This window comes from Biomphalaria glabrata, chromosome 2 (genome assembly GCF_947242115.1).
Source record: "Biomphalaria glabrata chromosome 2, xgBioGlab47.1, whole genome shotgun sequence".
NCBI classification, from domain to species: Eukaryota; Metazoa; Mollusca; class Gastropoda; family Planorbidae; genus Biomphalaria; species Biomphalaria glabrata.
Window position 1 is genome coordinate 578902 of NC_074712.1, and position 144179 is coordinate 723080.

General features: G+C 34.3%; 6 protein-coding genes and 1 long non-coding RNA gene across 20 annotated transcripts in view; 4 read left to right on the forward strand and 3 right to left on the reverse strand.

The window, feature by feature from the left end:
- Positions 1–6803: 6803 nt before the first annotated feature.
- Positions 6804–10405, reverse strand: LOC129924419 (uncharacterized). The gene is made up of 2 exons (XR_008776364.1): positions 10257–10405; positions 6804–9592 (listed from the first exon to the last, which is right to left on the reverse strand). It is a non-coding gene; the product is annotated as an uncharacterized LOC129924419 (long non-coding RNA).
- Positions 10406–10589: 184 nt separating this feature from the next.
- LOC106065218 (integrator complex subunit 1) lies at positions 10590–50869 on the forward strand. 5 transcript variants are annotated; one of them, XM_056018660.1, is made up of 47 exons: positions 10590–10608; positions 13213–13353; positions 16507–16737; positions 19028–19224; positions 20200–20337; positions 20861–21020; positions 23126–23231; positions 23596–23782; positions 24363–24508; positions 25300–25441; positions 25527–25709; positions 26854–26962; positions 27063–27183; positions 28133–28210; positions 28299–28456; positions 29080–29182; positions 29521–29612; positions 29792–29852; positions 30039–30114; positions 30988–31112; positions 32160–32289; positions 32866–33039; positions 33233–33382; positions 34165–34329; positions 34484–34588; positions 35205–35372; positions 35735–35846; positions 36402–36578; positions 36733–36981; positions 37606–37718; positions 38208–38270; positions 38433–38486; positions 39300–39395; positions 39489–39714; positions 40262–40391; positions 40658–40924; positions 41745–41832; positions 42235–42464; positions 42683–42812; positions 43804–43937; positions 44721–44910; positions 45334–45458; positions 47231–47418; positions 47533–47603; positions 47828–47919; positions 48497–48606; positions 50443–50869. In XM_056018660.1, exons 2-47 carry the CDS (start codon positions 13314–13316, stop codon positions 50562–50564), a joined length of 6312 nt encoding a protein of 2103 aa, XP_055874635.1. In that variant the 5' UTR covers positions 10590–10608; positions 13213–13313; the 3' UTR covers positions 50565–50869. The 5 variants fall into 5 exon arrangements, with proteins under 5 accessions (XP_055874635.1, XP_055874633.1, XP_055874634.1 ...); XM_056018658.1 differs by having other exon boundaries at positions 10608–10634; XM_056018659.1 differs by lacking the exon at positions 10590–10608 and adding an exon at positions 10631–10745.
- Positions 50870–52331: 1462 nt separating this feature from the next.
- Positions 52332–71480, reverse strand: LOC106065219 (uncharacterized). Of its 4 annotated transcripts, none has more exons than XM_056018664.1 (12): positions 71383–71480; positions 66808–68078; positions 66115–66250; positions 65766–65932; positions 65532–65597; positions 62780–62927; positions 61499–61647; positions 61034–61250; positions 59690–59810; positions 57345–57460; positions 56409–56692; positions 52332–55313 (listed from the first exon to the last, which is right to left on the reverse strand). In XM_056018664.1, the coding sequence occupies exons 2-12, from the start codon at positions 68012–68014 to the stop codon at positions 52648–52650; spliced, it is 5277 nt and encodes a 1758-aa protein (XP_055874639.1). In that variant the 5' UTR covers positions 68015–68078; positions 71383–71480; the 3' UTR covers positions 52332–52647. The 4 variants fall into 4 exon arrangements, with proteins under 4 accessions (XP_055874639.1, XP_055874640.1, XP_055874638.1 ...); XM_056018665.1 differs by lacking the exon at positions 71383–71480 and adding an exon at positions 69963–70353; XM_056018663.1 differs by lacking the exon at positions 71383–71480 and adding an exon at positions 69735–69767.
- A 2898-nt stretch (positions 71481–74378) lies between these two features.
- LOC129924421 (UPF0561 protein C2orf68 homolog) lies at positions 74379–78829 on the forward strand. The gene is made up of 4 exons (XM_056018688.1): positions 74379–74606; positions 77011–77132; positions 77268–77335; positions 77698–78829. Exons 1-4 carry the CDS (start codon positions 74521–74523, stop codon positions 77812–77814), a joined length of 393 nt encoding a protein of 130 aa, XP_055874663.1. The 5' UTR covers positions 74379–74520; the 3' UTR covers positions 77815–78829.
- LOC106076129 (piwi-like protein 1) lies at positions 78694–99205 on the reverse strand. 3 transcript variants are annotated; one of them, XM_056018669.1, is made up of 21 exons: positions 99145–99205; positions 96724–96820; positions 94954–95095; positions 94626–94671; positions 94169–94432; positions 93000–93195; positions 92522–92640; positions 92284–92364; positions 91719–91832; positions 91000–91188; positions 89086–89164; positions 88567–88668; positions 87851–87991; positions 86858–87160; positions 84898–84993; positions 84616–84732; positions 83478–83672; positions 82911–83096; positions 82086–82156; positions 81069–81246; positions 78694–80335 (listed from the first exon to the last, which is right to left on the reverse strand). In XM_056018669.1, the coding sequence occupies exons 2-21, from the start codon at positions 96808–96810 to the stop codon at positions 80249–80251; spliced, it is 2793 nt and encodes a 930-aa protein (XP_055874644.1). In that variant the 5' UTR covers positions 96811–96820; positions 99145–99205; the 3' UTR covers positions 78694–80248. The 3 variants fall into 3 exon arrangements, with proteins under 3 accessions (XP_055874644.1, XP_055874645.1, XP_055874643.1); XM_056018670.1 differs by lacking the exon at positions 99145–99205 and adding an exon at positions 98955–99138; XM_056018668.1 differs by lacking the exon at positions 99145–99205 and adding an exon at positions 98943–99138.
- Positions 99206–112809: 13604 nt separating this feature from the next.
- On the forward strand, positions 112810–142131 carry LOC106074029 (polycystin-2-like). 5 transcript variants are annotated; one of them, XM_056018671.1, is made up of 18 exons: positions 112810–112941; positions 123920–124015; positions 124863–124983; positions 125861–125974; positions 127357–127493; positions 127733–127888; positions 128188–128297; positions 130231–130455; positions 131718–131880; positions 133030–133140; positions 133440–133565; positions 133733–133914; positions 134149–134368; positions 134707–134840; positions 134937–135054; positions 135814–136152; positions 137387–137560; positions 140379–142131. In XM_056018671.1, exons 2-18 carry the CDS (start codon positions 123932–123934, stop codon positions 140412–140414), a joined length of 2550 nt encoding a protein of 849 aa, XP_055874646.1. In that variant the 5' UTR covers positions 112810–112941; positions 123920–123931; the 3' UTR covers positions 140415–142131. The 5 variants fall into 5 exon arrangements, with proteins under 5 accessions (XP_055874646.1, XP_055874647.1, XP_055874648.1 ...); XM_056018672.1 differs by having other exon boundaries at positions 123923–124015; XM_056018673.1 differs by lacking the exon at positions 112810–112941 and adding an exon at positions 122477–122676 and having other exon boundaries at positions 123923–124015.
- Positions 142132–143928: 1797 nt separating this feature from the next.
- The window catches only part of LOC106074030 (polycystic kidney disease 2-like 1 protein), a 14178-nt gene continuing 13927 nt past the window's right edge, over positions 143929–144179 (forward strand). The window contains exon 1 of the mRNA XM_013234754.2: positions 143929–144024. The gene's annotated coding sequence lies outside the window, so the exon portion shown is untranslated. The remainder of the gene's footprint in view (positions 144025–144179) is intronic.

Sequence of the window (144179 nt, forward strand, 5' to 3'; positions counted from 1 at the left end):
TGAGTACAAAGTTCAAAAAAATCTTTGTCGAAAAACTTCAACTGAGAAAATGTGTCAGTTGTGATACAATCTTTGAGGTTACATTAATTTGTTCAAGCATATATATACAAGCATAACATCATAATGGTTTAGTTGTATTTATTTTAATCTGTTGTGAAAAAAATGCAAGTCCAATTTAAAAAATAATATCAAGTGTCTCTTTCAGTACTTGAAATATCAAAAAGTTTGTACAACAATCTTCTTGTTTACATCAATGATTGTTACAAAAAATATAGTCCATAAGAATAGTTTGACAAAAATGTTTTCAAAAAAATACAAGTGTATGTCAATATTTCATTACACTAATTGACATTGAATAAATAAGTTACATTATGAATCAATCTCCTTTTTCAATAGTATTGAAAAATGTGACTAAGTTATATAATTGTGATAAATGACATAGTAACAAAAATTCCAATCTTGTTTACAATAGCTGTAGAAAAAAAATTTGTCACAGTTGTTCTCAATACAATGAGAAAAAATAATGTTTACATTGTATGGAAAAAATTAAGCTAGGTACTGAATAAGTTTGGAAAAAATTCAATGTTTGTTTACATTGTTGAGTGCAAAAATGTTATTCTTGTTGACAAAAGAATGTGAAAAAATTGTTAGTTACAATGTAGTAATCAAATTCCAAAGTTTGTTTACAAATAGAGTTTTTTAAAAATGAAGTCTTAGTTCTAGTTCAATGTTTACAAATAGTACTCAATGTTTACAAAATAATGCTCAATGTTTACAGAATAATGCTCAATGTTTACAGAATAATGCTCATAGTTGGTTGTAAAATTAATTGTGTTTACTTTAAGGTGTGAATCTTAAATCTTTGAAATTTACAATGGTGACTTTAATTCTTTGACCTTGAATAGTGTTTTCATACATCTCATGCAAAATCTTCTTGTATTCCTCAAAATCTTTGTTATCTAACCACATAAAGTAACCATATTTTGGATGCTCTTCAATACTACTATAGGTACAATTACTAGATACATTTTCAACACAAGATAAGATATCATCCAATGAACAATTACCAGGCAATTTGTATAGACATAGATTAGTTCTAATTTGTGGCTTTTCCCAAGGTTTGACCAAATTTGGATATGCTCCAATAATAATTGAACAGATAGTGTTTTCTAGAACAACAACCTTAAATTTCCCATTTATCCATGGTGATGTGATATCTACCATAGCAGTTTTACAGTGTATGATTTTACTGTTGGGCAAAGTAACAATAGCTATGTCATTTAAATAGTTCTCTTGCTTGACTAAATATTTATCTACAAAAGTTGTGGTAGATTCTTCATCTATTATGCACTTAACATTGCGTTCATTAATTGATGCAGTATAGAGTTCTAGTTGTTTACTATTTTTAAATGTTAAGGCCATTCTCTCATTAGTAGCTATGTATTGAGGTCTGTATTCATCTCTATGAGCATTTGTATAGGAACATACTTCCTCTGTTTGTATCTCACTAGTTACTTTTAGTGTTGTGTTAAAATCTGTTTGACATTCTACGTCTATTTTATTTGTAATTGACTGATTATCTTTAGTTCCTTCATGTATACTGACATTGTTGTACTCATGTGAATTAGTAGTTGATGCTAACTCAATGTTTTCTTGATTTACACTATTGGCCCATTTTACTAAGGCTTCTTCTGACAGTTCAACTATGTTCTCTATGTTCCCTATAATTAGTTCTTCAGCTGGGTTGTTCATTACTATGGCTTTGTATTGACCAGTGAACCATGGCGATTCAATGAAAACTAATGCTGTTTCACATTCTTCCCATAAGTCTTTATTTGCATAAGTCAGAGTGACCTTGTCTTTTAGGATCTGTTCAGGTTTTACTAGTGATTTCTTCACAATGATTGAGGTGCAGCCGCTGTCACGTAATGCATATACCTTAATGCCATCCACATATGCAGGATACACTTTCAATTTGGCTAATTTTGTCTGTATATATGCTACTGTTTCATATTCTATTGGTCTTTCAGTTGCTACAGCTGCTATGTTTTGTCTGGTATGATTGTTATTGTGGTAAGTATGTTGTCTGTCTTGAAATTGATCTCTTCTAGACATTCTGTTGTTTTGCCATCTTCTGTTTGTTTGATGTGATCTACTGTTAGTTGGACTGTAGCTTTGCCATGTTCTTCTGTTATATTGTTGTTGATAGGATCTATTAAAGTTAGGACTGAAGCTCTGGAAAGTTCTGTTATCTCTTCCATATTTATGGTTTCTATTTACATATTGCTGTTTTTCTGATGCCATTCTCTTTCTGCACTCTGCTTTGGTGTGACCCAATATGCCACAGAAAAAACATTGTATGCTCTTGGCATATTTAAATTTATTTGTAGATCTTGGATGGTTTTCTGTCACTGTTGCAGCTACATTGTACAATTCCCTTTTGTCAATGGTGATGTTTGGGTGTGAGTCTTTGTATGTTGTTAAGTTTGATATCAATTCAGCTTCATTTTTTATTTTTCTCTCCTTCAGGAATGAGAATGCTGCATCTGTAACATTAATTAAGACGTTCTCAATGAGAAAGAAATCTAAGATCTGTTTGGGGTCATCTAAGTTACAGTTTGCGAGTTGTAGCCACTTTGTCATGTTCTGGCGCATGTCATGTATTGTTCTTTTTAAATCTGCATTCTTGGCTAGTTTTATTTCCCTAAAAAGTTTTCGATAGTGCTCCTCCGTTTTGCCAAAATGTTCAATAAGTCTTTGTTTTACTGTGTTGTAGTCTTTTCTTTGCTCCATAGTTAGTGTGTCGATGATGTTTAGTGGTTCACCTCTTAGGTTAGCTAGAAGTTGTTGAGCCATTTGTGCACTATTCATATTTGCTGTTTGACAGATGTATTCAAATTGAATTATGAAATTTTCCAATGTGTCTTCTTTTGGGTCAAAGTTCCTAAATTTGCTATGATACTGATGATGAGATGAAGTTTGACTTGCTGAATTGTCTTTATTTTCTTTTGCTAGCTTGGCCATTTTTTCTTCATGTTCTTTTAATTTTATTTCATGCTGGCGTTCTTTTTCTTTCTCTAAGTTTTCTTGTTCTTTCTCTCTCAGTCTTCTTTCATGTAGCCTTTCTTCCCGTTGCTTGTCTTTTTCTACTCTAATTCTATCTATTTCAATTTTAATGAATGCAGCTCTATCATCTTCTTTTAACTTTAGTTTATCCACTATCTCTATTAGTTTTTCATACTCAGCCATTTTCAAAGATTCAAATTAGTAATATAGTTAATTAATAGATATGTGTACACTAGGTAGTTGTAAATGAATATTGTACGATAAATAATTATTATAGCTCAAATAGTAATTGCAGGTAATAGTAGATATATATTTTGTGCGAAACAATTGAGGTTATGAGGTATCTTAAGTTATTCTTGGTACTTTGTCTAGTTCGTAATGTAATACTTTACTGATCAATTATGTGATTATGTATTTTTAGTATCTCCACTTGCAATGTAAAAGTTTATTGCAACAAGTAATTCACAATTATGTGAGCCTTATTAGTCTGATAAATAGTGATCAATGTATCAATAGTATCAAAATATGAATGTTGTCAATCTCAAATAAAAGTATATCCCATAGTGTATCAAGTGTGTAGTGTAGTGTTGATAATAATAAAAAATAGGTTGAAATAAGAAGTAAAATAAATATATATATTAATAAGTAATTAGACAAACATAAATACACTATAGATACTAAACAGTCTGCTTTAAAGAGACATTACAAGATAGTAGAAATAGTAGATAAAAGAATTACAATGAGAAATAACAATGACGCAAAAGAAAATTCAACAGATGTAAACAAGACAATATCAAGAGTTTAACAATAAGATAGATACTTGACGAAATACAAACTTGACTAATACAGCTATACGATCAAGTATTTACTTTATCTAAAGAGTCCCTACCAATACCTGGATGCTTACTTGAAAAAAAATATAAATGCTCAGACTCAATAGATAATTAAATTTAGTCCCTAAAGTCAAATGTATATATAAATACAAATGTAAACAATGAAAAAAAAATTGTGGTGTAGTTCAAAGAGAACTAATCAATATTCATTAATACTAAAGGGTAATTAAAGTTACTTCCCTTAAATATTCACTTGATGCTTGACTTGTACATAAAGTTCCGGTGATGCTCCACATAAAATATGTCCACGGTACAGTTCATATGTAATCCACTTTCTAAATCCGCAGCACAACGGTACAGTTCATAAGTAATTCACTTGTTAAATCCACAGCACAATGGTACAGTTCATAAGTAATCCACTTGTTAAATCCACAGCACAATGGTACAGTTCATAAGTAATCCACTTGTTAAATCCACAGTACAATGTTACAGTTCATAAGTAATCCACTTGTTAAATTCACAGTACAATGTTAAATGATACGGTACTCAAGTTCTTGAACAATAGTAATCCAATAAATAATTCATGTGCTTGATAGGTAATCCACTGTTTGTACAGTTGCTGAAACAAATATAAATAACTAAAAATGACCTTAGGTAGTGACGACAAGAGAGGTCTAAGAGTGACAGCGCTCTCTTATTAACTGTGCTGTTAGACAGCCACAATATGAGTGTGTCATTAGAATTATGACGAGCACTCGATGTAGATGATTCTTGAATATGTAAGCTACTTCGACTGACCATATATCAGCTGTCTTCAAACGATGACTTGAATGACTTGTAGTACTAGATTTTCACCCATACAGGTTGTAGTATCACGGTTGTCTAGTTTCACCCACACAGGCTGTAGTATCCAGGTTGTCTCAGCATATCATGTTTGATCTCTTTCGCTTAGGATGTTAAAAAGTAACTTTGAACAATGCTGTGCTCCTAAAGCTATCTCAACTGGTGTAAAAATACAACCACATAAATCAGGCTTCCAGATAAATGACACTTAGGACAGTAGTCAACTGGAAAAGTTGAAAATACAGCTCAGACAGGAACAGTTCAAATTGTTCAGTTCATCACAGATGAAAAAAAATAGCTCGCTAGCGGTAACTGTGTCATGGCAGGTCAACATGACATGTAGTAGTAGATCTAGATACCAAGTGTGTAGTCAAAAAAAATTTAATAAATTCTGGATTAGTTGCAATTCATGTAAAGTTCAATCTTGAAGTACAAGTTAAAATAGTAGGCACAGTTAACTTTCAATTTCAGCTCTGTTTTCTGTTAGTAGTGTTAGACTAGCTGAAGATAATAATAATGTCACTCTTGGATCACGTGAATCTCACTTGAAAAATTTGTGTGCTGGTCTCAATAAATGTAGATCTAGGTCATCTCTATAATTTTGAATGTGTCGCTGAACGACCAAATGACAAAAATAGTAGAGTCTGTAATAATCAGGTTTTAGCTTTCTTGCTCGCTGAGTGGCGCCATGATTTGTGATTTCTGACAATAAATGACTTGCACTTTGGACACTTCTGACACCATAAATGTCGTTTTCTGACAACACTTCTGACACCAAGAATGTCACCGTGTTGTTTTATATGTTATGAATGTGGCTGTGGTTATCAATGTAGGCGTGGTGGTGACATTGGGTTCTTGTTACAAATCACTGAATAATGAAATGACGCTGGGTGTAGCAGATACAATAAGTTTAATATAACACCACATAGTGAATACACCATACAATTCGACCCAGGAATGGTCAGTATTAATCCAACAGTAATATACGAATATCACAACTTAGTACTTATTCTATAACCAACTACTTTAAACATCTAACTCTACTGCTTATATCTTAAGTGACTCAATACAAGTGCTTGCTACCAGTTCTCTATGTGGACTGACTGCCTTTAACTCTCTGGTTCACCTAAGGTCAAAAGTGTTCACCTTAGTGCTACATGGGTTGTGAATAAGATTCACAATATGGAATTAACATACACAATACAGAATTAGGGTTTCTACTCTATGGCACCAACTTTGAGGTGGTGACATCCAGCTCCTCCATTTGTGGTGGCTTTATGGGATGAGCCATCCGTGTAAACTCTGATCCACTGATTGCTAGGGTAATTGGTATGTAGAAAACAGTTCACTCCATCCGTGTAAACTCTGATCCACTGATTGCTAGGGTAATTGGTATGTAGAAAACAGTTCACTATTTCCTTGAGCTCTGTTGGTCTGTTATCAGATTTTCTATTTATGTTTTCAATATGGTCCCTTATAGTAGGAAGAGGGCTTTCGTCCCAGGGTGGAGATTCATTATAGTTTATTGCGGATTCCAGAGTAATTTTTTCAAGTTGGTGTTTCATTTTTAGGTTTAGAGATTCCTGTATGAAATTGGTCCTTTGGAGACGGTTTTTGTGCCAGTTTTGTGCAGCGGTTTTCTCCATAGCTCTTATGGGTGTTGTTTTCATTGCTCCTGTCATTATCCTTAGACCAATATTTTGAACCTTGTCTATTTTTCTTAGGTTGGTTTGGGCTGCTGAGCCCCCCCCCCCATGCTGTGGTTATAAGAGAAATAAATCTGAATAGTATTTATTTAGAATCTTGTCATACTGATTATTTTGATAGTGACTCCATATTGTCTGTGTTTTTATGCTTTTTTTCTAAGTTTTGAATTAATCATTTGTTTGTTAATGCATTGGTTAAAAAACAAAAGAGGACTATTGTTGTTTTTTTTATTTTTCCTTTTTTATTTGCTTTTATCAACAGGAGCGGAAATTTGTAGTGTTGGCACAGAAGCTGGAATGTTTGCTATCAGGGCTCATAGGAAGATGGCTACAGAGAAAGATTTTCTGGAAGCAGTAAATAAAGTCATCAAAGCCTACGCCAAATCTAATGCAACTCCTTGCTACATGACTTACAATGAAATCAAAAGAGTAGCTTGATAGAAATGGCTACTAGAGAATCAGTACAGAACTTGTGTTTACTCACTGATCTGATTTTAAACAAGTGAATCATTGTTTGTATTCATGATGTTTTATTTCAACTTATTAAATCATGGTATTTTTCTTATTAAATATGTTGTCAGTGTGGTTTTTACTTTTGTCAGTAATTTGTTCCATCTGGATGTTCCTTTGCAATTTAAGATTATTGCATCCCAAACCTCCTGCAGGATAGCTGGGAATGAATATGGGCATTTCATCTAGTAGGGTAGCTAATAGAAACTGAACATGAATGAACTAAATCAGTGTGCTTGATACTCAGAGCATTAAAAAGCAATGCATGAACAGTACCCAGATGTGTATTAATATCAATTGATAAAGACACTAGACAGCATTATGAAAATAATTCTTCAAAAATCAAGTGTACAGAAATAATGTTTTGGGTAAATAGGTTGGCATGTCTTGAGCTTATTTAAACCATAATTTTTTATTTTTTTTTAAATTTAGACAATTAGGTTTCAAACCAAATTATTTTTATTGAAGTTTGTAAAATTAGGCTTCTAATTACTACTTGCAGTACACAACAATGGCTGCATTGCATTTATAAGTACTTGCTTAAATCAATAAGATTTTAGCATTTCTTGTATAACAGTTAACAGTTAGTTGAAAATGTAATAATGCTGAAAAATGTGCTGCAAACAGTAACAGAGGATCTAGACATTTAAATATTTATGCTAAATAAATTTTAACTTTGGGATCTTGTGGTTGAGAGGTTAAGTGCATCTCTTCCAAACTGAGGGGATCTAAGGGTTCAAATCTTGCTGAAGAATGGTATCTTTGATTCTTATGATGCCTGAGCCCCTCCTGCCCGAAGCTTACTGGTTAAGGCGCCAGTTACTCGCCTTTGTCCTTTCTCCTGTTAGTGAGAACAGTTCCGCCGGACTCAATATCTGAGCCACACGTGAAGGCCAGGAGTTGGACTGGTTGTCAGAGGCTATTTGAGACGCATGCCAGTTGGAAGCATTTTATAGGTAGTGGAGTTCTTACATCCATTACCACTCCGGCAATGACAACCTTGCTGGCTACACACCTAGGAGAAGGAAAACTCTGAATTCAAACCTCTGTTGCTTTGCAGCTATACCCAATCATGGGCTTCGGAAGTCAACCCTGAGGAAAAATGAGCTGGCGACCCTAAGGCAGTTTGCAGCACCCAGTGCTACACTCTGGCAGAACCTGCGACGCTGCTAACCCCAAACAGTATCGGCACTGCCGTTCCTTTGGATACATCAGTTGCGTGGAGAGGGGGGAACTGATGTGTGGGCAACATCCTTCCGACCACAGCTAATGCCCAGGAATTCATCTCACCGAGATGATCCATAGGAGGCAATAGAATGATGCCTGAGAGTCCAACCAAATCTATTGGGCACCAGACAGCTGGGGAAAGTAACGCTGGTTGGTCATTGTAGTTATTACAGGGTCATTATCTATAGATAAAAGTTGCATTGTATAATACGATTTTTACAATAGAGTTGGGTGGCTAATATGATTTAACACAATTAAACTTAAACTATAATTCACAAAAGTGGACTAAACAAGAAGATTGAACATATTAAAACTCTTTTATTGTCTCCCCTACCTAATATTATTTTCTCTAACATTGAACTGGTACTCTTATTTTCAACTTTCTAGGCCATTTATAGTATGGTAATAAATAAAATTTACGATGTTTCACAAAACCAATGTTTATGTAAACATCTAATTTATACATCTCATGACTTTGACACATACATTATATAACAAATAGCAGTATTAACATGGATTTTAATAGCCAAGATGTAGGTTTTCAGTAAGCGTTGGGCGGGAGGGTCTCATTAGTCTGGGCTTGCAACCCACCTAGCAGAAGGAAAAGTGAATTCAAACTTCTGCTGCCTTGTAGATATAGGCCTACCCAAGCATGGGAAATGTTTCGTCAAGCCGGTGACCTTTTGGCAGTTTGCTGCACACAGCGCTACATCTTGCCAGAGCCTGCAAGGCCGCTAATCCCAAACTGTTTATCTCGTTTGCAAAGAATTACATTATAGGCTTTTAATGTTATAACTCACACAACTAATGTGCCCTTAAAATGTATTGTTGCTTAAATAAATTCATTTAATACTATCAAATTTAGGGTTGTGTTAAAACAAGTTTTTAAAACTACTTTAACAGTAGGTAAAATCAGTGTTTTATCTTTAATGTTTTCGCTATTAGGCTATAAGTAAACAAATCTTGTAAGACGCTCACAAACCATCATCTTCTCTCTCTGTCTCATGTTGAAGAGAGATGTTGTGAGTCTATTTTGAACTTTTTCTTTGAGAATCTTTTTTTTTTCAAACCTTTATCTTTTTATCAGGGTGACATCATCTCAAATGATCCTCCAACGTAATTGGTTTCATATTGTCATAAAAAGCCACTTAAGCAACCTCTTGTTTGATAAAAAAATAATGAATCCCAATTTAAAATAGTCAACGCTGTACAATCTACATTTCTTTTTTAACATTCGGGCGTGTCAATCTTCGTAGTTTTGATTCCGTAGACTGTGGTAATTACGTTACCAATAAGTTAAACAATCAGTTGTCAACTATTTTAAGTTTCGGATACATGAGGAGCCATCACTGGCGAAGACCTGCTCCAGTAAGTTCAGTCATCATAAAGATTTATATGGCTCCTAAGCTGAAAAAAGAAGATTGGGCATCATAAATAGACCTTTTAATCTCTTGCACTTGAAATGAGATTGTAACATTTTGAGTTTGAGTGTGTCCATGAGATCTGTCATTAATTAATAATTTACATGCATATGTATTTATCACATCAAATCATCATTAGATTTAATTCCATTTTAATTCTGTATGGCTCTTACTTTAACAAGCTATGCACAAGTTATGTCGTCGTGTTGAAATTGTGTAACTTAAGGTCACTATGATCCCGCGGTGGTATGTGCTGTTGTTCACATCTGACAAAGAGAATTGCCAACTCGATATCAGACTTTTGTTTTCACTTTCAATAACGTTTTGGTCTTAGCTTAGGTTACTACAATCGAGTTGTTCCATTGCAAGTCAAAAGTCTAGGTCAGTGATCAATGCTGGGGGTGAAATTAAAAGTAAGTGGGTTCCAGAGAGAGAGAGAAGAAAGGAAAGAGAATGATACTGATAGCGATCCGTTCCGATTCAGTAGGCTATTAACAGAGGTATTAGTTTACGAGACTAAACGCTAAATCAGGTTTCTCTTATATTTTAAGAATATGCAGAAAAAAATGCAGATTACAAATATGTAATTTGATTTCCTCGGAGATAAATAGTTTTTAAAATATAATTTTTTAAGTTTTATTTCTTATTACCATATATTGTCATTGGAAATAGCCATTTTGGTTTTAAGGCTTAATACTAGACTATCTCCCTTGAATAACTTGCCAACATTTTTCTGTTGCTGTTTTGTCTTTCTTTCTAGCAGCTATTAGATCTAATATTAAAATTCATTAAAAATGATAGCATAGAACAAAATACTCTTTTAGAAAAAGTTATTGAAAAAAAAGAAGAAACAACTTCATCAATTTATTATTAAAATTTTTTTAGACCTTCATTTCAGTAAATACACTTAAAAATGCATAAGTTGACAGCATAAGAACAAAAATCTCTTTAAAAAAAGTTTAATATAGATAAGGGATATAAATGCTTAAAAAGAACATGGTGGTCAGTAAATGTCTCTGGTAACTCTGGTTAGTAGGGTCTACCGTCTACGGTCTAGACTAATTTTTTTTTCAAAAAAAAAACAAAACCGTGCACTTACACCGTCTATGACTATGAGACTATATAGATCTACTTAAATAGTATGTTATATGTAGAATCTATACTTATACTACTAATACTAGGTATATACTTTAATAATCTATATAGATAAGATCTAGATCTATATAATATATTGAACTATATAATTATTTATTAAATTATTATTAATATTAATTATTATATTATTACTACTAGTAAAAAAACTAGTACTGGTACTAGATCTAGATCTATATAGATCTAGATTTCTATACTATGAGTATGAGTATGATTTATTATCTATAAAAAAATAATGTGTTCAAGTTCAGTATAGTCTATAGATCTAGACCTAGATCTAAGTATTCTAAGTATACTTAGGACTTAGACGACTTAGTCTTAAACCTAACTAACTTCTTATTTTCTATAGTTACAATTACAATAGTACTAGATCTATATTTATAGTAGGCCTACTTATAGTTATAGAGTCTAGACTAGATATAGCTATGATATAATTATAATCATAATATAATAATATTATAATGACATTAATTAATGACAATGAATGATCATCATCCGGTTATGATCATGATATCTATCTCTAGACAGTCTCTAGCTCTACTAACTACTAGACTAACTAGACTAGTACTCTTACTCTAGACAGTCTAGAGTCTAGAGCTCTATCTTGTATTACAGTTTACAGTCTTCTGACCTGTGACCTACTATACTAGTAGTTACTACTACTAGTCTAGAACTAGAGTAACTAGAGATAGTAGAGTCAGAGATCAGTAGTAATAATAATACTAGACTCTAGATCTTGTAATAGTAATATTAAATAGGAAGTCTAGATAGTAGATATCTAGATCTATCATCTATACTTTGTCTATAATAATAATAATACTAGATCTCTGACACTAGACTAGCTAGAGTCTAGAGTCTTAGTAGGGTAGTGATCTAGAATCTACATTATAATTATAGATCTAGATACTTTTTTTTTACTACATTACATTTACATAAAATTGATACAAGTCTAGATCTAGATCTATAATCATAATAATCTATAATATAAATATACTTATATAGTCATAGAATATTATATGATATGATATATAGAGACATAGATTCTAGTTCTAGAGACAGTGACAGAGAGATCTCTAGTCACTCTAGAGATTACATTTAGATCTAGATTATGAAATTCTATATATATCTAAACTATTCTCTCAGTATTTTTATGGGATTGAAGCTCACATTATATATGAACTTTCACGAAGCATTGTATTTATAATACTATTACTATGTCTGTACTATACTGGGTCTAAATATCTGGGCTGGGCTATTGTTACTCCTACTCAGTGTTAGGCTACTGAGTACTAGAGTCTAGTTCTAGTAAATCTACTTAACCTACTACTAATTAGATTTATTAGATCTAGTATTAATAACATTGTAAATTTAATTTATACTGTAGTGTAAAGTAGAATAAAAACTAAAAAAAAAATATCTAGGTGTAGTAATATAAGAAAAGTTATCATGGGTTCCCAATATTTAATTGATGAAATTATTAAATTAACAAAGGGAAACTCCAATGGATTTTCAAATTTGAGTTATTGACATCTAACAGTTTAATCTTAATAGATTAAATACATATCTATTTCATGCCATTTATTGATTATGTCAGGATTTCTTCTTTCTTCTTCTTCATCGTTCTCATTGTTATGTTGGAGTGTTCATATGACTAGACCAATACATGAGATGAACTGCGCAGTGGTTTCCAAATCAGGTAGCTCTCCATATAGTTTTCTTTCTATTGGGGTGATTTGGGGCCAATGTCTTATACGGGCCTCTTGGTAGAGAGAGCAGTTTTGGAGGATGTGGTCGGCATTTTCTGGTGATACTCCACATGGGCAGATTTCACTGGTTCCAATTTTGAGCTTCCGGAACATGTGTTGTCGCATTCTGTTGTGTCCGGTCCTGAGTCGTAAGATTAGACGTTGGTCTTGTCGGGATAGCTTATAGTAAGCATCATCTTTCTTGTGATTTGGATGGGAGCTCGTCCATTTCTCATTTATTTTATCTACAATTAATTTCTTCATTTCTTCTGGATAGAATGCAGAGTTTACTTGTGAGTTTGTTCTCCCACTCTTGGCGAGTGTGTCAGCCTTCTCATTTCCTGCTAGTTGTATGTCAGGATTGATTTTGACACCCAGTCAACAATTTGTCTAAAAGTATAACAATTTATTTAGATCTTTGTAATTTTGTAGATTTTATCTAATTTAGTCATTCTAGTTTATTCGACTAGAACTAAAGTTAATCTAAATTTTTTCTCTGCTTGTTTAAAATCTAGTAGACCTTAGTCTTTAGAAGTGGGCTTAATAGTAAATCTAGTTCTAGTAGTTAAGAATATAGATTATACTAATGATTTAGATCTAGTAACCAGAGTAGATAAATTTTATTTTGAACATGAAGAACTTATTGTTCTCATACTTGTTGAGATAATTCTAGGATGTAATTTTAAATCAATGAACCATTTCTTTTCAGGTAATTAAGCTGTCAGATGTCTATCTGCACATTCAAAAAACATCATTTGACTGATTTGATTTAATCATTCTAGATCCTATATAGAATTTACAAATTGTAAAATGGAAAGGCAAAAGTCAATTCTGGGAAGAAAGAAAAGAGGTAAAGATTTTTTTAAGCAGGCTAGATATCTAGCTCTGAGCTAGAGGTCTAATAACTTATTAAATTTAAGAGTGCTCTTTAAGTAAGACTAGCTTTAGAACCTGCTGACTAGACAATACTATTTAGAATCTACATCTAGTAGTTCTAGATCAAAAGTCTAAAATCTTAGTGTCAGTCAGTAGGAGTCTATGTGCACAGCAAAAAAGCTCTGGAGAAATGTCAAAAATTTCTGTAAAAAACATCAGTTGCAGAATCGTAGTAAGTTGTTCCCTTATTAAAAGAGACTCAAAAATTATAAATCATTTTTATTAATCAGGTTTTACATTTAACACTAGCAATAAATCTTACTAATTTAGTTCTCATGTGCATAGATTCCTAACTATAAATCTTACTAATTTCGGCCACAGGCGCTTAGATTCCCAGTTGTTTGATTTTGCACTCCAACCAATTTTTGTTTGTTCTGGTATGAGTGTACACAATAAATAGATATTTATTAGAATGACAAACCTCCTTTGTGAGCTAGAGAGTATGCATTGGATCTATTATGGCTTGTATCAACTGCAGCGTCACCTACTGCCACAGAGCTTGCCTTTTATTTATTTTTGAGGGCTCTGATGGCATGTTGACTCTTTTAAACAGTATGTATGCAAACATCATATTTTTTGCAAGGGAGAAGGAGAGAGCAGCATTATTTGTCTCAAGATCTTTAGCTTACCTGGGATTTGAGTTTTTCTGGCTTATAATGAGTATCTGGGCCATGGGGTAGGAGGGATATGGTGAGTCCCTTGGATGTCCTATCTATTAGCAGCATCTAGTAGCATGCATTAGTTTCTTTATCTATTACTTTTCTATCTGGCAGGAGGCGTGGTGGATGAGCGGTAAAGCGATTGGCTTCTGAACCGGGGGTCCAGGGTTCGAATCCTGGTGAAGACTGGGATTTTTATTTCGGGATCCTTCGGCGCCTCTGAGTCCACCTAGCTCTGATGGGTACCTGACATTAGTTGGGGAAAAGTAAAGGCGGTTGGTCGTTGTACTGGCCACATGCCACCCTCGTTAACCGTAGGCCACAGAATCAGGTGACCTTTACACCATCTGCCCTATAGACCACAAGGTCTGAAAGGGGAACTTTACTTTTTTACTTTCTATCTGGCAGATAATCCAATTGTAATGACTTCTCTTTCTCCTAGGATACAGTGGATTTGAGATTAATTTGAGTTTATTTCAGCAGCATTTGCTTAGTAATTAAAGGATGTTGTAGGATTGTGCTTAAACTGTAGAGCAGTAATAGAGCTACACATTTGCATATCATCCAACAACCTTGTTAGAATGAGCTGGAAGGCTGTCTAGAAGACTATCTTAAACATGTCATAGAAAATTGTCTTGGAGTTCAGTATGTGCACATTGTTGTAAATGAGCAGATCATTTAGATGTTGACCTATTCTCTTGAACACATTCCAGCCTTGAAACAAGTTTTTTTCTGGTGCTATAGCATGGGTAATTTCAAAGTACTAAAGTATCCTTGTGGATAAATAATTAGATGTTATTTTATTGATTTCTATATTGGTGGACTCACTCTCAACACCATGGCCCCTTATTATTAATGAAACCGGCATGTTATTTAGAATTTGCTTATTGATTTGAATTATAATAGTTATACCAAATTGTATATTTTTACCTACATACATACATTTCTATGGCAGTAAATCATAATTTGGTAGTAAAAGAAATTAATGGTATGCATGAAGAGAGATACCTGACCATTTCTTAAACGGTTCCCGGTCACTTCATCCCCGGTCACTTCATCCCCGGTCACTTCATCCCCGGTCATTTCATCCCCGGTCACTTCATCCCTGGTCATTTCATCCCCTGGTCACTTCATCCCCCGGTCACTTCATCCCCCGGTCATTTCATCCCCAATTAAATATTTTATATATAAATATGATTATGTAGAATGCTTTCTTTTTTACATTTTATGACATATTACTAATGCGTTTATAGTGTTTCCTCTTCCACTTTGTATTCTTAATGAGAAATCTAATATTGTATGGTAAATCTGGATGTGTACTTATCTATAGCGTAATGATTAAAGGCCAAGGTGTAGTGCAAGTAGTGGGAATCTTTTGAGAGATAGAAGTGCGATTAGAATAATTATGACCTTGCCGCTGATAACTTATCATCATAGGCCAAGGTGTGGTGCAAGTAGTGGAAATCTTTTGAGAGATAGAAGTGCGATTAGAATAATTATGACCGTGCCGCTGATAACTTATCATCAAAGGCCAATGTGTGGTGCAAGTAGTGGAAATCTTTTGAGAGATAGAAGTGCGATTAGAATAATTATGACCTTGCCGCTGATAACTTATCATCAAAGGCCAGGGTGTGGTGCAAGTACGACCATGTTTCACTTTATTTAATTTTTCAATCGCTCTTTCTTGAAAATGGGCGAGTCATTTTTAGCCTTGTAATAAGGTTTTATTTTTTTCTAATAAAGGCGGACTTCCTTATAAACATTAAAGTTACAAATTGTGTTATAGGAGTTTATTTCTATCGATATTTCATTTCTGCATGTATATGTAAGTATGTATTTTGTTTATTGACATTCACTTTAGATAGCGAAACTGGTGGGGGGGCCTCTAGTTATGTGAACATACCCGTCATGATGAGGTTCCTATAGCCTTAAAATTAATTGAGTGCTTATTGGAAATAATCTTGCATGTATATTTAGGGTGTGATTCTCTCTCTATATATATATATCTCTTTCTATCTCTCTGTCATTTAAATAAAAAAGGAATACATTAAATATTGCTCATTTAATGCTTTTTAAAATTACAATTTGTTAGATAAAATTATCAGACGATGAAAATATCAGGGGATGAAGTGACCGGGGGATGAAGTGACCGGGGAATGAAGTGACCAGGGGATGAAATGACCGGGGATGAAGTGACCGGTCACCTCTTAAACATAAAGGCAATAATGAAGCTACAATGGCATCCTCCCAGATTATTGATATGTAATTTTCCTCTGCCATTATAATTTTTAATATGAATGACACTGATAATAAATCAAATTCTGCATGCAGTTAAAATAAAATATTTTTAGGACATTTATAAATTGATTATTTTCTAAACTTCTATGTTAACTTTGTGTTGATTGTAGGTCCAACTGCAGCCCCTGGAGATTTCATAGCACTTGGTAAGCAATCCAAACCAAATGACAATGAAGTAAAACGTCCAACCAGTCCACAACATATGGTTTCACCAAGTGGGTCTTCAAGTTTAGCTAAAAAGCCTAAATTGACTATGCCATTGTTTGGTTCACTTTCTAGAGGGCATACTGATGTCATGAGTTCAAGTTCCTCCCAACAGTATGATGAAATAGCTATTAATGGTAGGTCATTATTTTATAAAGTTCTTCTCAACATCTTAATGAAATAATTATAACCGTCAATCTATTACTTTAAAAAAAAAATAATTTTTGAAATAGTATAACTTGAACATTGTTTGAACATCTGAATATGTTTAGAGCTAGAGTCTCACTATTTTCAAACTTTTAAATTATAAACACATGTGTTAATACTTGTATGTTTTAGACATGAATTGTGACACCATCCTCTTAACAGAGAGCCCTAAGCTTTTAGTCTGATGAGTTTGATAATTTTGTTTGAAGTGTCAGTTGAATGGTTAACTATTTTATCCTGGCCTCTATCAGGCTGGGTGATGTAGGCTACATGTCAGCTTTATGGACAAAGCACACTGTAAAACTATCTAGCTCATCTCCTTATATGCTAATAAATATTGGAGACATCCTAATGGTAGTCAAGAGATTTATGAAATCTAGAAAGGTGCATAGCTTCATTCTTCTAGCTGGAAAACTCGTGCATATAGCGACATGATTTTTTAAACTAGGTGGCAGTATAAAATATATGGCTCCTTTTGTCTCGAAAGGCAATGGATGCGCCCAAATGAGTCACTGGTTTTGGCTTAATCTTGAGACGGGGCAGAATCTGGTGTGGCTAATCAAGCCAATTCTAGAACGGCAGACTTTGCCACAATTCGTACATGTGTATGCCTCTGATTTAGGGCTAGCAGACAGGGCAGCTTTCTTTTTATCCCTCTTGATTAAAGCCGCTTCAATTCTTTTGTTCTCAGCAAGGGTTGTCCCATCACGCACAGTCTGTCTCCATGCACTCCGGTCTTTGGCTATGTTTTCCCACATACTTTCGCTGATGCCTGAGGCTCTCATGTCTCGCTTGCAGACATCTCTATATGTTAGTCTTGGGCGGCCCTTGGGTATGACTCCTTCCACAAGCTCAGCATATAAGATATCTTTCGTGATTCTGCCATCTGGCATGCGGGTGACATGTCCGAGCCAGCGTAATCTTCTTTGTGTCAGGAGAGCATACATGCTGTTCATATTGGCCAATCTTAAAACTTCCTGATTGGAGACATGGTCCCTCCAAGAGATGCCCATTATGCGTCTCAGGCAGCGCAAGTGGAAACTATTCAATCTGTGCTCTTGGTACATGTATGTTGACCAGCTCTCACTGCCATAAAGGAGAGTGCTCACAACACAGGCGTTGTAGACTAGGATTTTGGCATTATAAAATAACCAATGAGGAAGTGCTGTGAGAAGGGTGGTCTTTGTACCCCTATATGCTTGTGAAAGTTGAACACTGAGGCTGAATGAAGAATTAAACCCTTTCAGACTAAATGCCACAGAAAAATACTGGGTATCAGATACCAGGAAAAGAAGACAAATGAATTCATACTGTTACAAGTCAACACTTTGGCTGGCAAAAAGGAAGAATGCCTCAATATTTTGAATAGACAAAAGCTGAGCTGGTTTGGTCATATAGTAAGACATGACTCACTGTCAAAAGTGAACCTTCATGGTACAATGGAGGGAGCATGAAGAAAGGGTCAATCTGGCTGGACAACATAAATGAATGGACAGGCCTCTCCTACTAAGAACAGCTGCTGTTCGGGAAAAGTGTAGGGATTTGTCAAAGCACCCCCGCGATAAAAGTCAAGGCACAAATGATGAAATATCTAAACATTGTTGCTAATATTAGAGATATGTCCTTAGTGTAGTAACATTAGACATAACTTTGTGATTATGACATTCGACATTTCTCAGTTATAATTTTTGATCTATATGATATTGATAGTTATTCTAGGTATGTCTCTGTGATGTTTGAATCAGATTTATTTCAATGATGGTAACATTTGGAACCACTCTTGTGTGAGAGTGCATTAGATTTGTCACTGTTATGGTGACATTATTTGAAACAACTGTTACCAAATACATTGGAGCTAACTTAAGCCATTTTCTGACTTATTTTTGTTATGTGGGAAGCGTGGTCGAGAGGCCAAGTGCGCTTGAACTTGGCTTGGCTTGGCTACCTAGAAGGGGGCTCGAGGTTCGAACCCGACTCGGGCAGAGTTGTGTTTACTGAGCGCCCAAAGGCAGCACTGAAAACCAACTCCTAGATACCCCCCCCCCCCCCACCACCACCACCGGTCCACAAATGAGATTGGACCAAAAGCGCTCTTAGCATGCTTTAAGCATAAAAGTAGCGCTATATAAAAGCTATAATAATGTTTAAAAAATGTTTCACATTCATTCACATATATTTTCCTATACTTCTTAGTGGCATAATAAAAACTTTCTTTTGTAGTTGAACCTACGGAACTCTTGGGTGCCATTTTAACTGCTGAGGATGAGATGAATGATGATAGGGCTGAGGGTTTACTGTGCGGTGCTGTCAAACATCTTCGTAGGGACAGATCAAAACCTGACCAAGTTATTTTCTTGACTTTAATGTACCTGTCTAAATATAGACCTTCATTATTTACTACAGAGATGGTCATTGAAGTAAGTAGAGAATGATTGTTATGTAATCTATGAAAGGGGGAGTATTAATAACTGTGAAAAATTGTTCAACTTTTAGGTTTGAGAAGATCTTACAGTTTGCATATTATTTATTAAAAGAGAGAAAAGGATGTTCACCCACAAATGTTAATTAATCTAATATGAATTAGAGATTTAAATTGTGTTAAGTTTTTGTTATTACTGGATGATTCTGGCATTTTAAAATTTTAATTGGAAAGGGAGTTGTGTGTGGCTTTCTCAGTCTTTCTGAACCTATTGCTTTATTATTATTATTATAAATTTTTTTTTTTGCAAGTTAGTTTTGTGTTAAAAATTTATCTATTTTCTTCTTTAGTTTCTGTTCTTAAGTGCTACCAAATTTTATGAGTTACATTTTACCTTTTTACCTATCCCTTAGTCTTTTGGACCGTTGGGGCACCAAGCAAGACTCGTTGACTGTCTTTCTCCATTCCTCCCTGTCCTTTGCCTTGTTTAGAACCTCTTTCAGTGTAAGGCCGTCCATTCTTTTATGTTGTCCTCCCATCGTTTCTGTCTGCCTCTTCTTCTTTTTCCTGATACTGTTTCCTGAAGGAATGTCTTTGCACGCCCCAAAGGTCTTGTAATATGGCCATAGATTTTGAGCTTGCATTTTTTAAAATATAGTTAGCAGGTCATCATGGGGTCGAATCGCTGCAGTAACCCTGTCTCTAATCTCTAGTTTTGTGATGCAGTCTTTGATTGTGATACCTAGGATCCTTCTGTAGCATCTCAATTCCATTGCTAGGATCCTGTTCTTAAGTGCTACCAAATTTAACAAGTTACATTATTAATCACAAATACTCATTTTGTACATACAACATATTGTTTTTATATCTTCATTCTTCTTATTAAAAACATGTTTGAACACTTTTTTTTTACTATATAATCTTATGATTTACAGTTAAAACTAATTAATGCTTAATATTTATAAATCTCCAGGCTTTCTGTGGCTTACTGAAAAGAGAAATGTCTTTGACATTTAAAGCGAAAGGAAACCCTTTAGTCTCAGTCTTGGCTTGTAATGTGCTGATGAATGCTTTTGCTGAAGAAGAAAATTGGCCAGATAATTTTGTTAAGGTGAGACTTTTATAGTACATCTTTGGTATTAAGCTTCAACTAATTGATGAAGATATCCTACCTTTAATAATATAAATAATAAATTATAGCTTTTATATAGCGCTGCTTTCATGCGTATAGCATGCTCAGAGCACTGTGGTTCAACCTTTGACACTGACAACAAGCATCTCAGCAGAATATATACTTGATTCAACCTAAACTTGAAAAATGTATGTTGATGCACACAACCTAATATAAATATTAAAACAGGCACTGTAAGGTTGACACATGAAATATTTGTTCAACAAAAATACTGTTATTTACAATCTAATAGAGAGAAGGAAATCCAGTAATACTAGTCTTTAGGTTCTGGTTGAACCATATCTGATAGAGATTGTTTCATTATTTCAGTCAAATGGAAATTTGATTTAAAAGGTGTTTTCTTTCAGCCGCTTTTAAGGATAAAATCTGCTAGAGAGATCATGAGGATTCTGTTTTATAGCTTTTTTGTGAGGTTGAAATGTATCAGATATTTTGTCGTTAGGTTTTTGTTGATGATTCTCTGGGTGAACGAGTTTGGGTGGATCGTGAGGACTGCAAAGCTTTTGTTGAGAACATTCAGACAGCTTTTGGAACCAAGAAGTCAGCCAAACATCTTTTGATGACAACAGCTGAAGCTATGAGAGGGGAAAACTCCGGCTCAGGTAACAGATACATTTAATAATAAGATTTCTGATAGCTAAGGCTCAGGTAGCAGATACATAGGATTTCTGATAGCTAAGTTTTGTTGAGAACATTCAGACAGCTTTTGGAACCAAAAAGTCAGCAAAACATCTTTTAATGACAACAGCTGAAGCTATGAGAGGTGAAAATTCAGGCTCAGGTAACAGATACATTTAATAATAAGATTTCTGATAGCTAAGGCTCAGGTAGCAGATACATAAGATTTCTGATAGCTAAGGCTTGGGTAGCAGATACATAAGATTTCTGATAGCTAAGGCTCAGGTAGCAGATACATAAGATTTCTGATAGCTAAGGCTCAGGTAGCAGATACATAAGATTTCTGATAGCTAAGACTCAGGTAACAGATACATAAGATTTCTGAAAGCTAAGGCTCAGGTAGCAGATACATAGGATTTCTGATAGCTAAGGCTCAGGTAGCAGATAACATAAGATTTCTGATAGGTAAGGCTCAGGTAACAGATACATAAGATTTCTGAAAGCTAAGGCTCAGGTAGCAGATACATAGGATTTCTGATAGCTAAGGCTCAGGTAGCAGATAACATAAGATTTCTGATAGGTAAGGCTCAGGTAACAGATACATAAGATTTCTGAAAGCTAAGGCTCAGGTAACAGATACATAAGATTTCTGATAGCTAAGTCTCAAGTAGCAGATACATAAGATTTCTGATAGCTAAGGCTCAGGTAGCAGATACATAAGATTTCTGAAAGCTAAGGCTGAGGTTACAGATACATAGGATTTCTGATAGCTAAGTCTCAAGTAGCAGATACATAAGATTTCTGAAAGCTAAGGCTGAGGTTACAGATACATAGGATTTCTGATAGCTAAGTCTCAAGTAGCAGATGCATAAGATTTCTGATAGGTAAGTCTCAAGTAGCAGATACATAAGATTTCTGAAAGCTAAGGCTGAGGTTACAGATACATAGGATTTCTGATAGCTAAGTCTCAAGTAGCAGATACATAAGATTTCTGATAGCTAAGTCTCAAGTAGCAGATACATAAGATTTCTGATAGCTAAGTCTCAAGTAGCAGATACATAAGATTTCTGATAGCTAAGTCTCAAGTAGCAGATACATAAGATTTCTGAAAGCTAAGGCTGAGGTAACAGATGCATAAGATTTCTGATAGCTAAGGCTGAGGTAACAGATGCATAAGATTTCTGATAGCTAAGTCTCAAGTAGCAGATACATAAGATTTCTGAAAGCTAAGGCTCAGGTAACAGATACATAAGATTTCTGATAGCTAAGACTCAGGTAACAGATACATAAGATTTCTGAAAGCTAAGGCTCAGGTAGCAGATACTTAAGATTTCTGATAGCTAAGGCTGATGTAACAGATACATAAGATTTCTGATAGGTAAGGCTCATGTAGATGATACTGTACTAAAAAATTAGGGATCTAATATCTAGGAGATAAAGAGGTGACATGTTAAACTTTGTGATAATTCTGGTTCATATATCTGATAAACTAGTACCATGTAGTAATAATTCAGTTTTAGGGCAACTTGTTTATTTTTGGTTTTCAGTGGGTGCCTTAGATTTCCATTTTGGTGACCTGGGTTAGGATTTGTATTTTTTTTGTCTAGAGAGACCCGTGTACCATTTTCCTCCATTGCTCTAATGGGTGTTGTTTTTATAGCTCCGTTCATTATCCTGCAGCCAATATTTTGCAACTTGTCTTTTTCCGTAATTTGGTTTGGGCTGCTGAACCCCCATGGTCCTAACTGTTAAATAGTGAGCTGAACTTCTTGATAGTTGAGTTCTAGTCATCTCACAAGTGTGTCAGGATTTCGTGATTTTACCATCACAAAAGAGATACAAGACACCGATAGCAAAGACAAACAGACACAAACACTCTTTTGTTCCCCTGGCAATCAAATCATTAAATAAGAACAATCTGGTACAAACTTTGTCACATGTAAATTATGAGTGAGTCTGGTGTGAATGTACACTTTGGTTTCTTATAGTTTTTTTGTTTGGTGTAATGCACAAATTGTAAGACAAATTTCCTTACGGATAATAAAGATTATTATTATTATTATTATTATGGTAAATTTTGTTTTTCTAGTCAGCCCAGCCCAAGTAGATGATGAAGATTCTTCTTCTAAAATGAGTGATGGTGGAGATGGAGACAGATCTTATAGCAACTCGGTTTCTATACCAAGTATTCCAAGGTAAGGCATTTAACATATTTAACATATTTGTAAGTTTTACAAATTAGAATTAACTATACCAACTGGTCCAAAGTAAATTTTTTTTGTTCATGTATTACCTTAAAACTGATACCAATGTCTTAAAATTTAGTAGACCATTCAAATTATTCTAAAGTTTAATAAGCTATTATGCTTAAAATATAAATATTATTAAATATATTATTAAAATATAGTAAAGTAAATCAGATATTACATATTGTAATAAACACCTTTGCCCAATTTGTTTTATACATCCCTAATCTTAAGTCACTGAAATATTAGTTCCTGATGGCATGAGAAGATACTCATAAGTTATATTAAATGCAAAACATATCATGTTTTACAGGTTTCCTTACCAGCAAACTGCAATAGAAACATATGTCTTAGACATTATTCGTGAAATTTTAAATCGTCGTCAACCTATGGATGCCTCTTCCCGCAATTTGATTAGATTGATGACCTCAACCAGTGGTTATGGTGAGGTCAGAAATATGGCTGCACAACGTATTGACATGTGGCTACAGAATCCTAAGGTTTTAATTTTTTTTTTTAATTACTTTTTTTTTTTGTTTTATTCTTGAACTATTTGTTTTGAAAATTATGTTGATTCAGATATGACATCTATTTGATTTAAGACTGCTCATTTGTTTTGATAAGTATGTTGATTCAGATAGGACTTCTATTTGATTTAAGACTGCTCATTTGTATTGATAAGTATGTTGATACAGATAGGACTTCTATTTCATTTAAGACTGCTCATTTGTTTTGATAAATATGTTGATTCAGATAGGATATCTGTTTGATTTTCATTTGTTTTGCACTATTTACTCCTTAATGTCAATAACAATTAATTTATCAGTCATATTTAAAAAGATCAAATAAATTTTAAAATGATGATTCATATGATGGTTATGATAGCGCAGTTACTTTTTTCAGTATATCTAAAGTATCATTTAGTTTCCAAGATGAATAATGGAATTTGTAAGATGGTGTACTTCAAATACCATTCTGCAGAAATATTTGAACTCTAGTACATTGTTGGTCACCCACTGCAGCAAAACGTTAGTTAACTGGTGTTTAACTTTAAGTACTGTGTTTTTGTTTTCTTTTCAGTTGACTAGAGTTTCCCAAGATTTGTTGCTTGCTGTGTGTACAAACTGTGATAAACATGATACTAATGATCTAGAAGTGATTGGACATCTAACCAAAATGAGAATGAAAACTAAACCACTAATAAACCATTTTCTCAATTGTATGAGGTAAGAAATATATTTACTATTACCAAGCTCAAGTTGTTCAGTTTTAGTCCTTTGAGGCTTTAAATTTTTGCTGTGCTATGCACTCTATTTATCAGTTTGTTACAATAAATTTATTTTTATACTAAGCAGTTTTTCAAGAAATGTCTATTTAGTTTCTAAGGTAATGAAAAGGTTTCTGAAACTCAATTTTCAAAGCCTTTAATTTTAAATTATGGCTTATAACATGTCACTGAAACCAGTGGTCTTTGATGGGCAAAGTAAAAAGTTGTCACATGCATGACACACGTTTTAACTTTTGGTCTAAAAGATAAATTTTCTGTTTAAGAGTACAGATTTGGGTACAACTCTTTATTTAAATGGGAGGGATAGTATATTAGTATATGAGCTTGATTAACTCTTTCTCTCCTGATTAACAATACTATTGTTGATTTGAACTCATTAAATTAAATTAATATCTGTTTTTATTAAATTTAATTTGTGTTAAATAAAATGAGCATGAATTTCCGCCATAATTCTATACCAAAAGTAATGTTTTCTGATTACAAACAAAAATGCTTTTGAAGTTTAATCATAACAGGATAGAATGTTTAAATGTGGAAAGTGAACAATTCTGTCAGAACATGGGAAAATAATTACAAGAGATAAAAAGTTAATAATGTGGTTAATCAACTTGTAAAAAATTACCCTGAAAATCAGAAAAAAAATATGATGCAAATATGATGTGTATATATAATAAATAATGAATGATTTTGCAATCAAACTGTACTAAGTGTTTATATTTTTTTCCACAGAGAACTCTTGTCTCAGCATCCTGAAAATCTCAGCATGATTCTCAACCACACAATATACAATGAGCTATCTACTTCAAGGAATCCTAACAATATGGCTCTCTTGACACTTATCTTCTCTCATTCTTCTGAGGCAGCTGCTAAGGTCAGTCTATTTCTAACCAGAAATCTTTCACTTGATAACATGCAGTTTTGCATTGACGTTGTTATTTTGTAACTCCTTAATCTAGATACTGGCAGAAATATTTCAAGATCTTCTGACCAACAAAGATGACTATTTAAAAGCACTGCGCATCTTGTTAAGGGAAATTGTCAGGTGCACCAGACTTGATATGAACTTCTCAACTTTTTGTTTGGGCTTGATGCAGGAGAGAACAGAACAGAAATTTGTTGACATGGATTACTCCCTGAAGGTGACAAACATAAAACAAACACTTAACTCTTTATCTCCATAATTATTTTCCACGTTCCGACAGGATTGTTCATTTTTCACATTTGTGCATTCTACCGTTATCATTAAACTTCAATAACAATTGTGTAATCAGAAAACGTTAATTTTTGGTGTGGAATTATAGCAAGATGCATGTTTATTTTATATAACACAAGTTTATAAAACCAAAAATTAATTTAATTTTAATGGGGTCAATTCACCAATAGTATCATTAATTAGGAGAGAAAGAGTTAAGTCATAGTACAGTTGTACTAATGTTTTTGTTTAGAAAAGAAAAAGATTTCATGCAATGTACTATTATTTAACTCTTATTCATGGGTTAATGCTAGAAAATTTGCTTTTAAAAGGGAACTCTGTTATATTATCTCTATATCTGAATGTAATGTGGGAAGCGTGGTCGAGAGGCCAAGTGCTCTTGAACTTGGCTTGGCTACCTAGAAAGGGGCTTGAGGTTCGACACCCGACTCGGGCAGAGTTGTGTTTACTGAGCGATTAAAGGCAGCACGGAAAACCAACTCCTAGATACCCCCACTGGTCCACAAATGAGATTGGACCAAAAGCACTCTGAGCATGCTATAAGCATGAAAGTAGCGCGATATAAAGCTATAATAATAATAATTGGTGCTGCTTTAATTTTTTCTATTGTGATTTTTTCTCTGGTTATAACTCCTGGAGATATTAATAAAGTATTTAATTTTGTAAAAAAAAAGCTTACAATTACCTCTTTAATTGTTAAAAAGTGTCATGTTAAAAAAAATTTTGGTATCACCTGTTTACAATAGCAAAGACACATCACATATGACATTTTTGTATACATGTAAAACAACACATGAAACATCACAGAAGACTAACAAAGTAAATGTGTATGCAATCATTCTGTCAACTATAGACCGGTGCAAATTAATATTGTAGTATTTCTTTAAAAAAAAAAATCAATTTTCACATAGAAAAAATTTGGTAAAGCAGCATGGTCTGGTTGATTTCCTGAGAAAATGTATACAGAATAGAGTTGTTGTTTTTTTTTTTAGAATCACATTAATCTTTAATTCTGCAGATCGCACTATTAATTCAAGTAATATCATCAAATATGTGTTTGTTCTCAATAGGAAAGATATGTTCTGTCTATTGCTGACCTGATTTCCATGGACATTCTGCTGAGTGTAGGTCCTAATGTAAGAGAAGCTGCTGCTGGTCTCATGCAAGGAGATCATAAGAGTGAGTTGGATGTCCTAGGTTTATTTCATTTAGTTTTTTAAGAACTTGGGAAAGGATTTAGGAGACTTTTTAAAAAAAAAACAACAACTTGTTTCTACAGATTTAGAGCTTATTCATATTTTCAAAAAACAAGTTTCCATCATTCAAAGAGATTCAGTTTGGTGGCTTCACACTATAGTGCCTAAAATAGTGGAATTGAAAAATGATGTTTATTTACATTGGTAAGTATATCTGTGGTGTTGGTAAGTAGCACTAATATATGCTTTTTGTTTGAAGGAAGCATTATATATAGAAGTTGTGTGACATATGAAGTATGTTGATTAGTACTACACCCTTTGTTGTGTGTTATTGGGTTTCAACTTTCCAGGATCTTCTACCATTCTTGTTATGAGGGGTTTGATTTTGCCTTTCCACTTAAATACAACCTGCACCCATTAAACCAGTTACATAAGATTTGAACAAAGTGGTCGTCTCCTTTCCATTAGGACTAAAACAGAAAGATTTTAAAACTCCTTTATCCCACTTTCGGTTAGAGTGTTACAAGATCAGCTGTCGTCATCGAGAAGTACATAGAAGTCAAATTCATAAAGCGCTGGTTGTGAATGTGTATGTGTTTCGTGTGTGAATGTTGATCATACTTTTCATCTATACTGTAGTCAAACTGAATTTCCATTTGATTGGATCAATAAAATTATCTTATCGTAATTTGATATATGTTTACTCACTTTTCCAATGTTATCCTTTATTCTCATATCCCTCAACACCATATTTCTAGGGCCAGGCCAGTTTACTTGAATCCAATTGATAAAGATGCTATTTTTAACAAAATTATGTAGGCTTGTATGTCACACATCCTGACCAACAACTGCACCCGTGCTCTAAGCTAGTTTTGAACTTTCTATCAACATTCCACATGTGGATCATTGTATAAATTGAATGTTCTATGTTGTACAATTAGAGTCTAATTTTTAATAAGTAAATGATTAATTCTGAGAGGGCTATGTCATATGTTTTGATGTGCCATATAGTATGCCTTGATAAATCACCTCTTTCTCCCCCCTCTGTAAAGTGCCCTTTGTAGTATGTAACCTTACATCCAAAGCAAAAAAACAGTTTTAATTTGTAGCCCAACAGCCTATGCCTGATACAGTCATATTTTGTGTGTTTCAGTTTAAAGAAAGTGTTGTTCTTAGAATCAGCTGAGCATTATTACAATAAAGACAACTGGCCAGCAGAGAGTGAGAGAAGGTAACACTTTATGTTCTATTAAGTGAATGATTTTAAACTCTTGTTTATAATTAATTCAATAATTCTTTTATTGCATCTGATTCTCCAGCTTGATGCTGCGGTTAGCCTCGGAATCTCCCGTGATGGAAGATACCTTAATGAGATTGCTTGTGATTGGCTTACTGAGAGAGCTGCCCCTGTCTGCACCTGACGCTGTGGAGCTAGTGGATCAGTTAGTCTGTCGAGCTGCCACTTTGTATTATGATTGTAATTAGTTTTCTTTCATTATCTCTCATTTACTTATTGTTGTTTTCTCAGCGTGTCTCCGTGCTAATTAGGTATGCCCACTGCTCTTTGGTCCAATTTCTTATATTGAAATATGGTTTAGGGGATGTATGGAGAAGGTTTCCAAGTGGGAAGCGTGGTCGAGAGGCCAAGTGCACTTGAACTTGGCTTGGCTTGGCTACCTAGAAGGGGGCTCGAGGTTCGACACCCGACTCGGGCAGAGTTGTGTTTACTGAGCGCCCAAAGGCAGCATGGAAAACCAACTCCTAGATACCCCCTCCCCCCACCGGTCCACAAATAAGATTGGACCAAAAGTGCTCTTAGCATGCTATAAGCATGAAAGTAGCGCTATATAAAAGCTATAATAATAATAATGTTTCCTGTAAGTGCTTATCAAACACAATTCATCTGGCTTTAATGCTGAAATAAAAAAAAATTCTTAAAATGTCCTCTTAATTGGAGATTTGAATTCCAACCCCTTTCATTTAGGGAAACTAAGCCCAAAATATTGTTTTTTTTTTTAATTTCTTTTAACTATATTTAAAAATAACAGAAATTTAAACAACTAAAGTAGACTATGGATTTGATAGAATCTTATTTCACAGTGGGACTTGTAGATGTGCTACAGATGGAGAGACTAGAATTCATTGATGCCCTACTCAATTTATGTGTCTACAAACATCCGGAGAATATAGTCCTGCCATCTGGGTAAGAGATTCAGTTTGTACATCCTTCAGTTTCTATCCATGTTGTTCACATTGTATTTCATTTGTATAACTTTTAACATTTGGAACTCACTCCCCATTGATCTCAGACAGACAACATGCTACACCACTTTTAAGAAGAACATTAAGACCTATCTGTTTAAAACTTTTTTAGATTAACTGTCATTTTTAGCTCTCGTGTTTTTTGTTTGTAATGTTGTTACAGCGCCTTGAGCCTACATTTTGTTTGTTAACAGCGCTTTATAAATAAAATTATTATTATTATAACTAAAACAAGTCTTGGAAATATATTTATGAGACTTACGTGGTGTGAATTTGCAGATATACTGCACCCAATTTGGCCATCGCAGGCTTGATGTGGAAGGCCTGGTTAACCCTTGTAATTATCACAGCTTATAACCCAACTGTTTTTGGTAAGATCTTTTGTTTTTGTTTACATAGTATTTATTTTTTACATAGTCCTTATTACTATAGAATGGTAGAGTCAGGGTTGTGCATACTTAGACTGGTTGGGAGAAACTTTTTGAGTTTTGGAGAGACCCTTTTAAAGAGCATTTAAAGGCCAAAGAATAAAACCTGTTTGTACTTGTAGGTGAAACAGCTTGGCTGAAGTATCCACAGCTTCAATCCCTAATGGAAATGGTTATGACCAAGTAAGTCCTTTACACATGTCCACATTTTTAAAAGTACAACTATTTTGCTGTGTACAATTTTCTTTAAATTTAAATCTATTTCATCTCTTGCACTGTTGAGTAGATTTGTTGAAAATAATTCATATAATGACTTTAATTTTAAAAAAATCTTTGAATGCAGTATTCATTTTTTTCCCTTGATTTCAGTAACTTCACATTTCCTCTCCCGACTGCAGTGACTGATGAAAATATGATAGAGGAATATAGAGCTAGAGAGCGACAAGTAAATTTTTAAAATTTTCTATTAAGGAGTTTTGAGTTTTTAGTAACTCCCCTCACACCTAGGGTTTACCAGATGTCCGGCAAAAGGAGGCCATGTCCTCCTTTTTTGGGTAGTGTCCTCCGTCCAGCAGGCATTCGCCTAAAGGTTAAAAAGGTCAGGCTATTTCACAACATTGGGATATTATCCATCAGTCACGTTTATTCCTTTATATCTTCTGGATTAATTGCACAGACTCACTCATAGGCAGCGCTCTCACATCAAGTAAGATTGCAATTCTTTGACAACCTCCATCTTAGGTGTAAGTTTGTTCAATGATGTTCAAAAGAAACCAGTTACTCAAAATACAATCAAAATCTGATACTGTTTATTTTGCATTCGGATGCATAATAATAAAGTTAAAGAGATGTTTTTTTGTTAATCAGCTTGCTGTGGACAATAAAGGGAAATACTTTCTCCTTGGGAAATTTTTTCAGTTTGTGCAATATGAAAAAAAAAAATGTTGCGTATGTCATTGTAGAAGTACATTTGGGCTGTCCTGGGAAAAGATGTTTCTGAGAAATAAGATAGTAAATAGTGTAAAACTCTAAGCATTTGATTTGCTGAAACATTTCATTAAATACAGTATAATTTAGATCTACTTTTTAGAGTTTACTTTGTGACTTTGTCTTGTTTTACTTTTTTTAAATCATTTTTTGTTTGTGTGTGTCCTCCTTGGTAAGGCTTTGTCCTCCTCTGGGTGTGCTTGTGTCTGGTAACCCTTCTCACACTGTAATTTTATTTTGATAGCAGGGACAAAATAGAAATGTTCAGTAATTAGTCTTGGACACCTTTACTTCTTGGTAATGTCAAAATATTTTTTTGTTTATCTTTCAGATTCGCCAACAAGAAATACATTTAATTTTAGAATTTGAAACCCACTTAGCCGCTGCCACTAGTAAGGTCACAATAACTGAATCTAACAGCCTATTGATTGGACAGCTCATTAACAATGACCCTACGTATGTATAATATTCAGAATAACAGCTGTTTAGTATCTTCATTTTAATGACAGAATAGAAATTTATTTTTTTAAAATTTAGATCCAACATAACTAGCCAGGAAAACAAAGGTCACTAAATTTCTTTAAATCTTGTTGCCATGATCCCTTGCCATCCAGTGCACAACAAATATAAACATTTTGTTTCTTGGCAAATCCGAACTAAAAACACTTGACATAAAAAGAACATTAGTGGAAAAAAAAATTACTATAAAAATTCAATTATTAACTGAAAGTATAACTTAAAAGAAAAAAAGAGTTTTAATCCAAAACATTTCTTAGCATTTAATTCTATGTTTAGAATTCCTGACATTTTTTAAAAGCTGTTTCATTCCTTTCATATTAATTTATGAAATGAAAGAAAAATAGCTCACTTTTGTTAAAGGTATAAAATAATTTAATAATTTAAATGTTTTAAAGCACTGACATTTTAATATCAAATATTGAGGACAAGCAGAAGCTAAAGCTGGCGATGAGTAAAGACATTGAGCATAAATTAATTTTTTATCAGCTCTTGTTTTTTAAATTGAATATTCTAATATATTTACAGTTGATTAGAATAAGATAATATAATTTTATTAGTCCAAACTAAGGGAAATTCAATTTGACTACAATTGTCCACCTCAACATAATCAATATTGTTGTTTTATTATTCAGAAATAGTTGCTTGAATTGTTGGTTTCATATGTTACAGAAATTCCTTGAAGACATTATAATTAAGATATGTTAGTTTAACTTCTTGCTGGATAGCTAGGGATGGCAATTAGCAGGATTCAATTTCAGGTTCCTTGATGTCTTTACAAAGTGCAAATTATATGTCAGGCAGCCATCCAGAAAGGCACAGCATAGATTATATAGTACAAATGTTGTTCCATAATATTTTTCCAAACAAATTAAGATAATAAAAGTATTAAAGTGTTGAGATATATACCCAAAAATGAATGTTAAAAGAGTATTACAAATAAATGCATACATTTTCAAATTATGATTTCTTTATAATATTTCCCAGAGGACCCGCCAGATTTCCCCCAGCTGAAATTTTAGAACAACTCAAGTCACTGAATCACTCCCTTAAATTAGGTCAGATGCTGTGCAGAAGTCGAAACCCTGACTTTTTGCTGCGGATAATCAATAGACAGGTGAGTTTAAAAAAAAAGATTTATATAATACTTATATAATGTTATAAAGAGAGAAATCTGATTTAGTGACATTTCTCAGTAACAATATTAGCAATTTTCAAAATGTTAAAAATTTGGTGAAAAATTACAGAAATTATATCAATTTGCAGTGAGAACGTTACACAAAGATGATTTATAATTTAAAAAGTATTGCTCATGAGGCTTAAAATGCTAAAAATCAAAACAAAAAAAAGATAAAATTCATAATTGTAAAGTTACTATTATTATATTACAGTTTAATCAATCATTTTTAAACCTTTCTATACAGAAAAAAAATTCATTGTGATATATAATTTGAAATGGACAAGGAACTAACATAATAACAGCAGACACCATTTGTCTGATTAAAACTGTTACTTAATGAAATTTAAAAAAAAGATGTGAACAATCTGGATCTGTTAAGAGTTAAAATTTTACCTAAATCATTTCTGGAAATGACAATCCTCATCAAGACCAAACAATCTTTACTCAATGACAGACACTGTCATAAATGTGTACAATCAGAATGTGAAAATATTTGACTGTCTCTATGTTTAGGGCACATCTCAGTCTATGCCTTGGTTAGCTGAGCTGGTGGACTCAAGTGAAGGCTCCCTAGATGTACTCCCTGTCCAGTGTTTGTGTGAATTTCTTCTTCATGGTCCTGGTCAAGCAGCATTGGTGTCTGATGTGGAGGACATTTTTGGTGGAGACAGGGGCAGGCAGAAACAAGTAAATAGTCTTACAGTTCAGTCTTCTTTTAGATAGTTCAGTTAAACTTTGTTTGATAACAAGGTAGCTATTAATACATTTGTTAATCTGCAATCCAAATTAAATTTTTCTTTCAATTATTTTTAAGTTCAACTATGTTCAATAGTTGAAAGCAATGTTTCCATGACTAATGCCAGTTCTGAATGATTACCAGAAAAATCAGAAACACCAACAGCTTTTATCAAGACTCCAAGATCTGGTTCACAGTACATCAACTGAATCGAAAACAATGAAAGAAGTCTTAGATTATTTTCTGCAACGCTTGTCATCTTACCAAGCTGGGACTCGGCAACAGGCTGTCAAGGTGAACAGACTAGTATCTCTTAATGCTTTGGTGTCTATATGTCTGTGACAAGTTGGGTATATAAAGTCTCATTGTTGTCTAACCTTATGTAACTGATTTATAATCAAGGGATAAAGCTGTTAAGTAAAAGCTGTGACAAACTTAGGAATAGCATGCTTTGATTTCTCCAGACTTCTGTTGGTCATCATAAACGACAATATTTATATATTCAAATGTAAAAAAAAGTTCTTATATAGCGCATCTTTCATGCTTACAGCGTGATCAGTGTGCTATAGTCCATTCTCTTTTGTGGACCAGTTGAAAAGGGGGTTTAGGGTTAGGTTTCTGTGCTGCCTTTAAGGGCTCAGCAAACACAACTCTACTCCTCTCTGAATTTGAACTTGAGATACCTTGACAGGTAACCAGGTGGTTTTTCCCTCTTGACTACACACCCCAAAAAAATGTACAAATTTGCTTATCTTGATTAAGAATAAATATTCACATCTGAAATAAAAAAAACAAAACATGTCAATAATTATTTAACAGTCATTATAATGAGCTTACCTTTTTCAATTTATTTTCCCCCACTTTAATTCCCCCCTTACACTAACTGAATTCATTGTTCTATTCATGAATCTTATTCCTGTCATTCCCTAAACCTTCTAGTATGCTATGCTACTATGCTATCTTAAATACTTTACAACTTCCCCCAACTCAGAATTAAAAACAAAAAAAAATTTATGATTTTTTATTTAGAGCTCCTGCAGCTGTTAACACACATTTCTCACTACTCTTCTGTTTAGGGCCTAGCAGCAGTTGTCAAATCAAAGTTTTCATCTGATGGAGAAGATGAATCTATGGATGTGGATATACAACAGAATAGTGATAATGATTGGTTGTTAGTTCATATGACTTCCCTACCTTTATTTGATGAAGTCAAAGAATCTCTGTGTCTGGCTTTAAGGAAGGTTAGTTGAATATCTTTATTTTTAACAAAAGTCACTCTACTTCTTTCTTACATTTTTTTTATCTGTTCGTAATAGAAGCTAATTTTTTAAAATGTATTTACTTTTAGGCTTGTTAAATAAAAAATGATTTTTTTTTAAATCTATTTATTTCCAGGCTTGTCAAGTAGAAACTGATCCCGAACGAATCAATTCCTATATTCTGTTTTTGTCCCAATACGCTCTTGAAGAACCGCAGCAGACTTGGAATGACCTAGTTTTGGTAGGATTAATCTTTATATAAAAATCTCTTTTCTTTTAAAATACAAATTTCTAGAACTATCAAGATACTTATGTGAAATTGTAACTCTTCTTTCAAAACATTTAAGGATTTATGTTGTCTAAAGAGTAACTCTACAGAAGAAATTTCCTACAGGTTAAATTATACTTGAAATCTATGTATATATTTTAAAATTAATTTTGATTTTTTCCCCCCAAATTTGTTATTTACAAAACATTAATTTAAAATATCAATTTTCGGTTATTATTAAACATAGCAAAATGCAATAATTAGTCTCTGTAGAGAGAGCCCTTATCTTAGTTTTCCTTTTACCTGGCTAGTTTGTGAATGGATATGAAATGAATGTCAGTGAGGTCTCCAGCTGAATATTTCTTTACTTAGTGAATAAATACTTTCATTTGTTGAGTGCTCTGAAAAGAATGTGTGCCCCTAAGCAAAAAGAAAACAACCCTTTATTGTTAATTAATGATTTAAAAAAAAAAGATGCTTTCCTTTAAAAAAAAAAAAAAAAAAAGCAAGATACTCTCTAAATAAAGTGTATTTTTTTGTCTTATCTTTATCAAACTACTTATAGACTGACCATTCATTTCTTTGTTAGGATGTGGCCCAGGTGTTGGTTGAGAGAACATCTATACTAAATCATATTCTCCCTGACATGGTAGCCAGTCCATCTGAACAACATTGTCAAACTCTAAATGCATTCATTCGTTTGTTTCTTGTCTACATGCGTTATGCTCGCAAGGAGGATAAAGATACTTTTAGCTGGGTGAGTCCATTATTTAAACATTTGATTCTGCAACGTAGTGTTTAGGCTAGAACTGTTCCTAACTTTTGAAAGAACATTTTCTTGACACTTATATTTATTTGTTATGCAATGGTTATGCTTGTCCTGGGTGTGGCAAGATATGTAGGTCACAGCTGGGTTTGCATAGCCACGAGAAATACTGCATTCCTCATTAATCTTCGAACTAGTCCTCATTAATCTTCGAACTCGAAGACAAGCCTTATTATTATATTTATTTATTCATTATTTATCTGTTTCATTTTTAGTTTAAATTGTTACTTGTCTAGAATTGTATCTATTTTTTGTTGATGTTGTCACAGTGTGTCTTAATGTTTGACTTTCAGTCTAATACACAAGACCAAATCTTGCTCCAGTGGGAGTCTGGTCAGTCTGCTACTGTCCATGTCCTTGTTGTACATGCTATGATTGTCTTGTTAACTTATGGAAAGCCTAAAGGTAAGAATTTGGTATGAAATGTTAAACAAACTTTTGGTTAAAGAAATAGTTTGTCTAATAATTGGCCTTTATCAATAATTCACAGTGGGCCGTTGAACTGTAGAGCTTACAAAGACATTTGCCTATCAGAAGATAATTATGTCCTACACATATTCATGTAGTCAAGCATGTTAATTTTAAACTTAAACTCTATTTAGTCATTGGTTTACCTGGCTAATTTAGGCAACCTATTCAATGTATATTGGCACTAGGAAAGTTGGAGCATAGCATATGGAATAAGAACTGCGCCTTAAATCTTTGTATCTTTCTGAGTTATAGGTTATGTTTTTATATTGGTAAAGTTTGTCACTAAACATATCACAACTAAAATTTAAGTTAAAACACTTCTGATAGTACCATAGTCTTCATAACTATTTCACTTTCTTAGAAGTAAATAGAACTATAAGAAATTGGTGCTGAACTGATCCTTTTTATAGCAGAGGCTAAAAGTGTATATTAAAATTTCAAAGCAAATGTCATTGAGTTTATATCATTTACATAAATTATCTTTCACAGCGGATGCCAAAGATCCAGAAAACAGATTTTATGATGAACTCTTTAATATGTGGATTCAGGAAAATAATAAAATGCCATCTGGATATCTTTTGGACACATCAGAAGAAGCTTTGTTGTTACCTGATTGGTTGAAACTGCGTATGCTACGATCTTTAGATGAACGCCTGGTTAGTGCAGGTAAGATTGTTTCAATAAGAAGTATTGATAAGACCAAGCACGTTTAAATAATTAAATTCTGGTCCAAAACGTTTAGTTTGATTTCCAGTATTTAGATTTTACCATACAGTCTAGGTATTGTTGAGTTGGTAATAATCTTATTTTATTTGTTTAGCATTGACAGAGGTGGAGCCCAGCCAACTAGTTTTGTTTGTCCAATCTTTTGGAATTCCCGTATCTAGCATGTCACGTCTGCTGGCTGCTCTTGACCAGGCAGTAGCTAGTGACCCAGAGATGATGTCTCAAGCTGTAACTGATACAGCCTACATGGCAAACTTGGTTGACATTCAGCATGCAAGAGGAGCCACAGGTGGCCAGTCTTTTTATCAAATGCTGACCAAAAACAAGGAAGTAAAACAAACAGGTTTGAAACTTTTTTAAATTAGCCTCTGTAACATTGAGATATTAGCCATGTGTGGTTATATAATACTCCTTTGTTTAAATAAATTTGTTGTCCATGTATTTAACTTATTAAAATAGGTCTGAATTTTTTTTTGATTAGAATCAGTAGTATCAAGATAATAGCATTTTTTTTTTTTTTTGTAAGCTTGTGATATAATAATAGGCATTGCTGTCGATTCAGAGTGCAGTATTTCACATAGCCACGCAAACCCATATGTGGCATGCTTATTTGGCCACATCTAATGCAGACAAAGCTTTTGTCTATACAGGGTCTACTTAAGTTTTTAAATTCTTTTTTGTCTTCTGTGCTTGTAATAAATTCTGTAGGGGGTATTTAGTTAGTGTAATCCAGGACTAGTTTTAGGACTCAAAACTGTTTTTGTTCACACATTCAGCTTTTTTAGAATGCATGATGAACATGGCAGGGACACAAATATCTACTATTATTTAATGTAAAATAATACAAATACATCAGCAAAGTTCAAAATATACATAATATGACACTGAATTCTTATTAATACTTCATTTATTAAATTAACTTATACCAGTAATACCACACTCTCTAACAAAATGTTCTTATTTTCAGAAAAGGCCAAAAATGAAGAAGAACTGCCAACTCAAAATGTCTGGAATATTAATAGTTCAGGAGAGCTCATACTTCCTAATTCTGTTGACAAATTGGCTAGGCTTTTAGATCAGGTAGGACATTTCACATATAAATTTTGTAGTCAGTGCTTTTTTTTATTATTTAAAACACACATACATATACATATATGACTCTGGTTCATGATATCTAATAAAAAGAAGAAAAAGTTGGTTCAAATTAATGAATATTTTACATATGTTTACTAAACCTAAAGCTGACAGGTTAATCATTCCCCCCCCCCCCTTTTTCTCCAGAAGTCACACATGCATGGCAAACATTTGGACAGAAGAAACTTTGTATGATCTATGCAATAGTCAGACACCTCAATTCAGTTTTGTTGTACATGTTTCTGATGTTCCTTTAATTTCATCTTTGCCCAAACCCCCCACAGGATGTCAGTGGGCAGGGTATAAACCCTGGACCATCGAGACTAAATGATAATCCAGTGCGCATACCACACGTCCAAGCAGCCATCCTTTTTCCATTAAAAGTTACGCTTTATTTTAACCAATGTAATTAAAACGTTTGTTTTTTTTTCCCAGATTTTTTCAGATTCTATAAGTAATGAGAGTGGAGCAAGTAAACTGTACCACTGCTTGCTTCAGGTAATATTTCTTGTTTAGCATATAGCAGTTTTTTTTAATAGTTTTTTTTTACCCAGATAACTTGACCTAATGTAGCCTGTGTTAATCTCAGAGAACTTTGTGTTGTTTTGTTGACCTTGTGTAATTTAGTAATTCTCACTAATTGTATTTACCCCTCTTCAGGCTGTAGTCAATGACAAAAGTAAAGCTGCCACTATTATTAAAGCTCTTGACAGCGTAAGTTCTCATTCAATAGATTAACTTTAAAAAAAAAATCTTAAATTGTTTTTTTATTTATCACAATATTTTTTTGCTTTGTCCACAATCAACTTTCCTCAAGTTTTGTCCACAATCAACTTTCCTCAAGTTTTTCGGTGTTTTTTTGTAATCAAATACGAAAGCAGGTATAAATCTTGTAAATTGTCATACTAGGTTTTGAAACAACTGTAACACTTGTTACAAACCAGATTTATGTTTTTAGATTGAGTTGACTTTGAATTATGACAACTGCAAATGTTTATACACTTTAGGCTTCTGTAGTTATTTTGCCTAATGACAAACTTGTTCTTATATTTGTTGTTGTGTACTTTGAAGCTCTGGAAAGAGAACCAGTAATAGTTTTAGTCTTATAATGTAGAAAAAGGAGATGAATATTTTATGAACAAGTCAAGTTTGTTGTGTACGATGCTGTATCAGAGTAGCTGGGATAAAACTAAATACATATGCAAGAAGAAACAAATTGGGAAACTGAAGGTTTATTTTTAACTCTTTCTCTCCGCGTTTGGATGGAATTCTTCACTTAGCTTCAATAACATTTTTGTTTGTGATCAGAAAATGTTTTATTTGGTATAGAATTTAAGGGGAATGCAGGCTCTTTTTATTTAAGTCAAAGTAAGGTTTATAAAATCAAACATTGATTTAATTTAGTGAGTTGAAATCAATGATGCTAGCGTCAATTAGGAGAGAAAGAGTTAATGTTGCTGTTATTTACTTTTGATGTTGGTCCTGATTTTGCAAGCCTAAAATTTTGACTTTTCTTTCTGAAACTAGCTGCTGAGCTCATCTAAACGCGAACATTTTGCTCACAAACTTTATACCAGTACACACAAGTCATGTCCAATTCTAAAGACCCTCATAGTTAAACAGGTAAATTAGATTAAGACTGTTAATAAAATTCCGTACTTTTTCATCCAATTTTTATTAAATTAAGATGTTTTAATTCAAAATTTTGTTTCTCAGCCAGATTTACATTTTGATTTGCTTCCTGTCATGGAAAAATTACACAGTTTGGGAATGGCTCAAAAGTCATTCCTAGGTCAAAAGTCATTCCTAGCTCCTCTGGTTACCCAGTTCTTGTTGGCTAATATGAAATCAAAGCCAATACAGACTTCAACCAATAAACTAGTTCAGGACTTCATCAACAAGTGTACCCAAAGAAATATCAGCCCTGAAATATTGTTAGAAGGTAATTTTTGTTTTGTTAGAAGTTAACAGTATCTAATAAATTAGATTGCAGTGCAGATAACAAGATTTCTTATTTACCATTTGGTTTTGTGATTAATATTTATATTCTAGTCATCGTGAGTGTTGAGGAAGTAAGAGAGAAACCCTCTCATCTTTTCTATATCAAAATTCTCATGGCTTTCAAAGTGTTTGGCAACAATGAATCTTTGAATAGCTTTTTTTTTTTTTGAAGTTAAGGAATTTTTTTTGCTTTTAAAAACTCTTTTTTTTTAAATTACAATTTAATAAAGATTTAAAATATTTGTTCATTAGGAATTCATTGAACCTAAAACTGTTAATTACTATTAAGGCAAGGGTTTAGAATAGGTTGATAGTTAGTATCATGAATTCATTTGATTTGAAGACACATTAAAACAATACACATATAACTGACTTGACACCTTAATTTAGATGATATACTCAAGGTTTGAAATATTACCAGCCATCGCAACCTACCATTTAAATTAATAAAATAAAACCAATGGAACTTGATGCTACATTTTTTATAGCAATGAAAGAACTGAACAGCCCAGAGAGTTTGGAACAAGCTGTGAATCAAATGATGGAGACATTCCTTGCCCAAGGCAGATGTGCTCAAGGCACTCAACTTGTGTGTCGAATGTTATCTCAAGATGTCAAGTTAGTAGTAAAAAAATATTTTTTTAGAATTACTGATGTGATGCTTATGTATACAAATGTAGAGCTATTTTCATAATTAGAAACATTAATGAATTTATTTATGGTAGGGGAGGTTTAAAATAAAATTTTATTTTTTTTTAAACAAGATTTAATTATTTAATGACAGAAAAACTAGGACTTAGACTTTGATTCATTTCATTTAAGTTAATGCTTGATTATTTTGATTTTCTACTATTAATGGTTGTTTCTGTTCAATATCTTATTAGTATTACATCACTGAGTCCCACATCTGCTGTCTTGTTGGTTGACTGGATTTCTCTCTTGGATCCTGAAATAGTTCACTTATGTCCAGAGTTGGAAGAACAATTAATATTTGCTAGCAGACTGAGTCAGATGCAGACAGCAGCCAAGAGAAACACTGCAGCATGTGTTCCTAGTCCTGCTCACCTCTTGGCTCTGTTAACCCATCATACCAGTTGGGAGACCTTGACTGGTTGTTTGGTACGTTTACTGCAGCCTCATCACATTGAGAGGTAAGTAATGGTTTTTTTTTTAGGTGCAGAGGTTGATGATTGCTTATAGAGGCAATGGGATGTCAGGCCCTAAGTTTTAAATTAGTTATTTATTAAATTAAAAATATCTTTTAACATTTCAGCATATGTTGTATACATCTGCAGAAATACTGGTACCGGGAATACAAAATGAACTAGACTTACATTTCTCTTAAACAATTTATACTGCCTTAGGATACCTAGTCTTAATTGTTCCCTAAATCCTAAACTATTTTTATCACAATATCCATTTTTTTGTGTTGTTTATATAACGTTTTAGTGGATGTTTCATAATGTTATAATGTTCTTTATGCTTGTCCCAATTTTAATCTGTGTTTACATAGTAATGAAAAAAACATGTATTGTTAAATATTTTTATTATTAGTAAAGTGCTAGGCAATCATTGACTGTTCAATTCATTGAATGTTTCAATTCTATGTATAGTGAAATTACAATAAACATAAAAGAAACATTGTGGGCCAGAATTAAAACATACACATTTGGGCCACAAAACATTCATCACCTATATAGAAGGCAAACAGTGAACACAAATTCAATTATTAAAAAGTATATTTAACTATTTTGATGAAATTTAAAAAAACAGAATCAGGGCTAAGGTTGAAGGGTTGGGTGTTTACATAAACATTTCTATCATTTTATAGAAATGTCTTTAAGTGTGAATGGATAATGTTGGGCATGACAATGTTTTCTATCTGCGATCATGAAATATACAAATGGTTGTTTTCTATATTCTTATTGAATATCAATATTGCTTTTTTTTTTCCTCCTACTAAATGTAAAGGTTTGATCCAACATCAGTGCTTGACTTTGTTTGGGCCTGTGGCCATGTTCCGAAAATCTGGCAAGGAAGGGAGAAAAGAACTCTAGAGGTTAGAGGCTACATAGTCACACTGACCTAATGTTATGTAATTTTGTACAGACATGTACCAGTAACATCAAATAGAAATATAAAATATCTTTTTAAGCGCCATAGAAACAACAGTGTTTGTGGTGAAATGTGATAGATGAGTTCTGCGTACCCTGATAATAGCATACTTTCCAATTGAAAATAAAATGCAATAAGACTAAGAAAATAAAAACCAGCATTAAAAAAACTTTTTTTTTTACAGTAATTGAGTTGTGCACCATTAATCAATTTTTGTTGGGTATTAATTTAAACAAAAACTGGTTGACTAAAAACTGTTATATTTCAATGAACTAGCTGTATTTGCTTGCTCTGACTCCTTTATCTTGCTTCTGATTTTTTATCTAACTGACCTTTAAACTTGCAGATTGAAGAGAAGGAAGATGTACTATGTTTGACATCGCAGCAGATGTGTGCTGTGGTTGATTTGATTCTAAGTGAAGCAGAAGTGATACACAAAGAGACTTCATTCTCTAATCAAATGCCCTCTTTCAAGAAAGCTCGAACAGATTTATTACTATCTTGTATTTCTGATAACATGAAGCGAGTTGTTGCTGTTGTGGATCATTTGCAAAAATTATTTGCAGTCTCTAGCGGGTGAGCAGTTTTGTTTTTTCTTTTAGTTTATGATTATAATTTTGAAAAGCATTCTGAATAATAAAGAACCAATTTCTATTGAATTGTAAATTGTCAAAAGCAGTATAGTTTCATTTATTTATTTTGTTGACAGTTAGTTTAACATGCTAATTATAGTAAATTCAAGGTGTATTTTTTTTCTGGTGATCTATAATGTCTAAATTGTATTTTTTTATCAGCTTGAAGAAGAAATGTGTTGTCAGTCTAGCCACAAACCTCTACCTCCAGTTTCCTTATATTCAGTCTTGGTTAGCAGAAGAGAGTCCCCTCTTGTCTGAGTTGATGTCTAGTCACACTGTTCAGTCACAGGTAGACACCTTTTTGTGTGCTTGTAGATGTTACAAATTATCTTTGTCAGTAATTGAGTTTAAGGCTACATTGTAGTCTTACTGTACTTCAGGTATTGAAAAACTGACCCTTAGTTTAGGGCTAATTTTTAGATCCCCTGTACATTGTAGTCTTGCTGTACCTGCACTTCATGTATTGAAAAACTGGCCCTTAGTTTAGGGCTAATTTTTAGATCCCCTGTACATTGTAGTCTTACTGTACTTCATGTATTGAAAAACAAACTGGCCATTAGTTTAGAGCTAATTTTTAGATCCTCTGTACATTGTAGTCTTACTGTACTTCAGGTATTGAAAAAACTGACCATGAGTGGTATGAGATAATGGTCAACTGGTTCTCTCTGGGCATGGGGGGGAGGGGGGGGGGATAGAAGATTATTTTTTAGGGACTGAGATTTTGATGAGAAAAGAGAGGTTTGAGTTTTCTAAATGCGATCTATCACTATTTGCTCTATTGATTGATTTTAGTGGACTAAATAATTGATGTATATATTTTGGTTGGTGAAATACAGCTTATTGACGGAAAGTAGGAAGTTAATTCTTGCTTTAAGAGTGCTAGCCAGCTGCTAGAATAAAATTTCTCAACCTATGAAAAGATTTCATCTCTTTGGCAAGTGACTAGACTGGGATTTGTACATTAACTGGCCAGCTATCAAACCTCTTGACAGACACACCTGTACAACCATCCCAAAGCAACAGATATTAAGACACTTAATTTAGACTTAACTAGACCAGAATATCCAATCCTTTTTGACTATTTTATACAATCAAAAAAAGTGAGCAGCTCCAATACTTTAAAAAAGTATTTAAAAAAGAAGCCTTTAGATCTAGCTGCTGGTCACAAAATCCTTAAACAATTTATATATATTTTTTTGTTTGTTTTTTTTGCTACAACTTAGATTAATTTAAGCTCTTTTTAATTAAATACATGATCTATAAACTGTTTTGAAATTTAGCTGGATACAATATCCCATCGACTGATAACAAGCCTAGGAATGATTGGAAACAAATTAAAAATACAATCCAGAATGTATGATGCAAATATTGCTTGTAGAAAAATGGCAGCTCATCATCCAGCTATTTTTCTAAGGTTTGTAGACTTTTGATGTTTTGGTGTCTGTCTAAGTAAGCTTAATAGGATTTGATGTTTTGGTGTCTGTCTAAGTAAGCTTAATAGGATTTGATGTTTTGGTGTCTGTCTAAGTAAGCTTAATAGGACCATTAGCAACTGAGAAGTATATCATAGGAAGAAAAGGACACTCACTGACATATATGCTTTTTAAACTGACACTAGACGGTTATAAGACATTGTCACATCAACACAAGGGGAACAATTACAAACTACTGCAGCATTCAACTGGGACACTATACAGCCAACTTCTCGAATACCAAAGCTGCTGACATCACTCTGTTTGGAAAAGACACAACTGACATTGTTTGAGCCGTTGAAGAAATAGAGGATGATTATCAGGACCTTAGGATTAGTGATGGTGAAATAAACACACACAATATCTACTGAGGACTTTTTCAAGATGTCATGGCCTAAATTGTGCCAAAAAGTCAAAACTCTTTTTCAAGATGTAGAAACTTTTAAAAATCTATGATCATAAATTTATTCCAAAAATGATTTAATTGAATAGAATTAATTTAATAGAATTTGCTATTCAGCATATTTGAATGGCAAGAGTTTGTCACAGTCCCTGCATTGTATTCATTATAATTTAATGAATGTTTGGGTTAGATTTGGAAATAATTGCTAGGAAACATGTTTACTTTCAATTAATCATCATTCCATTGATCAACATGTCAGTCTTAGAAATGAGAAATAAGTAAGATGAATGTTTAAAATACAAATATTATTTGGCTATTACAGACAGCTGCCTCTTATTGGAGCCATTCTATCTGGACAGTCTGAATTCACTGCAGGAGAAATGAGACATACCAACCGTCTGTTGTTGTATACACATGTCTTAGGTCTAATTGAACTGCTGCAGCCTCATGTGTACAGACCTGAACACTCTGGCCTGGAAGACATTCTAGGCTCATTCTTTTCTCTCATGCAAGTAAGTGAAATCATTTTTCAGAATGGAACTTTTTTTTTTCAGTTTTATTAACCGATGAAATGAGTTTTCTTTTTAAAAAATAAACAAACTTTAGCTGTAAAAAATTACCATCAAAAGATTTTCTTTTCTTTAAAAAAGAAATTAATGATTTTGGTTGTGTTAAATATCTATTTAATATTTATTTCATGTAATTAATCATATTTTGCAAATCGAATGAGTTCTTATTTATTAAAAAAGCTTTGGCTACCTATTTAAATATGTACCAGTACAAAGTTTTGAGACTAATTTTATATACACAATACTACACATGCTCAGCAACTTTAAGCTATATATAAGTTAAGAAAATAAAAGGCAGTGTTCCTCCTCATCAGTTTATAATACGACAGAATGTAAATGTATTTGATCTATTGTCTCTGTCTTTAGCTCCATGGAGAAGAGAAAGCATTTGGTTCCCAAGTCCACAAGTTTGTTCAAATACTTCAGAATTTTCTAACACAAGATCCATCAAGAGCATTGCCTTTACTACAGAAACAGTTAAATTTGTTAAGGTGAGTTAATGGTAACAGTTAAGTACCGGGTAGTTCAAGTTATTGATCACAGTTTAATAATGTAAGTTTTTGATCATTGTTTAGTGTTCAAGTTAATAACCACAATTTAGTTATTGATCACAGTTTAATAATGCAAGTTACTGATCACTGTTTAGTGTTCAAGTTTATAATCACAATTTAGATATTGATCACAGTTTAGTTCAAATTGAAATTTAAAATTTGTATTTTTTTAATTTACTTAATCCTTCTGCTGTTGCTAAAGAGTTGTTGCAGTTTTATAAAGCATTTCTCCGTAACCATGTTTTCCTTAACCATGTTTTCTATCAACCTTTTTCTTTATTACCTTCTTGCATTGAAGCCTGATTATTTCCTACTTTCTGGTATTATTGAAGGCTTATGCTTACTCGTTACCAGTTACTGCTTCAAAATACTTGGCTAATTTTCATTTATCAATCATCTCTCTGATGTCTTCATTCTTTGTCTTCTTCTTCTTATCTTATATAATACAGACGTTACTTTAAAAAAGAAGATGATTACGTCCTACGCGTCATGCATTCAGTCATGCATATTAACCAATGGCTTAAATTCAAGTCACTGGTTTTCCTGGCTAGCACAGGCAATTCATTCCATGCTTTAATAGCACTAGGGAAGAAGGAGTATTTGTACAAATTTGTCCTAGCATATGGGATGAGGAATGTGCCTTTATCTTTGTGTCTTTCTGAGTATTTAATTAAATTTTGTTTTTGTATTTGAAGATTATGGTTCAGTGTTTTATGTATAATTGCTACTTAACTTTTGCATCTTCTTTACATGATCTTGTCTAGTTTTGTTTAGTACTCTGCTGATTTATATTTAATAATGAGTTTCTGTTCTTGTAAAGTATTACATTGAATAACATTTCTTGATACAAAGTAAACATTTGTATAATTTTTAGAATTACTGAAACCAAACTGACCATTAGTGCATCCTTTGCTGTAATTGAAACTTAATAGGAAATTTGAATGTTTCTTTTTTGAGAAATCTTTGCAATGGTTTACTGATGTGATTAAAAAATACTTTTGATTTTTCCATGGTTAGCCACCCCCTCCTAGTTTTTTATTATAATGGTTATGTACTTACTTAAGACTTTAATCATCATATGCAGCAGGTAAAGAAGTAAACTCTCCACAGAGATGGTTTACAGGTGACTTCCTTAGTCTCTTTCCAGCTAGTGTGGGCCTACATATTTTAAGTGTGATGCCATGTTAGATACAAACAGCTCTGTTTTTGCTTTCCCATTTTGGTCTCTTTGTGATGGCCGTCTTTTGTTAATGTGCTTCATCTTGCCTAGCGATAGGTCCCGCAAATCTGACATGATGTGACCAGGGTCACCACTTCACTTAGAGGCGAGTGCCCTGTGCAGGAAAACGTTTAGCTTCCTTTTGACCTTTATGAATTACTTCCTAGTCTCACAAGCATAAGTGGCTGATTATGTTATAATGATATGATTATAATTAGAAGTTTCGTCAGAGTTTTCTCTCATGCCCAAAGTTTAATGGCTTAGGTGCCAGTTACACACTTCTCCTCTCAGCATTAATAGCTCCATCAAACTGAATATCTGAACCAATCTCTGCAGCTTGCAGCTTTACCCAAACATGGGAATAGCTTCAGCAGTTAATTCTATTTATGTTACAGTATTAGAAATTTTGTTTAAAGATACTTAAAGTTATTTAAAAGCTTTTGTTGAAGTGATTTATTTCAGTTTAATACCACATATGTTTCTTTCTCTACAGTAACCTTTCATTAGTGTATCCTGACATGATTGAACTGAAAGCTCTACTGACCAACTTAACCTTGCCCAGACAAAGCGAATCATCTCAGATAACTCCACCTAGTGTTCAGTCTGTGTGTATGAACCCTGGCTATACTTCAGCTCAACTCATGCCACTTTATGCACAACTGAGGACAAACTCATTAGAAGGTTAGCCTTGAATACCTTGGAACTTGAAGGCTTAATGATAGAATAACATTTTATACATCTTTAGCCTAGAAAGACTTCAATGTTCTAATTTCATTTAATTTTCTTTCCTGGCAGAAGTGCAGTCTGCTCTTCAAGAATTAGATGAAATATCAAAACGCAAAATTGAAATTTTATCTTACTTTGAGGTAAAGTTGAAAGTTTTTAGTTTATGTCAAACTTTTATATCTCATTATAAGGACTGTTTTGCTTTGGTTGCCGATTGTAGGACTTTATTTTTTAGTGCTGGATACTGGATGTAAAATATAACTTGGTACTAAATTCTGAATGTATTAATTAACTTGATGCTAAATACTGTAAACTTGAAACCTTTGCCTCCATGTGCAATTAAAAATCTACTTATTCCTTACAGAGCCAACTGAGTTATTTAATGAACTCACCTTGGGATCAGTGTAGAGAGGTGACCTTCACCTTGATTCTAAGGAGGTTAAGACAAAATCCTAAGTAAGTACAACACATTATATCTTTAGTATACTGGTATATTGTTTATAGTATATTGGTCTTATCTAAAAAAGAATTGATTAATTTGATTCAGATACCAGTATCAAATAACTTTTGTATTACATTTTATTTGTCTTATTTCTATAAGATTTAATTACTTTAATGCTGACACAATGGAGTGTGCTTAATTGTATGCATGAGAGAAGCGCTTCATCCCTCATCGTTAGAGAAGCGCTTCATCCCTCATCATTTCTTAAATCAAACCTATTATTATAAAAGCAGGTGTTCTGCTTGTTCTCAATGCTTAAGAACGCCTCAATGGATAATTTTTTAAAAATTTTAACAATTATTTTTGTATAGCGCATCTTTCACGCTAAAACATGGTCTTATCTTTTTTTGTGAACCTGTGTGGGGAAGGGATATCTGGGAGAGGGTTCCCATGATACCATAAGGTGCTTAGCAAACACAACTCAGCCAAGCTATATATGCCACTAAGCCGAACCACATAGAATTAATTGTTTTTTTAGGGAGCTGTGTTTTAATCTTGTTTTTTTTTTTTTATCCACATTGTCACTTTTAGGAAGGCTGAACATTTTGTCAACACTTTTCTGGACTGCTTGGACTCTGATAATCCTAATATTGTTGCATCTGCCTTAAAGAACCTGGCAGAATTTGCAGCACTTTGCCAGGGTGAGAAATGTTTTTTTAAAACAAAGTCTAGTAATAAATTTGTTTGTTCCATTTTACCGTAACATATTTTGTCAGAAATTACATAACTTTGAGCAAGCAAAACAAGTTTCTATGGTCTAATTTTGAAAAAAAAAAAAAATTAAAATAGTTTCTAATAAAATCAACTTGTTTTTATGTCTGTATGTTCCAAAAAGCATTTTTTTTTTCCAAAAAATTATTTTAAAAATAAAACTTGTGAACTACAGATATGTATGTTTAAATTAGCTTTTTTTTTCATCTAGTTATAATGTATTTAGTTAAGTTAGCAGAAGCACTACACCAGATTTGGCAAATGTTATTAGGAGCAGGCCAGAAATGGCCATAATCAATTTTAGTTAACAAATAATACAGCATGTAATTTGAACAGTTTCATAATATCAAATTTAAACTCATGCAATTTCTAAAGCTGCAATTGTTTTTGATGGTGGGAAGCGTGGTCGAGAGGCTAAGTGCGCTTGAACTTGGTTTGTCTTGGCTACCTAGAAGGGGGCTCGAGGTTCGACACCCGACTCGGGCAGAGTTGTGTTTACTGAGCGCCTAAAGGCAGCACGGAAAACCAACTCCTAGATACCCCGTCCCCCCCACCGGTCCACAAATGAGATTGGACCATAGCGCTCTGAGCATGCTATAAGCATGAAAGTAGCGCTATATAAAAGCTATAATAATAATAATAGCTCAACATAATTTGGATTCGATTGGAACCTAATTATTATTAAGAGTGAACTATTGGGCACAGCTTTTTTTTTTTTATTTTATTATTGACAAAACCTACCAAGTATATGAAGAAATATCTAATTTTGATATAATAAATTTGTAAAACTGAAATCTGACAAGCCCTTGTAGAACTATAATTTTGAACAAAACAAAGTTTAATTCAAGCTCCTGCTTTCATTTTGTTACTACTAAGTCCACATTAAAAGACAACTGAAAATACCTCAAACTTTTACAAAAATGCACTGAACTCTTTAAATCTTTTTTTTCAAATTTGCCATGAAGTTTCCTTTTTAAGTTATTTTCATAATTCCTCAATTTTTCCCCCTGTAACCCTGTGATACACCTTTCCCTTAGTCTGTTGGACCGTTGGGGCAGCACACAGATTTGTCATTGTCTTTCTCATTTCTCTCTGCCTTTTGCTTTGAATAGAACCTCTTTCAATGGCAGACCCTTCTATTCTTTTATGTACTTTCTCTGTCTGTCTATTCTTCCTTTTCCTGTCACTGTTTCCTGAAGGGTTGGTCTTTGCGAGCTCCGAAGACCTTATAATATGGCCAAAGAGTTTTAGTTTAAGTTTTTTTTTACAATAGTTTAAGTAGTTAGCAGGTCATTGTGGGGTCCAATTTCTATAGTAACCCTAATCTCAGTCTTTTTTGGTTACTACAAAATAATTTTGTTTTCCCTGTATCTCAGGCAAGGGGTCGATTGACGATTTGCCAGGGGTCGCCTAAGACCATCAAAAATAAGGATTGTTATTGTCTATTCTTCTATTGCTGTGTGTGTCTAGGGAAAGGGGGGGGGGGGTCGCGGCAGAGTGGGAGATTGTAAAAAGGGGTCGCCGAGCTTAAAAGGTTGAGAACCGCTGCTGTATCTTAATTAATAACGTGCCGGTACTTCATTTGTTCATGTGACATAAGATCAACTTATATTAAAACTTCACTTTTTAGAATTGTCTGTATATTTGAACATATATTAGGGGCTGTATTGAACCTTTCACTAAGATGTAGTGTGCTCATAGGCCCTAGTTGTCCATCACTTGCACTACACTTTGTACAGCTCTAAATTGACATGTTTTTATTTCAGAAGAAGCACCAAGTCTACTACACAAGGCTTTTACTGTCAGTATCAAAAAGTCAATAGACTCCAGCTCTTACATTAGTGAAGCTTTACAGATGATCAACTTACACTCGGCCACTGTTATGTAAAATTATGGGGACGTCCGTATGTCCAGCTACACTCATCAAGACTTATCCATCTATTCTTGTCACTCAGTCATTGTCAAGAACATTTTGACCTTTCAGAATACACTCAGTGACTGTATGTAATGAATGGGTCAGCCTACACTCAGCTAGTGACATTAGACATTCACTCAGCTTAAGATTTGCACTGTACAGATGTCATATATATCTAACCTTTTAAGATTTTATTCATGTAATAAATGTATGTAACTTCATAACTGTTTAATGTTGTACAGTTTTCATTTGTTCATTAAATTGATTTCTCTTGTTAACATTTTGTTTGCTTGGTTTATTATTTGTGTTGTTTTTTTTGGTGAAGTGTAACTATTGATTTGGTTCACATTCAGTGATTTTACATTAGCCTACATTCACATCCACCTAAAAAAAAGTTTGACACTCATCAGTAACATTTTAACAACAAGAGTACAAGCTTCACAGATATCTTTTTTTAAAATGTTACACAGTTTGTAGCAAAATATGAATCAATCAAATAATTTAGACATTAGTAGAACTTGTGCTAGAAAAACATTTTATGTAGGTTTAGGTAACTGAAGAAAAATTAATCTCAAATGATTAATGTGTATAACAAGGCAGGAACTGAGTTTTTCCTTATTTGTGATTTCTAATTAGCAGATATCTATTTGAATTTTAAATACAAATCTTAAGTGTAACTGATTTTAGAGAAAAAAATTCTGTACCAGTACAGAGCCAACCCCATTCAGGCTTATAAAACAAAAAGACCGGAAACATTTCATGTGAAAACATTTACAGTACTTTCTTTGGTTGTCTTTTTACCAAAGCTCTATGTACTTTAGAGGATTCGTTTTTTAAGCACCCTTTACCAATACACAGAATCACAAAAATATCAGTGTGTTTCATCATTAACAAAACTATGTTTTATATTTTGTGAATGTTTCTTCAAATAGATTACATCCTAGTCCAAACCTCCTGCTAGGCAGGGAGTAGGGTAAGAACTGGGAGTCCAGACCACAAACCAATTAGCCATCCATTTCTTCATATTACTATTCAAAATGTGTATTGAGATTTTTCAGTTTTTAATTATAACTGCTTTTTTTTGTTTTTTAATCTGATGCTTTGGTATTTCTACTTTGGTCTTTTTTGACGATGGAGATGTTTTTTTTATGGAAGAGTGATTTGACTAGGATAAATTTTGATTTTTTTTCCCAGTTTCTTTGACTGGATTAAGTTTTGTTGTGTTCTGTCACAGCGGTAGCTTTTACAAATATTTTTGTTGTCTTGTCATTTCTGGAAAATTATTTAACATGTAGATTTAAAAATGTTGGCATCAAAGGTGATATACAGTCCTGTAGTAACTCACTTGGTACACAGAGCTACCACATTTACCATGCAGCCAATTATTTTCTTCTTCATGTTTAGTACCAGTATATCGGGAGTGATCATGTTAAGTCACAAGGAACCTCCTCCCTCTTCATTTTTTTTATTAAAAGCAATACTTTTTTAAATAAATGAGTATATCTAACTTTAACTTATCCTGAAAATGATTCTGTTATCTCCAACAGATGGTCTCTAAATTGTTCATGTTTATTAAATGTTTTCAGTACAACAAAACACTGATAACAAGTTTGACATTCATTTCTTTTCTAAATACTTTCTGAAAGTTTTTTCTCCATATGGTTTATTTTATTTTTTAAAAATTGGGAAGGACTTCGGTAATATTGTATTCCATGGCAGGATAAATTAACAACTATGGAATTCATTTCTAAAAATCAATTTAATTTGAAAACATAGATACAAAATATCATGAACAACTATACATCATTCACAAGCCTTGAACATTTCTTCTACACAATTCTTTTGCTTCTGGCCTAACAAGCTTTGGTGACTTGATTTGTGAGCCCTCTCAAATTCTGCAGCTTAATTTTGATCATTAGCCTAACTCTATTACAGAAAAACACATTCAAGACAGACACCAATCAAGCATGATGATGAATACAATACAATAGTTGTACAAATACACCAAATTGAATACTTGAAAATGTTTTTCTTTAAAGATAATTCAGAAATCATTCTAGTAGCCATGTCTCACTTGTTGGTTGGAAGAGACATAATCATTAACTTCAAACAAGGAGGGAATATGAGAGTTTCTTTGAGATGTGAGTGGACCATTGATGATTCTGCCTGCAGTAGTCATTTGTTGTGCCTGAATGTTTATTCTTTGAGTTGCTTGCCCAGCATTAATGTTCCTACCTTGAGCTACAGACAGAGATTGGATATTCCTGCCTGGAGCTGCAGACAGAGCATGGGTATTCCTATTTGGAGCTGCAGGAAGAGACTGGATATTCCTCCCTTGAGCTACAGACAGATCTTGGATATTCCTGTGTTGAGCTGTAGACAGTGCATGGATATTTACTGTAGCTGCTGGCATTGCAGGCATATTCCTACCTGGAGCTGCAGACAGAGCTTGGATATTCCTACCTGGAGCTGCAGACAGAGCAGAGATATTCCTTTCTGGAGCTGCAGACAGAGCTTGGATATTCCTACCTGAAGCTGCAGACAGAGCTTGGATATTCCTACCTGGAGCCAGAGATGGAACATAGGTATTTCTACCCAGAGCTGCAGATGGAGCATGGATATTTACTGTAGCTGCAGACAGAGCATTGATATTTCTAACTGGAGCTGCAGATGTAGAAAGAAAGTTTCTACCTTGGGCTGCCATTGGAATGTTGTTTCTCTCTAGGGCAGTAGGTTGAACTTGGGTGTTTCTACCTAAAGCTGCATCATTGAATGAATTGTATCTGTTAGGTTGATGAAAAGTTTTCTTGACTCTTGGCTGCGGTACATTGCTTTGACTTTCTTGGAAGAAGTTTCCTTGTTCCTCTTGGGCAGTGTAGTCTTGTTGTGCAGTGTAGTCTTGTTGTGCAGTGTAGTCTTGTTCTTGTGTAAACATGTCTTCCTTCAATGTAGCATAGTTTTGTTTAGATCTGACATAATTTTGTTTTTGAGAGACTTTGCTTTCAAAGTTTGTGGGAGCACTCAGCTGTCCAAAGTTTGTGGGAGCACTCAGCTGTCCAAAGTTCTGTATTCCTCTATTTTGAAGTCCATGAAGGCTTGATGTTCTCACTTGATGACTTTGCTCAGTTGGCAGGCCCGAAATAAAAGCATTAGGTCTCTCACCTAGAAGACCATTGTTAGACCTGTTAAAATTCTGTCTGTTACCAAACTCACTAGCTTTGGCTATTGGCACAGTGTTCAGTGAGTCACTCTGTTTACTACCAAACTCATTAGCTTTGGCTCTTGACATAGTATTTAGTGATTCATTCTGTCCAGAACCAAATTCATAACATTTGGCTCTTGGCATGTTGAGTGATTCATTTTGTCTAGAACCAAAGTCATTAAGTTTAACTCTTGATACAGCATTGAATGATTCATTTTGTCTATTACTGAACTGAAACAATTCATCAGCTTTATCATGGCTGGGTTTATAAGTTCCTATTGATTGATTGCTAGCCAGCAACTGAATTGATCTTTTTTCCCAATGATTATCTAATGGTTGGAAAGTTGAAGGACCCCTGTTGATTTTTGACTGTGATTGTCCAGTGCTATCCAACTGACTTCTGTCGACCTTCGCAAATGATTGCACAGAAGTTGTGTCCCAGCTCTCATGCCCTGTCTCATCATATTTGTCATAATCAGGAGCTGTAAGGTAGTTGGATTCTGTAGATTTCAGATTCCAATAGTCATCTGCCTTTAAATTATCTTCTTGGTAATTCCTGGCTTTTAATCTTGCAGTCATTTCACTGACTTTGTCTGTTGCTCTAAATTCTGATTTCTCAGAACTTCTTTCATTGAATCTCAAAAGTCCTCTGCCTGTAGCTTCATTTAAATGCCTTATGCTCATATCAACATTATCAAGTCCTCTACCTGTGCCTTCATTTAAATGCCTCCTGCTCATATCAACACTATCAAGTCCTCTGCCTGTACCTTCATTTAAATGTCTCCTGCTCATATCAACACTATCAAGTCCTCTACCTGTGCCTTCATTTAAATGCCTCCTGTTGGTATCGACACTATCAAGTCCTCTACCTGTGCCTTCATTTAAATGCCTCCTGTTGGTATCGACACTATCAAATCCTCTGCCTGTGCCTTCATTTAAATGCCTCCTGTTGGTATCGACACTATCAAGTCCTCTACCTGTGCCTTCATTTAAATGCCTCCTGTTGGTATCGACACTATCAAATCCTCTGCCTGTGCCTTCATTTAAATGCCTCCTGTTGGAATCCACACTATCAAGTCCTCTGCCTGTACTTTCATTTAAGTGCCTCCTGTTGGTATTAACACTATCAAGTCCTCTGCCTGTGCCTTCATTTAAATGCCTCCTGTTGGTATCGACACTATCAAGTCCTCTGTCTCTATTCAAACTAACTGCAGCTCTAGGTCTAGTCTCCCTATAGAAGTCAGAATTCTTGTGCTTATTTACAGCTTGTTTTTTCTCTTGCTCAAGTTCTTGAGGAGTTTTTTTGAGAGCATTCTTTCCAAATTGAACAGGCAGACACATTTCTTCAACAGACTGACATTTGTCCTCTTTCACAATATAAGCTGGCTTCATTTCTTGAAGAACTTGTAGAGTTCTGACGTAATCTTGAGTTACTGCTTGTTCAGTGGAGACAAATGAAGTGGGCTTGCTGAAGTCTAAAGGTGCATCATTTCTGGTAGGATCAAAAGTGTCCTCCTTAGCTGAAAAAAAAAGTAACATGACATAACTATTTCATTTAAACTGCTTCGAAGATGAATATATCCTTTTAAATCAACTACAACATTGAAAAAAATTTTGATACTGGTACATCTAAACATATTCTGTTTTTGCAAAATTATAAACTGCAATAGTTCAACAAGATTTAAAGATTGAAATGATGTCAATATGGTTTGTTGAACAAAAAAAATTGGCCTAAGGAAATTTCTAAATTATGAAAATTCTAAACACATTACAAAACTGTTCATTTGTAACATTTGATGTGGTAAGAATAATAACAGAAAGCATGATATATTGAACAAAGAAGAAATCTCTCTAAAGTGTTTACCAAACTATTTCCGTAACGGAACACTTTGTAAATTCTGAGCATTTACTGCAAAGCTTTGTTTTTTTTTAGAGAGATTAATTCACATGGTGGCCTGCTAGTTAATTATTCCAGAAGAAACACTGCTGTAAAGAAATCTAAATGTCTTTCTATGAAATTGACTTTCCTGTAATAAATATATATTAAAAGCAAATGTTTGTGCCTAGAAAATATCACAGGAACATAACAGAGATGAAGTCAACCAAAAAGTTTCTGCTGGTAATTTTAAAGCATTGCACCAAAAGTAGAATAAAAAATAGCAAGAAACAAAACTAGTGGTACTGGTATTACAAGTCAAGACAGTACAGCATTCCAAAGTGCTCCAGTTCTAAATGTTTTTGTGGAAGCACTATCAGCTTTTTGTTCTTGAAAAACTTTACCTTTCCCATTTTTCTATGTTCTGAAGTGTTCAAAACTCCAAGGGGTATAACCCATTTTAGATTGGTATTTTTCTACATCAAAAGTCTTTTTTCTAAAGTCTTAAATTAGATATTACAGTTTAACTTTTGAAGACTTATGTTACTTTGATTTGTGGACTTGACACCTATCCATATGTTAATCTAGTCATTCAAGCAAGAGACTTAAAATTTCCTAAAGTAATTTGTGTTCCTGGCTGATTCAGGAAATCCCTTTATGTTTTTAAACGGAGTGAAACTCTAAGCAAACTAATTTAGATGACCACTAGCCTGTATAATGTAAATCAGACAAATTTTACCTGTATAGTCGAGGTCATGTCTACCATCATCCTTCTTTCTGTACTTCCTATCACTTCCTCGACTGTGACTGCTTGACCGTGACCTACTGTGATCCGATGAAGGGTGCTTTCGACGACTAGGTGATCGAGATCCAGCACCAAAGCCAGCCTTAGTGGCTAAGCCAATGGTACTCTGTTTCCCGCCAGACTTTCCTCTAAATTTCTCTTCAAGCTCCTCCAATAACTTCATTTTGATGGCTATGTTTTCTTTGAGAGATTTTTCAGCTTGACTGTAGTCCAGATCACTGATTTCAAACAAGCAGATGTGAACATTTAAAATATTCATGTAAAATTTCAACATGTTGGTTTGAAAAAAAAGCAATCAGGAGATTATATAAAATGTGTACTCTGATCAATGTCTGGTTATGAAATAAATACTGTGTGGTCACTGGTCCAAGGACAATTTGTTCCAAACAAATATTCCAATCTTTAATTTGTTCACTAAGAAATGGTTGTCCTATTTTACTATCGGGCAAACTATCCTGCAATGATATCCAGCCAGAGCTGAATATGGCCTGATGGTGAAAAGTGGCCAGATATTTAGCAGGAACCAGAGCTAAGCTCCAATGCTATCTAGATTAATTCAAACAAATTTTAAAAGATATCCAGAGATGAACATTGTTACTTTCACTATGGACACTATAAGAGATCAGTTCAAAAACCCAGTCATGAAATAATTTTTTGTGTGTGAACTAATTGTTGATGATTCATTTAATTTTCTGAACCACTTGTCTGTAAACAATTTCAGAGTGACCAAATTGTTTGATGATTGATATGTAAGGTCAACCATTTGTTACGAATGAGCTGTTATTGAACAATTGTCTGTGAACCAGTTTGTGTGGAACCAAGTAAAACAATGTAGGATGTGGTAAATCTATAACAAAACTATCGCAATACCTGAATCCTGTTTGAGATATGACTTCTTGGTGAGACTTAACTTCATCATTGCGTAGTCTGAGTACACTTTCAACTCCCAGTTGAGCTGCTTGAAGAGCTTCCAACTGAACAGACATCTAAAGGCAAACAAGTACAGTGTATGAGGCAGAAGCATAAGAACTGATATCTAAATACAGGCAAGCAATGTGATGTAGTTGGAGGCAGAAGAACTGATATCTAAATACAGGCAAGCAGTGTGTTGTAGGTGGAGGCAGAAGAACTGATATCTAAATACAGGCAAGCAATGTGATGTAGGTGGAGACAGAAGAACTGATATCTAAATACAGGCAAGCAGTGTGTTGTAGGTGGAAGCAGAAGAACTGATATCTAAATACAGGCAAGCAGTGTGTTGTAGGTGGAGACAGAAGAACTGATATCTAAATACAGGCAAGCAGTGTGATGTAGGTGGAAGCAGAAGAACTGATATCTAAATACAGGCAAGCTGTGTGTTGTAGGTGGAGGCAGAAGAACTGATATCTAAATACAGGCAAGCAGTGTGATGTAGGTGGAAGCAGAAGAACTGATATCTAAATACAGGCAAGCAGTGTGATGTAGGTGGAAGCAGAAGAACTGATATCTAAATACAGGCAAGCTGTGTGTTGTAGGTGGAGGCAGAAGAACTGATATCTAAATACAGGCAAGCTGTGTGTTGTAGGTGGAGGCAGAAGAAGTGATATCTAAATACAGGCAAGCAGTGTGTTGTAGGTGGAAGCAGAAGAACTGATATCTAAATACAGGCAAGCTGTGTGTTGTAGGTGGAGGCAGAAGAACTGATATCTAAATACAGGCAAGCAGTGTGATGTAGGTGGAAGCAGAAGAGCTGATATCTAAATACAGGCAAGCTGTGTGTTGTAGGTGGAGGCAGAAGAAGTGATATCTAAATACAGGCAAGCAGTGTGTTGTAGGTGGAAGCAGAAGAACTGATATCTAAATACAGGCAAGCTGTGTGTTGTAGGTGGAGGCAGAAGAAGTGATATCTAAATACAGGCAAGCAGTGTGTTGTAGGTGGAAGCAGAAGAACTGATATCTAAATACAGGCAAGCTGTGTGTTGTAGGTGGAGGAAGAAGAACTGATATCTAAATACAGGCAAGCAGTGTGTTGTAGGTGGAAGCAGAAGAACTGATATCTAAATACAGGCAAGCAGTGTGTTGTAGGTGGAGGCAGAAGAAGTGATATCTAAATACAGGCAAGTTGTGTGTTGTAGGTGGAAGCAGAAGAACTGATATCTAAATACAGGCAAGCAGTGTGTTGTAGGTGGAAGCAGAAGAACTGATATCTAAATACAGGCAAGCTGTGTGTTGTAGGTGGAGGCAGAAGAACTGATATCTAAATACAGGCAAGCAGTGTGATGTAGGTGGAAGCAGAAGAACTGATATCTAAATACAGGCAAGCTGTGTGTTGTAGGTGGAGGCAGAAGAACTGATATCTAAATACAGGCAAGCAGTGTGTTGTAGGTGGAAGCAGAAGAACTGATATCTAAATACAGGCAAGCAGTGTGATGTAGGTGGAAGCAGAAGAACTGATATCTAAATACAGGCAAGCAGCGTGTTGTAGGTGGAGGCAGAAGAACTGATATCTAAATACAGGCAAGCAGTGTGTTGTAGGTGGAAGCAGAAGAACTGATATCTAAATACAGGCAAGCAGCGTGTTGTAGGTGGAGGCAGAAGAACTGATATCTAAATACAGGCAAGCAGTGTGTTGTAGGTGGAAGCAGAAGAAGTGATATCTAAATACAGGCAAGCAGTGTGATGTAGGTGGAAGCAGAAGAGCTGATATCTAAATACAGGCAAGTTGTGTGTTGTAGGTGGAGGCAGAAGAACTGATATCTAAATACAGGCAAGCAGTGTAGATACTTTTGTAACAAAAGAGAAAAAAAAAAGAAATCCCAAGATGGAGTCTAATACTTATTTAGTAGCTAGTTATATAGATATAGATACTTTGTAACAAAAAAAAAAGAAATCCCAAGATGGACTCTCATATTTATTAAGTAGCTAGCTATATAAATACTTTATAACAAAAAAAAAAAAAAAGAAATCCCAAGATGGAGTCTCATACTTATTTAGTAGCTAGTTATAATCTCATTGAAGATCAAAAAAATTCTCATGTTATTCAATTTACTCCACTGAGAATGATTCTGTCTTGCCTCAAGCTCAAAATTTTGTTTTCCTAACCTTGAAAGCTGGTTATGTTCAGATATCAAGGCCACATCAACCATACAGTTGAGTAATGAAATAAGTAAGCCTAAATTAATCAAAGAGATGACTGTATGGTGAGAAAAATGAGCTGGTCAAATAGGACTTCCTACCTCCAGTATTTTGATCACATCTCTGTTGCTTGGATCCAGCCCACGTGACACAGCCAGTTGATATAAATCTACTTTGGATGGATCTGAACTAGTTGGGGCAAGCCAGACTTTATCTTGTTGACTGCCAAAACAAAACCTTCTTGTTAGTTAACTAGTACTATTGTATTTCAAAAGCTAACACAGCACTAAACTAACTAAATAGTATGACTATTGTATTTCAAAAAGCTAACACAGAACATCTGTGAGTTGATATAAATCCACTTTGGATGGATCTGAACTAGTTGGGACAAGCCAGACTTTATCTTGTTGACTGCCAAAACAAAACCTTCTTGTTAGTTAACTAGAACTATTGTATTTCAAAAGCTAACACAGCACTAAACTAACTAAATAGTACGACTATTGTATTTCAAAAAGCTAACACAGCACTAAACTAACTAAATAGTACGACTATTGTATTTCAAAAAGCTAACACAGAACTAAACTTACTAAATAGGACGTTTGCTATTAAACACAAAAACCCAGAGAAAGATCAACATAAAAAAAGGTTATGAAAAATAATTTATTTTAGAAAAAAAAAGAAAAAAAAACACAGAATATATTTTGTCTATTTGTAAGCAGATGCTTAAAAACATTTATAGAGAATTAAATGAAGGTTGATTTTATAATATGAGATTGTATGATGGACAGTAAATGAGCCATTGAAATATACTCACAGTGGGATGTGTTGCCCAAGGGCTTAAGCTGCTCGGCTACCTATCATACAGGGCTAGGCTACCTATCATGGGGGGGGGGGGGGGGGGGGGGGGGGGCTAGAGTTCAAAACCTGGCTCGAGCAGAGTTGTGTTTGCTGCATGCCTAAAAACACTTCAAGATACACTTTACAACAAAAGAGATTGGACCATAGTGCACTAAGTATGCTGTAAGCATGAAAGTTGCGCAATATAAAAGCTTTGTTAATGCAATGTATTATAATTATTGACCTTTAAATGGACTTTTGTGTAATTAGATTTACATTACAAAAGCATCGATTCAAAATAAGATGGAAGAGATCTACAAATATTTATCTTTATCTGCCATCCTGATTGAATTATTTTTTTAATACTTATATTTGATCAATATTCAATATTTACTGAACTAAAATACAAATGGAAAGATATGATCAATTTAGTAGATCCTGTGCATCCTCTTGGTATTGGTGGGTTTTTTAAATTGTGCAATGTATTTATTAGACTAAAAATATCATTTTCAAATTGTATGTAAATTAAAAGTGTTTTTTAAAAGTATCTCATTTATTTTACTAGGCCAATAAATGACCTTCGCTTTGGATTCAATTAATAGACCTACCTTTGTTTGCTTTTATTTCCTCCCATTTCATGAATTCCTTTTTTCTGGTCAGTAGTTTCATGTCTCCTTTCAGGCCTTTTCCTTGGCATGGAATCATGACTATTGTTACTTCTTTTGTCTTGACCTATCTTATTTCCTTTAGCGCTATCATTAGGAGTATTACCAGAAGATTCTTGTCTTTTTTTCTGTTGTAATTCTTGTTGCTGAGATGGCTTGTCTAAATATAAGAATTAATTATGCAAGTAAATAATGAGAATGTTGTATGAACGAGACAAAAAGACTTTTGGTATGATGGAGAGATGAAATGAATCCTAATACTTAAGTTTCCATTCAGGTCAAATAAAAACAGCAATGAATGTTATAGCCATGCTCATAAATCACAGATTCAAACTATACAATAGTCCTTTCATCCAACTAATCTGGTTTACATCTACACAACTATTTCCTAAATATACGAGTACTTACTAAAAGACTTATTGGTTGGTGGTGTGAAGTTGTCAATTTTTAAAAAAAATGGTTTAGCATGTTGACCAGAAGGAATGAAAACAAAATCTTGAAAACATGTTAGCACAGCCTCCATCCAGTCTTGGTTCTCAAACTCCACATCAACAGGTCTGAAAGGACAGAAAGAAATATCAGAATAGTGCCATATTTTAATCAGCTTAAAAGTGATGCCATAGGTCTTGATAAGTTAAAATTGGATGTAACTGGAAATATATACACTTGCAGGAAAGCATCTCAATTGTGGAAAGCTAACCAACACGTCAGAAAATGCTGGCATTCTTCTAGAAAGAATTTCATACAACATGCAGAACTGTAGACAATGATGCCAAAACTTTAAGCTCCATCGCTCTAATGCATGTTCCTCCCTATCCAACAAATATTGTTAGAAGTTCTGTCATCAAACACAGAAATATAGTGAAACGGTAGGGCAGAATATGTTCAAAGAAATTCTATGCATATGGACCAATGATTTGATTTGTTGTGGTGCAATGGCGCTAAATAAACCATAGCAAGTCAATCAAAACGTCAACAGCAATGGCACTAAGAAGATTTCGGCAGTTCAATCAGTTCAATGTCAGTAAGCAAGTTAGGAAAGAAAATGTAATGTGTTCATATCAGGACAATCAGTCAGATAACAAAAGATCAGATAATCAAACATTACATGAATGTGTGAATTTTGAGTTAAGGTAGAAAGGAAAGTTAAAAATTTACACTGTGTACTGTATAATCATTCAACAGTAGAAATCAGTAGTAGAAGTATATATATACAGAGAACTCAATCAAGGAGGCACTGTATGGGATTTGCTATGGAGACACCATTAATGAAAAAGTGCACATCTTTCACAGTTATATTGCTAGCCATTGGTGACAACAAATAGAATGCTGCCGTGCTAGATTCTTCACACAGTTATATGACAGCAAAATCAAGCAGTAGGTGGGTCTAAAGTAAAGCAATATTTGCGCATGTCTGGTAAAACAAAAATTGCAACCCTAAATCCACCACCAGACTAACAAAACTGAGACAAGGAGTCTTATTTATAATGGTCTTGGCCGTCACGCAAATTTATTCTTTGAAATGTTTCTGATTTACTTTCTGAACTTGGTTGTATTTGGTCATAAAGATCAGTTTGCAATCAGCATTAATGGAGACTGAAGAAATAGAATGGAATGAGTTTAAAAATACACAATTGTTTCCTTGAGTCCTGTGCAAAGCTTGTTTACAAAAAGCTATGAGTCACTTACCCTTTGACTCCTTTCATCGGATGATCTACTTCAGAAATGTGGACATTGAGAGAAAATGGAAAGAGCAGAATCAGCATCTCTTGATTCATTGCTGAATGTATTCTGCGAACCTGGGCACTTTTCTTCTTTGTGCCCTCGTTTTTCCTATCTGGAAATAAAAACTTTATCTAATAGCCCATACACAATGTGTAAGTATGTCCCCAAGTCCCAAACTAAAGAAAATTTGCCAGGAACAGACAAAGGAAAAGATATTTGCCAGGAATGGACAAGGAAAGAAATATTTGCGCCTAGAAGAGACAAGGAAAGAAATAGAAATATTTGCCTGGAATGGGAAGCATGCTCGAGAGGCATAGTACGCTTGAACTTGTCTTGCCTTTCTACCTATGAAGGGGGCTCGAGGTTTGACACCCGACTCGAACAGAGTTGTGTTAACTGAGCACAGAAAACCTTTTCTTGGACCATAGCGCTCGGAGCATGATATAAGCATGAAAGTAGAGCTATATAAAAGCTATAATTATTATTATTTTTATGGGTTAGTAAGGAAATATTTGCTAGGAACAGACAAGGAAAGATATATTGGCCTGGAATAGGAAATTTTATAAAGAAATATTTGCCAGGAACAGACAAGGAAAGAAATATTTGCCTGAACTAGACACGTCAAGAAATATTTGCCAGGAACGGACAATTAATGAAATATTTCCATTGAAAAAAAAAAAATGAAATACGAGTCTAAAAACAGAAATAAAAAAAAATTAACAAATGTGCTTCTACAAAGAAGAAATATTTGCTTTGAATAGAAAAGATACTTTATTAGAAATAAATTTTCTTGACAGAAAAAAAATGTGAAGTGAATAGAAAAGTAAAAAAAAAAACAACAATTTAATGGAAAAGAAAATGCATATTGTCTTTGATAAGAAAATTATGGCATGCAAATATTTGAGCGGATTACAGAAGAGAATAAAGGCATATTAGCTTTCAAAAGAAAGTCAAGCTATGAGAATTAAGTCCACAAAGTTTAATAAGAAAACTTCACTATCCCTTTCTTTGAATTAAGAACAGGGAGGAAGAGTAGTGCACAAGAAGAATCCAAACACACAATGTGTTCAAATAATTTGCAAGAACTATTTTTGGACAACACCAAAGTGAGGATCATCAATATATATCATAATGGTTCAAATGGCTTCTTCGTTAAGTTGCCCAGTCTACATTACTAGAAGGAATCTCAAAGATGTGCAGACCGATTGAAAACTTGCCTGTGTGTATCACATCAGACAATCTAAGAACAACTTGTCAAGTCAATCAGAGGGTTTAGAAGTTTAGTTTAGGAGAGGGAACAATTTAAGATCAGGCCAGCAAACAAGAGAAAAGGATGAATGTTGATTTGTTTTGCTATACTCCATTGCAAGAGAATTTTTTTGTTTCTCCAGGGTGTTGTTCTTCATCTACAAGTTTACGAAATCATTCCTGGATTTATAACATTAGCCTCCTACTGAGCTAGCCAGGAAAACCGGTGACTTTGCAGAATTTCAGTCATTGGTTAATATGCATGACTAAATGGACATAGGATGTAATCATCGTCTTTTTTTAAGTAACATCTGTGATTATATAACAGAAGATAAGTCATCTCTGACACCTAAACAAAGGCAGTTGTTTGAGACAAACATCTATAAAAAAGCTAACAAGATCCTCGAAATATGGATAATAAAGATTATTATTATTAATAAACTGGTACCATTTTGCAAACAGAGTTCCTGCATGTGCTTGACTTTTCTAAACACAGTTATAACACCAAGAGGCAGCCAGTTTAAACATTTCAATAAGATTAATGTTAGATTGAAGTGGGATGTGTGGTTGAGGAGCATAAACTGTTTGGCTCCGTATAAAGGAAGCTTGAGTTAAAAAAAAAAAAAAAATCCTGAATCAAGCTGAGATGTGGTAGCTGAAGGCAAAGACAGTAGGAAAACCACAAAGACACCCCTCCCCCACATGTCCGCAAGAGATTGAATAATAGCACGCTTAGCATGCGATAGCATGAAAGAATGCGCTATATAAAAGTGATTTTAAAAAACAATCCAATATTATGGTGAAAAAAAAAACACAGTTTTAGGAGGAGCACATAGAGAACAAAATAAGAAGGAATGTGTTTAAAATGAAACAGAAAGTTTTCAGGACTTGATGACATTAGTTGCAATAAATTGCTTATTTTATGTCTTTAATACCTTCACACATTTCCCACAGAAATGATGCTAGTTTATTGGAGTGTATGAAAATCAAGTTTGATCATTATGAAAAAAACAGTTACTCCAATTGTATTGCCCTATAAAGCATGATAATATTTAGTTCTTGTAGTTTTTTTTTTACTTTTTTTTATTTGGGTGCATATGAATGAGTCAGGTGTGAATGTACATTTTGGTTTTTTATAGTTACAATGTTTTGTGTAATGCACAAATTGTAAGACTTCCTTACAGACAATAAAGATTACTAGTATTATTATTGTATAGTAAAGACTACAGTCAATGATAGAATACTACCACTGACTTGATGACTGAAAATGTTCATATTATTAATTAGTCATAGATTAAAACCATCCATAGTCTTATGATGGAATCATACAGTGGTCTGAACATTTCTAGATTCAAAAATTCATTCTGGCTATAACGTTTGTAAGAAGGACAAAACACCTTTCTTGAACACACAATACATGGTTCACTAACTTTTTTTGCACCACCAACTTTTATTAACCCTTTCTCACCTTTATTTATATGTAGCTGTCTCAATCTGTCTGCTTTCTCAGCATTGAATTGAAATGTCATTCTACCTATACACAATATACACAATAAAATTTAATGAAATGGTCTTCCTGTATATTTATAATAAAACAATTTTCATGCGAGAATGTGACGAGCTATTATGACAACGATTGACCTAGTTTGAGAAACTGATATTTAATTATTAAGACAGTGATGTCCTGCCACATACAACTAACCTAATAAAGAATATTTCGGTTGGTCAGTGCGCTGTTCTTCTGTTTTAATTTCCATACATTTTATAATGCATCGTATACAAGCATTGCCTGCCAATGTTGGCAACAGACTCAATTTCTGGAGGGACATTTGAAGACTAGATGCATCTCCAAAATAAAGTGAAACAGAACTGGGAAAAATGAGATTTACAATAATTTTAACACATCATAATCTCTACATAAAAGTAATAACATACAGGTACACAACTAAGGACCAAAAAGGTAGAAAACAAAGTCCAAACAAATGTATCTAAGTAAACTAGTATGATGAGAGATCTTGATATGCACATAGAGAAAATGGCAAAAATTTTACCCATGTAAAGAGTTTGGATTCTTTTTTTTGGTAAACTGTAAAGCACAATCTGAAGCTAAGTTCAAAAACTTTCTAAATGCTTCATTACCAAGGTCAGATATTGTAATCATGTTTAAATCTAGCTTGTAGCGTGTATCTGAAACAAAATAATGTTCTGTTAAATAAAATAAAGAGATGCTTAAGACTTCTATATACTTTTTACAAAAGCAACAACCAGGATAATTAGTTTGAAATATTTCATGACAAAAATATGCTGGGTTCTTTACAATTTGTCAACCACACTTAAGAAATGCGAACTTTTTCTACTGTCTACGAATTGTCAAATAATTAGTTACCTATATATTTATTTATTATACCATCAACTTTATGCTATGTACTAAATTTTGAAATAGATTTGTAGAAAAAGACTAATCAATGAGTGTAAAGAACAAAGACTTCTTACAGCTGTGCTGTGTGCGAGACACTTACTGTACATCAGAGAGACAATGAATTCTTGCTCTACTGGAAATGACATTCAGAGCTACTATTAAACCACTAATATCTCATCCTTTTAATGTTTTTTTTTTGGTTGTTGTTGATAAGCACAGAAAAACTAAATAATTTTATTACTCAGCTAATTTTAAAACAACAAAAAAACATTTATCTAATAACTGGATTACAAGACTAAAACTCAAACAAAAATGTATCACTTACTAGGGCTGAAGTTTTTGTTTATTTTCTGTGCCTCTTTGACTGAAGGAAGAAATAGTCCCGGAACTTCAACTTTGGATTGCTTTATTCTGCTCGTATCAGTGTCTGCAGAGTGCTGACGTTTTGTCTTTCTTGGAGTTTCAAATGTTGACTTAACCCGTTCACTGTCTTTTTCACGTGTAACATTGTGACTGTCCTTCTTTCCTAATTTAGTCAGTTCAAGTTTAGTACCATCTTTTAACTCAACTTTAGCTCCATCTTTTAACTCAACTTTGACTCCATCTTTTAACTCAACTTTGGCTCCATCTTTTAACTCAACTTTAGCTCCATCTTTTAACTCCACTTTAGCTCCATCTTTTAACTCAACTTTAGCTCCATCTTTTAACTCAACTTTAGCTCCATCTTTTAACTCAACTTTAGCTCCATCTTTTAACTCAACTTTACCTCCAACTTTTGATTCAACTTTACCTCCATCTTTACAATCAAATGTATTCTTATCTTTTAAGTCAGGTTTAGCTGTATCTTTCAGATAATCCTTATCTTTAGCTTCCAAATGAAGTTTAGTATTATCTGGAACATTTTTGGATAGATCCTGCTTTGCATTGCTAGAATTTTTAACACTCTCTTCTTCACTACTACTCATTACTTCAGTGTCCAGTCTACTAAGGCTGACTTTAACTTCTTTTTCCACCTCAGTCTTTTTATTTTCAATTTGAACTACTGCTTGCACTATTTTTTGACTCTCTTTCTTTTCTCTGGTCCTGATAGCATCTACAGGCCGTGAATGACAAGTCAGTTTCACATCTGTATTGTTACTATCTTTTGTTTGGTCTGAGTGTTTTTTTCTCTCAGCTGACTTAATAGACTCTTTGTTAGTTAGAGTATTGATGAGTTCATCACCGTCAGAGAGCTCTATATCAGAAACAGAAATATCAGATAATGATTGGTTCTCATCGTACCATGTATTTGGTTGACAATCTGTTGCTGCTTCCACTGGCAAGATGATTTTGGCCTTGTTCAGTAATGGCTGATTAAAACCTTCACACTGTTTAACTGTGGTCAAACTCAGCTTTTTCAAAACAACAACTGGATTGAATGCTGTGGGTAATGTGTCCACACCAATATGAAATGCTCCATCTTTCCAACTTGGTAAGTTCATCTTACAATGTTTCAAATTAGTCGGATCCTGATTGTCGGAATGACCTTCCATTTTTTAAAAAGTGTAGTTAAAGTGAAAGTAATCTTGAAGTGCTAGTGTAGTTAAAACATTTTATCTAAAACAAAGAAAAAAAAAAATATATTTTTGTAACCAACTAATATGTATTAGAACATAAATTCTCTATTACCCAATCAGAATAAAGTGCTTTCAAATAGATTGGCTCAACAATTAGCAATATTATAAATAAATGTGGAAAAAGCTGACAAACTTATAAAAGCTAGTTAAGAGCCTCCCCTAGATGAGACAGGACTCTAACTCTTGCCACCATTGTCCACAGTGCTTGTAAACATAAATTACCATTGATCATCATAATTTGACAAGTGCTAAACCAACTTAGCTAACTCACAATCTTATAAAATGATCAGAAAGACACAAAGTTAAAGGCACATTCCTTATAATTTATACCCTATGCTACAAATAATTTCTACAAGTGCTACTTCTTCCCAAATACTATTAGAGCATGGAATGGGTTGCCTGAATCAGCCAGGAAAACCAATGACTTAGAAGTGTTTAAGTCTCTAATTAACAGACATGACTAGATTGACACATGGATAGAAGGCTGAGAATGCCAGACATATAAATTAGCCTACATATATTTAAATTCAGAGAAACTAGAGAGACTGATCTCCTCACTGTTATATTATATCCTACTACTTATTTTGATGGCTATGACTAATTGATATTAAGGAAGCTCCATTTTGTATACATTTCTTACAGATTAGTTCTCTATCCAACAGAGATCAGTTTAATATCAAAAGTGACAAGTGCATGGAAATTTTCATCTTTTTACCTTTTGAGACAAAACTCACATAGGTTAAAGGTTTGTATATATAGGTTATTTTTTAAAAATGGGAAAATCACATGTTTTTTAATAGCCTATGCTATCCATTCAACTACAATGAAATGAATGGGGTGTGATTTCTCAGTATTACCTATTGCAAGAATAAAAAAGAGCTAGCACCAGTTGAACGAGTTTAAATTCCCAAATAGAAAATTAAAAGATATTTTTTTTTTGTCGAATTATTTAGGTTTTCAAAACAACCTACTTATTGTATACTAATCTATGAAGGTACTAAAAAAACTGAAAAAAAAAATGCAGATATGGATATGTTTGTTGAGTAAGGTATACAAGCTCTAACCCTTCAAGTCAGATTAGGGATGTGTGGCTGAGTGGTATAAAAGGCTTGGCCACCTAACTGATGGGCGATTCCTGAGGATGCTCAAGCTGTGATGGAGACTGCAATGTGAACTGAGCCCACCAAAAGCATGGAGACCTGGTACAAAAAAATTACTGACATAATAATGACATCCAAAATAATTTCTAAGAAAAGAAGGGGAAGAAAGAAAGGGAAGAGACTACTTATATTTGTCAACCAGACAGGTAAAACTTGTATTAGGACAGGGTATCTGACCAATGTCAGCAAACAAGGGAGACAGGAATAATAGGATCTAACAAATTGAATGTCTTAAGCTTGTAAAGAAAAAGAAAAACTTCAACAAATTCAAGGATCTATTCTCTATTAGATGCTTTGTTCACAAAGTTTTACTGGTGTCTGCTCTCTTTGATTTCACAAAAATCATGATCACTAAATGCTGAACCAATCACAACTCAGAATAGAGGAAAACACTATGGGTGGGGGAATGGAGTGAAAGGATGGGAGTATCAAAAAAAAATTTATGAGAAACTCTTTATAGATAAATCTAAATTTACCTCATTTGCTGCAGTGTCCAAAACTTAGTAATCCTATAATTTATAGAAAAAGAAGGAAACTATATATTCTTCAGCCACTGAACAATAAATTTAGCACTGGACAACACTGATGGACAGCAACGATGAATAAGCATATTTGATGATAAATGAATTTTAATTAATTTTTCTTTTATTTTTTTGTAAATTATTATTATCTCGCAATACAACAGTTCACAGACGCTTTTATACCTCTTCAATTTATTCATAACCCAACACCATTTAATCTGACACACTGAGTTGCACTGATGTATGTATACACCAGCTGCTTAGGCATATTTTAATCTTCAAAGACATTAAGAAAAAGTCAGTTAAAAAACAGATTGTTGGTGTAGAAAGAAACAAAAGACTATTACAGGTTTTTTTATAACATAATTATGCCTTTGGCACTGAAGTCAGACTGATTTATATAAGCGCCTCACGATAACCTGACAACAACTGTCAACAAAATGCAAACTAAAACTGTATGGCCATATCACAAGATCCTCAGGACTTACAAAGACCTTCCTACAGGAAACAGATGCACTGTAACGAAGAAGACAGGCTAAGAGACTAGATCTAGATCTAAGGCTAATAGACTAGATATCTCATTAGATGTCAGATGATAGATATTCTAGATCTAGATCTAGTTACTACATACTATCATATTATAATCTTATCTTATAAAATACAGTTTTGTTACTTCAAAAAAGATGGTTACATCATTTGTGTCATGCTTCTACTAAGTAGACAGTAGTACACTAGTCACTAGTAGTTACTAAGCTTACAAGTACGAGTAGTTCAGTAGTAGTACTACTAGTACTTTACAAGTAGTAGTAGTACTACTAGGTGAGTAGGTCAAGTACTACTACACTAAGACTAGGCAGGACTAGTGTTACTTGTCACTGTAACTACTACTAGACTACATATCTAGATTATAGTACTACTACTGCCTGGTAGTAATGCCAGTCAGGACAGTAGTGGTAGTAATAGTTATAGTATTACTACTAAATACTAGATCTAGTCACTAGTAATAGTAATACTTAGACATTAGTAATAGTAATAGTTAGATCTTGAGTCGAATCTTGACTATACAATACTATACATAGTGATACTTAGTGATTAGTGATAGTAACATACGATACTATACTCAGACTATGTATGTAACTATAGTCTATACAGTATGAGTATACTCAATACTGTAGTATCTGTAGTCTGTAGTGTATACTCAAGTATACTCTATACTGTATAGTGTATACACTATACAGTATACTAGATTCTAAACTAATTGTCTAATCTATTAGTAATAGTAATACTAGTAATACTAACTAATAGTAAAGTCTAAAAAGTGTGTAAGTCTTCTAAGTCTAAGACTAAAGTGATTAAAGTATTAATTATTTAAAGTCTAATAATTATAAAGAAAGTGTCTTGTCTATACTAGATCTAGAAATTTAGATTATTCTAGATACATAGAAATTAGTAAATTCATATTCTAGTTGGTCACTAGATTCTAGATAGATCTAGATCTCATCATGATCTAAATCTAGACATTTGTGGATATAGATCTATCTATTAGACTATTATTTATCTTATGACTATGGGCACTATGATGACTATGGCGTTTATTAGCTACCTGCATCAGAGCAGCCATTGAGATTTCGAAATCCCAAGAACGTTTTTTTAAAAATCCCAAGATTTTAAAATTATATAGATCTAGATCTAGGACATCCAGATCTATATATATATCTATATAGATCCAATCAGCATATTTAGAATATCATCATATGTATTGATCAGGGTAGTCAGTTTCCCCGGTGCAACAGAAATAGACGAACTGGTAGCCCCATGGGAGGTAGAAAAGCAAAGGAATAATTCCGTATTTTTAAAGCATTTTTTTCTTTTTCTCTATACGCGGATATGCCTGTTGCCTATTAATATATAGGCCTACAACACACTACGAGGATACGATGAAATAACGCAGTGCTGAAATTTTATTGAGTTAACGCGTTTAAACTCCGTTCAACAAAATAAGCTATTCAAAATATAAATCAGAATGAAAACTTGCTAACATAAAATAATAGAGTTGAAATATAAAAGTGAAATTTCAGTCGATCGAATATAGCCTATATTCTATATTATAGTTCGTCCATCGTGGTTCGATGATGACCACTTTCGTTATCCAGGGGCTGAGGGCTTTGCACTGCGGTTTAGTGCCTCCTCGTATGGTTGGTGAGAAATATGTGAGTCCGAAATGTTAGGCTGCACACTGGGCAGGTTAGTCCAGATGGAGCCTGTGCCGCTCCCAGGCCGAGGTGGCAGTCAAGTTTCAGAGATGTTTTGATGTGGCAACGAGCTAATTGTCTAAACTGCCCACAGGTTGCGGAGTCACAGGTCAGTGATCAGGACTACCATAACGTTTGGTCTCATTTAAACGCAAATTGACACACATTTTCGTCCGCCATACTGTCTACTTGTCATGGTTGTATTAATGTGGCGATGTCAATTTTTTTTTTTAATGACAGACATAAATATTTCATGTCTGTTAATGGTCAAAGGGACGTAACCATAGAAATAATCTACTCTGCGAGTGTTGCTTTTTTTTACTTCCCTTGTAAACTTTTTATAAAAGTTATTAGTTCCATGTAGATTGTGTACATTACTGCTCACATTTTTCATTTACTTGGAATTTCGAAAACAATAGCGCTTTCGGCTACATTAATTTGATTAAAAGTCACATTATTAAATAACTAATTTTTAATCTACTCTCTCACTCATCTCGTTCACTCCTGCATTGCAAATGGGCCAAATTGTTATTAAACAACTTTAATCAAACTTAGTTACCATTTCAACTTGTGGCTTTATGCTAAAAGTATACAGAGGGATAAGGGGACACTCTTGACTAACTAACTTTAGAATATGCATCCTCTGTTTGGGATCCCTCAACTTAAGAAAACATAAAGAAACTAGAACAAATACAAAAAAAAAGTGGCCTATATATATATATATATATACTTCTGTATCTGGTATTTTGTCTTGCCATTTGACATTTAGTATTTTTCTCAGACATGTCATGTGGAAGCGGTTTAGTCTCTTTGCATGTTTACTGTACACTGTCCATGTTTCTGAGGCACAGAGCAATGTAGGGAGGATGACGGCTCTATAGACCCCTAGCTGTGAAAACTGGCGCACAGGTTGCAGAGGAAAAAAGAACAACGCAGGCGGAAGAAAAACGCCAGAAAAGAAAAGCAAGACAAACGACACTAGCTCCAGCTGAAATAACCTGCCCAGTGTGCAGCCGAACATTCCGGGCTCACATAGGTCTCACCAGCCACATGAGGAGGCATAAAACCCCAGTGCAAAGCCCTCAGCCCCCTGGATGACAAAGTGGTCATCATCGAACCACGATGGACGAACTATATATATATATATATATATATATATATATATATATATATATATAGAGAGAGAGAGAGAGAGAGAGAGAGAGAGAGAGAGAGAGTAGAATATTTGTGTTACACAAATAAACTAGTGTTTAAGAGGGAAGACATATTAGGAACTGCATTTATTACGTAAACACTAGCGGTGTTGCACTGACGCGCTTGTGTGCAAATGTACATAAAATATCATTATATTACTTCTCTCTTCTTTAATTCAGAAAATCTATTTATCAGAATAACTAACAAACTAAACTAGTCAACTAAAAAAAAAAAGTCAATTCACAAATCAAGTCTCTTGGGTTTGTTAACTATTCCGCCTGAGCGTGTTACGTAAGGTTCATGTGGTCTAGATGTGTTAAGTTAGAATAAGCAGTGTGTAGTGGCGGCTCTATCTCTAGACCTCTAGTGTAGTTTGTAATCTTGGACTCTCTAGATCTAGTGGTTCTGAGATGTCATCTGGAAAGTCATAATTATTGTCAAATCTGTTTAAATTGCTTTCTCAGAAGACTTTCTGATGTGTTTTCTGTTTCTTATGTAGACCTTATTTCCACATTTGACATTATATGAGAGAGAGAGAGAGAGTCTATATTCTCCTATATATGTCTACAACTATCTTTATATAAGTCGATGCCACATACCTATATATACTAGGTATGTGGTCGATGCATTTTTTAAAAGAGTTATCTCCTATTCGGTAAACCTGGTCTAGATTTCGATCTCGTTCATATAAAAAAATGACTATAATTAAATCTAGATCTATATAAATCTAAATCTAGTTATTCTAGATCTATTCAATATTGACTTTGATTAGATCTAAATTTCTAAATCTAGAATAGATTAACTAGTCTAGAATAGATCTAGTTTTAAGTCTAGATCTATAATGACTATAATCTTTCTACGGTGTTTATTTCTAGTCCTCTCTACTCTAACTCTAGTGACTAGTGACACTCTAGTGTCTAGACTAGTCTAGAGTCTAGATCTAGTTAAATCAGTTAAATTTAAATTTTAAATAATTTATCTATCTAATCAGTTTATCAGTCTAACTCTAAATCTAAATACTCTAATCAACTCTAAACTCTAATCTAATTACTAATATCATAAATATGTAATAATGATTTAATCTAATTATCTAGTACTAGTTATACCGTTAGTTATACTTTATAGTTTTATAGTTTATAATAATTGAAGTTATACTTATAGTTATAGATCTAGATTTAATTTTATTAATGACATTTAATAGTAGATCTAGTGACTTCTAATCTAGATCTTAAACTTAAGTTAAGACTTATCACTTAAGGTCTTAGGCTTTAGCATCAATTAATTCAGTTTAAGAAATGAGTTCTCAAGAACAAACACCTAAACAGAGGATCGATATGGCTCATGGTTTTATGAAGTCTGTTATTCGTAATCAGATTGATAGGTGGGTCAATCAATCTCAACTTCACTGAAGGCTTTAAAAGAGAACATAATTATATGTATATGTTTTATGTTTCTCTCTACATTTTCAATTCCTCAGAAACGTGGACAGTGTACAGAAAACGTGCAAAGAAACTGAACCACTTCCACATGACATGTCTAACAAAAATACTGAATGTCAAATAGCAAGAAAAAATACCAGATACTGAAGTCCTTCGAAGAGCGGGTCTGCAAGCATCCAAACAATCCTGATGCAGTCCCAGCTGCGATGGGCAGGACACGTCTGCAGAATGGAAGACAGCTGCATCCCTAAATGACTCCTGCATGGCCAATTAAGGGAAGGAAAGCGCTCGCTAGGCGGACAAACAAAACACTTCACGGACACCCTCAAAGCTTCTCTGAAGGCGTTCAGCAAAGACCTAGCCACCAGGGAGACAGAGGTACATGACAGAGCATCATGGCATGGTGCTGTGAAAACTGGCGCACAGATTTCTGAGGAAAAGAGAACAGCGCTGGTAGAAGAAAAGCGTCAGAGAAGAAAAGCAAGGCCAATGACACTAGTTCCAGCTGAAATAACCTGCTCAGTATGCAGCTGAACATTTCTTGCTTATATAGGTTTCACCAGCCACATGAGGAGGCACAAAAGCCCAGTGCAAAGCCCTCAGCCCACTGGATGACAAAAGTGTCAAAAGTTGTCATCATCGAACCATGATAAACAAACTATATACGTTTCAGACATTCCTTCAGAATTAAAATTTTTAAAAGTCCTTACCCAAACCTTACTAAGTTACATAATGTGGCATTGGCAGGCGGCGTTTGAAACCAAGACCACCAAGACAATAGTCAGGAGAGTCCAGAGTGCATGTTAATTAGAGACTTAAAATGCAGCTACAAGTTAATGGTCATTGGTATTGGGCTTTTTTAGGTTGTGCTTTTGTATAAGTATTTTAAGTTAAAGTTTAGTGTTCACTGTGTTCTGTATGGTGATATAATAGAAGGCAGGAGAGCCTCTGGTCATCCATGTTTAAGGTACACTGATGTATGCAAACGCACATGAAGCTCTTCAAAATTGACACTAACAGTTGGGAAAAAGTAGCACTGGATAAATCTACATAGAGAGCGAGCATAAAAGACCCAGATGCCGTACACAATAGTAGTAGAAAGAAGGGTGACTGATGATTACAGATGCCCAACTTGTAACTGCAGCTGTGTCAAGTATTGGCCTCTTTAGTCACACAAGAAGTTGCAATGGGAGATGATCTCGAGATGTAAAATTCCATGGAGAGTGTTTTATGTATTATTGCTGGAACTCCTTTACTGCCAGCTCAAGATAAACCAGGAAACTATTTTTTTTCACTAGATAAAAAGCTTGGAAGATATATTTTCAAGGGGTGCTCAACAGACCTATTAAACAACATTAGATATTTAAACATAGAGGGAAGAAATATGGAATGTGTCAAATGACAGGTACAACAGGTGGAATTGACAACATATACCACCTGATGCTCTAAAAGAGTAAGGGGTTGAAATAGTCGAACTACTCTACAAACTATTCAACAAAATTTTGTTAATAAAATAGATATGCTTCCCCATAAGTGAAAAAAAGCCTACTCATAAAACTACCAAAGAGTGGGGATCTATCACAACACGAGAAATGGCGAGGCATCACCTTGTCAGTAAGTCTCCCAGCAGAATCCTGCTTACAAAAAAATTAAGAGAGCATATGATGAACACTTAAGAGAAGAACAAGCTGGATTCAAAAAGGAAAATCATGGGCTGACCAAATAGGAACACTCAGAATAATTGTAGAACAAAAATGTGTCAATTGGCAATTTCCTCTTTATGCATCATTCATTGGCGTTAAAAAAGGCCTTTGATAGTGTTGACAGAGAAACTATTGGGCATTACTGAGACACTACAGGATGCCAAATAAAATAATACCAATCATCAAGAACCTTTATGATGGTCTCACCTAGCAAGTAGTCCATAGGGTCGCAAAAGAAGGAATGGACTTTCATACAAAAACTGGAGGATCTGGAGTTCGCAGATGACATTGCCTTATTATCTCGCAGACTGCAGGATATGTAAGAAAAGGTCACAGCTGTAATGAAGCAGGAAAAAGAGTAGGCATCCAAGTAAATCCTTTGTTCCATGAGGAACACAAAGGATAGATGATGACGATTTGTGAACTTTGAACTTTGTTTTGAATTTATTTTCTTTCATAAGACTATAAATGTAGAGTACCATACTATATAGAGCCTTGTCCTGATTGATACCATACATACTAAACTAACAAGCTTCTAAGCTTTGTCTAGTATTAACCCTATTGTTCAACATGTCTCATTAGGGGACAAAGGCATCAGAAACAATGTTCCATTAAGTTTTCAAAATGTTTACTTTCGTACCAGAGACAAGTATGATAAAGAGGTGAAAGCTGCACAACAAATGAAAGGACATATCAAGGTGAATAAAACAAGAACTAAAAAGCCAGAACTACAAACATATGTTCCACCACAAAGATCTAAAAAAGGTTGTTGTATTTTTTTTTTGTATTGTTGGAAAGCATTTTTATTCAAATGTTCTAAATAAAATTGTCACGTTACAGATAAGATTTCCGTTATTCCAGACCCATTTGACTTACTATTTGCATATCTCTGTATTTCAGATTCCCACTTATTTGTTTTGCAGTATGAACACAAGAATGGGGCTGTGTATACTGTAAATGTCTCAAGAGTAAGTTTGTTGGGTTTTTTTTACATGCAGGCTAATAAGCCAACCATTTTGTATATTATATTGTAAAAAATGATATCCGTAACAATTGAAATTTAAATTAATTAATGAAATATATATATTATTACTTTGGCAAAAACAAAATTTAAAAAATCACATTTATATATGTATAGTTTAAATTGTGTATATGTTATGACAAAAGAATTTAAATTAGTTTTCAACCTATTGCTAAAGCTACACTTATCTCTAAATAATTATTTCAACGCAAGATATATTCAAACACTGGTAATTTAGTTGCGTTAAATTAGATTTAGGTTATACTTTGAAGGTTGATAAATTAACAGTTTGGTCTCATTATTTTCAAGGAAGATAAAGCTGAAGATGTGGCCAAGTGTATAGGAGATAAATATGATCTTACTGATGCCTTCATTGATGCACTGACACTACAGATTGAAGGAGAAATTTTAAAACGCGTGATTTGAAATTTGAGTGCTCAGACTGATAGATGGACACAGTTTCTTGTGTGAAATGAGGATTTTATTACTGGATCAGTTATACTGAAAATTCCAAGCTACTGATACTTTAGAAAAGTTGCACAGATAAAATCTGTGCAATATATAAAGAAAATAGGATAATTAGGAGTAACAGAACTATGCTTCTTGTTAACCATTGGATAGCCAGCAGTGGGCTTCAGAAATGTTCTCATCGGTAACTAAAAAAAATATATTTTTCAATTTTTCTGTCATTGTAACAAGATGCTCAAATGTTTTTGTTTGTATACAAACAATTCAAGTAGTTAAATATTGACTGGGAGTTAAAAAGTGCAATACAGTTTGTAATTCTTAATATGAAATTGTTTTATATACTGGTAGATTTTACAATGCTAACCCAATACTTCATGATGCATTGTTAGAATTCTCTTGGTTTTTTTTTTCGAGCATTGGCTGTGACACAGATTAAGGCTTTACCTCAGTTTACAACTGTCAAATTTATGGAAGGATTTGTTTTCTATAATATTTATCTTTACTCATTATCAATACATGGATGCCCAATTCAGTGGTTCCAAGAAAGATGAATCTGATAGAAACCTCACAAGTCAATACTCTTTGTTCAGGAAATATTATTAGTACCGGTATACAAAACAGATGATGCATTCTAGTGTATTTACCACTCACATTACTTGGTTTATGTGCCTATCAAAACTTTCAAATAATTAATACATCAATTAATTTAAATTATAAACATTTTTATTCAAACATTTGAACAAATGTGAGGACATGAAAAGATTACATTGAACAAGATGGTCTCTTTATACAGTACTTGTACCCATGTACCCAGTAATTAATAAAACTGAAACAAAATTATGAAAATCTCTTACTTACGTCTAGCAATGTTTTCTCATGTTTATAAATAGAATCAAATCTTTTAAATAATCATTTGTAAAAAAACCTGATCTTGAATGCTAAAATGTGATCAATAAAATAAATATAAGAATGATCTTGAATGCTAATATGTGATCAGTTTATCCACTTAGGAAAGCAAATAATTGACTGCAAAGAGTTGTTTGCTATAAGCAGCTACAAATTCTCAACATTTAGAAAGTTTCTGCATTACAACTGCTTGCATTTAAAAGTCAAAAGAGTCATGTCAAACTTCTAAACAAATATTTGTTCCATGACAAACTACTATTGAAGTAATTGAGGTAGATAGCGTATTAGTGGTTGTGATTTGAATGTATGGACAGAGAAAGTTCTTGTGGTTTTGACTTGAATGTACAGACAAAGTTATGGTTGTGACAGGCAACTAAAAATTTGGAATCAGTGTAGAGTCGTAGTGTCCATTTGATTCAGACCACATTAGTAATGCTAATGTCTTAGTAGTTGAACACCGTGGTTTTCAGTTTTGTAAGTACCAATCTAATGTAGGTCACATGGTGGGAAAAGGAGCTAATGGAAGAGTTGATGCCCCATGATCACTCAAACTAATGAGTTACTGTTCTATCAATATATTATTGTCATTTAATTGCGCAAAGCTCATCTAAAAAATTGTGGAGTTCCAGAGAATCAGATCATTTTATTTACTTTTTTTAAAAAACTACAGTGAAATATATTTAAGTAATTTGGTAGAATCACAGAATTAAAAAAAACTAACTCATTTTGACAGAACAACGCATACAGATGTTAGACATCTAAATCTACATGCAGAACTAAGCAACTTTTAAGTTATACAAACAAAAACAAATTCTGTCAAACTATTTGGCTCCAAAGCTAGTGTCTTGTTTGAAAAGCATTTATTTTTTAAAAAATGTTATCCTTTTTCTGTTGACATAGGATTTGGGAAGACTTGTCTTAATGCAAATGTTGTGGACTTGGAAGAACTTGTCTCATCTTCAAACAACTTTCATATTATATGCCACAGTTGCGTTTCTCATGAATCTTTTTTGTTTATCTCAATTGTAAGATACTGCTCAGGCCTGAATGCATGTGCCGAAGACACAGCTGAACTCATTAAGGAAGAAATGTAGCATGAAACAAACATACAAACTACACAAGTTTGCTAAGAACAATCATGATAATGCAGGATACTTAAAACTCGTTTTGTAAACTAAATATAACAAAAGGGAACTCACATTAAAAATAGAACCTGTCTAGTTGTTGAATAGTTGAACACAATGAAACCACAAGAACACAATCATCATATACACAAGTATGAAACAATGCACATCCAATGTAAATCTGTGCGTGATACACTTTGCTAGCTGCAGCTATTGGCTTCATTAAAGATAAAACATATGTACACAAATACTTTGGCATAAAAACAAGTAGTTTTTTTTAAAGATGCTGCAGCATTACACATAAAACAATTTCTTTTCTAAGGTGATCCAACACAAATTGGCTGCCAGTTATGGGACGGATTTTACAAAAAGAACAACCGATCTGATAGACACTCTGCAGGCTCCCTTCCTATGCTCTCTCCCACTAAGTAGGCCAGCTTGTGTGCATACTGAAACAAATAAGAAATCATTTTTTTAATTAGTTTGTTGATATTTTTTTTATTACACCAGAATTTATTGGTAAAACATATAGTGTACAATTGCAATAATGTTTAAATGTAAAAAAAAATGAATATTTTCTTATGCTTTTTCCAAGATTAAAATTTTCTTTCATATTGGGAGGGTTCATCTACTCTTAGAAGTGAAATAAAAAATAAAATATAAATAAGTTTTAATTTGGGCAGAAATGAGCTCTATTCAATTTTAGGAGCAAAAGAATTATTCAATTATTGAACATTTAATTCAACAATTTGATTGAAGGAAAATTAACAATTGCAGTAAAAAGCAATATAATGTAGTCAAGGGACTTGAAAAAAAAAAGCTAAAGATGGGACTTTATCTCATATTAAAACTATGTAATGCTCTTGAATGCAAGCAATGGAGCCCCATTTCATTTGCACAGGGAAGTTGGCAATAAAAAAAACAACCTGTAAGTAAGATGCTGCAAAGCCTTAGATACTTTTACATCAACAATAATAAATTAAGTGCTACATGGGTTCATCATTTTATTATTCATAAACCTGTCATCAAGCCAACATTTTTATATATTTTAAAGTAAACATTATTTTGAAACAATTTAAATGTTAGAAAATCTAAGTTATCTGTCTCAGAAAGTTGTAAAGAAACAGAAAAATTGATTTCAGACATATATAAGAAGAAGAATATCTACGTTAAGCTACACACCTGACAAGGGGCAGGAACACGGACAGTACCAGGCCAGTTATAGTACAAATAAGTCATCTTGTAGGTCAATCTCTGCATCTGACCAGGTTTCAGGCCTATCCCATCATCTACAACTATGTAGTGTGTAGGACTGACTGTGCCATGTCTGACATGTTGGGAGACAATGAAATAGTCATACCTGAAACACAAGGGATATTGTAAGTAAAAATAACAGAAGAGATGACCTAAATTAACTATGATGGGTCCACTGTACAAGTATACATTAGCTATAACTGACCAAGGGTAATGGTATCTAAAAAACTGATAGGAAATTTTATAGGCAAACTTAGAGATTGATTATGGTGTCATGTCATATTTAAAGCCTAGACTTTTACACACTTATTTTAAAACAATTATATTTTCTCATAAAGTTTGTAGTAAGAGGGCCTCATTCGGTCACAAAACAACTAAGGATTCTCTCCAAGAAATAAGACGAATTCCTGGACATTAGCTATAGCCAGATGATGTCACCCATACAGCAGTTTCTCACCTCTCCACAGAGCTGATGTGTTAAAAGGAACAATAAGTGTTGATACAGATTGGGATTAGGGGCATCACATGTTCAGCCAAGGTGTAGCACTATGTGCTGCAAGCTGTCTTAAGATCACTGCTTCCTGATTTTTCCTCCTGAAGCCTTTCTAATGGCAGCAGAGGTTTGAATTCTAAGTTTTCCTTTTCCTAGGTCGGTAGCCTGCCCAAAGCTTACTGGTTTGGTGCCAGTTACTTGCCTTTGCTCCATCTCCTGTCAGTAATAACAGTTTCACTGGACCCAAAATCTGAGCCAGGAATTGGGCTGGTAACAAGAGGCATTTAATAGGCATTGTTTTCAGCACCCACAAAGTAGTAATTATTTGATAAAAGATAAATGAAACTTCCCACTCGACAATGACTGCATTGAGCTGTACATTGAAACGTTTAATAAAACTCAATACATAAGTCAGAATAGCTTCTGAACATGTTTCTATGGAACAAACCTACCTGTCTCTCCTAGTGACTGTATGATCAACAACTGTACCAGGTGGTGGATTTGCCATTTCTCCATTTCTCTCCTGAGAAAAAAATAATAATTTTTTTTTAGAAAATCTGAATTGACGGATCTAGAATCACATAGTACATACAATGCTAAATTAAAATATGAACAATTATTCATAGTGTAAGAAGCTTTTATAGCATTGGGATTATTCTCTGCCCGCAACAGCACTGAGTTAAAAAAAGAATGTAGTGATTTTTTTCGGTCTGCACACAGGATATTTTATTTCATGGCCCTTCTCATTCATACTATACTCAATGGTTTCATAACCATATGGTAGCTTAGTGGGAACTAAATTTGTTTTTCCTGGCCAAGGACTTTGATATGACTTGTTTCTCTTATCAAATGAGTGAGATGGTTTCAGATGAATAACACCAACACCACAAACTACATGGTTTTTTATTTCCTGAGAATTGTGGACCATGCTCTGTATCCTCACTGGGATGAATGGAAAGATGGTAATATTAGAACCATTAATAAAAAATCCCACAGATAAAAAGAACATAAACGAACAAATATTACAAGTGAACTACACATCACATAGTTTTGCAAGGCAGGAGTTTTTTGTTTGTTTTAACCTTTAAGAAATTATATAAGGATAATTATATTTAATAAACTAAACAATGAAGGTCAATCCTTCCTTAACTACCTTTTTTAGAAAAGAAAAAATATGCTAAATAGTTAAGAAAACTGCAAAATGAAATGATTTTGAAGGCTGCATTTTTTTAATCCATAGAAACAGCTTTAGTCTATCACATAGAAGCATTACTTACTCTGGAATAAATTCTTGTGTTAATTCGTTTCTGAACACATACGGTTGTACAAAAAGGTGTGTATTCTCCAAAACTAGTAAAACACCGGTGAAGTTGCTTGACCTCATGATCAGCAAGAACATCCAACTGTCCATCACCCACACCATCGCGAAATATGACAATTTTCTCCGGAAGAAAGTGATTCTCCTAAAAACAGCAGAAAGAAAAAATTAATGAATTAGAAAGACCTATAGCCATTATCAAGTGCCGCAGGTTATTTCCATAACCTCACGGAAATAAAAAAAAATTCTAATAAATTAATTTCCAGTATTTTAGATTGAGAAAAATGCTGAAAACAAATGGGGAATTGGAAGCATTTGAATGAGTAATGAAGCACTAGTTGGGTTCAGTAGACAAATATGATGCAAATGTTATTAAACCCAACTAGATTAAATGCCACGTAGCTTCCATACTGAACCAGCCTGTTAACTGGTTTAAATACCCACAAATCTAACCAAGCCTTTTAACTAATTTTATTATCATGTAGCCAACAAATGTAACCAAATATTAAAAGTACATTCAACTTACAGCATGAAACTTTCTTAATGCTGCTGTCAAACAAATCTGAAGACCTTGAACCAATTCTTGACCCGGTTGTTGAATACAGACCTTGGAGTACCATCTGGTACATGTGTGGTTCATACTGGCAACAAATCCACCAATGGAAGCTTTCTTTTTAGTTGGGCAATGATAGGTATCAATACCAACCACCATTAGCTTTTGCTGAGAACAAAAACAAATCATAGTCAAAGTCATGGCATTCTTTATGGATGTTCAGAAACATTTAATATACAAATTATTATGTGTGGCTGAGTGGCCATAAACCACTGAGCTTCCTATCAAGGGGATAGAAGTTTAAATTCTGCTTTGAGCTGACTTGTGTTTGCTGAGGACCTAGAGGCAGCACAAAACCTTCTACCAGGCATTCCCTTTTCCTACAAATGTAACAAAAGAGCCCACAAGCATGATAAACAAAAGTTTAAAAAAAAAAAAAAAAACAGCTATGTGTTCCTTGATGAAAAAAAATTCAAGTCTACTTATCTAAACAAAGTTGTAATCCAAGATATATATGATGATGTCAACAAAACTATAGTCGACTAGAAAACAGACTAAACACTAGTTAAGCGGATCTATACAAAACTAAAATGAACTAAGCTGAATTAAAACTGCAAATAAACCTTTTTTCATCTAAAACTGACTAGATTGAAGTGAACAAAAACAGAAAGCAGTAACACAGTAAACACTGTCAAAGGTGATCAACTGAACACAATTTGAATACAAAAGCCACTACATATACTAACACATATAAATGCATGAACAGCAAAGAATCAATAGTTATCAAAGCTCATAAAAGTTACAAACATAAATTCCATTGAAAGAAAAACATTTAATTTTCTATGTAATAAAAATAGATGTGGTACAAAAACTTTCACCTAGACAAGTCAATTGCATATAATTAGAATGGCCATAATTCAAATTGGCTTACATTGGCTCTTGAGTTCCTTAGTTTCACAAATAATCAAAGGTAAGACAATATAATGTTGCCCTTGAGACCTAATGGTCCATGGAGCATTGGAAAAGACAAGAACTTTAAAAAAAAAATAAACATAAATATTCTAATAATGAGGAAACATTGCAGTAAATGACAAATTAAAACACCACTTACCAATGGTATTGGAACAGACCACAATTCTCCACCCAATTTACAATTAATCTGTAATGCTATTTTCTGCACCACACTTCTCAGTTTATCAGGCTTTGCTATTGTCTTGGAGATGATCACCTAGATACAGGAGTTTAGCTTTATATTTCTGGACTAATCTGTGCAGATTTCAATAAACTACATTTGGCTATTATATAGCACATGTTCAGCTTGATTCAATATACAGGAAATCAGCTTTTACTTATAGTCTTAAATATTGAGCACATGATAAGGTCATAGTGATACCTGTGATGGAACTGGGGCTTCAACACAACAAACTTTCTTAATGGCTGAGTATCTGTCTTCTCTGTTAGTAGGGTTAACAACCACCACCAACTGGACCTAAATAGAATTTGAGAAAAGGGGGTTCATAATAATGCAGAAATAACTTCTATGGAGGACAAAGAATTCACATGGAAAGAAAGAAAGGCAAATGAAAGAATAAAACTGCATGCCAAGAGGAAGAGAAAGTTCATGAAAAGAAGGAAAACAAGAAATAGAAGAAAATGAGAATTAGATGAAAGATAATGAAAAGAAAAAATAAGAAAATGAGATATTGTAAGGTGAAAGGAAATAGAAATGAGTTGAAGCTTCATTAAATGCAAAAAGAACACTAATAAATACACATAATAATACAGGATTGGACAAAAATAAAGATAACTAAAATAGCAACTATCCAAGAGTGCAAAGACAACACTGACTCTATTTCATGCAACTTGAAGAACCAGCAAAAAGCGTCAGGAAAACCAGAAGATAGATGATTCAGAACACCCAAGAGTCTTAATAACCAGTGCCATGGCATAAACTGAATGAATACAACAAGATCTACTAAGACAAAACAATGCTTAACATAATACAAGATGTGTATTGAAAAAAAGTTTTAGCCATGAAAGGCCAAAACAAGAGGACGATCAACAAATACTTGTGTCAAACATGACAACATAGTTTGACAAGCTAACATCCCTTTCCCAAACATGACAATATAGTTTGACAAGCTAACATCCCTTTCCCAAACATGACAATATAGTTTGACAAGCTAACATCTCTTTCCCAAACATGACAATATAGTTTGACAAGCTAACATCCCTTTCCCAAACATGACAATATAGTTTGACAAGCTAACATCCCTTTCCCAAACATGACAATATAGTTTGACAAGCTAACATCCCTTTCCCAAACATGACAATATAGTTTGACAAGCTAACATCCCTTTCCCAAACATGACAATATAGTTTGACAAGCTAACATCCCTTTCCCTAACATAACAACATAGTTTGACATGCTAACATCCCTTTCCCAAACATGACAATATAGTTTGACAAGCTAACATCCCTTTCCCAAACATGACAATATAGTTTGACAAGCTAACATCCCTTTCCCTAACATGACAACATAGTTTGACAAGCAAACATCCCTTTCCCAAACATGACAATATAGTTTGACAAGTTAACATACCTTTCCCAAACATGACAATATAGTTTGACAAGTTAACATCCCTTTCCCAAACATGACAATATAGTTTGACAAGCTAACATCCCTTTCCCAAACATGACAATATAGTTTGACAAGTTAACATCCCTTTCCCAAACATGACAATATAGTTTGACAAGTTAACATCCCTTTCCCAAACATGACAATATAGTTTGACAAGCTAACATCCCTTTCCCAAACATGACAATATAGTTTGACAAGCTAACATCCCTTTCCCTAACATGACAACATAGTTTGACAAGCTAACATCCCTTTCCCAAACATGACAATATAGTTTGACAAGTTAACATCCCTTTCCCAAACATGACAATATAGTTTGACAAGTTAACATCCCTTTCCCAAACATGACAATATAGTTTGACAAGCTAACATCCCTTTCCCAAACATGACAATATAGTTTGACAAGCTAACATCCCTTTCCCAAACATGACAATATAGTTTGACAAGCTAACATCCCTTTCCCAAACATGACAATATAGTTTGACAAGCTAACATCCCTTTCCCAAACAGACAAAAAAAAAGCATTTAAAGAGAGAACATACTATAATTAAAGGATTTGTACTACATTTGTCTTGGAATCCCTAGATCTGGTCATCGCTACATAAAATCTACACAATCCTAAGTAACATTAAGTAAATAATGACGAAAAGATTGTTGACAGCTGTTATGCCTTAATGGGCACAGAGAGACTGACGATGTTTAACTAAATCTTTACCTTTGAGTTGATAGAGTTCCTCAATTCCTGAACCAGAGTCTCAATTTTCTCATTGACCAGCTCTTTGCGAAATGGGACTAAACAATTAATGCCCATGTTCTTTGCTTCATTCTGTAAACACCGTATAAAATCATTTACACGAGGTGCATCTTTGCGTATATAGAAGACACCCCAGTTCATCAGACTGACAGCAGAAACTAGTTCATTGCGGCAAACATCCCGTGACCAATCACACTGAGGGCCAGCCATAAACTCTTTGTTGCCCATTATTATCTTCTCCATAGGCAACAGTCTACCATTGATCTAGGATTAACAAAAAGAATTAGATTTCTGTTATCAGGTTAATTAAAACTATTAAGTATAATGTCACTGATTACATTACTTTATATTATAGATTAAAATTACTAAGTACAATGTACTGATTACATTATTTTATAATAATGCCAAATAAGGTGACTCACTTTAGTACTAAACAACATGACAAGTACATTGTGACTCATTACAGAAATTGTTAAAAATGCCAAGAGTACTATGTTTATTACATGGCTGATTACAGTGCTAATCAAGTGCCATTGTTAAGAAAGCTAAAAGATTTGAAGCATAAAAAAATCCTCTGGCTCAGGATTTTAACATTTCCCCACCACAAAGAAGCTACAACACAGTAACTAGAAAAAAGGTCAAGTAATAAATGCTCTTCTCACAGTTTAACCATGAAAAGAATTTTTTTTTTCAGAGAAGGTGACACCCCTGGCTCATGGAATTAGAATATTACACTTAGTCAATTACTACTTTCTACGGCACCAATTACATAACAGGGAATACAGTGTAGCTTAATTTAATTTAAATGTATTGGTTTGAAGATATTGGGAAAAAATGTGTGTGTATTTTTATATTTAAATAAATATAATACAAGCCTACCCACCCTCAAAGTTCCATATTCCCCTTTTTGGTGATGATTATATTACGTTCAATAATTTATTGGGCAGAACTTACTGATACTGTGGATGAGTCTAGTTCCAAACCCCAAATGGCCAGCTCCTTCTTAGCGTCTGGATTGCTGTTGACATTGTTAACAAATTTTTTCATTGCAAATTGCCTTTGGGCAGGTGTCACCCTGGTATGAGCAGCCAAGTCCTATAGAGACAAATTTTTAGGAATCCTTAAGATATTTTGTGGCCATTTCAATAAAAAAATAATCTAACATTGAGCCTTAATATTCACATTCATCACAAACAATGTCAAGACCTACATAATAAAAATATGTTTGTCTTTTGAGTCTGAAGATAAAGGAAGAGTGCAGTATTTAAGGTGGCTGCACAGTCCTAGGCGTGCTCTACTTATTTTGCCATATCCAGTGCAGACAAAACTATTGCCTGCCAGTTAAATGTTTTACTATAAAATAAAATAGATTTGAACTATTTTACTGCTTATTAGAGATATTACATTTAATTACAATTGTATACTTGTACAAACTTAAATCTTTATGAGGAGATTTGTTATTTTGGGTATGAGTAAGATGAAAATTAGCCAATGGGACAGGAAAGGAAAAATAGCTTGGACTATGTAACGAAAAACTGCTAAGAAACATATGGATACTTATTAACTTTTCCAATTTAATATGTAGAGGAATATTTTTTTTAAAAGGTGTTAAAAGATAAACAGACAGTTCAGTAATGATATACTGGTTGAAAATTAAAGAAATGACTGACCTTCATGACAGTAAACTGTGACCTGATGTCATCTGTCAAACCAGACATATAACACAACTCAGGGACCAAGCACAGAAACTCTGGATCCATTTTAAAACCTGGCTGTAGAAACACACAAACAATCAATGAATAAAGATACTATCCTAAATTTTATTGAAATACTAGACTGTAACTATATGACACTCATAACAATACTGTTAGTATACTAGAGAAATTTAATTGTAATCAAATACAAAAACAAAATTTAATAAAATACTCTGAAAGACACAAAGATAAAGGCACATTCCTTGTCCCATATGCTAGGACAAATTTGTACAAACACTCCTTCTTCCCTAGTGCTATTAGAGCATGGAATGGGTTGCCTGAGCTAGCCAGGAAAACCAGTGACTTGGCTGAATTTAAGTCATTGGTTAATATGCATGACTAAATGCATGACGCGTAGGACGTAATCATCTTCTTTTTTTGAAGTAACGTCTGTATTATATAAGATAAGATAAGATAATCGAACTCCAGACTTACTGGCATTCCTTTAGGTGGTTTTCTTTTACTCAGCAATAATGGCTGACTTGGGTTCTTGATAACTATATTGTGCTGTTTTCTAAACAAAACAAAAGTTAATTAAAACAAAAGCTTTTATTATAAACACAAAATGCATCACTTCAGAGACATGGTACATGTAAATTATTTTCAAGGAAATTTGACCACTTTTACTAAACCCATCATTGGCCTCCTTCAGTTGTAGAATGACTATGGTTCATCTCGCACTTCCTCATGTGGCTGTGGAGCCCTATCCTGGAGAGACACTCCCGTCCGCAAACACCGCAGGCCATTTTATGCTTTGTACATTTCTCTTCCAGAGCTGAGACCCATGTTCTTTTGCTTTCATCTCACTAAACCCATCACTAGATAAACTTTCAGGCTGAACTATTAACTCTTTCTCTCTGTAATTATTTTCCTATTTGTGATGGAATTATCTACTAGGCTCATTTGTCTTGCACTATTATGTTATGGTTATACTTCAATAACTTTTTATAAGAAAATGTTATATCTGTTTTGAATTAAAAGGAAATGCGTGCCCTTTTTATAAATAAAAAAAAAAAAAATAGGACCAAAGTGATTTTAATTTTGGATTATGAAATTATAATAAATGAAATTTCACCCACTGTGGACAAGTCAACTAGAGCTTGATCTAAAGACTAGAGCTAGAAAATATTTTTTGATTCAGGTTGAATACAAATAGGATGGCTGCCTGGTCGTGCGGTTTGTGTGCTGGACTGTCGTTCGGATTTATCGACGGTCGAGGGTTCAAACCCTGCCCACTCCCATCCCCCGTCGTCCTGTGGGAGGTTTGGACTAGGAAGTAAACTATCTTCAACTCTGAAGGAACATCCGAAACATGTAAAACACAAACAAATTATTTTTGTATGATATTTATCCATAATGCAGTGTTCCTGGATTCTAAAGCTTCATATCAAACATAAAAAGATTGACACATTAAATGGTAGAGCTTTTTTCAGGTTGTCTATTACATCACACAATCTTTTTATACTTTAAAAAAACACCTTTTATTTTTACTACAAAAAAGACATTTGTTTGGCATTTCAATATAGTTTTATATATCAACTTATAGTTTCTTAACAAACATTCTGCATTGTTGCATATACAGTTAAACCCCAAGAATTTTTAAAAACATGAACTAGAAGTCTACAGAAGTAGTATAAGCTCTAGAATGTAGAGTGAAACAACACTGTTCCTAACATTTTACATGATTAAAAACCTATATATATATCTCACTTTTATAGGTGCAATCTTTTGATCTCTGGTAAATAGTCAACCTACTGCGATGTTTGTAAAATGTTTTACATAATTCTGATGTTCCTTCAGAGTTGAAGATAGTTTACTTCCTAGTCCAAACCTCCCGCAGGACAACGGGGGATGGGAGCGGGCAGGGTTTGAACCCTCGACCGTCGATAAATCCGAACGACAGTCCAGCGAGCAAACCGCACGACCAGGCAGCCGATGTATATATTTTTACTCCTTATGATTGAACTTTTGATCCCATTATTCTAACCTAAATATTCTTGCTACATGTTACCAACAAATCTGATCCACATTTGTATCAGAGCGGATATGGTGACTGAGTGGTAAACCGGCTTCTGAACCAAACGGGTCTTGGGTTCGAATTTCAATGAAAACTGGGATTTTAAATTTTGAGATTTTTAGGACACCCATGAGTCAACGTGACATTAGTTGGGAAAAGTACAGGGGGCTGGTTGATGTGCTGAACACCTGACACCTCGTTAACCGTAGGCCATAGAAACAGATGACATTTAAATCATCTGCCATATAGATTGTAAAGCCTGAAAGGGTACTTTCCTTTTTTTTTAAGAAGCAGGAAAAAGTAAAGAAGTTAAAAACTCTGACTAACTGTACCTGTAGTATTCTTCGAAGGTCATACTTTCGCCAGTCTTGAGTTGAAAGCGCTCCATGGGTGAAGAATCCCATAAAATATCATCCACTCTGTATGTTTTGTTATTGTATCTCGTCAACACAACACAGCCGACCACCATTTTGAACACATCTGATTTATAATTGGAGGGATTTAGATGGTAGCTCTTCTCCCTGTGATTCAAACAATCAAAACATATTTTCCAATTACATTCCATGATGATAAGATAATTTTAAGTAGCACACAAGTAAGATTTGTGAAGGGCAGCTAGAAAACCTTAGGGCAATTTTTCAGAAAACTTTACCACTAGCCAGTCAGATTATAACCTAATACAAAGTGAATATATTTAGATGCAACTGAATCAGTTCAATATTATACTAAGTAAAATAGCTTGAAACAAATTATCTAAAAAAAATATATAAATTTAGATAGAAAGCTACTTTTTCAATATTTGTATAACAACATGTATGGTCTATTGGCATAAACTGCTTGGCTACATAGAAAGGGGGCTCAAATGGTGTTTGCTGAGCGCCTAAAGGCAGCACAGATATCTTCTCCCATATATGCCTTCCCCCAAAAGAGATTGAACCAGAGCACTCTAAGCATGCTATGGCATAAAATTGCACTATAAAAGAACAATTTAAAAAAAAATTATTCTAAGAATATTCTACTAAATGAAGAAAAAATAATTGAAAATGCTTACATAATGTCATGTACTGTTTCTGTTCTGAGAACTCTGTGGGAAGCATCAAGTAATAGCAGTAGTCCTCCCTCATGTTCTTTGATGGCTGTAATGTACCCAGGCCATACTTCTAGCCTAATGAGTACAAAAAAAAACATTTCAGCAGATTTAAACTCCCAGTTCTATGACAACTATCTTCTATGACAACTATCTTTCAATATAGAAAAAGATATAGAGTGTCAGTAAGTCACTACTGTGACCCAATATCATGCTTTCTAAACAAGCCATATAATGAACTCTATTTGATTTTGGTATTCCAGCATTCCACGATATTGAATGATATTGGTTTAACAATTCCTATGTCCCTTTTAATGATGCCAACCTTGACTTGGTAAGATGTGATTGACCTTATTTTTCACCATTTACATTTGTAATATCATGAGTTTCTATAGTTTGTTTGCCCTTGCAATACACACAGCCAATAACTGTGTTTGGTTTAAGTTGAACATATTTACTAACAATCACCAACATTTATCCTGACATAAAAGTCAACAAGAAATAGAATATTTCAGATGGAACCACTTACTTGTGCTGGGGGACAACTGCTGGAGTGTTGGGATTATAATAGTATTTTCCCACCTGGCACATTTGCAAGATGTACATGATTCTGAAACAGGAAAATGGCAAAACTTTTCGGTCTCAACAGAACGAGAAACAAGTTATATCTAGATCAAAAGACAATTGTATCATTCTACTGATATCTCTTTCTAAATATATTGATGAATATATAGCTGCTACAACTAAGTATAAGCAGTTTGAAGTACCTTCGAAATATAACATTATATAAGTGACAGCAATGTTCTGGTGGGACCATTTTCACATAGGATAATTTTATTGATATTTTACTACCATCAGTTTTCCTTGTGGAAGTGAGATTTACTTCCTTTAAAGAATAGAGAATATGAAAGAGAAAAAAAATTATATATACAATAACATATACAAGAGCACAATAATTATGTTATGTCAACTTATGTCAGAACAAAGGACTTACACAATCACAGTGCTATAATTACTCGCTTGGCATTTATTGGTGTTATTCATAACTTAGACAAACTAGAACTATTGGATGGCTGCCTGGTCGTGCAGTTTGCGCGCTGGACTGTCGTTCAGATTTATCGATGGTCGAGGGTTCAAACCCTGCCCGCTCCGTCGTCCTGAATGAGGTTTGGACTAGGAAGTAAACTATCTACAACTCTGAAGGAACATCCGAAACATGTAAAAACAAAACACTTTACTGATTACCTCTTGCGGCAGTTTGTATGGTAAATAAAAAATGTTCCCATCAAAACTGTTCAAAGTGGGAAACTTGTCTTTATGCTCCATCAAAAGCTTCATCATGAGTTTCCTGTTATCTATAGGAGGAGAAAACTGTACAGAGTAGAGATACACTCCTGGATTTGTACACTTGACTCTCACATAGTTGGCACTCAGGTCAAGACTGGAAACAAAAAATCATATTAGATCAAAAAATCTAGCTAAATACATGTACCCATGACTGAAAACAAAAAGTCACATTAGATCAATAAATCTAGCTAAATACATGTACCCATGACTGAAAACAAAAAGTCACATTAGATCAAAAAATCTAGCTAAATACACATACCCAAGACTGAAAACAAAAAGCCATATTAGATCAAATAGGCTTGCTGGTACAAGTTGTCATATAAGATCAAATAGGCTAGTTTAGTTAGCACACGTGGTCATGACTAGAAACAAGAAGTCATATTAGATCAAATAGGCTTGCTGGTACAAGTTGTCATGACTAGAAACAAGAAGTCATATAAGATCAAATAGGCTAGTTAGCACATGTAGTCATGACTAGAAACAAGAAGTCACATAGGCTAGCTAGGACAAGTGGTCATGACTAGAAACAAGAAGTCATATTAGATCAAATAGGCTAGCTAATACATGTAGTCATGACTAGAAACAAGAAGTCATATTAGATCAAATAGGCTAGTTAGCACATGTAGTCATGACTAGAAACAAGAAGTCATATTAGATCAAATAGGCTTGCTGGTACAAGTGGTCATGACTAGAAACAAGAAGTCATATTAGATCAAATAGGCTAGTTAGCACATGTAGTCATGACTAGAAACAAGAAGTCATATTAGATCAAATAGGCTAGTAGCACATGTAGTCATGACTAGAAACAAGAAGTCATATTAGATCAAATAGGCTAGTTAGCACACATAGTCATGACTAGAAACAAGAAGTCATATTAGATCAAATAGGCTAGCTAGGACAAGTGGTCATGAGTAGAAACAAGAAGTCATATTAGATCAAATAGGCTAGCTAGGACAAGTGGTCATGACTAGAAACAAGAAGCCATATTAGTAGTTGTGATGTGTGACAGAACTAGGACGAATACAAAATGTAAAAATTAAAAAAACAAAACATTTGAAAATTCTTACGGTGTTCCCTCTGTTCCAATCATTGTTACTGTAGGAAGTCTTTCTCGTTCTTTACGCCTGGGTTGCTCTTGCACATCTACTTGACCCAGTCTTCTAGAAATTTCATCGATATCTTGAGAGCCACTATTATTTTGATTAGCTAACAAAGGCGCAGTTAGAGCTGGTGATGCTTGACTTGATGTGGGGTGATAGAGTGATGTAGAGCTAGTCTGTGCTGATACTCCCATTCCTCTGCCTACCATTGGAATTTGTTGCTGATGTTGGCTAAATCAAATGAAAAAAAAATTTGTCAACCTTCATGTCTAGACTTGTAAGCTACAGGAACTTGTAAAATTTACTTTATCACAAAACATAAGCCTCAAGTGCAGCACACAAATCACAAGTGCTGGAAAAATAAACTGCTAAGCCTCTTTGAATATATAAACAATCAATATTTATAGAATTAAAATAAACTTACAGCAATGCTTTCATGGCGGCAAAGCCTCTGCCTAAAGGTTTGGACTCTAGAACAAAATGAAAACATACAATTCTTTAATGCAGTGTACACATGTTGGTATAAGCTCCAAAGACCATTCTAATTAACTGTAACATTGTGTTCATTTATTCTATAAAAAAAAAAAAAAAAAAAAAAATCTTTAAATCTATGAACTGTAAAGCTCTAAATGTATTGAAACTATTCCATGCTGTACACAAAATAATTGCTTCACTTTCAAAACAAAGATTTTTAAAAATATATATGTTAACTAAAATAAAAGCTTCATACAAATTATAAAGAACTCTCTTACCAATGGAAGGTGTAGATAGTGTTGATTGAGCTGGTTCAGATAACAAACTTGGCTTGGTCTCTCCAGTCTGTTTTAAAGCTGCTGCCAAGAGAGATCCCCGGCCTAGTGAAGCTCCTGATGAAAACTGTTTACTTTGTGGTTCCTATAACATAATGAACTGCTTTCAGTCAAAGCTTTGGTGTCATTGCTTAACAAATGTTCCATTGTCCTCAAAAATCAAACATTGCATTGAAAGCCATTTAACTATTTAGAAGTTATACATGCTATAGTTTAACCTATTCCACTACCTAAATGATACTGAAAACCTTTCCATCTAAAAGTTTCAAAAAATCATACAGTAACACATTATAATAAAAAAAAACTAAGCGAATGGTATCAAATGTAAACGAGGAATTTTCATTTTCGAAAATTCTATCCATGTCTGCTACAAAAACACCATTTCACCATGTTTTATTTCCATTCCCAAACTCAAAGTTGTAGATCTTTTCTAACATCATCTGATCATATTATTCATAATTATAGTCTTTTGCTAAAACACTATTTTCCCCTCTCTATTTTCTGAAATGAATTCAAAGGTCTTATGATAGTTTTAATGACAGTTTTTCTTGAGTTTTTACTTTAGAATAACTATTTTTTGTCATAAAGTCATTTTAGGAATTTCTTGTTGACCCTAAATATATATATATTTCTTTCTTTTTCAAATAAGTGTGTGAGTAATGTTAATATTTTGCTCTTCTGTTTATGTCTTGTCATTAAATACATATTTGGTTTTACTATCATTCACATTCTGTTAATCAAGAAGTTACTTCTAATTGTGCAGAGCTCTCATGATGTCAATCAAATTATTTCACAACAGATTAGTATTATTTGTAGTGATTGACTGAATATTGTCCCAGTTGATTGTGGACTTTTTTTTTTTCGAGAGAGAGAGGTTTGTAATTGTTTATCTTGTGTTGATTTTATTCTTCTCGTGTGGAGTTTTTGATCTCCCATCGAGCGCCTCCCCAGGTGGCGGATAGGGGAATGCCCTCCAGATATGGTGGGTACCGGGGAAATAAAATACCCGGGGTGGACCAAAATCAAACCTGCTGCCTTGCAGGAAGTGGAGGGATCCACAAAGGCTAGGGCACCTTACCCGAAAATAAAGGCAGCTATCCAGAGAGCTGAAAGGGGCAGCCCCCCAGCTGGTTATGCACAGGGCTAACAACTCTGTCATATAAAAAATACTGTTACGAAAGCTAATACACACAAGAAAACCCGGACAGATCTCAACGGAAAACGACCTAGGCCTGGAAAAGGACAGGCAAAAACCAAAAGGCAGGCGACCCAAAGGCAGACCCCGAATGCGATGGATAGAAGCAGATCTGAAGCAGCTTGGGGTTAGGGCGTGGAGACGAAAGGCCCAGGAGAGATCTGAATGGAAGGATATGTTAAAGCAGGCCAGAGCCCTCCATGGGCTGTAGCGCCACTGGGATGGATGGATGGATGGATTTTATTCTTCTAAAAAATGAGAATGCTCTTCTGATAGGTTAAAAGTCCTTCCTACACCCAAGGGAAGGTTTGTTTGAGTTGAAATACTAATGTATAAATGATTTTTTAAATGATGTCCTGCTGACCATTTCAAAAAAAAAAAAAAAAGCATAATATCACAAGGTCCAAGACAAGGTCATGGGGAAAGAGAGAGAGGAATCTTCTCAGTGTACAAATAATTCACATATACCGGTAGGTATATTAAATTATTTATATTATATTAGTTTCATTAATACCCACCTCTTCTTTTAGACCAGGTCTGTTACTTAGATTGTTAGCCAGTGCTTCCAACAGGGCAGCACCTCTCCCTCCTCGTCCAGTAGCCATGGTACAAAACCTGAGAGAAAAAAAAAATGTTTCTAGCATACTATACTGTATTTCTTTCTAAAGAAGATCTAGCAAGAGTTCAAGACTGATTTATAATGAAAAAGTCTTATGTTTCTATTAGTTTGATATTAAATATTGAAAAGCAGGTGAGTCTAGATTACTAGACTGAAAGATGGAATCTCTGTAAAAATGTATGTAAAAAGTTTTACATTTTGGATGCTCCTTCAGAGATGATGATTATCTACTTCCTACTTTCCAATTTCATTGGAACATGGAAAATAATGACGAAGAGAAAGAGTTAAGACTAGAGCAAAATTATTGCTTCATTGAGTTGTCTTTTTTTTAAAGCCTTTTTATATTTTTCTTGCTAACATATATAAATCTAGACATAATTAAACGTTTTATATTTTAAAATAATTACAATATTTATAAAAGTATATCTAGAGTCAGTAGAGTGGTTGGCAAACTTGTCAGCTAAAAGAACCATACTGGCCGGCCATTTGGTATAGACTAGAATCTAGATCTAACGCCTTACACTATTAATTAGAAATGTCTTGATCTCAATTTTATTTAATGTATGATGTACAGTGTAAATGGTTAGTAAAGTTAAAGTTATTTTTAGAAGGCATTTCATCTTTAGCTCAGGTTAGTAATTTTAATCCTAATTATTTTAGTAACATTAACATTGTCTTTTCTTAAGCAAAAAAAAAAAAAAAAAAGTCTCAATTGTGTCTAGAATTATTATTTTTATAATATAGCTAGTCAAAAAAATCCGGAAGTGAGAAGTAAAAAAAAGAAGTAAAAAAAAAACGATAATTTAGAGATCGCCTTTTTTGTGTTTTTTTTCACACAGGTTGCACTTGGAAATATATATTATAAATATTTTGAGAGGTTTTAAAGAAGTGTTATCTGCTACTTTAGACAATGGCCTATTTAATGCTTTATCAGGATTTTTTTAAAAGTTAATTATATTTTTTAAATTTTTTTATGAAAAATACCCCTTTTTGTTTTTACCAAAAGTGCCAAAAGGGTCCAAGAAAATCATTTTTATAATTCATTTTTTTTTAAGCTAGATATCATGCCTGGCTATAATTCTAACAAGTTTTATCGCACTATCTTATGCGCGTCATTTCGCAAAGTTGAAAATATGGTTAGCATTGTGCCTTATGGAATTTACAGTTTTTGATTAAAGAAATTTCTTAAAAAGCATAAAACCACATCAGGCCTAATATATTCAAATAATTTTTGTATACTAAAAATATGTGCATGAGTTTAAAAGCGAATTTGAAAAAAAAAATGTTTCAGACTATTTTGATCACAATTTGTAAATATTTTGTTATTTTTCTGCCATCACAAAGCCACCATTTTGGCCACACCACTCTGACATTTCTTGTAGCTGATAATTTGTATATATTTCCTTCAATATTTAAATTTTAAACAAATAATGTTCAAAATATAATAAAATGAAATCAGCTTCGTGAGCTAGAAATTTACTACTTATATTATAAATACTAGTTTCTAGTTGATAGATGATAATACTTTTTTTTTCTTATAAAATTTAATTTAGTAGATCTATCATCTACGAAACTCAACTTCAACTTTGAACTTTTGACCTGGTGTGGGGATGTGTAATGCCCAGCCAAGCCAACAAGCTCTCCTGACTCCTCTCACTTATTCAGTTATTTCATTGCGCTCAAAGTTTAAGTTAGGTCAAAACACCACACAAAAAAAAAATCATAACTTTCTAGATTCTAGATCTAGCCTTCTAGTTCTAGCAATCTAGCTGTTAAACATTATTAACATACAGTCATAATTTATACTATACTCAGTATACTGTCTTAACTCTTAATTATGTTTATAAATACAATTATTATAATCTGTCAATAGTCAATAGAGTGAATTGAATACTAATACATCATTGAAAAGTTCTAATAAAAGTTAAAGTATTTTAATGAGGTACAAACAAAAATGTTTTTTAAAGATAATTGTTTTTCTATATAATAAATATATTATTATTATAATATATTTTTTAGATCTCTAGAACTAGTCTACTAGAGTGTAGATGTTTACTAGTTAGTCTTAGTATAGTTAGACTTTTTAGTCTTTTACTTTAGTTTTAGATTCCTACTCACCCCTTCTCCTACCGTTTTTAAATCAACAGACAAATGCAATATATGATTGAATATGAATGAATAGTCCAGACTAGATCTAATCAATTAAGCCTCTGCATGAAATTAGATCTATATATTTTAGACCTAAATGATCAGATTTAGATCTAAAATCTTGTAAAAATGTAGTTTCTAATGTAAAAAAAAAAAACGTGTAAAAAATTACTGTAAACTGTAACTCTAGTTGATGTTCGAGATTTGTTTTTTAAACTTTCATTTTAGAGCAGACAAACGGAAACGAGAAATAGATCTAGCACACAGACCTATATATATATATTTTCTAGTCTAGATATATATATATATAGTTCCTCCGTAGTCGAAGATGAACACATTTCTCATTTCCTATGATCTCGAAGATGACTGTAAAGTCCAATCCTCGCTTTAAAAAGCCGGCCGCTTACGTTGCACGGGTGGGTTAGGTCAGTTGCAGAAATGCCTGCTTCTTCTCTCAGCTTTTTGTTGGTTCGGCGCTCTTTCGCCCTGGCCACTCTGGAGACTCCGAGACTCACAGCTTCACGTCATGAGGAGCGATCGAGAGCTAGTGCTAATGTCGATATCGCATTCCTTGAAGGAGCTCTTGAGAGTGTCTTTGTAGCGCTTGTATTGGCCTCCCTGGGAGCGCTTTCCTGCACACAACTCCCCGTACAGAAGCCGTTTGGGAAGGTGTTTGTTTGGCATGCGGACTAGATGTCCCGCCCATCGAAGTTGGGACCTTTTTACTGTCGCATTGATACTATACATGTTGGACAGTTTTAAGATTTCTGTGTCTGATATGTGTTCGGACCAACGCTCCTTATGGATAGACAGCGTATGTAGAAGGAGTTCAGCTTTTTTTGTGTGGCGGGAATATAGGGTCCAGGACTCTGATCCATATAGGAGTGATGGGAGGACTACAGCACTGTAGACTTTCAGTTGAGTGGATATGCTGAGTCCTCTCCGTTGCCACACTTGTTCTTGAAGTCTGCCAAAAGCAGCACTGGCACGAGCAACACGGAAGTCAACATCATCATCTAGATTGGCGTTTACTGATATGGTGCTTCCCAGATAGACAAACATTTTGACGTCTATGAGAATTTGCTGGTTCTGTGACAGATTTATTTGGAGGAGGTTGGTGCAGCACTACTTTCTTTTTTTACATTAATGGTGAGGCCAAAATTTTTGCAGGCATTGGAAAGAGGGACAGGCTCTTTTGAACGTCTTCTTCGTTTGCGGCATTTAGGGCAAAACCAAAACATGGAAAAATTTAAGTCATTGACCCAGAAACACGCTTAGGACGTAATCCTCTTTGTTTTTTTGAAGTAACTTCTCTATTTCATAAGACATTTATTTATTTATTTATTTATACACAGGGCCGTTACATTTTTCAGTTTGTTTTTTTTTTTGTGGTAATTTAGAGAAGAAAATAAAAACTAACTATTGTTTTCATTGGAAAATAGGCTATGGGGTTAGTGATAGTTTCTGACACCGACCCATTGGTTGACCTAATGATAAAAAAAATTAAAAGATATGTTCTAGGAGATTATCTTTCTCTTTTGAAGTAACGTCTGTGATTTATAAAATAATATGTATGCGTTCAGTATGTAACCTAATATATAACTTTGAAATAGGGGTTACAATTGATAACAAGGCAAGCATTTGTGAATGAAAACACCACAGACTAATTATATAGGCTATGTTTTAAAACAAATGTAGGCTAAATGTGGGTAGAAGATATTTTTGGAACCTCTAATATATTAAGAAACACTCACTAGGTGTCAACGGTGTTTCATTGTCGCGTTAGTGTACAAAGTAACACAAATATGAAATCATATGTTACACAGTAGATCTTCTGAAGGAAGTATTTTACCTTTACCTTTTACCTTTACCTATCCCTTAGTCTGTTGGACCGTTGGGGCACCAGGCAAGATTTGTCGACCGTCTTTCTCCATTCCTCCCTTTTTTTTTTTTGCCTTGTTTAGAACCTCTCTCAATGGCAGGCCTGTCCATTCTATAATGTTGTCCTCCCATCGCTTTTTCTGTCTGCCTCTTCTTCTTTTCCCTGGCACTGTTCCCTGAAGGAAGGTCTTTGCGAGCCCCGTAGATCTTGTAATGTGGCCAAAGGTTTTAAGCTTTCGTCTTTTCACAATAGTTAGCAGGTCATCATGGGCTCCGATCGCTACAGTAACCCTGTCTCTGATTTCTTGGTTTGTGATGCGGTCTTTGAATGTGATGCCTAGGATCCTTCTGTTTCATCTCAATTCCATTGCTAGGATCCTCCTCTCAAGCTCTGCATTCAACGTCCACGACTCGCAAGCATATAAAAATGTGGCCACGACCAGAGAGCGCATCAGTCTGATTTTGGTGCCGCGGGCTAAGCCCTTATCTTTCCATATTATTTTAAGTTTTGAAAGGGCTGCTGTGGACTGTGCTATTCGGGCCAATAATTCGGGTTTTGTTCCCTCATCTGAGACAATAGCTCCGAGGTATTTGAAGCTGTTAACACTAGTTAGCTTTTCACCTCCAATACTGATGCCTCTTTTAAAGCCCTGATGGCTATTGGTCATAATTTGAGTTTTTTCGGCATTTATTTGCATGCCTTATGCTGTGGAAGTATTGTCAATGCGCATCACCAGATCAGCTAGTTCTTCTTCTGTCCCTGCTAGGCCGTCAATGTCATCTGCGAAGCGCAAGTTAGTAATTCTTCTTCCTCCAATGCTAACAGTACCTTCATAGCCCTCGAGGGCATCTTCCATTATCCTTTCAAGGAAGATATTGAAGAGTGTTGGTGACAGTAGGCAGCCTTGTCTTACTCCAACTGTGGTTTTGAACCAGTCCCCAATATTATTGTTGAAGTACACCGCACTGGTGGCATCCCTGTAGAGGTTCTGGATAACTTTGATTATGTTTTTATTAATGTTGTACTTTTCCATTGTCGCCCAGAGTGCTCCGTGCCATACTCGATCGAAAGCTTTGTTGAAATCAATAAAGACATGAAAAAGATTCTCTTGGTGTTGGAGATATTTCTCACAGAGTATTCTGAGGTTTAGGATTTGCTCTGTTGTGCTGCGACCTTGTCTAAAACCTGCTTGTTCTTCTGATATGATGTTGTCTGCTATCGGTTTTAGCCGGTTTAATATGATTTTTAACAGTACTTTGCTGGGATGACTTATGAGGCTTTAATACAGACATTGACACATTGACAGTTGACACACAGATTCATCACGACTATTTGAACTGAACATTTCCCAAACGCAGTTTTATTAGCTAAAGGTTACCGGTGTAAATAAGAAAACAGAATCAAGAAAAGGGCGTTAACACCAAACCATGCACCAAACCATATAATCTGTTATATTAAAACTACAACCTATATTATCGTTAGCTAATTATCGAGAGATATATTGGACAATTAAGATCAGTGGAGATCAATGTATTAACGTTATGTTGTTTTTGTTTTGTTTTTCACTCTGAATTAATATATATATATATATATATATATATATATATATATATATATATTGTTACGATCTTCTCAATCACAGGCCTTCTGCAAACACTACTTAACAACAACACATCTAACTCAAGAACTTGACAACAAGAGCTTCTAGTAACAAAGTGGCGATTTAATGACAATTACATCAACAGCCAATTCAACACAATTGGCTACATCAAATTCAAATGCTTTCTTGTACTTCACAGAACTGCCTAACTAAACATTACTAGTCTCTCTAGCTCGTACAGCTACATTTTTGAGGACTCAAAGGTACCACAAGTCCTTACTGCCTTGCTGTCCTGGACTCAACTGTCTCTTGTTACACACCGTGTCTCTCGACCGTGAAGGCTCTTGATCACATGACCACAACACAGGTCATACTTGCGTGAACTAGCAGTACTGTCCCTTGTCTATCGACAGCCGTTGACCCGTTGACCTGTGTGATTGGCCTGAGTCGTGTGTATCAGTAGGCCGCACACACATTAACCCTTTCGGTCCGCCACTGGAGTTACTACAATATATATATATATAGTTCGTCCATCGTGGTTCGATGATGACCACTTTGTCATCCAGGGGGCTGAGGGCTTTGCACTGGGGTTTTATGCCTCCTCATGTGGCTGGTGAGACCTATGTGAGCCCGGAATGTTCGGCCGCACACTGGGCAGGTTATTCCAGCTGAAGCTAGTGTCGTTTGTCTTGCTTTAGTTCTCTGGCGTTTTTCTTCTGCCAGCATTGTTCTTTTTTCCTCTGAATTAATAAGGTGGATGGAACAACATATTGTTTTTAATCTAAGAAGATTTAAAAAAAAAATAAAAATAAACAAGGCCGAATTGGATCTAAATCTAAAAGTTGCAACAAAAAGTTTGATATATACAAGGAACTTTTTTGAACAGAAATGTCTAAGAAAAATCGCAAAAATCTTGGAAGACAACAGCCACCCGCTCCATCATAACTACGTCAAGTCATCGCGAAGTGGGCGACTATATACTGTCAATCAAGACAAGAACAGAGCGGTACAAAAACTCATTCGTACCTTACTCGGTCAAGACTATATCAACGCCACTCGTTGATCAGGAAAACATGAAAAGGACCAAGATGCCTGTGTAGTCGCTGAATGAACTCTTTATGTTGTCCTTTCTATTTATGTGTATGTTTCTGTTGTGTTGTCTTAATATGAGAAAAGAGTCACAACAAATTTCTATAAGGATCAATAAAGCAGTCTTAGTCTTAGTCTTATACAAAAATAATAATTTACCTTGCTTTCCAACACGACGTATGTGGCTGCTTCGCAGTCCTAGCTGAAACCTATAAATTTCACCAGATCCAGCGCACCAAGTCGGGGATTTAATTTCTCTTTTCGTCGTCTACGTCTGTCCTCGGCAGAAGATCTAGATCTAGATGTTCTTTTCAATCTTTGAATCTCAATCGTGTACCACGTAGTCTTTGATCTCCAGCTGTCTCGCTCGGAAGCCGCCTACTGCCAAGTAGACAATACAAATCTAACACTAACATGGCGTCACACCTTCTTAGAAGACCTGAAATCCGTGGGCACTAGCTGGGAAGTGGCTGTGTAAGGCGCCTATGGCCAATCTCTGAAGAGAGAGCTTGCCGCCCTATGCGCCGAATGGCTTAGAAGGATAACGATGAAGACAATACAACATATATTTTAAAGAAACGTGAAACACACTTTGATCAATAAATCTCTTAATTTTTATTTTTTACCTTTATCTATCCCTTAGTCTGTTGGACCGATGGGGCACCATGCAAGATTTGTCGACCATCTTTCTCCATTCCTCTCTGTCTTTTGCCTTAAATAAAACCTCTTTCAATGGTAGGCCCGTCCATTTTTTTTATTTTGTCTTACCATCACTTTCTCTGTCTGCCACTTCTTTTTCCTGGTACTGTTCCCTGAAGGAAGGTCTTTACGGAAATTGAATACTTTTTTGTAGTAGGCTACAACAAAAATGTATCTAGATTAAAATTCTAGATCTACGTTAATAAATTAGGCTACTTCACGCTAATTGAGTAGTCTTAGTAGAAGTCAATTGAGGTAAAGAGGTGATTACACTCGATGCAATAGCACATAAGAAGGAACGCGGTTGCAAAAGGTTTAATTATCTCTAATAAAGGAAAACTCTTCGAAACGAGATGCTTCAGCCTGTTTTGGCCTAGGGACACACTTACTGTCGGTGAGTAGGTTATGGTATTCTAGCACCAATGTTTGTTAGGTGCACAATTTTTGAACGCACTTTCTTTGCTTTTATTTTGCTGGTGTAACGTTTCTTTTGTCTGTGTACCCCTGTTTAGGGTGAGTATCTAAGGCATTACTGCTTTTCGCAGTTGTTTCGCTGCCATAACGTATTAGACTAGACCTTTCAATGTGTCTTCTCTTATGTCTCTACAGGGAGTTAGTTTTGGGATTATCAAGTCTACACTGGAGACCAGAGTCGGCAGTGGGCCAGTGTTGTGCGTACTAAGGTGTTGCTTTGTGAGATAGCAAGGTGCAGAATGATTGTTTAATTACTATAACTACACTATTATATAGTTTTAAACTCAATAATATTACACCATCAGTTTGTCATTATAACTTACATCCATATCATTAAACTATTACATTGTTAACAGCGAGTCAATTATTTATTGTAAGCACGAAGGTGCCTGTTGAATATCAGGGGCCCGGGCAAACGAGCTAAGGCTTTTACACAACCCTGACACTAACATAGACACAAAACAGAGTGTGACAACATGTAGAAACAGACAAACGAGAACATGGAAGAAAAAAAAACTAAAAAAAACTAAACATATACATTGTCAAAGACTAAAACAAAACAAAGTTTGATGGTATTGATTATTTCTTCCACACATTTATTGATTGACCAGCAGTCTCGAGATGGGATAATGGGGGGGGATGCTTTGATGAACGACAGGGGCGGACTGCAACAAAGGAAGACAAGCGCCAGTAGAACAATGCAAAACAAAATCAATATATTTCTATCAATGTATCGATTCTGCCCAGTGTAACACAGTTCTGTCAATACATCTTCTTGCCAAAGGTAGTCTGTAGGTAATCAGCATACGGTTGGAACAAAAGTACTGCAACAGAGTCACCAAAGGGAGAGAAGCATTAATGTTTTATGGACCTGGACTAAGATGAAGTTCTAGGATTACAATAAAATCGATACCAAAAGTCGATCCTTGCATTTGAAAGTAATCATCAACGATTTTCTCGATTTTAGAGTTTATGATTCAGTAGGGGACAAAAGTGTTTCTTAATACATTGCATACCGTATAATAATAGTTTAAAGTATTAGGCCTATATACGGAAGGAAATTTGTTAATCAAAACTAACATCTAAATACAAATCAGTAAATAAAATGTTTTACTGCATTAACAAAAGCATTTAGTCTACTTCACTACAATTACAGTAAAGCAGTATGATAGTTTAAGAAATATGAAAGTTCGTGTATTCGAACTCAAGTTTTTATGTCTGTTTTCTCATAGCGTCTACAGCCTCAGCCAAAATTATGTTGTTCCATTATTTATTTATATTGATGGGGCAAAAGTTAATTAAAAAGCATTAAACTTTTAAAAAATAATTAAGGCCATAGTATATTTAGGACAGAATTTTTTTTTTGTTAAAATCATAATTTAATTTATTTTTTTTATGTTACAAAATAAAAGTTTAATTTTCTTTTTTGAAACTTTCAACATGTGGTAGTGGTTGAAATGAACATAACTGTTATCTGGTCATGTGATATCAACAACTTTGATTCTAACAAAAAAATGATGCAATTAACAACTATTTTGTTAGTCTGCATTGGAAAAAAAAACTAGCACTAGGGAAGAAGGAAACTTTTGTACAAATTTGTCCTAGCATATGGAACGAGGAATGTGCCTTTATTTTTGTGTCTTTCTGAGTATTTTATTAGGTTTTGTTTTTGTATTTGAAGATTATGGTTCAGTGTTTTATGTATAATTGCTACTTTACTATTGAGTTTTCTATCCTGAAGGCTATCTAAATTTAGTGATTTTACTAAAGGTCAAATGTGAATATTCGTTTGTTATGAAATATTTTGTGTTTGTTCCAGTTTCTTAATGTTTTTTTGAGTTGGGGGGTCCCAAACAGAGGATGCATATCCTATTATTGGTCAGACAAGGAAATGACACATTGCCATGGTTAGTTAAGCATGCAGATTGATGTACCTATACACTAAAATAGTTACACAGGTCAAATGTTTCTTAAAACTCCAGCTATTTCGTTTTTATTCTTTTGGTTACAAGATTTAAATGTGAAACAAGATCTATTTCTTTAATGAGGTTTTAAACTTTACTGTAAGATTTTCAATTATATAAGTCATAAAGTCAATATATATATAGGCCTATATATTCTTTTCTAAAGGTTTTAATTCAAGGCAAAAATACAAACACATATTTATTTAGGGATCTTTTTTTTTTATTTTATTGCGCGTTTATGTAAGAATTTTAAACATCTTCCTTATGACTGATTTTATTACGGAGAAAGATTTCTACAATATTAAAAGAATTGGATCGAACCGTAGGTTTGCAATATGGATTAGCTAAATAGATCAATCAGAACCTCTACAACGATGCCACCAGTGTGGTGTTCTTCAACACCATTATTGGGGACTGGTTTAAAACCACAGTTGGAGTAAGACAAGGGCTATGAAGGTTCTGTAAGCATTGGAGGAAGAAGAATTACTAACTTGCGCTTCGGAGATGACATTGAAGGCCTAGCTGGGACAGAAGAAGAACTAGCTGACTTGATGATGGCATTGACAAGACTTCCATAGCATATGGTATGCAAATGAAGGTTGAAAAATGATGACCAATAGCCAACAGGGCTTTAAAAGGGGGTATCGGTATCGAAGGTGAAAAGCTGACTAGTGTTAGAAGCTTCAAATACCTCGGAGCTATTGTCTCAGTTGAGGGAACGAAACCTGAACTACTGGCCCGAATTACACCGTCCACAGCAGCCCTTTCAAAACTTATTATGGAAAGACAAAGGCTTAGCCCTTGGCACCAAAATCTGATGCGCTCCCTGGTCATGGCCACATTTTTATATGCGTGTGAGTCTTGGACGCTGAGTGCAGAACTAGGGAGGAGGATCCTAGCAATGGAATGGAGATGCTACACAAGGATCCTAGCAATGGAATGGAGATGCTACACAAGGATCCTAGCAATGGAATGGAGATGCTACACAAGGATCCTAGCAATGGAATGGAGATGCTACACAAGGATCCTAGCAATGGAATGGAGATGCTACACAAGGATCCTAGCAATGGAATGGAGTATCACATTCAAAGACCGCATCACAAACCAAGAGATTAGAGATAGGGTTACTGCAGCGATTGGACCCCACGATGACCTGCTAACTATTGTAAAGAAACTAAATCTAAAAATCTACGACCATATTACAAAGTCTTCGGGGCTTACAAAGACCTTCCTCCAGGAAACAGTGCCAGGTAAAAGAAAAAGAGGCTGACAGAAAGCGATGGGAGGACAGCATAAAAGAATGGACGGGCCTGCCATTGAAAGAGGTTCTAACTAAGGCATAGGACAGAGAGGAATGGAGAAAGACGGTCGACGAATCTTGCATGGTGCCCCAACGGTCCAACATACTAAGAGATAGGTAAAGGTGACGGTAAAAATCAAACAACCCTTCCCCATTGTGAGTTATTAGACGTTTTCAAAGTTTAATTTATTTTTTTTAGTTTAGTTTAACAATGTTTTGAAATTGGTGATAAACCATAGACATATATAACTATTTTATTTTACTTGAAACTTTGTTATAGTTTATCTTTTTAAATCTAGTCTTTTAAAGCAAAGGGAGGCAAATAGCCTATATATGAAAGTAAGAGGTAGGTAGATTAGTCTAAGGTAGGTAGGTAGGTAGATAGGTAGCCTAATAAGCTAGGTAGGTAGGTAATAAGCTAGGTAGACCTAATAATTAGAGAGATATCAGATTTGATAGCCCTTGTTTCGATGTGTTTAGTCTTGCATTGGTTCGTCTGCTGATGCTATATTTTCAAATGGGGCCTACTCTACAGTAAATCTAGATTGATTTACACGTAGGCCTATTTAAATTTTAACAGGTTTTTACAAGCTGAATAGAGAGAAAAGGGCAAAAATCTATTCATTAAAGTATTACGTATCAACAGAATAGAATCTCGATTATTAATACACGCCTAAATTTGAAGTCGGTAGACCTTACTTGTAGCATTCTTTGGCCCAACGAGTCATAAAAGTTGAACAAAACAAGATTACAAAGACAGTTTGTGTAGAAACACAAACTGAAAATCGGCCCCCGAAGTGGTCCACCCAGGCAGGTAAAAAGGCAGGTTTCAATATTATCAGAATGAAATTCTATCAAAGACAAATCACAGAAAATAATAGAGAAAAAAAAGGTTAACAGATCTCGTGTGGTGCCCCAGCGGTCCAGCAGATCAAAGGATAGGTGAAAGTGAATGTGAAGTTAGATGTGAACCTGGCCTAACTGATGTCTTATAATGAAAATCTTATTGATCTAATTGTTTTGTAAAGGGCCAATCTATTATTCAAAGTTATTCCTCAAGAATAAAACATTTCCGCAAAAAAAAATTTCTTTGGTTGGGTGTACTATTGCAGTTGCAGCGCAGCAGTTCACGCGATAATATGAAAAACTACTTATTAATTGTTGTTTTAAATTATTTCTGACTTATATGCATACTAAATAACTAATAGCGTCTTTTCCCCTTTCGGGGGCCGCTAAAGAAATTAGCTACTTTATAATCAACATGTTTAGATCATAGAAGTGAAATGTCTGCGTGTTATGCAATAGTGACAATTTTAGAAAAGGAAAAAATAAAACGGTTTGGCCATTGGTGAAAACATGGGCAGGGGATATAAGCCACCTACTTAGAATCTTTCTTCGATCATTCATGACATCTTACACTTGAGCTGGTTGTTGGCAAATTCCACAGCGGATCTTGTGTGGAAGCTAACATTCCCCGACTCTCTGTCATCTTAGTCTGCCTTGAAATCATGGGCGTTCTGGTGGAAGTTGTCACACGTCTTACTCTATTAGACCAATTATTACTGCAATCAATATTATGAATTGTTTTGGGGGCATCATGGGATAGGAAAAAACACACAGGCTGATACTATCTTATCTTATCTTATATAATACAGACGTTACTTCAAAAAAGAAGATGATTACGTCCTACGCGTCATGCATTTAGTCATGCATATTAACCAATGACTTAAATTCTGCCAAGTCACTGGTTTTCCTGGCTAGCTCAGGCAACCCATTCCATGCTCTAATAGCACTAGGAAAGAAGGAGTATTTGTACAAATTTGTCCTAGCATATGGGACGAGGAATGTGCCTTTATCTTTGTGTCTTTCAGAGTATTTTATTAAATTTTGTTTTTGTATTTGAAGATTATTGTTCAGTGTTTTATGTATAATTGCTACTTTACTTTTGAGTCTTCTGTCCTGAAGGCTGTTGAAGGTGGCTTGTGCGAATTCAGTTTCCTAAAGGTCATCTGTTTCTGTGGACAATGGGTTAACGAGGGTGTCATGTGGCCAGCACAACGACCAACCGTTTTTACTTTTCCCTAACTAATGTCAGGTACCCATTAGAGCTGGGTAGACTAAGGATCCCGAAATTAAAAATCTCAGTCTTCACACGGATTCGAACCTGGGACCCTCGGTTTGGAAGCCAAGCGCTTAAACACTCATCCACCGTGCCTCCATTTTATGTATTATTACTACTTTACTTTTTAGTCTTCTGTCCTGGGGTGTCTTAAAATGTAGTGATTTTATTTATGAAGTTACACAAGTTAAATGCTGTATCTAAACTGTTGCGCCGCCTAGAAAACATTACAAAAAAGGCATCAAAAATCACACGCACAGCATAACCATATTTAAAGGAACTTTTTGAACAGAAATGTCTAAGAAAAATCGGAAAAATCTTGGAAGACAACAGCCACTCGCTCCTTCATAACTACGTCAAGTCGTCGCGAAGTGGCAACTACTGTCAATCAAGCAGGAAGAACAGATCGGTACAAAAACTTACTTCATCAACACCACCCTATGATCAAGAAACATGAAAAGGACCAAGATGCCCGTGTGTAGTCGGAGAATGAACTCGTCATGTTGTGTCAGTTCTATTTATGTGCATGTTTCTGATGTGTTGTTTTTCTATGAGAAGAGTCCTTGAAATCACAACAAATTTCCATAATCAATAAAGCAGTCTTACTCTTAGTCTAATATGCATTTGTTATAGCTCTCAAGACTAGAGATTTTGCGTCTGCTCCCTTTATTTATGTGTTCTTGAAGGTACAAACAAAGGACGCATATTCTAATATTGGTCTAACCAAGGTACAAGCATTTCGATTTAATGTTATTGTTTGATTTTTTAAAAATAAACCTAAATGAGAATTACATTAACCATTAACCATGGAATGTGAGGAAAAGTGAATGGAAATGAGCAAAGTCTCTAGTAGCCTACGTGAATACATACAAAGAGAACTGCCTGGTGGTATGCGCTCTGGCCTGTCGTTCGGTTGTTTCGAATGTCCCGGGTTCGAACCCTGCGCGTTGACATTCCCCGTCGTCCTGTAGTGTAATTATTTTCATAAACTGAGTTCATATCCGAAACATGTAAAACATTACAAACAGACCATTTCTGTACATCTAGATAATAGATTAGATATAGACTTATATCAAAGATTACGTAAAGGTCAAAATTAAAAGTGTACTATATCTACGTGACCATATCTACGTGACCATATCTACGTGAACATATCTACGTGACCATATCTACGTGACCATATCTACGTGAACATATCTACGTGACCATATCTACGTGACCATATCTACGTGAACATATCTACGTGACCATATCTACGTGACCATATCTAGGTGACCATATCTAGGTGACCAAATCTACGTGACCATATCTACGTGAATATATGTACATGACCATATCTACGTGAGCATATCTACGTGACCATATCCACGTGACGCATACACGATATTAACGGTAAAAGCGAGTTTTCTTTGTACATAAATTGGATCAGCATGCATGACTAGATCGACACATGAAATGCGTAGGACATAATTATCTTCTCCTTTGAAGTAACATTTGTAATCAATAAGAATTTTAAAACCAATTGACACGTGCAATAGATAGTGTACCTTAAAAGCCTACTTGGAAGATTTTACCTACCCGATCTGTTGAGGATAAGGGTCTTGTACAATACTTACACAAACATGCCAAGTGCTGGCGACACATAAGATCTATTCGACAAAGAGCTCTTCCCCCAGAATTTTTGCCACTCTAAACAAAAAACAAGAGTTGCGATAACATGGAAGCCAAAACGAGGAAAGCGCAAACAGGGACGTCCTCGTATTACTTGGCGACACACCTTCATGGAGGACCTAAGAACAGTGGACACCAGGTGGGAGGAGGCTTCAGACATTGCCAGTGACAGATCTTTATGAAGACAGCTTGCCGCCCAATGCGCCGAACGGCGCGGGAGGACCTAAGTCTAAGTCTAAGTAAACAAAAAAAATCAAAAACAAATCCCAACCTGATCTAGTAGGTTGCAGCAAAGCAAACATAGCTTGGAGATATAGCTATTAAAAATACATTTCAGAGAAAAGTTATTACTAAGTATACTCTACTGCATACATAGTCTATGCTCTACACAGCACAGTGCGTATGGTGCGCAGCAGAACACTATTCATCACTGAATATTGACGAACTGTTTAGATGAGAAACAAAACGTCTTGGGCTGGAACTTGTATCACTCCGCCTAACGTAACGAAAGGATCATCGCCAATAGACGGACCAGCAAGATGAGAAGCAGCGTAGGTGCTCTGTGGGGCTGTCTGGTCAGGAAGGTGTCTGAGAAACAGTAGTTCCTGCGAATGCAAGACATTGTGTTTGGAAAGGCAACCAGAGGATTGAGAGTAACACTAACTATGACCCTGTGGCGATAGTGGTGACAGAGGTGGCGATAGTGAACATTGTAAGCAAGATCTAAAGACCGAGATTAAATTTTTTTTAGTAGTGTCCTTATATCACCTGTAAATAAACAGCCATCATATCTTACTTACATGCCTTGCTGAGTTGCCTCCCTTACATATGTATACAGGCCTATATATCTTCTTAGATAATTAGATAAATATATATTTATATGTATATGGACTAACTGCCATTCAAATCTAAACAAAGTAAGTCTACAAGTCCCATCGATCGAACAGAAAAGCTCTATACTATTCCCATCAGTATGATTGATTATGTATTGATTTTATTGACCTGGTCATCTGGTTCCTGACGTCATTTTAATGTCACTAAGGAGACTGCAAGGTCTATCTCGCGCACTGTCTAGTTGCCTCCTAGTGTGGTTTGAATGCGCAGTGTGAAGCAAACGTTTTGTTCTTGGCGATTGATTGTTAAGTTGAGCTGCAAGTCTTGGAGAAGAAGGGTATGTTGTTTATGTTTTCTTTTTAATACAATAGAACTGATTTATATTCTCTTTCTTTATCAATCTTCTTTTAGAATTAATTTCTTGTTTGTTGTTGTTTTCAAAACGTGTTTATGTAAGAATTTTAAACATCTTCCTTATGACTGATTTTATTACGGAGAAAGATTTCTACAATATTAAAAGAATTGGATCGAACCGTAGGTTTGCAATATAGATTAGCTAAATAGATCAATCAGTGAAGACTGAGATTTTTAATTTCGGGATCCTTAGTCTACCAAGCTCTAATGGGTACCTGACATTAGTTGGGGAAAAGTAAAAACGGTTGTGCTTGCCACATGACACCCTCATTAATAATAATAATAATAATTTTAAATATGTTTGGATCAATACAACTTATCTTATCGTATTATATTATTGATTCAAATCACAAACAAAAAAGGTTCCAACTACGACTCCATATTATTAACCTAAGAAGGCGACCAATAGAAGACTGACAGAATAAGAACATTATAAGACACACGTGAAAACATTGAACATTAGAACAAGGGAGACTACGCAAAAGAAACATAGAACAACGTACTTCAGTTGCCCTTTTCCACATCTCTCTTTGTTCAATATTGAAAGTTTGAAGCTGAAGTCTAGACAAAAAAAAAAGATTCTCGCTTACATTTTACAGTATTCAGGATTTTGTACTGGGGGGGGGGGGGGTTGCAATTTATATCTCATAGTCGTAGCATCAACGTTCTTCTTAGTTTCTTGTTACGGAGATTTTTTTTTTTTTTTAATTCTCCTGTAGAATCTGTTTTGATTTGTCTTAGTGGGGCTGAAAGATCATTCAATACTACACATAGTGGCCGTCTGGCCGGCAACGTTAGCACGACCAAAATGAAAACAATGTTTCAACGAGTCAACGCCTGAAAACCTGTGACTGTGAATACCAGTAGTCGAACCAGTTCATCGTCTCGTATTCAAAATCTTATCTTATCTTATATAATACAGACGTTACTTCAAAAAAGAAGATGATTACGTCCTACGCGTCATGCATTTAGTCATGCATATTAAGCAATGACTTAAATTCTGCCAAGTCACTGGTTTTCCTGGCTAGCTCAGGCAACCCATTCCATGCTCTAATAGCACTAGGGAAGAAGGAGTATTTGTACAAATTTGTCCTAGCATATGGGACGAGGAATGTGCCTTTATCTTTGTGTCTTTCAGAGTATTTTATTAAATTTTGTTTTTGTATTTGAAGATTATGGTTCAGTGTTTTATGTATGATTGCTACTTTACTTTTGAGCCTTCTGTCCTGAAGGCTTTCTAAATTTAGTGATTTTACTAAAGGTGTTACTCTAGTCAAATGTGAATATTCGTTTGTTATGAATCTCACTGCTCTATTTTGTGTCTGTTCCAGTTTCTTAATGTTTTCTTGAGTTGAGGGGTCCCAAACGGAGGATGCATATTCTATTATTGGCCGATTATCAAATTTGTCGATACGATACAGTGCGTTATTAACATTAAGTAGACTTCAGAATGGACCTCATTCACCTATCGAAAACAAACAACATTTTGTCACTTGGTTCTCTATATCTTCTATACAAATTAAGCAATCCATAAAGGCTGTCACGTGATACGTAATTTTCATTGTTTTATCAATATTATCACGTGGCTAAATGTGGTTTGTTTACGATTGGTGAATGAGGTCCATTCTTCGCGTTCCAGCTCTTGCGTTGTTTTAAGATGCAGACAAAAACAGGTTGAACTGAAAATTATTATTGCTCGAAACAACTACGGAAAGATACGGAATGTAAAGCCATGTTCTGTAGTAACTCTCAAACTCCAAGCCTGTTGTGTTTGCTCGGCGTGTTTGTCGACTGGACATCCTCGTCATCACCAGGGGCGTACTGGGTGTCAAAACCGACCCGGGCATTTCTATGCAATCCGGCCCCCAACATGCCATATGAGGGAAATCGAATTATAAATCTCCTCAAAATCATTACGCTAAGTTTGATAATCTGACAAATACGGTGTTGAATGTTTCTAATTTCACTCTAAGAGTTGTAGCTTCATGACCTTCTTTTTCCTTTGGGGAGTATAGCATCTTGAGCACATCAAAATAACTGAATCTCATTTTTTGTTAGAGCATCCTTCCTTGATGACCACATTGTAGGACAAAACTTTTCAAAGTGTAATAGAGACTTTGCTCTCCATAGTAGATTTAGGACGCCCCAATCTTGCTATGCTGTAAGCATAAAACACCTTCGCATTTTTTACCAAGCCATAGACAGCAGCAACTTCTTGAACACAACTGACGGAATCATTCAAGATCAAGCTGAAGTTGTTGTTAACGCACATTGTGATTAGGGCTAGCCACCATTTAGATAAGCGGGATGAAAGCAAAAATATTATATAATCTTTTTACAATTTAATACGAGTCTTGGTGGCATTCATGCTTCCCTTTCACTGCCCCTACCGGCCCAATTGGGTTCCGGCCCACCGGGCATTTGCCCGAATGCCCATTAGCCAGTCCACCCCTGAGTCATCACCAATGTAATACCAAGTACTTCTGCTGTCAAGGGTGTTTTTTTTCTCTAATATATGTATGTGTACCATAGACCAGCGGTTCTCAACCTTTTAAGCTCGGCGACCCCATTTTAAAATCCCCCACTCTGCCGCGACCCCCCCCCCCACAGACACACACACATACAGCAATAGAAGAATAGACAAAAACAATCCATAGTTTCGATGGTCTTAAACGAACCCTGGCAAATCGTGAATCGACCCCCAAGGGGGTCGCGACCCATAGGTTGAGAACCCCTGCTATAGAATGAATAATGACTATACAGAAAAGAATTAGAGTCTACACTCTATCTATAACCAAAAGTCCAACTGTATTGGACTATGAACAAAACCATACTACTTTATTATGAGTTACATTCCATTAAAAAAAAAACATCTCACAAAGTAAAACAATCCAAAACAAAACAGTTTTGAAGTCAACAACCTGAATCGCCCCCCATCTCCTCTACAGTTAACAGGAGACCCAGGCTGACCAGAACTCAGTCCTGACATCTGCCAGCAGTCTCGCCATACTCAGGATGTCATCCCTGAAGTGTTCCTCGGCATCACGGTGGTTTCTACAAAGCTTATATCAACCCATTTTGTCTGTCTGTGTGTTTGTCTGTGTCTGGCCAAAAGTTTGTAGGCCTACACCTTATTTCTCCGACACCCAATGTCGGATCAAGCTAAAATTTTGCACAATTATTTCTTTTACCTGACAACACAATAATCAATAAAAAAAATATATTAACCAATTAGTTAATTAACTATTGGTAATAAAATTAATTTCTTTGGTATTTCAAACAATGGAAATAAATAGTACTTGACTGAAATGTCACAAGACATGACATAAGATGAATTAGTCCCCTTTATATTAGGCTGCTGTCTTAGGCCTAGTGAACACAAACATGAAATAGAAACGAAAATAGAATCTGCGCTAGTAGGGTGGTTAACGCGTTGGCATGAGAAGGCTTGAGGCATGAGTTCATGCAGGCGTTCCCCTTTTTTTTGTATTTTTATAAATCCTTTTTTTTTATTGTTAGTCTAGATCTATAACAAAATTTAATTACACGACTGTTCGAAAAAAATTGTTACAAGTAAGCTTAATATAAGCTTTTTTTTTTTTTTTTGAGTATTTTAAAATATATTCCTGTTGATTATATCAATGAGAGTGCTGTTGAGTTGTCATTATGTTAAGCTGGATACAGTGGCGTAGCAATGTATCATTGGGCCCGTGTTCAAGAATATGTTAATGGGCCCCTCCCCCCCCCCCCCATATGACAAAAATTCTGTGTGACTAAGAAATCCAGTAGTTTGTATGTATCGGTACATTTACTAAAAGGCATTTCAATGCAAGTTCATGAGCACAGCTGACAGAATCTTTTTAAACCATGTTTAACCCTTAAAGTGCTGAGCTGTTTTAAAGTGAGTGCATACCAAATGGAAATACAATTATGATGTTTACAGGCTAAACTACCACCCGCGTTTTAAGGGTTAAGTAGGGCCTACTGTTTAGCACAGGGAACATAATGCGCCAAGCGGCTGCTTTTGTTGAAGCAATACCTAAAGGCTATTGAACTGTCCGTTCATATAGGCATCGTAAGTAACTTAAAGAAAGATGGGGATATTTTATTACTTAAGAGTATTTGTTCAGTCAATCCTACAGACTTCTGGTACCCACAGATATGAAAACCTACAAATGACAAATTTCTTTGGGTAGTTCGTCATCGGAATTCACAAAACATTTTCGAAAAAATGCCAATTTAATAAATGTTTGATTCTATTTAAGCGCTGTCACCATGATAGAGAAAAATGGCGCAGATTGGATCTCCTTTAGTACTTTTGCTAAAATTGCATTGCCCAACAGGTCTATTATTTTGAATCTGTGAGTCGAGTTAAAGGCATGTGTTATTTCTTAATATTTTATGTTCTGCTAAGACATTGTCGTTGTTACTTGTGTCACCTTAACGATACTCTTCGCGATGATCACTAAATGAAAGGTTGTTGCATGCTAAAGTTAAAACGAACATTCACTATGCGACGTCTTCAAAGTGCTCCTTCTTTACACCATCTACCGCTCTCAGTCTTTCATGGATTCTGCATGTTTGGCAAGCTTGTTGATAAAGTGAAGTCATTAGCAGGCTTATCTTTTTTTTTTTTTTTTTTGACGATACGGTTGGAAGACAAACAGCATTGGTGCTATGTCAGGGTATAAGCCCGAGACCATCCGAACGACAGTCCAGTGCACATTCCAGACGACAAGGCAGCCATTCAAGTGAAAGACACTATTCCATGATAAGGATGGCTGCCTGGTCGTGCGGTTTGCGCGCTGGACTGTCGTTCGGATTTATCGACGGTCGAGGGTTCAAACCCTGCCCGCTCCCATCCCCCGAGGTTTGGACTAGGAAGTAAACTATCTTCAACTCTGAAGGAACATGAAAATGAATTCAAAATTAAAAAAAAATGGATCGGTGATAAGTGCGCTATAATCAATAGTAGCTTTTTTTGAAGTTGAAAATAGAAAAAAAAAAACAAGTATAGAAAAACGATTACTTTAAAAAAAAAAAAAAAAAAAAAAGTGTATGTAAGGGAAAGAACCGCTAATTACTGTCACTTATCTGAAAATGGCAGGGTTTAGCTCTTTTTCTGCTGATTGATTAACTAATTGGTTGATTTTTTTTATTGATTCATGTATTATCTTCGACTAAAAATAATTCTGTAAAATTTCAACTTGATCTGAGAATGGGAAGTTGGAGAAAAAACGTGTTGAAACTTAATTAGGGGATTAAATACACACACACACACACACACACATATATATATATATATATATATATATATATATATATATATATATATATATATATATATGTATATTCACTGTATCCACATCTCTCACTAACTAGCATTTATTCCCCTTATTTCGATATCGAGTAAAATAATCACCAATAATTAATTAACTAATTGGTAAATTTTTTATTGATTCACCTCTTGTCAGATACAATTAATAATTGTGCAAAGTTTCAACCATAGACATAAATAAATATATATATATGTCTATGGTTTCAACTTAATCCGAGAGTGGGAAATCTTATCTTATATATTACAGACGTTACTTCAAAAAAGAAGATAATTACGTCCAACGCATTTCATGCTTCAATCTAGTCATGCACATGCATGTTAATCAATGACTTAAACTCTGCTAAGTCGTTGATTTTGGGAAATGGGAGGGGGAAAAACGTGTTCAAACTTTGTACCAGACCGACAGACAGAATGAGTTGATATAAGCTTTGTAAAAAAACAACAACTTATGAAACATTAAAAGCTTTAATCATGCTTAAAGCACCACAAGCTAAAACCAAAGTGATTGGAAACAACGATGGAACTCTTCTGACTGAAGAAGCAGATGTGCTTAGAAGGTGAACAGAATATTGCAAAGATCTGTATAACTTCGAGATAAATCCCAACTACAGTCTAATCATAAATATAAATAATTCAAGGGACTGCGCCGATCGAGGCCCTAACCAGTGACCCTGGAAACAACACCGCCTAGCTTCTATATGTAATGTAGTGTATTTGTGTTGTCCACTAGTCTTAATGAGAGTTACAGTTAGATAGAGCCATCTATATATATATATATATATATAATTCTCTTCTTCCCTCGAGAGTTTTGTCGAGAAGTAAAGGAAAGATCACTCTGCGGATAGTCCACGAGAAAACAAGAGGGGGGGGGGAGAACACGTAGTCACAACATAGCAGGGCAGGACCGTTGCAATATCACTCGTCCTGTGGGAGGTTTGGACTAGGAAGTAAACTATCTTCAACTCTGAAGGAACATCCGAAACATGTAAAAGAAACATTTTTTTTACACTCTTTTTTTTTTCTACCTCACGTTGATAAAGAAAGGGGTGGGAGTAATCTACTCTGTAGTAACTATCGAGGCGACACGGAGCACGCTCAAGAGTTTCGACACAATGGAAAGATCACTCTTTTAATTTTGCAACTCGGACGGAGGGAGTTATTCTAGGTTATTTAAGAGCGAAAAAAAGACAATTTTCGTCTGCATATTTCAAGAGATTTATATGAGTTTTCAAAAGATTTTAATAATTTTCCGGATATTTCCAGGACTTTTTCGTATATTTTGCAATTTCGGGAGATTTCCAGGACCTCCTGTTAAATCGGCAGGAGGCCGCGGGAAATCTGTTATAAGTTATAAAATGGTTTAATTTAATAATTTATACACCTAAAATTAGCGCGGGTCCTATAAAAGTGCTGGGCCCACTGAGGTCGCATAGGTTGCAGTGGCCTAAGGTTGGCCCTGCAAAATAGCGGCGTATGCTTCTCCGCCGGTCGACTAGTTGTCTTATACGTGCCTAAAGGCTGTCTGCAACGTGTTGTTGAAGCGGATGTGACGAGGTGGGGGGGGGGGGGGGCGGGGCTAGCTGGGGCACGTAGCAATTGACTACTGGGGTGGCAATTGCATACGGGCGAATGACGGAGAATTTTGTGTTTCAGTGCACTGCGGGTTGCTGCTAGGGTTAGGTGTTGTCGTTTCCAGGATCACTAGTTCAGGCCTATGTGGGCGAAGTCCCTTATTTTCGTCGCATTTAATTCACTACTTTCTCTTATTTAAAATCGTTGTCCCTGGTGCTGCTTTTCTGTGTTTAATTAATATGTATGTATCATGTGGAGGGGAATGTCTCTCCAGAATAGGACTCTACAGTCACGTGAAAAAAGTGTTCTATTAGATGAACCATAGTCCTTCTACGATTGAAGGAGGCCTACTTAGTGTGTAAAAGAATATATAGGCCCTATAGATCTATATGGCGCACTTTACATCTCGAGAGATTATATTTTCCCTTTGCAACTTCTTGTGTGACTAAAGACGCCAATACTCGATACACAGCTTTGGTCACAGGCTGGGCACCTGTAATCATCAGACAATGTCACCCTTCTTTCAATAACTATAGGTCCTACATACTATAATATATTGTCATATAGAGTACATTTATTAATAACTGGGATACACATTTGAGACCAAAAGAAAATCCGCTGCCGAGGACAGACGCAGACGGCGAAAAGAAAATCTAAATCGACCACCTACGGACAATGGTTATACTTGAACTGGGAGTGGCAAAATATGTAGGTCACAGCTGGTGCTGCGCAGCCACGTGAAATACTGCATTCCTCACTAATCTACGAACTCGAAGACAAGCCTTATTATAAATAACTGGTATTTTTCTATTGTCGGTACTGATCTATCTATATATATTCTCTTCTTCCCTCAAGAGTTCGGACGAGAAGCAAGAAGGAAAGATCACTCTCTTATTTCTGCGGAGTCCCCCCACGAAATAACAAGAGGGGGGGGGAGAACACGTGGGTATTCACACGTCGCTTCGGATGGCTGCGCGCTGGACTGTCAAACCCTGCCCGCTCCCATCCCCCGTCGTCTTTCGGGAGGTTTGGACTAAAAAGCAAACTATCTTCAACTCTGAAGGAACATCCGAAACATGTAAAACATTTTACAAACAAAAAATTTACAAACACTAAATAGCAGGGCCGGGCTTAAGCGTTGTGTGGCCCTATTCGAAACGGATTTCGTGGGGCCAAGTTTGGGTAGGGAAGCGGACAATAAGTGAAATTTAAGAGTTTGTATTAGATAATAAATTCGTCTATGCATTTTATTCATTCTTTACTACGTACAGGATTACTTTACGAGCCTTGCGTGTAGCAAAGTCATACAGTATATCATAATAATTCTGTTTCCTACATAGATCCCGCTCAATAGCAAGAATTACCAAATGTTTTAATCTATCTTTGAAAATTGTTGACCTCAAGTAATTCTTCATTAGTTTGAGGTGCGAGAAGCTTCTTTCACCTGATTACACAATTACGGCTGATGCATAATGCCGTTTTCATTTATCACGCGTAGGATTGGCGTTTTCCATATTGAATGACATCCCAAAATGACTTTTTTTTTCTATATATTTCCGTAAGGACTTTTTCGTATATTTTGCAATTTCGGGAGATTTCCATGAGCTCCTGGTAAATCGACAGGAGGGCGCGGGAAATCTGTTTTAAGTTATAAAATGGTTTAATTTAATAATTTATACACCTTGAATTAGCGCGGGTCATATGAAAGTGCGGATCGTTTGAAAGTGGGGGCCCACTGCGGTCGCATAGGTTGCAGTGGTCTAAGACCGGTCCTGCAAAATAGCGGCGCATGCTACGCCGCCGGTCGACTAGTAAAGTATTAAAAAAAAAGCAAAAGCAAGAAAAGAAGGTAAATTTATTTACAATAGAATATCGATTAAAAAAAAAACAATCATAGATAAGATAAGATAGGATAAGATAATTTTATTGATCCAATCAAATGGAAATTCAGTTTGACTACAATTGACAACATGAGCGTAACCACTGTACAATAACAGTATAAGTAGGCCTATATATGAAAAATTCGCACAACATTCACACACGAAACACATACACAACCAGCGCTTTAAGAATTTGACTTCTATGTACTTCGATATAGACCATAATATGATGATAATATATTACTTTAGTATTCCATGAGTACCCGGTAGATCTAAATCTAATCTAGATCTAGAGACTTAAGTTATCTACAAGAATGGGTAGGGGAAATTACATTTGTGCGATAATTTATGTTTAACTTAGATCTAGGTCACAGGCGGTCACAGTGCTCTAAGTCTATTTCCTGGTCAGGAAGGATGCTTATAAATTTTTTTTTATTAATACAGCCCATATTCCATATCTAATATCTCATTTTATTTTATTTAAATTCACTTTCAAATTTGTTTATTGTTTCATTAATTAAATTTATCTAGATGTTATATTCTTGACTTAATTTTGAATAAAGATTTCATTTAAATTATTAGAAAAATTCAATTTAGCTCTAGATTTAGCCTCTTTATATTCTATATGACTTAAAAATGGAAGAAAAAATAAACTTTCTAAACTAAAGTTCTGATTAGAGTTAGCGAACTTCACTAAAGTTCACAAACCTGAACCAGATTCTATTTCTAGACTATCTAATGTGTAATGTTGTTATTGTTTTGTCTTGTTTTTCTCTAACTGAATGCGTAAAATAGAACACATATCTTATTGTTCTAAACTCTTTGAATCCAAAGATTAAACTAGATCTAGATCTCTATAATTAACTAAGTAAGTCAAATCTAGATTCTAGACGTCTAAAGTTAGAGTGTCACAGTGTCTTACTCTTACTTTTAGTTAGACTGTATAATTTTACTTTCAACTTAATGTAAGACTACTCAGACTCAGCCTCATCCTGAGTACTAGTAGATAGATGTATCATGTAGTTAGTCCGCTACAGTTACAATTTTATTTTATAACTAACAAAAACTCGCTCTCACTACTCTAATCATCAATGACTGTCTTACAGTGTCTGAGTGTCTCATAAAAATTAAAATTCAATTTTTTTTTCATGTTGATGATGATCTATCTAGAATAGTTCAATAGTAGATTGAAAAGATTATACTTATAGATCTAGATTAATCTAGAATCTAGATGATCTACTAATAAATTATACAATTTTCTAGATCTAGATTCCAGATTTGTTTTTCTAGAATCTAGATCTATTAATTCTATTAATTAAGTCAATACTGTATACTGAGTATACTGACTTGTCTCATTTGTCCCTTGACATTTGTCTGTAGACTTAGTTAGGTGTGCTGTAACAGTTTGCTTAAAATCAAATCCTTCCACTTGTTCTGGTCAGCAGCTGTTCTTAACAGGATATCAAGAGAGAGTCCATTCTTTTGTGTTTTCTTTGGATGACCCTTTCTTCTTGCTCCCTCCACAGCACCTTGCCTTGAAGGAGAACTTTTGAAAGTGAGTCATGTCTTACAATATGACAGAACCAGCTTTTTCTTTTCACAGTATTGAGGAGTTCCTCTTTGTTTGACTGCCAGAGTGTTGAGTTGTAAAAGTACATTTCCTATTATCTGATACCCAGTATTTTCCTGTAGCATTTACTCTCAAAGGCTTAAATTCTTCTTTCAGCCTCATAATTCTCAACCATATGAGTATAAAGACAACCAATTATATAGAATAGTTTTATTTATACTTTGAAGCGGATGTTTCTCTTCCAGATTTTCTACACTTTGCTTATCATAGTGATTGCCAAACTTACTAGATCTATAATTAGTTATAGTCTATAGTCTATAGAGTATTATTTTTTAAAGTATTTTAAAGACTAAAGCAAAGATCTTGATTTATCTAAATCTAGTTTTTTTCTAGTATTATGAACCTTGTGACTTAAATATCTATATATTCTAGATTCTATGTATAAACTTTTGTATCTCAGATTCTATTTTTAAGTTTGAATCTATGTCTTTAGTTTGAACTTATTATTATATATATAAATATACTTGCACTGTTTCTTGAGTAGGTGTGAAAAATGTCGAATCGACCAGCTAGTGCACAGTCCCGCACTGCCTGGGACACTGGCTATGGTGACTCTATTCACAATGATACAGATGAGGTCAGTCAATGTGTTTCATTAGAAATATTAACATCAATATATATTTTTAGGAAAGTAAAACTTCTCTTAAAAACTTCTTTTGACATTGAGAGATCTAAGTTCTAAATAGTCTACATTGAGAGATTTAATTACTAAATAGTCTAAGTTCCTTTGTTTCTGTGATCAAAACTTGAAAAAAAACTTTCCCCAAATTATGTTTGACATTCATTTTTGTTAGAGCTTAGTAAACACAAGGACACCCAAAGTCCAAATAAAAAAATTGCACATCTTACATCAGAATTCAAAATTGAGATGCTTGATTTGAAGCCATGGCTTTACCACTTATCCACCACACACTATTTTTTGGGGGGCCTTTATAATTGGACATATCAATAATAGTTTAGGATTAGACGTTCTAGTAAAAAAAATATTTCTCTTTGCATTATTTTTTCTAAAAAGATTTTACTCTGACTCTTGTACTCCACAAGAGACTTATTATTAACTTCTTTAAGATGAGTAACTGGATTTTAAAGGCTGTCATGTCTCATCAGCTTGATGCAGACTGTGTTTTTTGCATCAGAAGTCATTGTATTCTTTTTTTTTTTATTTAGAGGAAACTTACACATACAGGAGTTGAATTTTGATTTTAAGTCTATTTAAAGTGAAAGCAAGTCATAGTTTGTTTTGTTGTTTTTTTAGAAATGAAAGACAGTTCTAGTTTTATCTTTTTATTATGAAATGTAATAATAATTTAAAATGGAAATTTTCAGATGAACAAAAAAAATGTGCGTCTAAGTAACATAAAAACAACTACAATTTTTTCCAGATTTCAATTTTTTTTTTCTATTTTGACATTCCACTATTGCAGGCCTACATGGCACCAACTCGAAGTGCTAAATCATCTACAAGTCAGATGGTCACATCTGCTGCTGATCTTAAAAAATCAGGCGGTGCTGGAGCTTTTCAATCATTTCTTAAAGGCATTCGCTGTGAGTGACTTTTATCTTGTTGTTGTTCATTTTAAAGGAAAATTTCACTGCAAGATCTTAGTATTGTTTTTTTACCTTTTTTATTATTATGGCTTTTATATAGCGCTACTTTCATGCCTATAGCATGCTCAGAGCGCTATGGTCCAATCTCATTTGTGGACCAGTGGGGGGGGGGGGGGGGTATCTGGGAGTAGGTTTTCCATGCAGCCTTTAGGCGCTCAGCAAACACAACTCTGCTCAAGTCTGGTGTCGAACCTCGAGCCCCCTTCATAGGTAGCCAAGCCAAGTTCAAGCGTACTTAGCCTCTCCACTTCACTTCCCACCTTTAAGAGTTATGCATAAATATAAAATTATTTCTTCACTTAAGTCTTATGAATTCATGAACATATAAAAATTAGTTTGTCTATTACCTTTTTTATTATTATGGTTTTTATATAGCGCTACTTTCATGCCTATAGCATGCTCAGAGCGCTTTGGTCCAATCTCATTTGTGGACCAGTGGGGGGGGGGGGGAGGGGGTATCTAGGAGTTGGTTTTCCATGCTGCCTTCAGGCGCTCAGTAAACACAACTCTGCCATAGTGGGTGTCGAACCTTGAGCCCCCTTCTAGGTAGCCAAGACAAGCCTAGTTCAAGCGCACTTAGCCTCTCGACCACGCTTCCCACATTGAAGGAAAGAAAGCCTGCATCAGGCTCGTAAATAACTTGGGTAATAGTCTACAACATTTGATTCTGTTTAGTTTAAGGTAGAGACCTTATGTTTTGTTTTTTTTTAGATTATACAATATTGCTGTAAAATTGACTTTTTAAAAATATTTACTTGAAAATGTATCAAAAATCAATCCTCAATTATATTTTGCTGTGTTTTGTTTGTGTCAGCTTTATGGGCTACACGTCAAACAGAGGAGACCAACACCAACAGGGAACTGTATGTAAAGACAACTCTGAGGGAGCTTATTGTCTACATTGTGTTCTTGGTCATCCTTTGTGTTAGTGAGTACACTGTCTTGCTATACTTTAACCTAGGCAGAATACATGAGTGTAAGCTGTAGGCTGAATGTAGACTATTTTAGAGTCATCATAGGCAGTGGTAGAATATAAAGAATATAGATAAAGGTAGTGATTGTAAAAGCTATAGGCATAGGTATGATTGTATGATCATCTAGCAATAATAGTGATTTAAGATCATGTTGTAATTGTAGGATATGATAGTGACTGTAAGCAAGGGTATTGGTCAATGTATCAATTTTCATAAAGGCAAATTATATTTTACTTTAACTCTTTCTCTTTGTAAGTATTTACCACATTCTGGTGGAATCAACGTTGGTATCGTCTGTTAGGAGAGAAAGAGTTAAGTTATACTCTAAAATTAATAAACAAATATTCGATTTGACTCATTTTCCTTTCATTATAACTAAGCATTGACTAAAACTTTATGCTGAAAATAATCCTGTGATGCTAAGATTTAACAGAAAGTTTATTCTTAGGCATGAAGGTTATTGTGTCAAACACAGGTTGTTATATAGTAGGTCAACAATATAAAGCTTTATTCAGACATTTTATAAATAACCATAGAACAAGATAATTAGAAAACAATAATTACATTTTTCGAAGTGGGCGTATACTGAAATATGTTTTATTAAATTGTGATTAAAATATCTCAGCATGTTTGTTAATGGCAGCAAATTTAAAGGGTCCGGGTAAAGAGAAGTTGATGATTTATAGTAAGTAGTTTGGTCTTGCCAGATTTACCCTTAATTCAACTCTTTCAAATTGTTTCGACAATCATCTGGATTCAGACTTCTGAACTTCACATACTTCTTGTGAAAAATGTACTTATTTTGTATAAAAATTAACAGATACTGCATAATACATCTGTAAAAATACATGTTATTAATACATCCTAAAACAGGAACCTAAAGGGTTTATTTTATTTTTAATATTTCATGAATTTTTAAAAAGATATATAATATATGAGTGTGTGCGTTAACATTTTTAGATGTTTTAAATTATTTTTTAATTAATGTAAATTATTCCTGTTGATGTATGATGCAATGTTGTGTTTAAGTTTCATTTAAGAAAGAGATCTAGTAGATCTTGTTTTATTAAATGTTGTGTGAGAGTTAGTTCCCGTAACGAATTAGGAAGTGTGTGTAGCTGTCGGTTATCTAATATCTAGTATGGTTGAATTAAGCCTGTGTGTGTTTTGTAAATCGACCTTGTCATTTATCTATTTCTACTTGTATTTAAAGGTATATTAACCATTCCTACTTGTCAATATTGATAGAAATCATCACCCAACTTAAGTTTTCCTTTGTCTTTTTTTCATTTCATGTTGTTTGAATTGATGAAACCACTTCATGTGATCTTTTCAGTCACTTTTGGTATGACCTCAACCACAATGTATTACTTCACAAATGTCATGCAGGGCCTCTTTTTGGAAACACCTTGGAATGATTCAAATCAAGATGGAAACTTTCAGAACTTGGGCAGTGTGGAGGATTTTTGGGATGTACGAACATATATAGTTAATATCTAGGTCAAAGAAAAACTAGTTTTGTTTCAGTGCTAAACATTTAAGTAGATATGTTTATATATTCATAAATATCTCTCTCTCTCTCTGTATAAAACAAAATATCATTAGGTTATATACTTTAGATTTCTAAGATCTGTTTTATATCTTTGGGCTTGCCAAAGATTATTTATTCTATAAATTTTGCTAAAGATTAGATTATTTGTTCCACATGTTAGTTTGCAAAGGGCCCTCTACTAGACAGCCTTTACATGGAGACAAACTACAATAACGAATCATTGCCAGAAGATGAACTGGGATATATATACTATGAAAATAAACTACTAGGAGTTCCCAGAATTCGGCAGCTCAGAGTTCACAATAATTCTTGCAAGGTACGAGTGATTCCTAAATGAAGACAGGATTATCAATAATGTTTTAAACCTTTCCTACATTGATGCTTTGCTTGCCATTTTTGTTTTCTAGAAGTTTAATCAAATGTATACATTAGTTTCAAGCTATTAGAAATTTCAAAAAATTATTTTTGATCAAGCATTCTGAATGGACTTGACTTTAAATTATTTTGCCACTGATAAATCAATATATCATTCAGCACATATTTTTCTTAATAAAAATCTTATTTGCATAATATTAATACATTTTTGTAAATGTAAATTTTGTTCTATCGTGAAAGGTTCATGAGGATTTTCAAAGTTTTATATCTGAGTGCTATGATTCCTATGCTGAGAGTATTGAAGATAAAGAACCATTTGGGGAATACTTGAGTGAAAAGAATTCAACTGCGTAAGTGATTTAACCTTTTTAAAATTGTAAGTGAGGAATGCCTAATAGTGTTTCTTTCCTTTATTTGTTGGTTTCACGCAGAAGTTCTTTTGGTCCCCATACTGGGTTATGTTACATTTCCCAATGGATATATAGAAAACCCAGAAAAATCGAAACCATTGGTCCTTGCTTTTGCACATTTATTGAATGTATTTTGATGTGTCAGGGTTTTCTGTTTCTGATTATACAGAATTAATTCAATTCAATATTTATTCAGAGTTGTATCATTAGGACATAAATGATTAATGAACTAGTTTACTCCAATAGCTTGGGATGTGTTAAATTCAAGTTAAACAATAGTGTCAGGGTCTGTTCTCGCATTAAGGTGAAGTGGGTATACTGTTAAGAGTCTATTCTACATGGAGGTGATGTGGGTATACTAGTCATGGTCTATTCTTACACTGAGGTCAGGTGGGTTTGCTGGTTATGGTCTGTTCTTTCCTTGGGTCGATGCGGGTATACTGGTTACAGTCTGTTCTTGCCTTGAGGTGATGTGGGTATACTGGTTACAGTCTGTTCTTGCCTTGAGGTGATGCGGGTATACTGGTTACAGTCTGTTCTTGCCTTGAGGTGATGCGGGTATACTGTTTACAGTCTGTTCTTGCCTTGAGGTGATGCGGGTATACTGGTTACAGTCTGTTCTTGCCTTGAGGTGATGCGGGTATACTGGTTACAGTCTGTTCTTGCCTTGAGGTGATGCGGGTATACTGGTTACAGTCTGTTCTTGCCTTGAGGTGATGCGGGTATACTGGTTACAGTCTGTTCTTGCCTTGAGGTGATGCGGGTATACTGGTTACAGTCTGTTCTTGCCTTGAGGTGATGTGGGTATACTATTATGATTTTGTGCTTTAAATGTAGGCCACGAAAGTTCACAAGATATTCAAACACAATACATTGGGAGGCCAATCTTTAAAACTTAATGATTTTATGAATTTTTTTTTATAAACCATTAGGTAATATTTTTAAAATGTATTGAAAGTTGAATTATTCTGTTGCTTGTCAAATTTTAAACCTATCAGTGGAAGTAGTTATAATGGACCTCATTCACCAATCGTAAACAAACATCATTTAGCATGTGGTGCTCTATGTCTTCTATATAATTTACGATCTCATGTTTAATTCATGATGGTTGTCACGTGAGAGTTTGTTTCGTTGTTTTCTCAATAAGATCACATGACTAAATGTTGTTTGTTTACGATTGGTGAATGAGGTCCATTCCTTGTCCATGACCTATTTAGCATAATTTTAGATGGATTTGAAGTCAAGTCAAGTTTAGATTGTTTACAGAGACATCTCAATCTAGAATCTGAATTAGACCTAGTTGGATAGTATTTTATTTATACATATGCCTGGTTAGCCAATCTAAGCTAAGCAAGCTTAGTATATAGAAAAAACATGGGCACTCATCATTGTAGACCTAGCACTCACTGTCAGTCACAAAGCATTATAATATAGTTGTAGATACAGTATTTCCTTGATGTTAAAACAATAATTTCAAAAGATCAAGGATACTGATAAGCTAGATCTAGGCTGCCATACATGTTTATCTTGCTTTAGATCTACTTAAGTATAGGTATTTTGTTTTCATATAGATATTATTTGAAAGACCCAGCAAATTGCTACTGAGATTCTCTCTATTCTAGATAAACGTCTACTTACTTCAGATATTCTATTTGTCTGCTTAGCTTACATATTCATATAGAATTTAACTATTTTTTGGGGGAAAAACATTTTTTTGTTGTATTTAAATATTCTGTTTAACTAAAATATATAATAAAGATTTAAATGCCCCCTATTTTAAACCTATTGAATTTATTTTTCGGATGTAGTCAACTCAAGGAATTTCAAAATGAAAATGGACTTAGCACCTTAATAAGTTGTTTCTTTCCTTTAGTTGGAGGTACTTCACTGAAGATGAACTCCATGGGTCCTCACACTGGGGAATGTTGAATACCTACAGTGGTGCTGGATCTTATGTTGATCTAGGAACAAGAAAAGATCCATCAACTGATATAATCACTCATTTATTTGACAAGTTATGGATCCGACGTGGCACCAGAGCAGTTTTTATCGACTTCACAGTTTACAATGCAAACATTAACCTCTTCTGTGTTGTAAGGTAAGTTAGTTTAATTGACAGATGTTGTATGGTTAGCTAATTTAGTTGATAGACGTAAGGTTTTAAACTTTCTAATAAAATACGCACAAAAGCGAATGGTCATGTGTCAGAAACTAGAGAGCTTAGTACTGGAGCACTGCAGGGGAGCATTCTTTCACCAGTACTGTATAGTATTTACAACTATTTACACTAATAACAGACAAAGCCCACCAGCTGATATGCCCATTATCAAATTCACTCATGACACAGCCATCACTAGCCCTGTTGCAGTTTGATGTAAGTTTGTATCATTTGACAGTTGACACCTTTTACTAATGGTTTATAGTCAATTTTCTAATATTAATTGTTCAGAAAACTAAAGAAATGATTGTAGATTTTAGGAAAGATAAAAGACCATTTTGCAGAAATTCAAATCAACAACTAAACCATAGACCAAGTATAAGAATACAAATACCTAGGTACAACCATCACCAACAAGCTAAAATGGAGTGAACACAGCCAAACTGTTTATACCAAAGTACATCAACAATATTTTTCTCAGGAAAATAGCAAAATTGGAAAAAAATGAATAATGAAACCTTTTTTTATACTCTAACCATTTGTAGTCTATTTATTTATGCTATCTTCTGCTGGTATGGTAATACATTACTGGCACAAAGACATCGACTAAATAGACTAATTAAAAAAAGCATCATCACTCAAACAAGCCTACCATCTCTTGAAGAACTTTTTCATGAGAGATGTCTTTCCAAAACACAACATTCTTTAATATGCACCCATTAAACCACAGCTACATCAGGTCTGGACAAAGGTTTAAAAACTCATTTAAGCCACTTTCATTCAAAGTGTTGCAAGATCGTTTGTCTTCACAGAGAAGTACATAGAAGCTTAATTCATAAAGTGCTGGTCTTGTATGTGTGCGCCTACATTACATATGTGAATGTTGTATGGGTTGGCATCTACAATTTTATTGTTATAGTAATTACACTGAGGTGGACAATTTTAGTCAAACTGAATTTGTTTAGACAAATAAAATTATCTTTAAGCAAGTTTATTTAGTTAATAGATGTTGTAAGGTAAGTTTGTTTAGTTGATAGATGCTTGTAACTGGCATCAATCAAATAAATGTGCAATATAAATTTGTTAGCATTACTTTCTGTTGCTTTTCAAAAGATTTGTTTGGTTTATTTTGTGATGCCTTCTTTGGCATATAATCTAATATTGGTTTTTCATAACCTAGAATATCATTTATTATCCTCTAGGCTGCTGGCTGAGTTTCCTGCTACTGGTGGAGTTATCCCATCTTGGACATTCCGCACAGTAAAGTTGATTCGTTATGTATCAGTTGGAGATTACTTCATCCTGGCCTGTGAGGTCATCTTTTGTTTGTTCATACTCTACTACATGGTGGAAGAAATTCTAGAGGTAAACAAATGACAGTCAACTAAATAAACATCTTTTCTTTGTGTGGGTAAACAAAAAAGTTTAATAACAAACATTTGTCTCAGCAAACAAAGCTCAATTCATATTCTTTTAAAACAAAAATATATTTAAATTTGTTTTTAATTTACAAAACTTCTGAGAACTTAACTCTGACAAATAATTACTTACAGGAAATTGAGGTTTTAGTCTAAATAATGTTTGGGAACGTAACAAATAATTACAGATTATTGAACTTTAAAAATTTCAATGTAATTGTTTTTTTTATTTTTGTCAGTTTATCCCTGTAATGACATATAACATTAAAGAAAGTACATACAAGAAAGAGAAAAAAAAACTCAGAATGCTGCTAAAGCTAAGGATAAATTAATACCTAGCTTGAGCATTTAAAGCATCATGTGTTGCTAAATTTAAACTCCAAAAACCCAAGGGGCTGGAATATAAAAGAAAAAGTAATCAATGCATTATTAGCCATTTAAAGCATGAAAATCAGGTGGAAGTTGAGCTAGATTACTCAAAGGAATCATTAACAAAAGAATCACCAATATGCCAAAGTTTTTAAAGCCTACCTAAATCAGGAATATATTTAGCACCTAAAGAAATGTGAGACCATCTTTTTAAGAGAGTAAAAATATCTAATAAAAATATGACTAGTTTCATTTATTAGCACCTCAAGCAAAATTTAGATTAACCTCTTGCTGGGATATGCATTCTTTGTTTGGGATCCTTCATCTGAAGAAAAAAAGACTTGAACAAACACAAAACTGAGCAGCAATATTTTACTAAAAAAATGAATACACAAGTCTCACTGCAATCACTAAAGCTAAATATCTCTTAGGCAGAAATTCAAAATGTTGTAGTAATATTGCAGATAATATTCAGTCTTTAATTGCATATACAAAAACAAAACCTTTTTTTGGTCCCGACACTCAAAAAAAAAAGAACACTTTCTTTTGATCAATACGGTTTATTGTTTGATTTAGCCAGGTTAACCAATGACTTAAAAACCATTTTTCAATCACTAAAAACATGATAAGCGCATAGATAGCATAAGTTCTTCTTCTTTTGGGAAACTTTGTTAAACTGTAAAATTAGTTTGTCGCAATACAAAAATCTTGTGTGTTTGCTCTGAAGATCAAGAAACACAAACTGAGTTATTTCAAGAGTTTTTGGAACATCCTGGACATTGTTGTGATTATAATCTCCATAGTGTGTATTGGCTTCAACATCTATCGTACTTTAGAGGTAAGTGAATTGATTTAGTGACAAGGAGTATTTTGTTACTATTTAATCTTTATATTATTGATGCATTATTTTGGGTTACAATAGTTACACTACGACAAAAAGAAAATCTAAATCGACCACCTGCGGACAATGGTTATGCTTGCCCTGGATGTGGCAAAATATGCAGGTCACAGCTGGGGCTGTGCAGCCACGGGAAATACTGTATTCCTCATTAATATTCAGACTCGAAGACAAGCCTTATTATTATAGTGTGTCCTAATTCTATAATAGTTCCTGATGAACCACTTGTATATCTATAGGTGAATGATAAACTAACAGCCCTTTTAAAAAATCCTGACGTCTATTCTGACTTTGAAAGATTGAGCTACTGGGAAACAAGATTCAGTAATGCCATAGCTATAGCTGTTTTCATGGCTTGGATCAAGGTCAGTTTCAATAATTTTTCTTACTTTGGGTTGCACATTCATTTAGCTAAATGATAAATAATTCACTTGTTAAAACAAATAGTTAATTCAATCTCATCTACATTCTTAATATATGTCATTAGTAAGCATATATGTTAATAATTGCCAATCTACTGTGTTTTCCTCAGATCTTCAAGTATATAAGTTTTAACAAGACCATGACCCAACTGTCTTCTACCTTGGGTCGCTGTGCTAAAGACTTGGCTGGATTCTTTGTGATGTTTATCATCATTTTCTTGGCTTTCACCCAGTTGGGTTATCTCCTTTTTGGTACTCAAGTGGAAGACTTCAGTAGCTTTGAGAACTCCTTGTTAGTATTTCTTAATATTGTGATGTTATTACTATCAATGTCTGTTATTTATCTTACAATTTTTTTTCAAGAGAAGATCTCCAATTTTTTTTTTTAAATTCTTATTTAGGCTAAATTATTTTATTTTTGTGTCTTGTTTGACGCGTAGGACGTAATCATCTTCTTTTTTGAAGTAACGTCTGTATTATATAAGATAAGATAAACAGCTCGTGTTGATCACCATTTGATCCACAGCTTTTGTTTGTTCCGAATCATCTTGGGAGACTTTGACTTCCACCAGCTGGAACAAGCCAATCGGATCCTCGGTCCTATCTTCTTCATGCTGTTTGTGTTCTTCGTCTTCTTTGTTCTGATCAACATGTTCTTGGCCATCATCAATGACACGTACTCGGAGGTCAAGTCAGACATGGCCAACGCTAAGAATGAATTTGAAATTGCTGACTACTTCAAAAAGGTAAGTTTATTGATATCAAGGACTAAACAATGGTGTCATATTGTGTAAGTAAATAGGTAAAGGGCCCCTTTCAGACTTAGCGATTTAAAGGGCAGACGATGTATAGGTCATGTTTCTTTGGTGGATGGTTAATGAGGGTGTCATATGGCCAGCACTATGACCAATCGCTTTTATTTTCCCCAGCTAATATCAGACCCAAAAGAGTTGAGTGGTTATAAATGGTTAATAAATTATTCTCTAAATCTTAAAACTAATTTCTAAATATGTCAATGAAAATAAAGAATCTTTTAAAATAACTTTCTCCAGTTTGTCTACAATTTCCTCTATCCATCTATTAGGGGTATGAGAAAATGTTGGACAAATTAAACTTTAAGAGAGACAAGATTGTAGACATCCAGAAGGCCCTGCGTACAGCAGACATCAACCAGGACAAACAGCTGGACTTTGATGAGTGGAGACAAGATCTCAAGTCGTAAGGGCATGGTAGTGTCATGACATAATTAAGTGTTGACTTGTTTGCACATATTAGATTTTATATTGACCTCATTTCTTAATGACTCTTTGCTAGACGAGGCTATGCTGATGGTGAAATTGAGGCTATGTTTTCCAAATATGATTGTGATGGCGATCGTGTTCTAGATGAAGAGGAGCAGAAAAGAATGCAAGCAGACTTGGCAGATCAGAAAGTAAGTCCTACATTACCTTTGAACTATTTCTCTCCGTCTCTCTGTAATTATTTTCCGCGTTCCGACGGTATTATTCATTTTGCTCATTTATATTTCACTACCCTGTTATGATTAAATTTTTTTGTTTGTTATCAGAAACTGTTATATTTGGTATACAATTAAAGAAGAATGCACACCCTTTTTAGATGATACAAATTGTTTATAAACTAAAATAAAATTTCATTTTATATAATCATACTTTAAAATAAAAAATTGCAAACTGTGGACAAGTCTCCCTTAAAACTAGATCTAGGCTATATTTTATGATCCATATTGAATAAAAAGTATTTTTTATGATAGCTAATTATATTTTCAAAAACATATGTAAAACATTTATATTAATTGTCTTGAGGCCACTAACCCATGACATACCCCCCAATAAAAAAGTAATATAGAAAAATAGAGCCTTTTTAGCCCCCCACTCTTTAAAAACATACTTTATTTATAAGCAATTTAAAGTATTTTGTAAGTAAAGAAAACAAAACAACTGACATTTTAAGCATTGACGATAATATAGTTGATTAGGCTGCAGAACGGGATAAAATCAACGATAGTATTGTGGGTTAGGAGAGAGAAAGAGTTAATATTCATTCTTAAACCTCCAGATCTGAAAGTTGGAAATATTCATCTGCTACTTGCTTAATCCTAAATAATATTCTTTTAAGAAATAAGCAACACGTGTCTTAATTCTAAGATTTTGTTCCTTTTTATTACAACTAGGCTGCTCTCAATAAAGAATATGAAGACCTCAATGGTAAAGGTGATAGGCCAGGCACAGGTCGTCGCTCCAGCAGTCGGGCCAGTTTTAATGAAGGGGACAGTGGAGACGACAGCGATGACGAAGACAGTGGGACCAAGTCCTCTCGGACTGGGCGCACTTCCAATGGTGTTTCATATGAAGAGTTTACTGTCTTATCAAGGCGTGTGGACCGAATGGAGCATTCCATTGGAAGTATAGTTTCTAAAATTGATGCTGTATTAGTCAAGTTAGAAGCTATGGAGAAAGCCAAATTGAAACGCAGAGAAACAATGGGGAAGATTTTAGACAGCATAACAGAAGTAAGTAAAAGTGAAGTTTCTTGATAAGATTTATAAGATTTACATACCCTAAGTGAAGGCAAATCAACATGATCAGTTTGTTACACTGCTGACATCATTTGTTAAAGCTTTCCTAATCTATAATAGGGAAAATAAGATAATTTCTTCACCACTATCATCCAAGTCCTGCTAGCCTAAAAAAGCACCAAAATAACCAAGTCTTTTGTGTCACAGTTAACTTATAAATCTCAGAAAAAATATAAGAGCTCTATCACAACTCAACTATTAAACACTTCTTCATCCTCTCATTTATTCTTACTACAGGTTTTACAGCACTCCTAAAATCCTCAAATTCTCCTAAATTTTGCCAGGATTCTCCTAAAATTTGACCATGCTCTTTAAATTTTTACCCAATTTTTAAAAAAATATAATTTTGCTTATTTCTTGCTAAATAATGTAGGGGGTAAAAAAAAGTTGGTCTAGGCATTCTTATTTGGTGGCTGTGTTAATGAGCTGACCAGTCATGTGAGCCCCTCGCTGCTTACCCAATTGGGTTACCCAATCGTGTACTGGAGTCAACATATCACGTCAGCGAAGAAATATTTTGTTTCCTCTCTTTGTTTCTCCTCAATCAAAGAAAGCTTGAATGAGTGAATTGCAGATCTTAGAGAGTAACTGGAGATGGATTGGTCACACCCTTAGAAAAGATACCAACAACAGAGCTAGACAGGTTTTTAGAGTGGAACCCCCAGGGAACAAGACGCAGAGGAAGACCAAAAATAACATGATGACGCAGTGTACTAGATGAAGCCAAGAGAACAGGAATAAGCTGGGAAGCCATTAAAAAATTAGCAAATGGAGACTGGCATTTTTAACTGAGGCCCTATGTTCCAGGAGCACAAAGGAAATATGATGATATGTACTGATTAAAGAAGGATTTCTGTGTCATAGAACTCATATTGTCAATTATGAAGATTAAGGATTAGTGCAATGACTACACAAACTCGGTTGGGACAGCTGTCCGCCGGGGGTCTATTTAAAGTTTTCTTTCCATCTTTGATAATAGAATGTTACAATGCTACCCTTTTTACGGGACATACTGTTGTGGCAGGATACAAGAGGTTTTCTTGGAAAATGGCTAGATAATCAACTTCAAATCTGTTAAAAATTCACTATAACATGCGTAATAGTTGTGATATTGTCTTTGTTGTAACATTTTTTAGCTAAAAACTTGCTGTTTGCTTTTTTTCACTAGTCTGATGGTACAAGTGATGAAGTGAAGCGGGAACAGATGGAGAAGTTGGTCAGAGAGGAATTGGAAAGGTGGGATTCTGAAACCTCTGTCGGTGTGCATAGTGCCAGGGGAGCATCACCAGGGGGTGGAAGTGGGCAGAGTGGACTGAGACCACGTTCCAGAGCTGAATCAGGGGTAGGTTCTTCTTGTCTTAAACTTTGCTTGTAATACTGCGTGTTAGGGATGGGTGTCTTAGGTCAGGGCATAAAAACCATCCCTAGGGGCATTAAAATGTCATTGTCATAAATGCTCAAATAAAAAGAATAAAAGCCTATCAGAATGCTTTATTCATTGCTATCTGTTTCTCTTTATTTTGTAAAAATTACTTGAGTATAGAGTCCCTAGCATGCTCAGTTTACTCTGGTTTAATCTCTTTTGTGGTGGGGGAAGGGGATATCAGGGAGAAGGTTTCCTTGCAGACTTAAACACAACTCAGAGTCGGCATTCAAACTTGAGGCTTCTTGATAGGTAGCCACACTTTTCCTTATTGTTCAGCATTTACTGTACAATATAAATCACTGAAAAGGTATGTAGCAAAGAAACCCGAATTCAATAAAATGTTATCCACTGTTCAGTTTTTATTAGTTCATTTCGTGGGAACAAGCTTCTTTCATAATAAACTATTTTTCCATTATGTACCCATTTATGCTAAAAATTGTTTGCTGTTTGGTTTGTTCTCTGAATATTACTTACAAATTTATCTCCAGTCATCAGATGTTTAGTGGTAAATGTGTTTATGTTTGTTTATCAGTTTGGTTTGACTTCACATATTTATTAAGAACTTATTTCGTGCCCATGTCACATCTTGGAAATAAGTCACTCACAAGGACACTCTTTAGTTTTTATCTGTACATATCATTTCTATATATAATACTAAACATAAATTTTATATTCCTGCTGTTAAAAATATGCAAGTCTGAGATTAGAGAATATTATTGTTGCCTTTTAAGTCTTTCTCTGAAAATGTGTCTCTACAATTCTGAAATTTAAGTTGATATCTACAATTCTGAAAGTTAAGTTGATATCTACAATTCTGAAAGTTAAGTTGATATCTACAATTCTGAAAGTTAAGTTGATATCTACAATTCTGAAAGTTAAGTTGATATTTACAATTCTGAAAGTTAAGTTGATATTTACAATTCTGAAAGTTAAGTTGATATCTACAATTCTGAAAGTTAAGTTGATATCTACAATTCTGAAAGTTAAGTTGATATCTACAATTCTGAAAGTTAAGTTGATATCTACAATTCTGAAATTTAAGTTGATATCTACAATTCTGAAAGTTAAGTTGATATCTACAATTCTGAAAGTTAAGTTGATATCTACAATTCTGAAAGTTAAGTTGATATCTACAATTCTGAAAGCTAAGTTGATATCTACAATTCTGAAAGTTAAGTTTATATCTACAATTCTGAAAGTTAAGTTTATATCTACAATTTGAAAGTTAAGTTTATATCTACAAATCTGAAAGTTAAGTTTATATCTACAATTCTGAAAGTTAAGTTGATATCTACAATTCTGAAAGTTAAGTTTATATCTACAATTCTGAAAGTTAAGTTGATATCTACAATTCTGAAAGTTAAGTTGATATCTACAATTTGAAAGTTAAGTTGATATCTACAATTCTGAAAGTTAAGTTGATATTTACAATTCTGAAAGTTAAGTTGATATTTACAATTCTGAAAGTTAAGTTGATATCTACAATTCTGAAAGTTAAGTTGATATCTACAATTCTGAAAGTTAAGTTGATATCTACAATTCTGAAAGTTAAGTTGATATTTACAATTCTGAAAGTTAAGTTGATATTTACAATTCTGAAAGTTAAGTTGATATCTACAATTCTGAAAGTTAAGTTGATATCTACAATTCTGAAAGTTAAGTTGATATCTACAATTCTGAAAGTTAAGTTGATATCTACAATTCTGAAAGTTAAGTTGATATTTACAATTCTGAAAGTTAAGTTGATATTTACAATTCTGAAAGTTAAGTTGATATCTACAATTCTGAAAGCTAAGTTGATATCTACAATTCTGAAAGCTAAGTTGATATCTACAATTCTGAAAGCTAAGTTGATATCTACAATTCTGAAAGTTAAGTTGATATCTACAATTCTGAAAGTTAAGTTGATATCTACAATTCTGAAAGTTAAGTTTATATCAGGTATATGAGTGATGGCAGTAAAGCAAGATTTCTTGTGCTAAAGGTGTCAATTTTCAATAGTACCTTCTGCAGCCGTCAAATCTTGATGAGGTTTCATCGTTTTTTTTCCAGGACAAACCTTGTCTGAAATATCGAGAGACCTCCAAGAATAAACGTAGCCTTTTTTTTTAATTGCTTTGTTTAATAATGACAGCTATATAAAAATCTTTAGTTCCGAACTAAACAAATCTAATTTCTTAAAAGATAAATTAATAATTGTATGATAGGGGCATGCTGGACATAATGAAGTCTGACTGTAATTCCAATAGTTGGCATCACATTTTTTGTTAAGTTCACAACTAAAAACTTTTTTTTTTTGAAGAATAATGTCATTCATTAATTGTTGCTAACAGCTTGAGTTATTCTTTTCAAGTTTTTAAAAATGATTTTAACAATTAAGATCCACTTTGCTTTGGCCTCTCAAGCCCTCACTCAAATGGAGTTTGATGATGATGATGATGACTTTGCTTTGAGTTTAATTGTAAAGTTTTTGATAGAATAATTTTTCAAGCTGTTGAATCAAACATTGACCTTGAATAATTTATTGTATCATTTTGTCGCTACCCTGAAATAAATTTATAAATAATGTATGCAAACATGACTAAGCTTTAAAAATTACAAGTTTTAAGTGTTTAAATCACAAGTTAACAAATAATAATGAGATCATATAAGAATATTTTATTTTTTTTTACATTTATCTAGAAAATTTGTGATGGTGTTTCTCTAGATCAATTTTTTTTTTTTTACTTTTCAGGATCCCAAAGACAATCACATGACCTCAAGTTTATAGCCAATGAGCTTGCAGGTCAATTGGTTTGAAAAGACTTAAGACCTGTTTACTGAATCAATGACTTGGTTAATTTGTATTTAATTGTTGTTCAATTAGCTTGTGAACCAGCACTTTGATAGAACAGTGACTTTGTGAGAAGACATTTTATGTTGATAGTTTTTGTAAGGTATTCAAACATTTTTTGTGTAACTTTATCTATTAACATTATATTCAAGCTGTCACAGACTAGTCAAATTTTTGTACATCTCAATATGAAATATAAACTTTATTGTAACTTTTTTGTTCACTCTGTTATTGACACATTGTAAAATTTGTTATGGAAAAATTTATGAATCTCTATGAATTCATCAAGAAACTGTTGTCTGAAAAATCTGTGATATTTTTTCCCCCCCGTTCACACTCAGAAGTTTAGATGTAGATCGTGCTTATGCTTCTTGTGAAAACTTGTGAAAAACATTATCCCAATTGAATTAATTATGGCAAACCTTGCAAAGCACTATACATTTTTATGTAGAAACAATTCATTAAACAACCTGCTTGTCAGCACCAATTAAGAGAAACTACTCCTAAGTCTTATAACTAGTATTCATTAAACTGTTAAAGCTATATAAAAAAAAATATAAAAAAAAAAATAGCTAGCCACTATCTGCACATTAAGGAAAATATAAAAAATGGTTAGTGTGACGCCTTGACTGTCTGAGAATGTTACTTGGTGTCCAGTTGGCAAGATAAGTTTTTTGTTTAAAAAAAAAAAAAAAAAAAAAGTATCATCTTGCAAAAATCTTTAATAGCTCTGGCCATCTTTACCCTTCCTTTTCTGTTTAAAAAACAAGTTTTAATGAAATATGACTGCATTGTTCTAATTTATGAAACTCTAATGTTTACTATATGTCAATTAATATTCATAGTAGACAAGATAGCCAATGGATCTAATTAAAATCCTGATAATAACTTTAACTTTTTTTCTACAAATAATCGTTTTGCAGTCACCATACTCAATCTAGAACTTTGTTAGTATAAAGATATAAACTTAGTATTTAACTGGTGAACCTTTTATTCATTCTTGTTTTTCCCTACAAGATGTTATTATATGCAGATTTTGAAACCAAATGTATGTAAACACTTGAATAATCTTTTGTTTGTCTAATACAAGTGAACTAACAAACCTCTCCCATTGGTCAGGTGCCCAGATTACGTTATTGTGTTGTTCTTTTTGTTTAATCAAATCAACTGCTGATTATTGATAGAAAGTATTATTATTTTTTATATTATTATTTAGCATATATTGCAGTTTAACTTCGTATTATTGATGAAATCATGTGACTTACAAACATTGATTCCCTCCCCTTTCAAGTCCGTCCATGGCTATACTCCAACATTGTGCTTCTATTTTGTATCCAAAAGTTGTGTTTATTTTTTATTTTGGATTTCATGTCACATTTGTTGATTGTAAACTATTAGTAAAATCTGGGTCTCTGTCTCTTTTTGAAACTGTACTCTAATCATAAATTCAGAAAGTACAAATCCATTTTTTATTTTATACATATAAAGAATTTACCATTTTTTGCAATACTTTTTTTTTTATTTTGTTAAAATTTGTTACTGTTTTTTTTTTGTGTTCTATTAATGGCACACTTTTTTCTTTATGTTTTTTCTTTTGTAATTATTTTTCTATAATTGGTGTCCTGAAGTAGAAGTAAAGAAATAGATGAAACATCCTGACATTTGTTGTTTTTCTTTATTATTATTTTATTTCAAGCCTTGCATTGGGTTTTTATCAGAGATTTCCCTGTAAACAGCTGGGACATGGATTCAGAAAAATAAACCCCGGCCTTTCATTCACTTAAAAAAATAACTGCTTGGCTAGCATCTTCAGGTTGGATTGGAAGCCCACTTCTTCTTCTAGCCAGCTTTATTGCTGCTGAGCTGTGAGCTCTTTTGCAGACTGTGCCAAGGAAAAAAAGTGTGCTGTTTTCTTCAGTTGTTCAGCACTGCCGTACAGGGTGTTGGTTATGTTGGGCTGTAGTGGAAGTAGGGTCTGCCTAAGGTGGATTAGGGAGGGGCGTTCAAAGAGGATATGGTTTACAGTTTCAAAGGGGTGGGCGCTGTGTCTGCAAAGGGGGAGTTGTGTGGAGTTTATTTTGTTCAGGTGAAGCCCACTTAAAAAATAAATGAAAAGGAACAAAAAAATAGCTACACAACAGGAGACAAAAAAATGTTTATTACAATCCCTGCGTTTGATTTTAAATTAAACATGTTCATGAAACTAATGTTTGTCATTTTGATTGAAAAAGTAAAACTCCACTTACTTCTAGATGTAGTTGAACAGTTTATTAACACATTAATTTAGTTTTCATCAGATATTAATTCAGTTGTAATCTTGAAATTCATGTATGCTACGATGGTTAGTAGACCTTTGTTTTGTGAAGGCTAAAAGATGTTTTTGTCTACAATATTTGAGGCTTTAAATAGCCAGTCCTATGTCTGAGATAAACTGTGAAGTGATTTCCATATGCAGTTTGTCTTGTACAGGGGTTTCAAGGGGCAAGTATATAGACAGCCTCCTGATACACGCTTGGCTTGTACATAATTCATCAATTTGCTAATTTTTATTTCATATGTTGAGATCCTTAATGTTGAAGTGACATGATTTTGTTTCTTCTTGAACCCTTGAACTTAAAATATGTTTTTAAGCACACAATGGAGAACAATGCTTTAAAATGGACATAATTTGGAGCGAAAAACTGGCTAGTGTCATTATCCTCATTTTGTTAAAAATATTATTACTAAAGTCTACTACATTTATTTCATTTTATCACAACTAGATTTTGTCAATATTATGAATTAAGTTATATTTAGTATTGCCCACAAGGAGGTTATTTGAAGTTTTATTAGTTAAGATATATTACGCCTACAGCGGTTTAGTTGTCTACCAGCAGTTTGGTGCTACAAGTCAACGACAGGTAACAAAAGCGGGTCTCTGTCATTAAAAAAAAAAAGAGATTCTAATCATGGCAAAAGAAAGATCATATGGCGTGGCTTACCAAGGATCCAACATACTAAGCCTTCCTAAGGGATAGGTGAAGCACAAACTAACAAATATGAATGAAAAGCTTTACAATTTTATATCAAGTGATTCTTAGATATCTATTTACAACTTTGATATTTCAAGCTCAGAATTTATTCCTTAGCTGCGACGCGTTGGCATGGTAACGCCAATAATAACAAACTAAACTTTTTTCTTTTCTTTAGTATGCCAAATTGCGTTTTATTTAGACATGTATTGTAAAGAAGCTTTTAGATCTAGAACTAAAAGCTGTCAAAGATTAAAATGCAAGTTATTTTTCAACGTTTTATTTGTTTTGATGTACAGCCTCTAGCAGTATCATAGGTTTAGTAGGTCTTTAGCATATTATAGGAACAGGATAATAATTTTAAGCTATTTATTGCAAAAAAATACAAATATTAATCAGAAGAAAAACTGCTTGTTAACACCACCAATGCTTAAAATCTGGTTAATTCGAAGTAAAACGACAGCTTGTGTATAGTTTCTACTAACATAAGAATCAGTATAATGCACTTTAATTTACTTTAATGTTTGTTAAATAAGGTATAGATTACATTACTAATAGTAAGCGGCGTCTTAAATCTTAATCAATTTAATGGCTTCTAGTCATTGATTAACATGTATGACTTCTGTATTTTATAAGATAACACTACTTACACTAGATTGAAAAATAGACACATAAAATTCACATTGAAATG

Coding starts and splice junctions, on each gene's coding strand:
- LOC106065218 (XM_056018660.1), top strand. CDS start 13,314: ATGGAAAGGCAAAAGTCAATTCTGGGAAGAAAGAAAAGAG. Junction 32,290..32,865: donor TGCGGATAATCAATAGACAG/GTGAGTTTAAAA, acceptor CTCTATGTTTAG/GGCACATCTCAGTCTATGCC. Junction 47,604..47,827: donor AAATTTTATCTTACTTTGAG/GTAAAGTTGAAA, acceptor TATTCCTTACAG/AGCCAACTGAGTTATTTAAT.
- LOC106065219 (XM_056018664.1), bottom strand. CDS start 68,014: ATGGAAGGTCATTCCGACAATCAGGATCCGACTAATTTGAAACATTGT. Junction 65,598..65,765: donor ACCGAAATATTCTTTATTAG/GTTAGTTGTATG, acceptor TATTGTGTATAG/GTAGAATGACATTTCAATTC. Junction 57,461..59,689: donor ATGTGATCAAAATACTGGAG/GTAGGAAGTCCT, acceptor GTTTGCCTTTAG/ATGTCTGTTCAGTTGGAAGC.
- LOC129924421 (XM_056018688.1), top strand. CDS start 74,521: ATGAGTTCTCAAGAACAAACACCTAAACAGAGGATCGATATGGCTCAT. Junction 74,607..77,010: donor ATTCGTAATCAGATTGATAG/GTGGGTCAATCA, acceptor CTTTCGTACCAG/AGACAAGTATGATAAAGAGG. Junction 77,133..77,267: donor ACCACAAAGATCTAAAAAAG/GTTGTTGTATTT, acceptor TCTGTATTTCAG/ATTCCCACTTATTTGTTTTG.
- LOC106076129 (XM_056018669.1), bottom strand. CDS start 96,810: ATGGCTACTGGACGAGGAGGGAGAGGTGCTGCCCTGTTGGAAGCACTG. Junction 92,365..92,521: donor TATAATGTTATATTTCGAAG/GTACTTCAAACT, acceptor TTCCTGTTTCAG/AATCATGTACATCTTGCAAA. Junction 87,161..87,850: donor TAGACTCATCCACAGTATCA/GTAAGTTCTGCC, acceptor TGTTAATCCTAG/ATCAATGGTAGACTGTTGCC.
- LOC106074029 (XM_056018671.1), top strand. CDS start 123,932: ATGTCGAATCGACCAGCTAGTGCACAGTCCCGCACTGCCTGGGACACT. Junction 131,881..133,029: donor TGGTGGAAGAAATTCTAGAG/GTAAACAAATGA, acceptor TTTGCTCTGAAG/ATCAAGAAACACAAACTGAG. Junction 137,561..140,378: donor GTTCCAGAGCTGAATCAGGG/GTAGGTTCTTCT, acceptor TTTACTTTTCAG/GATCCCAAAGACAATCACAT.